The 105,388-nt window shown below is 38.7% G+C and overlaps 4 protein-coding genes across 10 annotated transcripts; 2 read left to right on the plus strand and 2 right to left on the minus strand.

Moving 5' to 3' along the window:
- Nucleotides 1-8,747: 8,747 nt before the first annotated feature.
- On the minus strand, nt 8,748-36,359 carry LOC129519307 (MAPK-interacting and spindle-stabilizing protein-like). Of its 2 annotated transcripts, none has more exons than XM_055339702.1 (2): nt 36,233-36,359; nt 8,748-11,666 (listed from the first exon to the last, which is right to left on the minus strand). In XM_055339702.1, the coding sequence occupies exon 2, from the start codon at nt 9,920-9,922 to the stop codon at nt 9,188-9,190; it is 735 nt and encodes a 244-aa protein (XP_055195677.1). In that variant the 5' UTR covers nt 9,923-11,666; nt 36,233-36,359; the 3' UTR covers nt 8,748-9,187. The 2 variants fall into 2 exon arrangements, with proteins under 2 accessions (XP_055195677.1, XP_055195678.1); XM_055339703.1 differs by having other exon boundaries at nt 8,748-11,669.
- Nucleotides 22,344-48,713, plus strand: ACSM3 (acyl-CoA synthetase medium chain family member 3). The gene is made up of 14 exons (XM_055339701.1): nt 22,344-22,525; nt 28,817-29,086; nt 29,576-29,786; nt 34,246-34,453; nt 36,374-36,517; nt 36,634-36,790; nt 37,063-37,142; nt 38,400-38,523; nt 39,860-39,940; nt 42,464-42,565; nt 43,949-44,076; nt 44,181-44,280; nt 47,165-47,284; nt 47,671-48,713. The coding sequence occupies exons 2-14, from the start codon at nt 28,868-28,870 to the stop codon at nt 47,755-47,757; spliced, it is 1,761 nt and encodes a 586-aa protein (XP_055195676.1). The 5' UTR covers nt 22,344-22,525; nt 28,817-28,867; the 3' UTR covers nt 47,758-48,713.
- Nucleotides 47,823-56,153, minus strand: ERI2 (ERI1 exoribonuclease family member 2). Of its 3 annotated transcripts, XM_055339697.1 has the most exons (9): nt 56,106-56,153; nt 54,765-54,832; nt 54,596-54,679; nt 53,945-54,072; nt 53,282-53,438; nt 51,976-52,076; nt 51,435-51,516; nt 50,745-50,833; nt 47,823-50,546 (listed from the first exon to the last, which is right to left on the minus strand). In XM_055339697.1, exons 1-9 carry the CDS (start codon nt 56,126-56,128, stop codon nt 49,239-49,241), a joined length of 2,040 nt encoding a protein of 679 aa, XP_055195672.1. In that variant the 5' UTR covers nt 56,129-56,153; the 3' UTR covers nt 47,823-49,238. The 3 variants fall into 3 exon arrangements, with proteins under 3 accessions (XP_055195672.1, XP_055195673.1, XP_055195674.1); XM_055339698.1 differs by lacking the exon at nt 54,596-54,679; XM_055339699.1 differs by lacking the exon at nt 56,106-56,153 and adding an exon at nt 55,806-56,086 and having other exon boundaries at nt 53,945-54,679.
- Nucleotides 56,154-56,232: 79 nt separating this feature from the next.
- REXO5 (RNA exonuclease 5) lies at nt 56,233-100,650 on the plus strand. 4 transcript variants are annotated; one of them, XM_055340025.1, is made up of 21 exons: nt 56,233-56,437; nt 56,641-56,782; nt 61,483-61,595; nt 63,267-63,393; nt 63,796-63,852; nt 64,437-64,533; nt 68,038-68,181; nt 71,600-71,688; nt 72,633-72,748; nt 75,195-75,333; nt 75,478-75,572; nt 76,507-76,609; nt 78,134-78,237; nt 78,973-79,093; nt 91,219-91,323; nt 91,818-91,955; nt 94,525-94,617; nt 95,441-95,657; nt 95,820-96,007; nt 96,953-97,071; nt 100,427-100,650. In XM_055340025.1, the coding sequence occupies exons 2-21, from the start codon at nt 56,645-56,647 to the stop codon at nt 100,506-100,508; spliced, it is 2,385 nt and encodes a 794-aa protein (XP_055196000.1). In that variant the 5' UTR covers nt 56,233-56,437; nt 56,641-56,644; the 3' UTR covers nt 100,509-100,650. The 4 variants fall into 4 exon arrangements, with proteins under 4 accessions (XP_055196000.1, XP_055196002.1, XP_055196003.1 ...); XM_055340027.1 differs by lacking the exon at nt 63,796-63,852 and having other exon boundaries at nt 56,233-56,782; XM_055340028.1 differs by lacking the exons at nt 56,233-56,437; nt 56,641-56,782 and having other exon boundaries at nt 61,493-62,255.
- The last annotated feature ends 4,738 nt before the right edge of the window (nt 100,651-105,388 follow it).

The following is a 105,388-nucleotide window of genomic DNA, read 5'->3' on the forward strand; positions in this document are numbered from 1 at the left end:
TTTTTTGCTTCCACCTATATAATTAGCACAGCCTTTACTTTTCAGAATCGAGATTGAATAGCATAGATTTCTGGAGGTCCTCAGTTGGTTATGAAGAACAGTTTTATTATGCTGTCATTGCTGGTTGTATATAGAGACACAGAGCTGAATGAAACTCATTTTTATTTTTCTTTTCATCTTCAGCGCCTAGCATAGCTCCTTAGACCATAGTAGATACTCAAAAAAAATGCTACTGAGTATTTGAACTCAACCCCAAAAAATGTTCAATAAAGGAAAAAGGTTAAGACTTGTGCTATTAAGAAGGAAAGTATACTAAATCCAGATCCCATTAAGCCCCACCAGAGGAGCTAGAAAAGAACCTAGGAATTAAGAGAGATCTCCCTGGCAATGCTGGAAACACATTTGTGTAAAGTTTCTATTCATGTGAACTTTCACCTCTTTAGGTTACCAGTCATGGTCAGTAGTCTGGTGTCTATCATTGGGCGCCAAGGGTTCTATGATGTGGCTTATAAAACTCCCTTCTGGCTCCTATATACCGAATGTTGTTGTTGTTTTAAGAAAAGGAATTTTGGCATTAGAGAAAGATCCCTTGACACCCTGTGCAGTAGATGATGTGGATGTGGAATACTCTGGGGAATTTGCCTTTGATTCTAATTAACCTATCTGCTCCACATTTTCATGTGGTCTTCAGCCCAGCAAGGTAGGAATGGTGTAAGACATTTTTTTAAAAAAGATTTTATTTATTTGACAGAGAGAGAGAGAGAGCACAAGCAGGGGGAGCAGAAGAAGGAGAGGGAGAAGCAGGCTCTCTGCTGAGCAGGGAGCCCAATGCAGGGCTCCATCCCAGGACATTGGGATCTGAAGGCAGATGCTTAATCGACTGAGCCACCCAGGCACCCAAAGACATTCTAAATTCTCTTTCCCTTTCTCTTTCTAAACTTCAAAGTTACTGCCATATAGCTTCTACTTGTTTGTTGAGGACAGAATCCATCCTGGACCCAAACACAGAAAGCACTAATAGATTTTGCTCCTGTTCTGACTACACTATCCATCCAGCATATCCTGCTTTATTCTTTTGATAACCCGCATTTTCAGGAGATAGATGTCTTGACACTGAACCCCGGTCACCTGCTGACATGATTTCTCTACACCTCCCACCTTCAGAGTTGGTACATGTGTATGATCAAGAGCTCAAATTCTGGGATCCCTGGGTGGCGCAGCGGTTTGGCGCCTGCCTTTGGCCCAGGGCGCGATCCTGGAGACCCGGGATCGAATCCCACGTCGGGCTCCCGGTGCATGGAGCCTGCTTCTCCCTCTGCCTGTGTCTCTGCCTCTCTCTCTCTCTGTGACTATCATAACTAAATAAAAAAATTAAAAAAAAAAAAGAGCTCAAATTCTAAAGCCAAACCAGGTTCAAAGCCCAGTTCTGGCTGTGGGACTTCAAGCAAGTTATAAGCCAAATTTCCTCATTAGTTAAAAATTTAAAAACATTTTTAATAAAAAATTGTTAATGTTTAATTATTAAAAATAATTTATTTTTTATGTGTTTATTCCAAAGAGAGGGAGAGAGAGAGAGAGAGGAGGGGTAGAGGGAGAGAATCTCCATCAGACCCACTCCATGCTGACTGTGGAGTCTGACATGGGGCTCCATCTCATGAGCCTGAGATCATGACCTGAGCCAAAACCAAGAATCAGATGCTAAACCAACAGAGCCACCCAGATACCCCACCCCCCAAAAAAAACCTTTTTAAATGGAAGTAAATAATAAAATAGCCATTTTCTGGGTTACTGGGAGAACTCATTAAGATCATGCATGACAGTTTCAGTCAATATGGACTTAAAAACAGCTGGTTTAGGGTTCAGTTGTGACTCATTGAAGTCTAGTATTTTTGGTATTAGTATCCATTCTCCCACTCAATCCCCTGATTTGTCCCCTTACATCAATGTGTCACTTATGGAAAGCTAAATTTAATCATTTTAGGAATGAGGCCAGAAGGGAAATAAATTTTAAAAATAATGTAATTTGAAGTCAAACAGGATAAAATACATAACACCTGCCTGCCCTTACCTCTGCCAACTGGTTCCTCCCTCCCATTTAATGGGATGACATTCCACACCTTTCCCTGGCTCTGTGCCCACAGACCTTGAGTCACACATGTGCTTTCATCACATCCACAAGTTGCACAGGAAATATGCCCAATAGCCTGAGCCCCAGATTGGAGCCTGACTTTGAAGCCACGTGAACTTGGGTCTATCCCTGGGGAAGCCACATTTGATCTGGCTCTTTGTTCTTACCTGCATCTTTGCTTAGCCCTGCTCAGCATCCTAAACTCCTGATCCCAGCCTCCCTCAATGTGCTTCATCCCACCACTGTTGGAGTCTAATTTTCACAGCTTCTCTAAGGACAACTCAGCATTTTATGGACATATGTTCTTGAGGGCAAAAGTGAATAAATATCTTTCCCTCCAATCTGCTTCTCTAAATTTATACTCAACACATACATGAGTCTTCCTCCTTAAAACTTTTCCTGAGGTTTCATGGGAACCTCCTTCCTACTTCTCTGAGATTTGGTTAAATAGTCTATGCTTAAATTTAATTGTTTTACTATTTAGTTCTACTTTGACCACTTCTAGATCCTCCTCCTGCTCCTCTTACTTCTACTTTAGTCAGTGCTCCTAAGGATGAATCTCTAATGGTGGAATCTCAGACTGTTCAGTAAGTTAAAAATACATCCATTTGAAATTGAAATCATCTATGAACTGCATACTCCACCATGACATAACAAATAGCACGGGATAAACTACTAATGAAGAAGTATAAATTTCAGAGTAGGTACAGTACATGTTTAAGAGTCCAGGATGACGGAGGTTTAAGGGATCTTTCAACACAGATGAGGCCTAAATAAGAATCTACATGAGTAGTCAGGTTGAATAATTTATATTTAAATTAAAAATTGGAGAGAAGTCAATGAGAATACAGCATTCAATGTACAGATGAACAGAGAAACAAATTGATTAAGAACATACATTGAGGGACACTGGGTGGCTCAGTGATTGAGCATCTGCCTTCCGCTCAGGAAGGATCCCTGGGATCCTGGGATCGAGTGCCACATCAAGGTCCCTGCAGGGAGTCTACTTCTCCCTCTGCCTGTGTCTCTGCCTCTTTCTGTGTGTCTCTCATGAATAAATGAATAAAATCCTTAAAAGACAAAAAAAGAACATACATCAAGAGTCAGACAATCTTGTTTTTTTTTTTTTTTTTTGAGAGAGAGAGAGAGAGAGAGACTAAGAGAGGATGAGTAGGGGAAGAGGGAGAGGCAGACACCTTAGATCCTAGGATCCTGAGATCATGACTTGAGCTAAAGACAGACATTTAAACCAACTGAGCCACGCAGGTGCCCCAAGAATCAGTCTCATGTTTAAATACTGTGTTTAAATACTACCACTTCCCTAGCTCTATGACCTTGGGCAAATTAACTGCTCTAACCTCATGTTCCTCATCTATAAAATGGGAATAGCTATAATATATGCCTTATAGGTCACTCTGAGTATTGAACAAGATAATTCGTACTAATCACACATAGAAATATTCAATAAATGTTAGCTACTACTGTTTCTGCTGTTTTGTTGTGGCTATTGCTAATTGGAAGGTTTGGTGAGGTTAATTTATAATCAAATAAGAGTTGAGGTGAAGACCCAGGCTTTTAGTGTTGACCAGTTGGCTTTGAAGTGTTTCTAACCACTCCTTACTGATTTCTGCTACCCAAAAGAAGCCTCATTTTATCTAAATGTGTTAATTTGGAAAGATCTACAAGATACACGAGAAAATGAAAAAAAAAGTGAGGTATGTGTACTATAAGCTGATTCATGTTTTAAAAGGGAATATATATGTGCATATATATATACACACACGTGAGTATAAACACATAACATATACACTAACATATATATGTTTTAATCTTACATGTATATAAAAATGATGCTTAGTAAGACTTCAGACATTTCTTCACATTTCTCAACTAAAGCCCAAAGCTAAGGATTAAGAGGTGTTAAGTCACTGCCCTTTCCATTCTAAAGAGAACTGTCAAAGAAGACTAAGGTAACTCTCTGGTTTGTGAAAAAGTGAGTCAGCTGGTCCTGCTACCCTGACACCACTCTGCTTTTGGGGCTACATCAGAAGCCTGGGGACAAGGGAGAAGAGATTACTTTTACACTCTTTGCTGAGAGGGACACTAAGGGAATCCCTCATAAAGATTAGAAGTGCCTAGAAGAAGAGACTTGGCATCACATTCCTGGGATGATGCCCCCTACTGCCTGGCCAAGTGTGGAAATGAGCCAGGGAGAGAAGAAAGAGACATAGAAGAGGGCACAGAAAGTGAGATGGGTAGAGAGACAACAGAGGAGAGGCCTGCAGCCTGAGACGGAGTGTTCTAAAGATATGTATCTTGTGTGTCAAGTAGATTCCCAGAAGGTACCTGGGCTTGAACAGGTAGACCCAACAGACAGAGGATTAAAGTCACAACATGATAAACCCTCTTGCCCCAATTTTTTTTCCTTGCCCCAACAACAGAGTATCTAGAGCTTAGAAATGGGAGAGGGAAAGGTGTCTGGGAGACAGACAAGCCACTTGTCTCTAATCTAGGTGACAGAATGGAAGGAGTGCAAAAAAGTAGCCAGTCCTCTTGTCCACTGCTGGTCTCCAGGAGCACAGAGCAAATCTATGCTGGGGAGAGGGGAACAGGTGCAATGTACATTGAGTTTGTGATTAACAGTTTTAAGTGGACAAACTTTTATAACTTAAAGTAATTGTGAGTTGTGGGATCATCCAAAGAAGTCACTAAGGGATATTGTATATAGCAGGGGGAAAGCAGAAATTGGGAGAAAAAATAAAGTTTTGATTTAAGACTTGTTTGAAAAACTAGTTGTAGTATATTCCACCCACTTCCCTACACACACACCCTTGTTTTGCAATACATTTGGTAACTACTATTATATCATTCTGTATCTTTTATTTTTATCCACATGTGTGTAATTATTTTTATATGAAAATAAACTGTTGCTTTCTTCATGTAGATGCTCCCAAAGTATTTCTCTTCCTGCTAGGTCCAGGGTTAGGCTAATTTCTCAGCTCCCTAGAAGGGAAGGCGGAGCTACTAAAATGTGGGCAGAAGTGATACATACTTCTAAGCCTAAAATCATATGAGATCCTCCACAACTGTCTCTCTCAGCTCTTTGCTCTGGCTCTCGCTCTCCTGTTTGTCGACTGGCTGATTTCAGAGGATCCAGCACAGGGATCTTAGGAGGCCTGAGAGAGTGGAGTCTATGAACATAAGGGTCCTGAGTCACTTTGTGGAGGAGAGCTATCCAGGAAAACCCATCAACACAGAACTTTTGCATTAGGCTTCAGCCTCTGAGCTTTGGGTTAGTTTGTTTCTACAGCATAACCTAGCACCCATTTGTTGTTGTTTTTTTTTTTTTTTTGACAATTTTTTAAAATTTCATTTATTTATTCATGAGAGATACAGAGAGAGAGAGAGAGAGAGGTAGAGACACAGGCAGAGGGAGAAGCGGGCTCCATGCAGGGAGCCCGACGTGGGACTTGATCCTGGGTCTCCAGGACCACGACCTGGGACGAAGCCAGCGCTAAACCACTGAGCCATCCAGGCTGCCCCCAGCACCCATTTGAACAATACATTGGGAATCCAGAGTTTGTTCAGAATGTCTTTATTCTTCTTGTTAAAGTCTTATTGTCCATAGAGATTATGAACACTGTCCTTCAGATAAATTAATAAAACAGCTCACAACAAAGTAAAGAGAATATGGGTTTCGTTGTTGTTGTTGTTTGAGAATATGGGTTTTGAAGTAAGAGCCAATTAGAAAGCCCAGTTCTGTTATTTTCTTCTAGACTCAGAGGGAAATCCTGGACCAATGGCCAGGTTTCTGTCTTCTTGCCAGGACACCATTAAATGCCTTTTATTCCCTCCTTACAAAATATATATGAAACAGAATTAAAATTCTTCTGGGATGCCTGAGTTGCTCACTGGTTGAGTGTCTGCCTTCAGCTCAGGGCGTGGTCCTGGAGACCCAAGATTGAATCCCACATTGGGCTCTCCTTGAGGAGTCTGCGTCTTCCTCTATGTCTCTGCCTCTCTTTCTATGTCTCTCATGAATAAATAAAATCTCTAAAAAGAGAGAGAAAAAGAATTAAAATTCTTCTGTCTGTAAATAGTTGACAAAATAGTTGAAACGGTTCTATAAAACTCTGCCCTTTTTCTGTAGGAGTTTTTGAAAATGTTTTATTTTTGAAGGGGATTACATTTCAGTTGAGTACTAGAAAAGAAAACCTGATTCCTTCCAGAGAAAATAGGAATCTCCATGAAATAATGGATATAGGAAATGATTGTCCAAAGCTGCATCAGGTGAAAAGCTGATGGAACCTTATAATGGATGGATCAGGCTGATACCTAAAAATCACAAAAGATACTCCAATTTGACATTTTTTTCCCCAGATGTCTTACAATAGTAATTACACAATACTATTTATGCAATCATTTTGCTAAATATTGATATGGCCACTAGATATATCAGTTTACAGAAAGTACAGAGACAGAAAAATAGGTTAAATTGAGCTACAGGGTCAAATTAGCTAAATTAATTAAATGATACGATTTTTAGATTTGTTTCCAAGTAATGCAAGGAGGGGGTGGGGGTATAAATGAAACAAAATTGGCCATGTGTTGACAATTGTTGGAGCAGAGTGATGGATTCTTATACTATTCTAGCTTTTAGTATATATGGTTGAAATGTTTCCACAAGGAGGGAGAGAGAGAATAAAGAAGGAAAGACTACAAGTTGGATAACTATTTTGAGAATTTTGCTATAAAAGGAGAAGAGGAATGAAGAATTGGAAGAGGACAAACAGCTCAAGATATTTTAATAAAGGAGATTTTACCATGTGCTTGTGGCTGTCTCTTTACTACAACTCCTAGTCCAAACAAAAGGAAGAAATGGATGGTATGGAAGAGAGGTTACTGAAGGAGTAATGTTCTTGAGTAGAAGAGAGTAGATGATGTCAAGGACGCAGTGGAGAGGGTGGCCCAAGCTAGGAACTTGATGATATTCATTGTCACTGAAAGGAATGAAGAGGGTATGGGCAGAGTTTTAGGAGTATGGGTTGAGTAGGCGCTGGTGGGGGAACACAGGACTAGCTGAGGAAAAGGCACGAGCCCAGGGCAGCACATTGACAAGTCCTCAAAACAGGCAAAGGGATATTCCTCTATGGACTCAACTGCCTCCATGTTCATACTTTGCTAAGGGCAAAAGGCAATCTTAGCCCAACCCCCAGGAGCCTGTAAGTCTACTTTAACATATAAAAACTCCTTCAGAAATTTCCCTTTATCTCTAAACCCCCAGGATACATGTTGGCAATCATCCTCCAAGCACATGGCCCACTGATACACATCTAAAGGGTCTCATCTTTGGTCAAAGGTGGATTTATTAAAGCACGGGGACAGAACAGGTGGGCACAAAGAGCTGCACTGGGGTTGTGAGGAGCAATTGATTATATACTTTGGGGTTAAGGGAAATAAAGATAGGGGAAGTTTGAAAAGGATTTTCTTATGCTAAAGAAGACTCACAAAAAATCCAAAACCTTGCTATTGTCAATGTGAGGTTGTTTTTCCCTCTAGCAAGGCATTAACATTAAGACAGTTGGGACTTTCCTGGAGGAACATTATACTCTACCTGCCTCAAGTATTTTGTCATGGGCTGCAGGTTATAAGGACATATTTATCTATATTTCCTTCTAGAAGTTAGGTTATTGATAAGAGTGCTCTTTTCTTGTAAATTAGTAAGACATTTGTAAACTGAGGGGGACTCAATGTTTTGCAGGGACTATAATCTATAAATAAACCACTTGTTTGTCCTTCCCCTCAGCTTTTAGGGCAGCCAGAAGTGCCTAAGGAATATCACACATATCCCACCTGGGAGTGGGGGAAAGAGGGGTGTGGGGTGTTAGCTTGCCTTCTGCTCCCTCATCATTTAGATGTCACTCCTTTCCCCTCATTAGTTCTTTAAAAACTTTCCCAGTAGGGACGCCTGGGTGGCTCAGTGATTGAGCATCTGCCTTTGGCTCAGGGCTTAATCCCGGGATCAAGTCCTGCATCAAGCTTCTGTTAGGGAGCCTGCTTCTCCCTCTGTGTCTTTGGTGCTCTCTCTCTCTCATGAATAAATAAATAAAATAAAAATCTTTAAAAACAAAAACTAAAAACTTTCTCAGTCTTTGTTCTCAGACCCAGCATGAAAGACCTTCTCTTTTGTAGTGTCTCCCTTGTGCTAGAGCATAAGCCCCAAAAAGAGCCTTTCCTGGAAATTCCAATTTGGCCCCAATTGATTTCTATTGCTTGGAGAGCCCAAGGACCCAACTCAGTAACTTTACCAACAAGAATGATGGAGAAATTATAATAGCATAGCATAACAAAACTAGCATAGCAGAGAAAGAATCTGCAGAATAATAGAACACATTTTGTTCCAGGTAAGACCTGATACAGGACTAAGCCAGAACATCTCTGGCTGAAGTTAATTATTTATGATTAAGGAAAAAAATTACATAAGCACCCAGGCAGAGTAAGTGAGGCTCTACAATACTATTCTTTTTTTTTTTTTCAAGAGGACCAGGTTTATTTATCCTATAGACAGAGCAGTTCAAGATGTTGAGAGGCATCATTTGTTTAAATTATGACAATGTGATTGTTTTCAAAGTGTGTTTATTTAGGGGAAAAAGTGATTATAGAAAAATACTTGAACTAATTTGCCAATGAGGTTGCAGATTCTAACAATAACCCACATTTTAGGTTTTTAAGTGTGTGGTTTCATAATTTAAACAAATCGAAAACTTTTTTAAACAAATTATATCAAAGAGCTATCAATATACTTCATCACGTTAACGTTCAATAAAAACCGAATAAAAATCACATTTGAATGATTTACTTTTACATTTTTATCTGATTGTATCCATCAGATGTACTATACATCCAAGTACAAGAGGCAGATATCTTCTCTGAGAGGTGCAAGAGTTGTTCTTTCATGAATGCCCTCTAAGAATAGTGAAACCAGCAATTTTTATATATGCATTCATGTGCATATATATGTACTTCAAAAAGCAAAGCGTCCTCTCTTCGTCCATTAACTTAATGGTAAGAATGGGGGCCACCAGGCATCGGTGGAGCACCAGAAGGTCCTGAAGGCACTTGAAAAGGATTGTTGGGAGTGGGATAGAGTCCTGGTGTGGGATATGATCCTGCAGGGGCAGGATATGGTGCTGGTGGTCCCCAGGCTCCTGGTGGAACAGTGCCCCATGGAACAGGTGGCGCTGCCCCTGGTGCTTGGGGAGGGGGTGCAGGATATGGCCCTGGAGATGGATATGGCATATTAGGGGTAGGATACTGCCCTCCCATTCCAGGCGCCCAAGGTCCAGAAGACATGGATCCCCATGGACCTAAAGGACCAGCAGCAGCTGGATCTGTGGGTGCACCATATGGTCTTGGAAGCTCTGGAAAGGGCATATTTGGTGTAGGATATGGCCCCGTGGGGCCAGGGCCTGGCACGGTTGGGGCTGGATAAGGACCACCAGGTGGGGGACATGATGGTCCAGAAGGAGGAAAGGGTGCTGGGGGTCCTGGAGGTGGTCCGGTGGGAGGCACAGAGGGATACATTCCTGTTGGTGCTGGTCCAAAAGGCACAGTGGAGGGTGTTGCACTTGGTGGGAGTCCAGATGGCACAGAAGGTGGAGCACTTGGGTTATTCCAAGGGTTGGAACTTGGCCAGCCTTGAGGAGGTTGGCCAGGTTTTGTATTGCTCACAGCAGACGTTTTGGCAGGGGAGTGTTCGGGTAGTGCATCTGCCAACGAAAATTCATCAGACATTTTCCCGGCAAGATCCGAGCCCGCAGCAAAGTCTAGAAGCGGCGATGGGTCCGGGGGAATCGGGTGCTGAAGAACCGAACGCGGACTGACTGGCAGCGGCGGCGGCGGCGGCGGCGGCGGCGGCGGCGGCGGCAGCGGCAGCACTTACAATACTATTCTTGAATTCAGTTCTGACACTAACTGGGATTAGCATCAGACCCCACAGCTTTAAAGGTACAATCCCCTCAAGACTTTCCTCACTTTATATGTTAACTGCAAGTTCTGGGGTCCCCCAGGCCACCCAAACCTCTGACCAATTGGCTATAAAATCAGGGGGTCCCACAACTCCCGTATGTTCCTTAAGCCACTAGAACACAGAACTCAAGTGCTATACTTAGTTTTATTACAAATGACATAGATCAGAACCAGCCACATAAAGAGAAACATAAAGCAAAGTCTGGGAGGGTCTTCCATGCTCCCTCCCTGTGGAATCAGGGAATGTCATCCTCCCAGCACATCCAATGTATTCACTAACCAGGAAGCTTCACCAAGTTTTTATCAGGGAATCATTAGCCAAGTGACTGCAGTCAATCTCCAGCTCTCCTTCTCTTCCAGAGGTTGGGATAGCTTTGAAGTTCCAACCATGTAATCACATAGTTGACCCTTCAGGTGACCAGACCTTTCCTCCTGAGTCACTTTGCTAGCATAAACTCAGGTGTAATTTAAGGGGTTCATGAATAACAAAGATACTCCTACTACTCAGGAATTCTAAGGGTTTAGAGTCTCCAAGGGCTTAGGAACCAAGGACAAAGGCCAGTTAAATTTTTTATTATGCAACAGACACATAGCAAGAGAAAAGAACTTGGTTGACATTGGGTTTCTTCAAAGTAATATTTAATGCCAAATAACAGTGGAACAAAGTCCACAATTTTCTGAGGGAAAGAAAATTTAACACAAGAAACTCATACTCAGCCAAGTTATTCTCCATATAAAGTCAGTAGACAGACATTATCAACTAAGCAAGGGAATATAGTCATTATAAGCCCTTCTGAAGAAAAAAAAATCTACTAGATGTTAAAATCAGCTAACAACAACAACATTAAAGAATACAAGGACTATTGGTGAGTTTTGAATCCCACTTAGACATTAAATCAGGGTTTCTTAGCCATAGCACTTAGGTTTGGGGCTGGATAATTAATTCTTTGTTGTAGAGGCTGTGCATTATGAGATATTTAGCAGCATTCCTGGTCTCCACCCACTAGATGCCAATAGCACTCCCCACAGGTTTGACAACCCAAAATGTTTCCAGACATTGCCCTATATCCCCCTAGGGCACAACCGCCCCCAGTTGGGAATCAGTGACATAAACTAATGCTTCATAATTGAGGAAGTTATGGTTACAGAAGAGAATGTACAGGTCTCAAAACCTGACAATAATATAACAAAAAACAAGTCAAGGCACTAGGTGAAGGGAGATAAAAGAAAGAGAATGTATCAATTGATTAATTTCTTAAAGTAGATACTGATTGATATGCTTAAATAGAAAAAGGTAGTTTAAAAAATTACTCCAATCACTTTAGGGTTTCCTTAACTTTGGTGGGATCTTTTAAGAACTAATGACATGTCTAGTTAAGAAACACCTACCTGGGGGTTGTCTGGGTGGCTCAGTCAGTTCAGCATCTGACTCTTGATCTCAGCAGCTCAGGTCTCAATCTCAAGGTCGTGAGTTCAAGCCCCACATTGGGCTCCACACTGGGCATGTAGCCTACTTAAAAACAAAACAAAACGAAAGAAAGAAATACCTACCTGGTATTTGACTATTCTTCAGTTTCACTTCAATTGTTTTTCTGTGGATTAAAGTTCAGTATCATTTTACTTAAAATATTATGCATACCCCAGATCCATTTTTTATCAGTTCACCTACCTACTTCCATCTGTAAATATGCCTAGAGTAATATGTAAAATGATGTGTGCTCAGAGCTGTTAACAGTTGCTTCTTTGTGGTGAAATTTGAAATGGTCTTTTACTATATTCTTTGTATTTTTCTATGTTGCTAGAATTTTAAAATGAATGTTAATTGCTTATATACGAAAACATTTATTCTCCATTGCTTTCCTGTTTTTTTTTTTTTTTAAGTAAATCATTTTTGGAGATATGGCTTCTTTACTCAAATATTTGCTGAATGCCTGTAGTGTATTGGGCTCTGTTCCACCTTTTTGGAATTCAATGATGAGCAAAATAGTTAAAGTTCCTGCATTCTTGTTGGCCTGGAATGGGCTAACAAGAACCTTTGGTATAATATTAATATTAATCAGGCATGGTAACTACAGCCTTATTCCTGATTGAATGGAATGCCTCTAACATTTCATCATGAAGTGTTTCTAACATTTCAATATAAAATTAAGTTGTTGATGTCCATTATTTATCATATTACAGAAATTCCCTTCTATTTGTATTTACTTTTGGGGACAATGAAGGTTGTCATGAATGAATGCTAAAATTTGTCAATGACCTTTACTGTATACATTGAAATGCTCATATTGTTTTTTTTCTCCTTTTACCTTTTCTTAGGATAAATTAAGTCAGAGTTTGACATACAATCAGTCAAATTGGTCATAATGGATGTTTGATTTTTGTACATTGCTGAGTTTAGTTTGTTAATGATGTATTTTTTACTCTTTATTTGTGTTCGTAGCTTTTCAGTTTGCCTGTGATTTTCTCTTTAGCAGTGTTTTTATCTAAAAATGCTACCAATGCTATTCTAATCTCAAAAAATGAGATGGGGGTGCCTGGGTAGCTCAGTTAGTTAAGTGTCTGCCTTCAGCTCAGGTCATGATCTCAGGGTCCTGGGATTGAGCCCCATATTGGGCTCCCTGTTCAGATTGGAGTCTGCTCAAGTCTCTCTCTCCTTCTTCTTCCTTAAAAGAAGACAGACAAAGACAGATATACACACACAGAAAGGTATGTGATCAGACAGGCAGAGATTATAACAATATATCTAAAAAGCCAACTCCAATGATTACTGAAAACACTAGAAGCTAAGAGAAAGGCATAGAATAGATTCTCCCTTAGAACCTTCAGAGACAGCATGGCCCCTACTGCTACTCACATTTTAATCTCAGATTTCTAGTCAGAACTGTTACAGAAGAAATCTCTGTCACTTGAAACTACCTAGTTTGTGGCACTTAAATGTAAATGATTTAGTTAATTATTGTAGAAAGTAATATGAAACTTGGTGTTTTGATGCCCCAAAAACACCAGCTCAGTATTCCTTTGTGTATTTTGAACCATCTAATTACTTATAATAACATTTTGACTACCTGACTGCTTCACTGTTAGACTAGATTCTTTTCTATCTGATACATGTTTTATTATGTATTGATTTTATACATTCTCTCAATGGCTAGGCATTTTATCTCTATATATTTTTTAAAGATTTTATTTATTCATTCATGAGAGAACAGAGAGAGAGGCAGAGACGCAGGCAGAAGCAGGCTCCCTGCCGGGAGCCCAATACAACACTCGATCCTGGGACCCCAGGATCATGACCTGAGCCAAAGGCAAAAGCTCAACCACTGAGCCACCAGGGCACCCCTCTATACAGTTTTTAGCACAAAAAGACAGATTTTTTTTTAAGTTTGTAGGATCGGGAACAGGAGATGCCTTCTTCCCTTTCTGAATATATTTTAGTAACCTTTTCTCTCTATGATATATATTGTATGTGGAGCTTTGTTTCACTCAGAACATAGCAGTCAAAAATGCATGTATAATTATCTTAAAATTAGAAATCAGTGGATAGAAAGAAATAAAACAGTAGAGAAAACAAAAACCAATGCCTAGAAGGTTAGACATATAACTTAAGAAATATATATATAATAGGATATAATATATATATATAATAGGATAATACTCTTTAGGCATTCCTGCCTCATACCAGAATAAATTCCAAGTGACTAAAGATTTAAATTTAAAAACTGAAACCATCTTAGTATGTGGGACCTGTTATCTTGTAGCATCCTCTCCCCAAAACCAAAAAAATACGCACCCATAAACAAACTCAGAAAAAGCATTCCAAAGCTCAGCAATAACAACTGAGCAAACAGGAAATACTAGGTTCTAGGCTCTGCTGAATGTTAGAGACACAAAGACAAATATGACAAAGCCATTCCTGGACTGCTGTTGCACACTCCATTAGAAGACAACCAAGTGTTATATGAAAACCTCTACACTCTAGTCAACATTAATGAACCAATTCTTCATAATGACCAAGGGTAATGAAAGCAAGTAGAGGAAGGAGGAGAGAGGACCAACAGGACATACACACACTAAAAGAAGGATGAACCTTGAAAACATTTGTATATAAGTGTGTATGTATCTCCTATTGGTTCTGTTTCTCTGAAGAACCCAGACTAATATACCCTGTAAGTACTGACTGAAACCCCTATTTGGTTCAACCATGACTGGGTTCACTGCATACCTCCTCCCCAAACAAAAGTAAGGTCTCTCCCTATTGGCTACAAGGTACCAAGTTTCATGGTATGAAAGGCACTCTGGCTTGTAATGCCTCTTAAAGCGTGTCTCCTTGATAATCTCCTAGGGCTTTTCTCCATCAGTAACACAGTGAATTAAAGAACATTAGACCATAAAGTTTTTGAGGGCAGGCACTCTTTAGTATTTGTGACAGTATCTAGTTTGTGCATAATAGGAACAAGATATATAAAATAAATAGCAGGGGCACCTGGGTGGCTTAGTCAGTTAAGCATCTGCTCAGGTTATGGTCCCAGGGTCCTGGGACCAAGCTTCACATAGCGTTGAGCTCCCTGCTCAGCAGAGTCTGCTTTTCTCTCTGCCTCTGCCCCTCCCCACCACTCATGCACTCTCCTTCTCTTTCAAATAAATAAATAAAACCTTTAAAAGAATCAATCAGTGTAATCTACCTTACTGATAGGCTAACAAAAATCACATGATGATATTAATTGATGCAGGAAAGGTATTTGCCAAAATTCAAGGCTTATTCATGATAAAGATTTTCAGAAAAACAGGAATACAGGAGAACTTCCTCAACTTGATAAACATTATCTACAAAAAAAGGTACAGTTCACATTACTCTCAAGCATGAAAGACTAAATGTTTTCCCCCTAATATCAGGGAAAATGCAAGCATACTTGCTCTTACCATTCTTATTCAACATAATATTGTAATTCTAACTGATGCAATAAGGCAAGAAAAGGAAATAAAATACACATAAATCTGAAAAAAAGAAGTAGGGGGAGGAGTTAAGATGGTGGAGGAATAGGGAACCTTAATTTTGTCTGGTCCCTGAAAATCAGCTAGATAGTTATCAAATCATTCTGAACACCTATGAAATCAACCAGAGATCTAATAAAAGATTGCTACAATTCTACAAATAGAAAAGTGATAACTTTTTGCAAGGTAGGAGGTGTGGAGGCATGAACCAAAGGCGATATATCGGAAGATAACCTACAGGAGGAGGGAGCCTCCATAAGCTAGCAACCGAAAGTGTTATAAACAGCGAAGTGCAAAATCAGAACTTTTAGAAGTCTGTCTAAAAGGTGCTTAGTGGTGAAGCAGGGTAAAATCTCAGGTGGTCTCAGGATGCCCAGGGTCACATAAAGAATTGGGGTGCCCAAGTGTGGCAGAGTTCCTCCGGGGAGGAGTGGTAGGGGTGTGCGCCATGTGAGTCCATAACGTTTGGAGACTCAAAATGGGGTCATGTGCCTGAAATTAAAAAAGCTCCATTACAGGCTGAGTGAATCCAAAGTTGAGACAAAACAGGGAGACAAGAGTGATTGATTTTCTACGAGGGCTCATTGAAAAGTGGAGGGCACAAACTTGTAGCTCTGGGACTAGAGATGAGGGCACTGCCATTTCATCCCCCACATCAGCTCAGGAGCCACTTGCACTGAGCCCAGCCCCCTGGCAAAAGTGGTACAATTCTGCCTGGGCACAGACACCTGAGAATCAGGGTAACAGGCCCCTACACCAGAAGACTACCAGGAACTTCTAGCTAATACCAAGTTTACCAATCAAAGAGAACTGCAAAACTCCAGCTCTTAAGGAAAGCAATATATAGCATTCATGCTTTTTTCTTATTATTCCTTAGTCTCAGTTTTATATGTTTTTCCTTTTCAGCTATATTCTTATTTTATCAATTATTTTTAAAAATATTTTTTAATTTTCATTTTTACATTTATATTTTATGTATATTTTTTATTTTTGGCTTTATTTAATTGTATTCAATTTTATTTTTTGTATAAATGTAAGTTTTTCTTTCTCTCCTATTTTGGTATCTAATTTCTTCTAATAAACAGACCAAAATACACCCAGGATCTAGTTTATTGTTCTGTTCAACGTCTGTTTGATTTTATTCTTTTTGGGGGGAGAGGTGGCTCTGTTTTCTTCTGATTTGCTTATTGTATATTTTTCTGGTGTCGCTGTTTCTGTTTTTGTACTTTCTCTCTCTTTCATTTACTCTTTTCTGGACAGAATGATAAGATGCAAGAACTTGCCCCAAAAGAGAGAACAAGAGGTAGTACTCACTGCCAGGGATTTAATCAATATGGATATAAGTAAGATGTCAGAACTAGAATTCAAACAATGATTATAAAGATACTAGCTGGGCTTCAAAAAAGCACGGAAGACACTAAACAATCCCTTATTGGAGAAATAAAAGAATTAAAATCTAATCAAGTTGAAATAAAAAAGGCTATTACTGAGATGTTATCAAAAACAGGCTCCAACTGGTAGGATAAATGAGGCAGAGGAGAGAATCAGTGATATAGAAGACAAAATGATGGAGAATAAGGAAGCTGAGAAAGAGAGATAAACAACTACTAGATCACAAGGGGATGATTCGAGAGATCAGTGATACTATAAAGTAAAACAATATTATAATAATTGAGGTCCCAGAGGAAGAGGAAAGAGAGAAGGGCAGAAGGTTTATTTGAACCAATGATAGCTGAGAACTTCCCTAATCTGGGGAGGGAAACAGGCATTCAATTCTACGAGGCACAGAGAACTTACCTCAAAATCAGTAAAAATAGGTCAACACTGGGAAACAAGGGTGGCTCAGTCAGTAAATGTCTGACTTTGGCTCAGATCGTGATCTCAGGGTCCTGGGATCAAGCCCTCCATCAGGCTCCCTGCTCAGTGGCGAGTCTGCTTCTTCTTCTTCCTCTGCCCCTCTCTCTATATGTGTTCTCTCTCTCAAATAAATAAATGAAGTCTTTAAGAAAAACAGGTCAATACCTCGACATATAATAGTGGAGCTTGCAAATTTCAGTGATAAAGAAAAATCCTGAAAGCAGCTGGGGACAAGAGGTCCTGAACCCATAAGGGAAGAAACATAAGGCTGGCAACAGATACGTCCACAGGCCAGGAAAGACTGGCATGAAATATTCTCAGTGCTAAATGAGAAAAACATGCAGCAAAGAATACTTTATCCAGCAAGGATGTTATTCAGAATAGAATGAAAAATAAAGAGCTTCTAGGACAAACAGAAACTAAAAGAATTTGTGATCACTAAACCAGCCCTGCAGGAAATACTAAAGGAGATCATTTAAGCAAACAAAGAGCCCAAAAGTAACAAAGACCAGAAAGAAACAGAGATAATATACATAAATAGTGACTTTACAAGTAATACAATGGCACTAAATTCCTATCTTTCAATAATTACTCCAAATGTGAATGGCCTAAACTCCAATCAAAAGACACAGAGTAAGGGATTAGATTTAAAAAAAAAAAGACCCATAGATATGGTACTTCCAAGAGACTCATTTTAGATCCAAAGACACCTCCAGATTGAAAGTGAGGGAGTAGAGAATCATTTATCATGCTAATGGACATCAAAAGAAAGCTGGGGTAGCAATCCTTATATCAGACAAATTAGATTATAAACTAAAGACTGTACTAAGAGATGAAGAAGGAAACTCTATCATAATAAAAGGGTCTATCCAACTAGACAATCTAACAATTTCCCCTAAATTGGTAGCAGCCAAATAAATAAACCAATTAATAACAAAATTAAAGAAACATTAATAATAATACAATAATGGTAGGGGACTTTAACACCCTGTTCACAGCAATAGACAGATCACGTAAGAAGCAGAAGATCGATCAACAAGGAAACAAGGGCTTTCTTTGAATGATACACTGAACCAAATGAACTTCACAGATATATTCAGAGCATTTCACCCTAAAGCAGCAGAATACACATTCTTTTTGAGTGCACATGGGACATTCTCCAGAAGAGATCATATAGTAGTCAGAAATCAGGTCTCATCCAGTACCAAAAGAGTGAGATTATACCATGCATATTTTCAGACCACAATTTTTAAAACCTGAACTCAATCACAAGAGAAATTTGGAAGGAACACAAATACATGGAGGTTAAAGAGTATCCTACTAAAGAATGAATAGAACAATCAGAAAATTAAAGAAGAATTTTAAAAATTAATGGAAACAAATGAAAATGAAAATGAAAACTCAACTTTTCAAAACTTTTGGGATGCACCAAAGACAGTCCTAAGGGGGAAGTAGATAGCAATATAAGCCTTTCTCAAGAAATAAGAAAAGTCTCAACTATACATCCTAATCTTACACCTAAAGGAGCCAGAGAAAGAAGAGCAAATAATAAAGCCTAAATCCAGTAGGAGAAGAGAAATGATAAAGATTAGAGCTGAAATCAACAAAATAGAAACCAAAAGAATAGATCAATGAAACTAGGATCTGTTTCTTTGTTGTTTTTTTTTTTTTAAGATTTTATTTATTTATTCATGAGAGATACATAGAGGGGAGGCAAAGACAGAGGCAGAGGGAGAAGCAGACTCCTTGCAGGGAGCCCGATGTGGGACTCAACCCCAGGACTCCGGGATCACACCCTGAACCAAAGGCAGACGCCCAACTGCTGAGCCACCTAGGTGTCCCAGGATCTGTTTCTTTGAAAGAATTAATGAGATAGATAAATCCCTTGCCAGGCATATCAAAAAGAAAAGAGAAAGGACCCAAATAAATAAAATCATAATGAAAGAAGATCACAACTAACACCAAAGAAATACAAACAATTATGAAACATATTATGAGCAACTATATGCCAACAAAGTAGACGATCTGGAAGAAATGGAAGCCTTCTTAGAAACATATAAACTATCAAAACTGAAACAGGAAGAAATAGAAAACCTGAGAAGACCCATAACCAGCCAAGAAATTGAAGCAGTAATCAAATATCTCCAAAAAAGGATGAGCACTGGGTGTTATACTATATGTTGGCAAATTGAACTTCAATAAAAACAAAACAAAACAAAAAATCTCCAAAAAACAAGAGTCCAGTGCCAGATGGCCTCCCAGGGGAATTCTATCAAACATTTAAAGAAGAATTAATACCTTTTTTTCTTTTCTTTTTTAAATACCTGTTTTTCTGAAGCTGTTTTAAAAAATAGAAATGGGAGAAAAACCTCCAAGTTCATTCTTTGAAGCCAGCATTACCTTGTCCCAAAACCAGACAAAGACTCACCAAAAAAGTATAGACCAATATACCTAATGTACATAGAGGTAAAAATTCTCATGAAGATACTACCCAATAGGATCCAATAATAACTTAAAAGGATTATTCACCATGACCAAGTGGGATTTATTCCTGGGCTGCAAGGGTGGTTCAACATCTGCAAATCAATTAGTGTAATATACCATGTTGATAAAAGAAAGGACAAGAACCATATAATCCTTTCAATCAATGCAGTAAAAGGATTTGACAAAGTATAGCATCCTTTGTTGATTAAGACTCTGCAGTGTAGGGACAGAGGAAACATACTTCAAGATCATAAAAGCCATATACAAAAAGGCCACCACAAATATCATTCTCAATGGGAGAAACTCTCAGGTTTTCCTCTAAGGTCAGGAACATAACAGGGTTGTGCACTCTCACCATGGTTATTCAACATAGTATTAGAAGTCCTAGCCTCAGCAATCAGACAACAAAAAGATATAAAAGGCATCCAAATCTGCAAAGAAGTCAAACTCTCACTCTTCACAGATGATACGATACTCTATGTGGAAAACCCAAAAGAGCCTACCCAACAAATTGCTAGAACTCATACAGGAATTTAGCAAAGTCACAGGATATAAAGTCAATGCACAGAAATCAGTTGTATTTCTATACACTAACAATGAGATAGAAGAAAGAGAAATTAAGGGATAGATTCCATTTAGAGTTGCACCTAGGAAAAAACCGAACCAAAAAGGTAAAGTATCTATACTCTGAAAACAATAGAACACTTATGACAGAAATTGAGGAAGACACAAAGAAATGGAAAGACATTCCATATTATGGATTGGAAGAACAAATATTGTTAAAATGTCCATGCTAGATGCCAGAGCAATCTGCACATTCAGTGCAATTTTTATCAAAATACTATCACCATTTTTCATAGAACTGGAACAAATAATCCTAAGATTTGTATGGAACCAGAAAAGACCCCAAATAGCCAAAGGAATGTTGAAAAAGAAAACCAAAGCTGGTGGCATCACAATTCTGAACTTCAAGCAATATTATAATGTTGTAATCAAGAGAGTATAGTACTGGCACAAAAAGAGACGTACAGATCAATGGAACAGAATAGAGAATCCAGACATGGACCTTCAACTCTATGGTCAACTCATTTTTGACAAAGCAGAAAAGGACATCCAGTGGAAAAAAGACTGTCTCTTCAACAAAAGGTGATAGAAAAATTGGAGAGCCACATGCAGAGAATGAAACTGGACCTTTTTTTTTTTTTTACACCATGCACAAAAGTAAACTCAAAATGGATGAAAAGCCTCAATGTGAGATAGGAATAGATCAAAATCCTAGAGGAGAACACAGGCAGCAACCTCTATGACCTCAGCCACAGCAACTTCTTGCTACATGTCTTCAAAGGGAAACAAAAGCAAAAATGGTAAGATTTCATTATTTTTGATGGCTGAGTAATATTCCATTATATACCATTTGCAACGACATGAATGGAACTAGATGGTATGCTACCTGAAATAAATCAGAGAAAGACATTATATGGTTTCACTCATATGTGGAATTTAAGAAAACAAAACAGGAAAAAAATAAAAAGAAAAAAGAAAACAAAACAGGATCATGGGGGAAGGGAGGGAAAAATAAAATAAGATGAAATCAGAGAAGGAGACAGACCATAAGAGACTTTAACTATAGGAAACAAACAGGGTTGCTGGAAGGGAGGTAGGTGAGGTGGATGAGGTAACTGGATGATAGGCATTACGGGAGGCACTTGATGTAATTATCACTGGGTGTTAATGCAACTAATGAATCACTGTACTCTACCTCTGAAAGTAATAATACAGTATATGTTAATTAACTGAATTTAAATTAAATACCTAAATTTACAGAAGTAAAACTGTCCCTATTTGCAGATTAACTACATAGGGATTAACTATTAACTACATAGAGAATCCCAAGGAATCAACAACCACCAAAAACTCATAGAACCAAAATTGACCAATAATTTTGTTTAATTGAATCTAAATTGGGTTTCTGTCACATGTAACTGGAAGAGTCATTTATTTACTTATCTATCAAATATTTACTGAATGCCTAAAACTTGCCAGTAACTGTTCTAGACAATAGTGATGCATCAGGGAAAAGAACAAAGTTCTTCTCCTAAGGGTGGTGGTAAGAGATGTAAAGAGTTAAAACATGTTAAGGAGAAAAAAATGAGGGGTGCTATTTAGAAAATATAGTAAGGGAAGACCTCTTTGATAGGATACCTCAAAAAAATGGGGATTAAGGCAAAGGGGCATTAAGGAAAGAGTGTTCCAGGCAGTGGAAACTCTAAGTTCAAAAATCCCAAGGCTGGAATATGCTTGGTATGTTCAAGAAAAAGCAAGGTGCTGCTGTGGCTGCAGCAGAGTAAAGGAGGAACAAGTGGTGGGTCAGAGAGGATCCTGTGCCAGATCATGCAGTTTCTTGTAGTCCACGTAAAGACTTCAGATTTTTGAACTAGGAAGCACTGAAGGATTTGAGAAAATGAAGGACCTGAGAGCGTTTAGTTTAGTTTAGTTTAGTCCCAGGTAGTGCAACACATAAAACACAGCAGCTGGTTCATGAGACCTAGAGCAACCCACTCTGCCACTTAACTTCTTTCTTTTCCATTTCAAAACCCTTCTGTGTCCTTTTCCATCCTTTTTTCTTTCTTCCTTCCTAGAGAAAATTTCCTTTATTCCTTCACAGGACCAAACCCTCCAGCAACATCATGGGCACTTTCCTTCCTGTGAGTAAATTACTTTCCCAGCCCCCCAGCAAAAGTCTACAGCGTATTTAAATCATTAACTATGAATAGAAGGGTGGCAGGAGATTGTGTAAACCTTCAGTGTAAATTTAGCCCAGAACTCCTGCTCCTCCCTCTAGAATGTCTCCACCAATCCAGGAAAGGCCTTCTGGCTGTGTCTTGCTTCTTCCAGTTGTCAGACTACTTACTACTTCTCCCTCTTCTTTTGGCTGCTACCAGGACTAAAGCAGAAGTGAGAGTTCAAGTTTCAGGGCTGCTCTTCTAGGAAACAGGTCTGCCATCACTTCCAGCTGTGTCGGAACCTGCCACTTAAGTGAGTACTACCTTATCTGTCTCCTAAGTAAGGTTTGCTGGTCTGGCACACATACTTTTGAGCAAAGATAATAAACAAGCAACCCAAACCAACAAAACAAAAATGCTGTCATGGAAGTCTCAGGCAGCCAAAGTGTTTCTATCAGAATTCCTCACCTGTTGTGTAATTCTAGTTTATAAGTGGCCAGGAATATGTACACACACGAGAAGCTTACACATAGCAGCTATGTTTTTCATTTTAAGTCTTTTGGGACTCTAATTTTTTTTAACTCTGTGTATGTGTTAACTTGATAAAATGTTTTGGGAAAAAAATTTAATTGAGTCCAAGTAACAGCTGAGTTTTACACTATTACTGTCTACTTAGCTCTCCACCCTGCTCAGTGGCAGATTGGAATCCATCTTCTCTATCATCTGGAAAGGATGCATACTTTTTTTTAAAGATTTTATTTATTTATTCATGAGAGATAGCAGAGAGAGAGAGGCAGAGACAGAAGCAGGCTGCATGCAGGGAGCCTGATGTGGGACTCGATCCCGGGACTCCAGGACCACGCCCTGGGCCAAAGGCAGGTGCTCTATCACTAAGCCACCCAGGCGTCCCTGGAAAGTATGCATACTATGTCTAGGGAAATTTTAGGGAATATATACATGAAAATTCAAGGAAATAATCCTGGGGTAGCCCCTCTCTCCATGAAATGGTCAAGAGAAGCTCTAGAAGTCCTATATGGAAGTTTATTTTTTTTTAATTTTTTTTTAATTTATTTACGATAGTCATACAGAGAGAGAGAGAGGCAGAGACACAGGCAGAGGGAGAAGCAGGCTCCATGCACAGGGAGCCTGACGTGGGATTCGATCCCGTGTCTCCAGGATCGCGCCCTGGGCCAAAGGCAGGCGCCAAACCGCTGCGCCACCCAGGGATCCCCTATATGGAAGTTTAAAGCAGGACCTTGTTAGGGCTGGGGAGAATAGTAGAGGCTTCACCTTGTTTTGAGGTGATATATGCTAAGTTAATGTTATTACTTGGATTACTTGGTGGGAGAGATACTTATGGAGATGTAAGGAGGCTAAAACCTCCTCTGCACTGCTGTTTATATGGATGTAGAGCTTACATTTTAGATGAGACCTTAAATACTTCCAAGCCCAACTGGCCAGCCGTGGCACTTTCTTTCCTAGAAGAGTTTTCTGTGGCTTGATACAAACATCTGGACTCATAACTCAGCTCTTTCACCTACAAAGAATATTGTAAACCTGGAAAATAGATGTTGTGAAATGCTAAGATTACCGGAAAACAATTTTGTTGAGAAGTCAATCTTATTATCTTTGATTGGGAGGATGCTGATATTTTCTTTTTGGTAGAACAGAATGGTTAGGCTCATTTTAAGCTCCAACTGACTGGTCAATTTTCTTTTCAATGCATATTTGAAAGATTCTAAATGTAGTGGAGGAAATAGTTTCAAAATTTCATCTTAATTGCACAATAATGGAAACAATTCGAATGACAGCAATTAAGGACTACCTTAATCATGGTGTAGCTTTTCACTGGAACGCCATGCAGCTCTTTAAAAAAAAAACAACAAAAACATTTTTTAAAAAATGAGAAAGATCTCCATGTACTAACATGGAAAGACTAAAAAAAAAAAAAAAAAAAAGGAAAGACTTAAGTGTTTCTTGCAAAAAAAAAAATTAATGGGAAGAATAGTGTTATTCTAGGCTACCTGTTTTGTCAAAGTGATGGGGAAATAAGAACCTATAGTTATTTGCTTAAATACATGGAAAGAAATCCTGAAAAGATACATAGAAGTTATCATAGTTCCTCCAGGAAGTGAGTTGGGATGAAACTGGGCAGCAGTGAGATAAAGGTGGGAGGGAGCAGATTTTTTTGAGAAAAGGTGGGGAGCGGGGAAGGCAGAGGGAGAGAGAGAAAGAAAATTTTAATCAGGCTCCATGCCTGGCACAAAGTCCAACATGGGACTGATGAATCTCACAACCCTGAGATCATGACCTGAGCCAAAATCAAGAGTTGTGTGCTGGGATCCCTGGGTGGCGCAGTGGTTTAGCACCTGCCTTTGGCCCAGGATGCCATCCTGGAGACCTGGGATCAAGTCCCATGTTGGGCTCCCGGTGCATGGAGCCTGCTTCTCCCTCTGCCTGTGTCTCTGCCTCTCTCTCTCTGTGTGTGACTATCATAAAAAAAAAAAAAAAAAAAAAAAAAAGAGAGTTGTGTGCTTAAAAGACTGAGGCAGGGGGTAATTTTTCACTGTAATTTTTATGTTTTTGGAACTATTTGAAGACCTTCTCTAAAAAATTAAAATTAAGATAAAAGTTGCAACACTAAAAATAAGGTGTTTTAAACTACTACTTAACTTCTTCCTTCAGTTTAAGGAAACCTGATGCTAATCTGTAATAAGGGAGATAGCTGCCAAATGTGTGGGCTGTAACTTGCTGGCAAACAGCAGAGAAGGGTGGTTTCCTCCCTACTTAATCCCCAGTGCCAAACAAAACAATAGTGAGGGGCAGTACTTTACTAATCCTGAACCCTTAGTAAAATCTTATCTTAGAAACCCTTCACCTCAATTTTCCTGTATTTTCATGTTTCATATCATCCAGTTCTTAGCTAGTATCAATATAGATCTGCACTGTTCACAAGAATGTTCTGCAATGATAGGACATTTATTGTGTATCTGCAGTTACCTATAGGCATTAGCCACTAGTCACATGTGACTATTAAGCACTTGAAATGCAGCTAGTATTACTAAGAACTTCTTTTTAAATGGTATTTAAATTAATTTGAATTTAATTAGCCACATGTGAACAGTGCAGGCAGTCATTTAAATCTGGTTAAGCAATAAAGGCACTTCTCAGGTCTACTAGAACTTTGATCTTTTGAAATAAACTATATACAAAGTTCTCCGTTCTGAAAACACCATCTGTTTATTCAACAAATAAGCACATACTGTGGGCCAAACACTATGTTATTTCCCAGAGATAGTACCATGGACATAAGAGACAAAACACCCATCCTCATAGGACCTACATTCTAGTTCCAAAGATCAACAAACTATAGCCTGTGAGTTAAATCCAGTCCTCTACCTGTTTTTATACAGACTGCAAAGCAAGAATAGTTTTAATTTTACATTTTAAAATACTTGAAAAAAGTCAAAAGAGGAACACTAATTTATGACACATGAAAATTACATGAGGGATGCCTGGGTGGCACAGTCAGTTGAGTGTCCAACTCTTGGTTTTGGCTCAGGTCATGATCTCAGAGTTGTGAGATCAAGCCCTGCATTGGGTTCCACCCTCAGTGGGGAGTTTGCTTGAGAGTCTCTTTCTCTCTCTCCCTCTGGCCCTCTAGCCTTCCCCTTGTGCTCTTTCTCAAATAAATAAATCTTTAAAAAAAAAAAAAAAGAAAAAAAATTACATGAAATTAGTTTCAATATCCACAAATAGGTTTTGTTTGAAACACAGCCATGCCCATTTAGTCATAAATTGTTTGTCAATGGCTGCTGTCTCAACCAGAGTTGAAGTAAGCAGTTGCCAGAGAGAGACCATATGGCCCACAAAGCCATATTTACTATCTGAACCTTTACAGAAAAAGTTTGTCAACGCCTACTCCAGTGGGTGGGTAGTAATATGCAAGATGCCATGATAAGCACTTTGCATGCATTGTCTCATTTAATCTTTGGGACAACTCTCTGATAGAGGTTCTATTAGTCTCTACATTGGTTAAATGGGAAACTAGGATCTGAGAATGTGCATTTCTAACTAGCTTCCAGGTGATGCTGATCTGCTGGCTCACAGAGCACCACCTCTAGATCAGTAATTCCCAACCTTGATTGCACATTAGCATCCTCTGAGGAAATTTTTAAAAATATGATGCCCTGGTCCCACCCCCAGAGATTCTGATTTAATTGGTCTAAGACCCAAGAATACCCAGGTTTTAAAAAAATATTTTATTTATTTATTCATGAGAGACACAGAGAAAGAGAGACATGGGCAGAGAGAAAAGCAGGCTTCCTGAGGGGAGCCTGAGGTGGGACTTGATCCCAGGACCCCACGATCACGACCTGAGCCAAAAGGCAGACACTTATCGGCTGAGCCACCCAGGCATCCCTATCCAGGTATTTTTTTATATATATATATTTTATTTATTCCTGAGAGAGAGAGAGAGAGAGAGAGGCAGAGACACAGGCATAGGGAGAAGCAGGCTCCACGCAGTGAGCCCAACGTGGGACTCGATCCTGGGTCTCCAGGATCAGGCCCTGGGCTGAAGGCGGCGCTAAACTGCTGAGCCACCAGGGCAGCCCCCTACCCAGGTATTTTTTAAAATGCTTTCCTGGTGATTCAAATACACAGCCTTGGTTGAGACTGATGTTCTACTGAATCTTATTGAGCCATAGTAAAGAAAACATTGAAATGGGAATCCAAAGATGTGAGTTCTAGTTCTAACTCTGACATAACCTATTGAAGCTCCATTTTCTTTGCAGGTGAAAAATGAGGTGCTCAAGCCAGATGATCTCAGAGGGTTCAAGCTCAGTGGTTTGTCAGGTCCTCACATAAACGGGTGGGATGGTCAGAAGTACCCAGATCTCCCAGTGCATTGGGTGCAGCAACATGATGCCAAACACCAGGCCCATTTAGAATAAAACTTATGGCTGAGATCAGTTATTAGTTATTGTTTGGCAACGTATCAATATAGAAACTCTTTCACATAGCCATGCTGCCTTCAGACCACACAGAGTTGCAATTAAAAATTATTTAATGATGGGACACCTGGGTGACTCAGTTGGTTAAGCATCCCACTCTTGATTTCAGTTCAGGTCTTCATCTCAGCCCTGCATTTGGCTCCATGGGTAGAGCCTACTTAAGATTCTCTCTCTCCTTTTCCCTCTGCCCCTCTCCTCCCTCTATAAAAAAAATGATTTAATGATTGTGAGAGTAGTATTTCATTACAGGGATTTTGAAAAATTACAGAAAGTATGAAGAAGAGAACCCTATAATCCCTACAACCATGTTTTTAACAACCTTGTTTATGAGACCTCAGCCAAGTAAATGGCATCATGATCAAATGGTTTCCCACGAAGCAGGGAGGACTAGATGGCCTGGAGGGTCCTCTCACACAAAAGTCCTAAAGGTTAAAGCCCTATTATGACATCTCTGGTAAATGCAGCTTCAAGTCTGGACTCAAAGGTTGTGTAGGCTCCTACTGGGAGCCTGCTAACTACAGCCTATAAATTAAAGTTTGATTTTTGACAGTTCTTTCATGTCTAATTGGTACTAGGTTACTCTCAGTTTCCTCACTTATGGATTATCCACTGTGGAAATTCTCCTTAACATGTCTGTACAACTTTTGAAATGCAGGTGAAAGATATCTTTGCTTTCACTGAGTGTAATTGAATGACCCAGATCTTTACTTCTTTAGAAATGCATATGGAGGGCAGCCCTGGTGGCTCAGTGGTTTAGCGATGGCATCCACCCAGGGCCCGATCCTGGAGACCCGGGATCGAGTCCCACGTTGGGCTTCCTGCATGGAGCCTGTGTCTCTGCGCCTCTCTCTCTCTCTCTCTGCATGTCTCTCCTGAATAAATAAGTTTTTTTTTAATCTTAAAAAAAAAAAGAAATGCATATGGAAGAAAATAAGATGTAGTACATAGTCAGGAGAATGAGTTGGGACCAGATAGTTCTACGTTCAAATCCAAACAATGCCTTTGTCTTGTACTGAATGTTTGTGTCTCCCTACAAATTCATATGGTGAAACCCTAACCCACAAAATGTGATGGTATTTGGAGGCGGGGTCTTTGGAAGGTAATTAGGTTTCGATGAGGTCATAAAAGTGAGGCCCCAATGATGGGATTAGTATCATAATCCCAAGGATGCAAAGAGAAGATGGTCATCCACAAGTCAAGAACAGAGCCCATACTGGAAAACTGAACTGGTTAGCACTTGATCTTGGACTTTCTAGCCTCTGGAACTGTGAGAAATAAATGTCTGTTGTTTAAGCTATCCTGTCTTTGGTATTTTGTTATGGTGGCCAGAGTTCACTAAGACAGCCTCTTATTAGTCATTTTTTTCTGTCTGTAAACAGAGATGATAATATCCATTTCACAGAGTTGCTCTGAAGATTTAGTGATAATTCATATGTAAGTAAAGCACTAAGTACAGTGTTTGAAACATATGGAGTGCTCAGAGAATGGCACTCGTATGATGATAATAAATAATAATAAAACTACGCTACTTTGGGGTATGGCTACCTTTGGGATAGAGACAAATACATGTCCTTTTGCTTATCTTTTAGATGGACTGGATTCTGTGGAAATCCTGAGTGCAAGCTCATCCAGCAATACTTATGTTAGCTCTTGTTACCATGCAGACATTATTTCGTGCCAAGTGTTTTCGGCGCCTGGCAATCCCTGGTTCTGTGAGAGTAATGCATAAAGATTATAGGACAGTGCCCCCTCAGAACTTTACCAACTATGAATCCATGAAACAGGAATTCAAACTGGAGATTCCAGAGTATTTCAACTTTGCTAAAGATGTCCTGGACCAATGGACCAATATGGAAAAGGTATGGAACAAGGGCCAGTCCAACTATAGTTTCTCAGATGGAAGGGACTTTGCCCCCAGGGGATATTTGGCAATGTCTGGAAATAGTTTTGGCTAGGGATGCTGCTATATATCCTTTAATACACAGGACAGTCCCCCATAGCAAAGAATTATCTGGTTCAACATGTTAGCAGTTCTGTAAAGGTTAACTTCTTAAAAAACCAAAAAGTAGTAGTAGTATACAGGTCAGAAATGGTAGGGAATGAGGCATAGATAAAGCATGGAGAGAATATAAAGGGATACAAGAATTCTAACTTTTTGGAAGGAAAAACAAGCTAAATGAGAAATGACATGGCTTCCAACAGCTAGAAATAAAGATGCCAGAGTTATTTCCACATATCCTGTGTGCGTCCTAACTAATAAACTGTGAATTTTCATCTGAAAAAAGATTCCACTGAGTCAGTTAAAATAGAATTTAGCTGCATAAGGACCTTGGTTTGTCTTTCCTCAGGCTGGAAAGAGACCTTCCAATCCAGCCTTCTGGTGGATAAATGGAAATGGGGAAGAAGTGAGATGGAGTTTTGAGGAACTGGGATCTTTGTCTAGGAAATTTGCCAATATACTTACTGAAGCCTGTGCCCTGCAAAGAGGAGATCGAGTAATTGTGATTCTGCCCAAGATCCCAGAATGGTGGCTTGCGAATGTAGCCTGTCTGCGAACAGGTTAGTAGTGTTGCAGTCTGATTACATTTAAACTAGGCCGGATGGGAGATTTTCCAAAACATCTAAGTAATCATGAGACATTTATTTGGGTAGATTATTTGATGTACATAATATAGTATTATTCTCAGGAATATTCTCAGGAACCTTAGAAATGTGTTGGAAACCCATCATATCTTTTGACCTAAACTATGAGTTGAGTTTCTCATAATGAAATTGGTTTATTAACCAAATGCCAATTAACGATTGAGTACCCTCATACCTACCACTCTTCTCCTCCTATAGACCTGTGGTCATCTGGAACTCAGTGAAGCCACAAACTCAAAGAACCCACCCCAGTTCTTGTTTCATGCCTTTATTTCTCTCATGATTAACTGCCATTCATCTGGTGCCCAAAGCAAGCAGCTTACTCCTTCTTCCAAATCAGTTCCTACATCTTGTAAATTTAACTTCCCACATGACTCTCCAGTCCCTCTTCTTCTCCAGTTCCATTGTCATTGCCTTATTTCACATTTACCATATCCTGAATGGATGTGCCCAAAAGTCTCCCTAATTCTGATCTTGTGTGTGCCCACACCTTACTCTAATCCCATCCATCCTCCATAGCTAGTGTTCTTTCTAGAACACATGTTTTATCCTGTCAACATGCTCCTTGACATTATTTAATAACTCTCCATTACCTACTAGGTAAAATGAGAACTTCTTTAGATGTGACATGGAATCTTCCCTTCATTGTTATCTTCCTTTCCCTTCATTGTTTTCATATTCTGCGCTCCAACTACATCAAATGGTTTCCTATAAGGTTCACGATCTTTCTTATTTCCTGGATTTTGTGTACACTGTTTCCTGTGCTTGGAAAGCCTTTCCCTCACACCTAACCACCTGGACAACTTCTATTAGATTTTCAGGTCTCAACTCTAATCTCACTTCTCAGGCAACCCTACCCTGATGTCCCAATTCAGGTGCTTTCTTTATTGACCTCCCCTAGAAAATATGTATACATTTCTATTTTAGCCTATACTATATTGTCTGAGTATACTATTTGTTCATAAATTTGTCTTTCCCCTAGGACTATGTATGTTCCTTAAAGCCAATGACTATGAAAGAGTCATGTCTGTACCTCCAATTATTGGCATATAGTAAGTGCTCGGTAAAATATTTGTTGAGTTAATTAATATCCCTACTCTTATAAAAATCATTATGTTAAGTAAACATTCTTAATTCATCATAATTACTTGTCTTTGAGAGTTACAAGTTCTCATATCACATGTACATGTAAATTGTACACTGGAGTAGCCAGTCCGACTTTTACAGTTTTTTTTTTAAACAAAATGATAGTTTTCATGAACGCTGCTTAAGGCTGCTTAAGCTCAAAAATTTAAAAAAAAAAAAAAAAAAAAAAAGGAGGGATCCCTGGGTGGCGCAGCAGTTTAGCACTTGCCTTTGGCCCAGGGCATGGTCCTGGAGACGCGGGATCGAATCCCACGTCTGGCTCCGGGTGCATGGAGCCTGTTTCTCCCTCTGCCTGTGTCTCTGCCTCTCTCTCTCTCTCTATGTGACTATCATAAATAAATAAAATTAAAAAAAAAAGGCTGCTTAAGCTCATTGTCTTAGTAAAGGACTGTAGGATTGCCAGGACCAGAAATCCATTCATATTAGTTCAGTAAGCAAGGAAAATTATTGAATGTCTACTGAAGAATCTTACAGAAAAAAAAAAAAGTACACCCAGAGCAACTGGTCTTTCTCTTATTCTTTTGCTCTGAAGCCCTATGGCTCTTGTCTGTCTCTCCTTCAAGCATCTGTTCCTTTGACTTCTTTCTGCTAGCACATGATTTCTTTGTTCTTCATTTTGGCTGACAGGTGGTTTGGTTTGCTACACAGGTGCCTTGGCCCTAACTCTGCATGTCCCAATCCACTCAGTCTCTTAAATCAAATACTTGAGGCAGAATCCGACTGGCATGGCTTGGGTTGGGCCAGTCAGATGTAGTCAGAGGGAGGCTCATCTGATACAAACATGGTTACTGGGGCTGCAGAAAGGAAGGCAGAGTCTCTTAAAAGGAAGAATAAAATGGAGACAGTAAATGGTAAATCTAATGTACTAACAATGCTGAAAATAAGCGTTATCTACCACCTAGAGGGATGAGTGGATGGACTAGGCTTTCAAATTCTGTTGCCAAATTGAATTATGAAAATTACTTCTTTTGCCCATCAAACAAACTTCTGGAAAAACTTTGTCTTTTCATGTAGATCTGTTAACAGGGAGAAAAGGGGCTACTCGTGCCAGAGTCTTCTGACCCTTCATGCAAATGTATAAATTGGTAACATCATTTTGTATACCTTATATCATAAACATGGTAATGAGAGTAACATTTTGCTCCCACAACTTAAAGTAACATTTTGCTCCCTGGAAAGAAACTATGTAATGCTCCCCAGAATGATTAATTTGGACAGGAAGTAATTTTAATAGATAAGACTGATCACTATTAATAAATAGGTTCTTTTAAAGATAGGATACGAGGGACGCCTGGGTGGCTTAGGGGTTGAGTGTCTGCCTTTGGCCCAGGGTGTGATCCTGGAGTCCTGGGATCGAGTCCCCATCGGGCTCCCTGCATGGAGCCTGCTTCTCCCACTGCCTATGTCTCTGCCCCTCTCTCTGTGTCTCTCATGAGTAAATAAATAAAATCTTAAAAAAAAATAAAGATAGGATATGAATAATACATTAGCAGAAATTAATTATCTAAGGGTGACATGTTTAAATAAAGTGCTTCTACTAGGCATGAAACGCTATCAGTGGGCTTATTTTTAGAGTGCCTTTAAATTAGAGAAAACTATTAGTTCACGGTCGGCTAATAACTTATCCCAGATGGAACATCTCTAAGGAATAACCTTGGAGTAAAGCCTCATAAATATTGCTGCATTGCCTTATTAGAAAATAATGATATTCTGAAGAACTCTGTGTTTTGGTCTTGGTTGTCTGTCTCCTGAAGACCTACACTGGAGGGGCTTGTCCTTTCCAAAATGGAAAGATGAGCCAATTTCAAGAGTCCAGGAATGAGCAAGTATGTGTTCTTCAATCTTCCTTTCCTGATGTGATGCTAGGAAGAGTAAAAACCATTGGGAAGTGCGTACCTTCCATCCCTTTCTTTAGGGCCTGGACTTTTTTTTTAAATTAAGATTTTATTTATTTATTCATGAGAGACACACAGAGAGAGGCAGAGACATAGGCAGAGAGAAAAGAAGCAGGTTCCCTCTGGGGTGCCTGATGTGGGGCTTGATCCCAGGACCCCAGGATCACGACCTGAACCAAAGGCAGATGCTCAACCACTGAGCCCACCCAGGTGTCCCAGAGTATGGACTTAAGAGTGGTAGAGCCTGAGATATAGATATGGATACATATAAATATAGATACAAATGTAGATATATTCTTGAAAGTTCATTAATCCTTTGAGGAAATAATAGCTAATATTTATTAGCACTCTTTACACATTTTACCTCATTTACTCCTCAATCTTATAGAATTGCCATTTTACAGATGCAGAATCTGAAACTTATGGAGATAAAGTATTTTGTCCAAGGCCAAGCTATAAGACTGTTTGGCTCCAGGACAGACTTTTAATCATTATATACTACACTTAAAGAATAATTTACAGCAAGGAAAAGTAGACGCACAGAAAAGATGAATGCTTCAATCCTTCTCTTTGGAAAGAAATCATAAAACATTCATCTATATTTTAAAAGGTGCTGGACTAAAGTAGTTAAGTGTACAGCTCTAAGGTCAGGCTACAGGGTTCAATCCCTGCACTGCCACTTTCTACTCCAGTGATCTTTAGCAAGTTATTTATAGATTTTGTGTTTGGGTTTTTTTGGTAGAGATTAAATAAGTTAAAACATGCAAAACCCTTAGAATAGCATCTGGCATTTAGCCAATAAATACGGGCAATATCACTCCTCAATCAAAATTCTCTTTAAAACAATGGAAAAAAAAACTTTATTCAAGCTGAATGTTATGAATGGTCTTTAGATAGAAGAAAATTAGCCAGCATTAACACACTTTCAGGGCAGCCCTGGTGGCTGAGTGGTTTAGCGCCGCCTCCAGCCCAGAGTATGATCCTGGAGACCTTGGACTGAGTCCCACGTCGGGCTTCCTGCATGGAGCCTGCTTCTCCCTCTGCCTGAGTCTCTCTTTCTGTGTCTCTAATAAATAAAATCTTTAAAACACACACACACACACACACACACACACACACACACACACACACACTTTCATATTAGGTCAAAAGGGCCACAGGTATTGAGATCCCTTGAAAAGCAAAAGCAGAATAATGAAAGGAAGAGACTAGTAAACTGAATGGTAAACTCATTTTGAGACATAAAGAGTACACATAAGCAATCTATACTACTGTGACTAACATGATAAAGGAAATGCTTCCTTCTGTACATTGTTTCTCTTCTGCTCCCTTAGGAACAGTTTTAATTCCAGGAACTACTCAGCTGACCCAGAAAGACATTCTCTACAGACTACAATCTTCGAAAGCAAAGTGCATCATCACCAATGAAGTTTTAGCCTCAGCAGTAGATGCTGTTGCATCTAAATGTGAGAATCTGCACTCCAAGCTAATTGTATCTCAAAAACCCAAAGACGGGTGGGGGAACCTCAAGGAGATGATAAAGTGAGTGGCCATAACTGCTGTAGAACAGCTTCCCCTCAAAGAAAAGGAAACACTGAAAAGATTCAATCCACAAGTGATCAGAAAAATGAAAACTGAAACAAGGCAAAGGGAACAACTGGTGATTATTGCTGCACTCATAATCTGCAAAGCTCTGAGGCAGCAAGGAATGTGGAGTGGTTTTTGTATGTTAGGATCTTGAAGGAAGCAGAAAAGGTTTATTAAAGATTTGTCTTGGGGTCAGCACCTATGAAGGAAGTGGAAGGATAATGGGATTGAGTAAAAAGAAATTCATCTGCCATGCACTCCCCCAGCAAAACCTTCAGCCAATCCACTGGGACCTCTGGGGCTTGGACAGCCCTTCAGAGCTGTTCCCAAATAAAGCAAAGGTCCTGGCCTTTATATACTCATACTGATCAGTAACTGGGTATGGGCTCCCCCTACAAGGAGGGGTGACCTTGAGCAAGGCAGCTCTCTTCAGACTGAAGGAATCTCTAAATAGGGCTCCCAGCACTGGTGGGGAGTAAGTGCTTCATTCTTGCAGCAGGATCTGGGAGGTGCATTCACGGCACCAACCACAGAGCTGTTATCATCTCCCAGGGAAACTGATCATAATCAATTCTTTTGTGTAAGCTATATCATTTCCTTGCAGTTAGCAACACTTCAGGTTATAAATAAGAAGAACACTTAATGTTAATGGATGCAATAAGAAAACCAAGTTACATTGATGTTCAGTCCCTGCTACGGAATGCTTCCAGGGGTTGCTTAGCACTCTTGCCAGGTATTGATTCTAACTTAGCTTTAGGTTGGCAACCAGTTCCCTCTCTAGAATGAACTTCCCACCTTTACTCAAGGATTTGGGAACATGTTTGCAACTACAGACTTGTTCCTCCCTCCTCTGAAATAGCTAACATTTATTGAGTTCTTACCAAAACCCAAGTACTATTCTAATTAGAAATGTTATAACTGCAACAATGGGTAGCATTTATATGGCATTGGTTAAGTGCCCAAAACTGTTCCAAGCATTTCACATATATTAACTCATTTACATGTCTCAATAACCCAAGGAGCAGGTACTATAGTAATACAGATGAATGAGGTCAAATGCTAGGATCTCGCAGAGCTGGGTTTCAAGCCCAGGGAGTCTGGCATCTGCGCTCACACTCCTAACTGCTATGTTTACTGCCTCTAGTGATGAGAGATTGGTAGGATATTCCTACCTTAGGTTCCAAAAGCAATCATATCTACAATAGAAGTGATAGGTATGCAGCTATAGGTACTATTTTTAAGAAAGAAAATGATAGAATCATAGACTAAATAGTTGAGCTTGGTTAGGCATTGAAAACAGCTTTTCTATAATTCTTGTGGCCTGGATGTTTCTAATTCTAATGTTTCTTTCTCAGCCCAATATTCCCAGAAAAAAATCTCTATGCTTCTTAGACAGTGGGTGTGCAGAATTTACTTTCCTATAGCTGATTCTTGAACAATGTGGGAATTACCAACCAGCTTTATACCATTACCCATGACTTCTATTAACATACTTTCTTAAAAAAAATCACATTTGAAAACATCCACAGTTCTCACAAAGCCATGATTATAATAAGATCACACATCCCTCATTCTGCTGGTGGTATGATAAATTGTCTTAAGATTTTTTAAATGCTTCAGCTTTTCTTTATTATACAATAAAAAGCTATGAAGCCAGCTCTTATAAATGGACTTTGATGACAAATTTAGTTTAATTCCAGAAAGCATGTAAGAAGATAAAGAGATGACTTTTACCTTGGAATTCAACCTAAGTCATGGGGGCCTGATCCATGAGGTGAAGAGATCCGAGTAGATGGTTTCTTGAATTCTTTTCTGTGGTAATAGTTTATGATGCCACGTGCAATGTGCAGAATCATTGTAGTTCTTCCTTTGTAGACACGCCAGTGACAACCACACCTGTGTGAATACAAAACATGATGAGATGATGGCCATTTACTTCACCAGTGGAACAAGCGGATCTCCTAAAATGACGGGTCACAGCCATAGCAGTTTTGGTTTAGGATTATCTGTAAATGGAAGGTACTTTCACACAGCTCCAGCTTCATGTGTCAAAATTACAAAGGTGATGATGCATTTATTGGTCTTTTAAAATTTGTTCTCCTTAGTTAAAACAGGACTATTCTTTCTTTTCCCAGGTTCTGGCTGGATTTGACACCTTCAGATGTGATGTGGAATACCTCAGACACAGGTTGGGCAAAGTCTGCTTGGAGTAGTGTCTTTTCTCCATGGATCCAGGGAGCATGCGTATTTGCACATTACTTACCACGTTTTGAGCCAACTTCCATCTTCCAAGTAAGGAGAGCACAAGAGGTCACCATTTAGGAATGCTTTAGCCACGTCCCTAACAGGACTGATGAATAAAAGTAACTTGCAGAAATCAGAGTAGACCACATGGCTTAAGATATTTCACATCTGGAAAGTCAATTATCCTGAAAGGATATACAGAGGAAAGGTGTGGCATTTACGTTAGAATAAGCAATGCTGAGGTTGTGCTGTGCCTGCCATAAACATGTGGGGACTCATTAAAGTTGTAATAGCACTAAGAGTTTACTTCTACATTGCAGACACTTTCCAAGTTTCCCATCACAGTCTTTTGTTCAGCACCGACTGCATACCGAATGCTCATACAGAGTGATATGACCAGGTAAGAAAGGTTGGTTAACATCACTTAGTGGGAGTAGGGGAGAGGAAGAGGAAGTCATAAGATAAAGCATCTTTCTGCCTAAAAACATCGTTCCACGCTAGTAGGTAGGGAATTTAGCAATCTCTTCTCCCCCTTCTCCTTTGTGCTTTTTGTTGTCACCATTGGTACATCCAGGGCAGGCACTCCCAAGCGAGGAAAGGAAAGGGAGGGCTCAGCCATGGGTATACCCCTGAGCCCAGTAGTTATGGATAAAAAAGTGTTTAATCTTTTGGATGACAAATGTTACCTGAGCTGAGAAAGTAGAGAAATGACCCCTTTTTGGAGCCCTACCCCAGCAAATAGGAAAATGGGTGAATGTCTTTTGCTCTATAACTGATTCTATTTGAAAGGGTGCATTGGTAAATATTTTTAAACTGTTAAAATTGTTAAAACTTTTTGAATAGGAAATATTTCATATGACATAAAATTCAATAGGTACATAAGAATGTAGAGTGAAAGGTCTTTCTCTAAGCCCCGTCCTTGGTCTCCATTATCCTCCCTGAAATCTGTGCAAACAAACCAATATGCCAGTGTTCTCACCCTCTCTTTTATAAACATAAATAGAAACATAATATGTTCACAGTCCTGTACTTTCCTCTTATTTGCCTAACAATACATCCTGGAACTGTGTGCTATCCAGTTCTATCCAATATGGTAACCACTTGCCATATATAGTTATTTAAATTTAATTTTAATTAATTAAAAATTCAGTTCCAAAGTTGCACTAGCCATGTTTCAAGTGCTCAATAGCCACATAGGGCTAGATAATACTGCAGTGGATAGTGCAGATAAAGAACACTTTGATTGTGTCAAAAGTTTCTATTGGAAAGCACTGTCTAGGAGCTTACTTATTTTTTTATTTTTATTTTTTAACAGCTCTACAGTATTCCATTGCATAATATTCTACAGTCAATTTAACCACACAATTGGTAAATTTTTAATCACTGGTTTAAAATGTTATCATGCAAAACCTTCCCTGAGGATGACATGGCTTTTTTTTTTTCAACAGATCACACACTCCCCCCCAAAAAAGTGGGAAAAAAATGGATGTCTTGGGAGTCATTTTATGATGTTAGAATGGTTTATTTTGTATTGGAGAGGGGAGGAAAGGAGGAAGGAACAAAAACGTACCTTATATTGAATTTCATTAGAAATAATTCTAATTTTCATTTCTCTCCATTTTTTCTCCTAAATTCAATTTTTCTATTTTGTGAGAAGCTATGAGTTCAAAAGCTTAAAGCACTGTGTGAGTGCGGGCGAACCAATCAATCCTGAGGTTACTGAACAATGGAGAAAAAGGACAGGTCTGGATATCTACGAAGGATACGGACAGACTGAAACGGTATAGGATCTCATTGAAAAGACAGGGCTGGACTTAGTTGGATAAATAAAACCTGTAAATAAATATAAATAATTGGTAAATAATTTTTAAAATAAGTGTTTATTATATGCTTATGATTGAGGGATAGGAGGTAGATGAGTGGTTAGAATAGTTAAAAAAAAAAAGTTGGGGGGACAGCCTGGGGTGGTTCAGCAGTTTAGTGCTGCCTTCGGCTCCGGGCGTGATCCTGGAGACCCACAGGTGTGGATGACTCCCACATCGGGCTCCCTGTATGAAAGCCCGCTTCTCCCTCTGCCTGTGTCTCTGCCTCTCTCTCTCTCTCTCATGAATAAATAAATAAAATCTTAAAAAAAAGTTGGGGGACTCCTAGGTGGCTCAGTGGTTGAGTGTCCACCTTTGGCTCAGGACGTGATCCCTCAATCTCAGGATCAAGTCCCACGCAGGGAGCCTGCTTCTCCCTCTGCCTCTACCTCTGCCTCTCTCTCTCATGAATAAATAAATTAAATCAGAAAAAAAAAGTTGGGAGGGAAGCTAGTTGCAAAAAAGTTCTGTAACAGACACAGTTGTTCACGCATTCATTGAGAAAAACCACTATAGAGCTGATCAAAGTGAGAGCATTAAAATATATTTTAAGTGAAAGAATGCTAGATCTACAGAAAGATGCCCCTATAACTCTCTTAGGGCTGCCTCAAAAATGGAGAATGCTGAGTTCCTTGTTACTTGAAATATTAAGAGTTCACTAGATGACTCCTTGGCAAATATACTCTTAAAAAGGGTTATTTAAGGAGCTCGTAGAAATAAGGATAAGAAGAAATCCTAGGGGAAATGAATAAACTACTAATAAAAGTGTAAGGAAGAGGAGGCATACAATGGAGCAGATAAAGGAAAAGCTGAAAGAAATTTTTCATAGCGTGTCTTTTTATAATGCTTCTATTTTTAAACCATAAGAATGTAGTACCTGGTCAAAAATTAAAATATCAAAAATAAAATTGACAGATATATTAAATAGAAACAACATAACAAGTATCATGCTAATATAGGTACAAATATTTTCATAAATATGAATATTTTAGTAATTATCAATTTATTAAGTGTTATAACTTTAAGTATTTGATTAGCATCTATCTTTACACTCCACAAGAGCAGAAAATTTGTTTTATTTTGAGCCTTGGTCATCATGAGTTCCCAATAAATATTTGTTGAATGAATGCATGGTGGATGAATAAATGAATTTTAAGTTTCTTATAACGTTACTTGACTCTTTCTCCTTGTTTTTTTTTTTCTTTTCTCTCTCTCTCTCTCTCTTTTTTTTTTCCTCTTTCTCCTTCTGAACTAGGTGCTGATCTGTGGAAATTTTAAGGGAATGAAAATTAAGCCTGGCTCAATGGGAAAGCCGTCTCCTGCTTTTGATGTTAAGGTTTGTACACCCCTTCCAGGAGAATGTTTAAGGATCCAATCGGTTTACCACTTAACAGCACTCTACCCTCCCCAACACTCCTAGTTTTGGTGATGATTTCATGTTACTTATATGATATCTTAATTACCATGTAATGGAAATGGATTAGAGACATTAGTTTAGTGGTCTCCACTTTTTTTCTTGCAAAGCAGTTTCTTGTGCCAAGCAGTTCTAGGCATTTTATAAATATTAATCCATTTGATTCCCTGAAAGAACCTATGAGAGACATACCAACATAAGAACCATTCTAGAATGGCTGAAGGGGAAGTAGGAGGTACAGCCTCCCAGTTATAGAATGAGTAAGTTACAAAGATAAAAGACACAACATAGGGAATTGAGTCAATGGTCAATGATTATATAATAGTATTGTATGGTGACAAAAGGTAGCTATATTTGTGGTGAGTGTAGAAAAATATATAAACTTGTTGAATCACTATGTTGTACACCTGAAACTAATGTAACATTGCATTTCAACTGTACATTAATAAAAAATAAAAAAGAACCATTTTATAGATAGGCACAGAGAGGGAAGGAATTCATCAGAGGTCACATAGCTAGTAGCTACTAGTGCTGGGATTCAATCCCAAGCAATCTGGTTCCAATATCTGTACTCTTAACCACAGCACTATACTGCCTTTCTGATAAGAGAGGTCAAGACCTTCTAAGGGGTTCAAGAAGGCCAAAGGAAGCTACAGTTTATAGTAGCTGAAGTATCTTTCTCCTTTCCCAGGCCTGCCTGGCCATTTCCTGGCTCTTTGTAACCATGGCCATTATTACCACCTGGTCCCAAAGGAGCATCCTATTATCCCATCTGCACACTTTGTACAGGGTTAGAATGGTTCTCAGATCAGCAGACCCAAAGCTAGGTATAGCCAAAGGAACTGACACTACTACATAAGAGAAAACCATAGCATAGTATCAAAAACACAAAATGGATGAATTTTCAGAATGAGGCACTCAGTACCAAACCTAAATGAGGGTAAGTTATAGATTAAATCAATGTTTCCCAAGCTTTTCTGATCATAAGGATTACATGGACACTTGTTAAAAAATACTTATTCTCAGGCCCCTTCTAGGTAGGACCCTGAAATCTGTATTTTAATGTTTTTTTTTTAATTTTTATTTATTTATGATAGTCACACAGAGAGAGAGAGAGGCAGAGACACAGGCAGAGGGAGAAGCAGGCTCCATGCACCGGGAGCCCGACGTGGGATTCGATCCCGGGTCTCCAGGATCGCGCCCCGGGCCAAAGGCAGGCGCCAAACCGCTGCGCCACCCAGGGATCCCTGAAATCTGTATTTTAAACAAGGATCCCACTTCTTATGATCAGAGAGGAAGTTTGAAATGGATTGATGTCAGTTTATATAATAAACCAGATGTGGGTTCTTCCCTTGCTTTATGAGAACCTTGTCTAAAGATAGGCTTGCCTGGTGGTTCAGGTCTGGCTTTGAGCTTCATGAACTGAGTGCCTTTGGCTGAGTGTCTCTAGAGAGGTTATTAAAGTCTCAGTTTCCTGATTTGTAAAATAGGGACAAGGGTGACCAACTTGTCCCAGTTTGCCTGGGACTTAACTTGGTTTTAGCATGAAAAGTCATACATCTCAGGGACACTCTCCTGCCTCAGTCCTGGGCAAACCATGATGGCTGGTTGCCCTAATAATAGAACTGATACCATAGGTTTTTTTGTGAGGATTAAATGAGATAATATCTCTAAAAAGCATACCAAAGTACTTGGCACATAATAAAGGTCTGAAAGAGAGGCCTTTATCATCATTCATCTCTCCCTTGGTACCTAGGGAGAGTGCTGTAATAATGCTAACCAAATAAGACTGTTGTAAGAACTAAGGAAAACAATGCAAGTGAAGTACTTAGAACTGTAGTATTTCTTACTTGGAATGCAGTCAGTGCTTATGAAATGCTAGCTACTATTAGGTACTTCAGGGAACCAGAAGGACTGGGAAAAAGGTAAGAAAGCTAGGCTTCTGGCATACTCATCAGTGTCTCAATCAGAGAACATTCCCTTTCCCCTGCTTACTAATATTGGGCTCTTGAAATAAGGCTTTATTTGTTCCAAAGTTAAACAACATTTGAAAACCAGTAATGAAATATTTACTTGAGAGTAAAAGACAGTCAAGACATATTGCAAATGATAAAAGCAGATTATAAAAGTGTATTATAAAAGTGATCCTATTTTTTTCCTATGTTTATATTGTCTCAAAAGATATGACCAAAAGGGCGGTTAATGTTAGACGGTAGAATTAAAGACGATTTTTATTCTTCACAATTTGCTAACTTGCAGTTTATAATATATTTTGTACTAAGAATTTAAATAAACACATTTCTCTTGGGAATTTAAAGTACACTTAAAGTTTTTTTTGAAGTCTGTAATGTTAAATGGCAAAAATACAAAACAAAACAAAGTAAAAATTTAACATGTACCTTTGCATAAAAATTCCCTGAAATAAATTGTTCTCTTTTATCCTAGATTTTAGATGTAAATGGCAATGTTCTACCTCCGGGACAAGAAGGAGATATTGGCATTCAAGTTCTACCTAACCGACCACTTGGCCTTTTTACTCATTATGTAGTAAGAGACTTTTTAAATAACCTCTTACTTCCTATTTATTTTTCAAAAGTGCTTGGTAACTATCCCTTTCTGTCACAAAACACACCTAGGATAGGTGCTTGGACTTTTTTTTTTTAATTTTTTTAATTTATTTATTTATTTATTTATTTATGATAGTCACACAGAGAGAGAGAGAGAGAGAGAGAGAGAGAGAGAGAGGCACAGACATAGGCAGAGGGAGAAGCAGGCTCCATGTACCGGGAGCCCGATGTGGGATTCGATCCCAGGTCTCCAGGATCGCGCCCTGAGCCAAAGGCAGGCGCTAAACTGCTGCGCCACCCAGGGATCCCGTGCTTGGACTTTTTTGAGAGACGTCCTAAATAGTGACCCCTCAGATAGGAAATTGAGGAAACACCCAAATGTTTGTTCGCCCAAGGCTCATGAAGGTAAGAAAAGGTAGCCCTAGAAAGACAGCCCCTTTTGTATACACTGCTCCTCTACACTATACAGTAGTACCCAATCATTTTCCTGAAATCTGATTAGTGGTCTCCCTTCTTGAGTGAGAGGGACAGAAAATGGGGCCGTGAGATTAAGAAATGTCTTTCACTAGAGGCCTTCCAAGCTCCCCACTGTTTGCAAACCTATTTTCATCTCTAATCAAAGTATACAAATTATAGCAAAGTTTACATTGATATAATCAAAGGTCCAGGTTCTACTTGTCAGTGAATTTTACATAATGTAAAAATACTTCCTTTCTCATCTTGCCAAAGTTATAGAACCAATTCTGTTTCTATGTAAAAACAAAACACAAAAACAAACAGTTTGTTCTTTGAATTATTAGGTGCTGATGCTTTCTTTTAACTGAGTATTCACCTCTCTCTCTTTTCCTGCCAGTGTTAGATATTAGCCACGTTAAAGACTTATTAGCCCACTCCTTGGATCTCTGAACTCCTGCAGTGTTTAGTGATACATCAAAGAAAATTCTCAGGGAGGCACCTGGGTGGCTTGGTTGGATTAGCATCCAACTCTTGGTTTTGGCTGGGGTTGTGATCTCAGGGTCATGGGGTTGAGCCCTACATTGGGCTCTGTGCTCCATGCAGTCTTCTTGAGAGTCTTTCCCTCTCCCTCTGCTCCCCCTCCTTCCCCTACTAATTTTAAAAATCTTTTAAAAAGAAAAGAAAATGCTCAGTATGGCAGCATGACTATCTTTGTAACTGTAGTTTACCTTTCTTAGATTGGGCTAGCTCAATGCTGGAATTTCATCCTTGTTCCACGTGCTGGCTCCTCTTCATTCCAAGGCTTCTTAAAAAAAAACCATTTTGTTTTCCCTTGAACATTTAAAAATCCAACTCAACAGAAGAATCAGATTCAGAGTATACTAACAAAATGCAATTTGTTTCATAGGATAATCCCACAAAAACCACTTCAACCCTACGAGGCAATTTCTACATCACTGGGGATCGGGGCTATATGGATGAAGATGGCTATTTCTGGTTTGTTGCAAGATCAGATGATATCATATTATCCTCTGGGTAATTTTTCATCTGCACATGTCTTATGTTAATTGATCATTGGTGTTCTGGAATGAACCTGCTGCTCACCTTTATAAATTGTTGGCATATGTTTTATTTTCCAGTTACAGAATTGGACCATTTGAGGTAGAAAGTGCCCTCAATGAACATCCTGCAGTTGCAGAGGCAGCTGTTGTCAGCAGCCCAGACCCCATCAGGGGAGAGGTAAGAAAAAAAAAAAGAAAGGATTCATTTCTACTTTATAATTTGTTGGCAGTCTAACACATACTTTTCAACAGTTCATTGAAACAGAATTACCCAAATGTTTCACTAACTATGCAAGTCAGATAGTCATTAGTAAATATGCTAATCATAAAGAACTGCCAGGAATAAGACTGAAAATATAAATATAAGGAATTTGAATCTTTCCCATAGAGGGATGATATGAATGTCAACAACCCCCAGCTTATAGTAGGATACGATGCTAGAGGTCAGCTAAATAGGATGAAGTTATTACCCAGCTCTGGAAAACAACATGATCCCTAGTATAGCTGAGGAGGATAGGCCAGCATCAAATACCGGGGGTGGCAGGAAGGTCAGAGGTAGGAACTGAGGCAACTAGAAGTAGGCTGGGTAGGAAGACAAGTAGAAGATTCAGAAAATAACCTGTGAATAAGGCAGGGGTCCTAAAAGCTCTTTTTTTTTTTTTTTTTTTTAAGCTTTATGCCTTAAACTCATGATCCTGAAATCAAGTCAAGTCACATGTGTTCCTGAAAGCTCAATCGTAGTGGGGGTGATCAGATGGTGGTTTGGGTTTAAAGGTTCCATGCTATTCTGCAGGCCCCCTTTGCCAGGCAGGGCCTCCAAAATTCCATATAAAAGAGAACAGGGAAGTGATTCTGTGATTATTGAAGTTTATCCTTTCACTCCAAATTCCACCCGTAGGATCACAAAGCTCTTTGGAATCTGAAGGTCATAAGGCACTACTGGACTTAGGCAATGATGGAAATGTTCTATATCTGCACCATCTGATACAATATACGTGGCTATAAAGCACGAGATGTGGCTGACGTGACTGAGAAAATTTTTATTTCATTTTAATTAATTTAAATAGTATCGTGTGGTTACTGGCTACCATATTAAATAGCCACCATTGTAGTCTCTTCTCATAAAAATGCAAAATTTTGCACAGAATTTCAGAGAAACTTTGAAGCTGACTTAAGGATTTTGGTTAAGAAAAAATTTTGTGGGCAGCCCCAGTGGCTCAGCGGTTTAGCGCCGCCTTCAGCCTGGGGTGTGATCCTGGAGACCCGGGATCAAGTCCCATGTCAGGACTGCATGGAGCCTGCTTCTCTCTCTGCCTGTGTCTCTGCCTCTCTCTCTCTCTGTGCCTCTCATGAATAAATAAATAAAATCTTGAAAAGAAAAAAAAGAAAAAAATTTTGTACTTCTAACAGTACTACAACTAATACCTAGTAATTCTGATGACTTAGTATATTCCAGGTATTGTAAGCCCTACACAGGACCTGTATATGTTAACCTATTTAGTTCTTACCACTTTTTTTGGAGAAGAACAGAAACAGAGGTATCCTAACTTCCCCAAGATTACACAACAAAGTGTGATTTGAACCCAGGCCATCTGATATTAGAGTTCATGCTCTTAATCATGTTAGGGTGCTCCTTATTAATTTATTATCTTTTGTAATGGTTTACAAAGATTTTTATAGGGGCACTTGGGTGGCTCAGTCAATTGAGCATCTGATTCTTGATTTTGGCATAGATCATGATCTCAGGGTCATGAGATTGAGCTGTGTACAGCTCCGCACTCAGGGTTAAGTATGAGATTCTTTCCCTCCCTCTCTCTTTGCCCTTCTCCCTACTGCTGTGTGGGTTCTCTTTAAAATAAAAAAATCTTGGAAAAAAGAAAAAAACTTTTGTAAAGATATAATAGACCCTACCCAAGGTGTAGAAGTCATCAATATGCAAAACAGTAATTATAAACATTAGTTCTTAAAATAATCTGGCTCTGAATGATTCACTTGTATCAAGGTTAAATTTTTTTAATTCATAAAAATGTTAATAAAGCAAAAGAGCCAGTATAAATACAAAAACATTTTCTTAAGTATCAAAAAATGAATAGGATAAAATTATATATAGGTAGCCCAAAGACTCTGGGCAGGGCAGGATTTTCCAAAACTTTTTTAAGATTTTACTTATTTATTCATGAGAGACACAGAAAGAGGCAGAGACATAGGCAGAGGGAGAAGCAGGCTCCCTGCAGGGTGCCGGATGTGGGACTCGATTCCGGAACCTGGGATCATGCCCTGAGCCGAAGACAGACATTCAACCTCTGAGCCACCCAGGCGTCCCTTTCCAAAACATTTCAAGGAAGAATGAATTTTGGAAACGGGCTTTGTGAGTATAAACTGATGAAGTCTTCCCTGTTTTCTGCCAATTAGAGAGCAAGGGTTATCACCACTTTCTATTCTTTTTCCTCAGGGTTAGGTAAATTTGTCAGAGTAATAGCAAAGTGGCTGTTGGAATCTTCACAGCCTTTTACCAACACAAGTATCTCTGAAATGAAGAGTGGACAGTCTCAATGAACTGTCCATTCAACAAGGATATAGCAAACGCGGTATGAATACTCTTTATAAGGGCCACACTGAGCCTAGAAACTAGGCTAGATCAGGCTTAGATGTTACCCAAGAGGCTATGCTTAGTGCACTGTTGAGTTTCTGAAAGGATTTTTTTTTTTCTAAAAGGAAATTTTCTTGAGGGAGATAAAAGATGAGGCAAGAAGTCAAAGCAAAGACAGCTCAGAAACAGAAAAAGGTCAGAAAGCAGAGTTCAAGATGTAGTTAGATGAGCAAATTCCAGTTCATTAAGATCATTAACAAAGCAGGGGTCCCAGAAACTGTCTTGTACTACAGAATACGAAGTATGGAACTCAACTGCCTGGCTTAAGAGCACAGAGCTAGAATCAAACCCTATGAAAACTTCTGGCCCATCCTATCAAGCACTTAAGATTCCTGGTTAGAGAAAGTAATCAAGACACACTAAAACATAAAAATACACAACTCATCCTCCTGGTGTTTCAAATATTTTTTAGGTAGTAAAAGCTTTTATTGTTTTGACCCCTGATTATAAGTCATGTGATCAAGAACAACTGAAAAAGGAGATTCAGGAGCATGTAAAAAAAACTACAGCACCTTACAAATACCCCAGAAAGGTAGGTATTCTAATTATGATGACAATATGCTTACTGTTCTGAAAAATTTCAGCTGTTTATTATTTTTATTTTAATGAACATTCGCCTCAAACACGCTACACCAAATATGCTAAATGAACTAATGACGTGGATAACAATCAGAATCTTTGAGATTAAAATGAAACTCTTGACATAATTTGCTGGGTCATTTGGCTTACTGGATTTCTAATAAATACTAAATATCAAGCAAAATCTCAACAATACCCCTGTCCCTGCGAGGTTGTTACCAAAACCCACCCAGATTGGTGTCCTAATTCTTTCATTTAGAGATAATAAAACTGCTATATTACTGACTTGGTCTAAAGATGAAAACTTCTGGGCTAATTTTTTCCCCTTGATACCAACAGGTAGAATTTATTCAAGAGCTGCCAAAGACTATCAGTGCGAAGATAAAGAGAAATGAACTGAGGAAGAAAGAATGGGAAACAATTTAAATCCATTCTATTATTTATCACAGTATCTATAAAACAAAGACAAACCACAGTGTTATGGAGAGGTGATTAAAATGTGATAATATACTTATAAATTGTTGATTTAAAATATCTCATAAAAAAATAAAATATCTTATGATTGGGGCACCTGACTGGCTCAGTCAGTAGAGCATGTGAATCGATCTCAGGGTTGTAAGCTTAAGCCCCACATTCAGTGTAGAGATTAGTTAAAAAGTTAAATCTTTAAAAAAAATAAAATATCTTATGGTTATAACATCAGAGGGTAAATTTTGAAATAAAATATTCAGTAAATTCCTCTGTATTAGTGTCAATGTTCTCATGATTTTGATATGAAAAGAATACCATCAATTGCTGAGAAATTTTTAGACATATAGTATCTGAACCAAACTGCCGACCTGTTGGTTTTCAAATTCTAGTTAAATAATATTTCTGATGTTAATATACAAATCAGAACAAATCTTCAAGTTTTGAAATATAACTAAACAACTTATTATTAGGAAAACAAAAATATTGGTTAGAAGATTATCATAATTCTTAAAGTATAAGTATCTACCTGAAAATAGGCTAGCGATTTTTATTAGTCATATTTTTATTGAAATATCTTAAAATATTTCAAATTTATTCCAAGGTCTAAGTATAAAAGAAGGACATCATATACTACCATTGCTTATATCCAATCTAATAAGTGCAGTGTACAAGATATTTAATTTGTGGTTCTTTGGGGCGGCTGGGTGGCTCAGTTGGTTAAGTGTCTACCTTCAGCTGGAGTCATGGTCTCAGGGTCCTGGGATCAAGTTCTCAAGTCAGACTCCCTGCTCAGTGGGGAGTCTGCTTCTCCTTCTCCCTCTGTCTCCTCCCCCCTGTTCATGCTCTCTCTCTCTCAAATAAATAAAATCTTTAAAAAAATAAATTGTGGTTCTTCAAAACAGTATGATAAATTTGGCAAGTGTTAATATATGACATAATAATAAAACAGCGGAGGATCCCTGGGTGGCTCAATGGTTTAGCGCCTGCCTTTGGCCCAGGGCACAATCCTGGAGCCCGGGATCGAGTCCCGTGTTGGGCTCCTGGCATGGAGCCTGCTTCTCCCTCCTCCTGTGTCTCTGCCTCTCTCTCTCTTTCTATGTCTATCATAAATAAATAAATAAATCTTAAAAAAAAAATAAAAAAAATAAAACAGTGTACAGCTATTATCAGATACTCACAATATTTGGAAACTCAAGAACAATCAGGATCCATACATAAACAGAAAACAAATGTTAGATAACTGACAAATGAAATTAGAAGCCTGTGAAATTTTTTTCTCAATTTACAGTTTGTGTGTGTTTAATAGCCCCAGTACAATCTACAGACCTCAGATATGCTAAGTTTCCATAACTTGTAGCACTACACACTTGTTTTCTTTTTATTACACAAAAGGTCACATCAAAGTAAAAGAATAGTTTGGATGTAGAGAAAGTTTATCAACTCCTCATTGAAGGTCTGAGTCTCAATGAATTTTTAGTACAAAAATTTACATTTCTGTCACAACTACGGCTTATTTCTGGAGAACTAAGAGTGAGTCCCCCTGGGGAATGAGACAGAACTCTGCTGTTGGCTCTCTCCTTTTGAAGTGCTTGTTCCCATTTGAAATAACCACAACATTTTCTGTTTTCTTGGTATTTCCCAACTGGGCAACAATAGAAGACTTTTCCATGGTTTGGTCCATTATTAGTAACAACAAGTCTCTTAGATCTTCGGCCACACTTGCATAAAGGAGGTGTCATTTTCCCACTCTTCCAAGGCTCTTGTAGATTAACTGTAGAAGCTAAGATAGAAGGGAGGACCTTCCAGGAACAACTTCTCACTGGGGAGCCATCAGATGATGTAGGTTTTTCTTCATGAACAGTGAGGGTCTGTTTTTTTGCTGGTGGGAAAGCCAGGGGACTGGATACATTCCTCTTAGTACCACGTAAAAGAAGGGGGTATTTCTCCAAAACTAAAGGATGAGACACACTGGCATTAACACTGTAGAAGCTACTTGATTTGTGTTCAGGTAATTTAAAGTCAGAAACATCTGAACCTGGATCTTTAGCTTCTTTCACATGATAAATAGTAGTATGTGGACTCTTATATACAACAGACTTAGAGGTCCCAGATTTTTGAGGACCTTCTTCTGTGCCTTCTTTTAAAACCATTAATCTTTCTATAGAATTAAATGAAGTGTCTAAGTTTGAGTCACCAATGGGAGGTATACAATCCATATTTTGCTCAGGCTGAGATGCTGGCAGTAAAGCTATATCCTCCCAATCGGCCAACATAGGTAAACAATCAAGAGCAGAACTCATTTCCGTATCAGAAACATGATTAACAGATGAAATGGTAGTTGAAACAAGTACCAATTCTGAACCAATCGCTGAAGTCTTAGATTTGGTATTAAATGCAAGGTGTTTGTTTCTTATGTGCTTCTGCATAGGTATATTCAAGCTGGAAGATGGCAACTGCTTTAGAGAATTAGAGGACTTTGTATTAAAAAGAGATAAGTTGCTCTTGCCATTGTGAAGACCTGTGTTTACGTTGTTCTTTAGTTGGAACTGATCTTGCTGTACCTTTACAGGAGAATTCATACCAACTGGCCTCATTTGAACTTTTCCATGAGAACTTACTGCATTTTTAGGCTCCCTATCATATATGCTCAGACCCTGAATGTTACTGTTGCAGGCTGATGTTTCTTCAACTTGATTCGTATTCAAATTTCTGGCCAAAATTCTGGAATTCTTCTTAGTGGGAACCTAGGATTCCACAGACAAATCCAATAGCTTTAGAGACTATGCATTCATAATCTCTTTGATACACATCATATGATTTGACAAAAAAGAAAAATATCTTCATTCATCGATTTATTGCACATATGATATCTGTATTTCAATGAACCTATAATTACTTTTGGAGTTTGAGATGACAGAATAAAGAGGCAAGACACCACTAACCTTGTTTAAGGACCTTGTAATTTTCATTAAGCAACCATCCCTGATCATTTTCCAAGCAAGCATGGCAGTGTTCCGAGAATCATCCAATCCTGAGGAAATAGATTTCAAACACTGAATTTAGTAGTATGACTGTAAGGAAATACAGCAAAAATAAGAAATCACAATTTATATTGGAACATATTATTAGTTTTATGATCTACTAATTTTAATCATGATAAATTGGACTAGTAAAAAGCTGTGGCAACCTTACCAACAAAAGACAAGATCTTCCACATTTATAGAGGAGATAAAAATGTATTACAGTTCACAAAAATGTAAACATTCTTAGGGACCATGCTTGATGAGTAATCTAATGGTCTTGTTCAGTTTTTTCGCTAATTTGCTGTGTTATTTGGGCACCTGTTTAATCTCCATTTGATTTAGTTCATTTTCATTCTTTTTAACAACCAGAAAGCCACTAGATGGCAATCTTTATCTTATACTACTTTATGGTAATAATTTAAAAATCAGAAATCTTTGAATTTTATAGGTTAGGAACTTTAGACTGAAGGATATTCCTTATTAATGATATCACCAAAAACATGAGATTCATATGAAAGACTTTGTAAAAATAAGATAATTTTTATTTATATAATAAAACTATGTAAAATTGTTATTTACATAATAAAATTATTTTCAATTTATACTAACCAGAATGTTCTCGTCCTAAGAATTCTATTCCTACTTCCTGCAGGGCACCACTTAGTCCTTTTGGTTTTCTTCTATAGAAAATCTAACCAAATAAAAGAAGACATATCCAAAACCAGGTTACTATTAGAAAGGCTATGTATTAACCACTTATTTTTCATAATTTTTAGTTTTATTAGATTTGGAATATGCTGGGACCCCTGGGTGGCTCAGCGGTTGAGCATCTGCCTTCAGCTCAGGGAGTGATCCTGGAGTACCAGGATCGAGTCCCACATCGGGCTCCCTGCATGGAGCCTGCTTCTCCCTCTACCTGTATCTCTGCCTCTCTCTCTCCATGTCTCTCATGAATAAATAATTGAAAAAAAAAAAGATTTAGATTTGGAATATGCTTATTTTGTCATTCTTACATACCTAAGAAATGTATTTATGTGAAAGTTTTAAAATATAGTATTTTACTTACAGTAACCTATACCCATGTATGAGATGAAGTTTAATCATTTTTCAATAGAAGGAAAGTGACTATACCCCCATCTTTGATCCTTACCTTGTAAGTTACTCTGAGATCAATCCAAGAATTCAAGAACACAGGTTTTAACAGCTGTTTTCTTTTACACTCATACTCCAGGCAAACCCCCAAGTCCCAGTCTGCAATAAGTATGTTAAAATAGAACAAATTCAATGATGCCAGCAGTTTTTACTCATCCTATCATTTATAAACAAAATTTTACATATTGAAATATATAAAATAAAACAAGATTTAGAAAAACCTAATACATATAATAGTATATAGAACACTATCATTACATACTACAGATCCAAGTGTAAAATGTACTATATATATAAGCTATACTACATATAACAACATACTACATAAAACAAAATAAGATTTAATTGCTGTTAATGTCTAACAATTGTTCACTTCACATAATTTACTGTTAAGAAATTAGGTTGGTGGGACGCCTGGGTGGTTCAGTCGCTGAGCATCTGCCTTCCGCTCAGGGCATGATCCATGGTCCAGGTTCGAATTCCACATTGGGCTCCTTGTAGGGGGCCTGCTTCTCCCTCTGCCTGTATCTCTGCCTCTCTCTCTGTCTCTCATGAATGAATAAATTTTAAAAATCTTTTTAAAAAATTCCTAAATGACCAATAAAAAGAATAAATTGTTAAAAAAAATAAATTAGGTTGGTAACTAAGTTTCAAAATAATTTCTTAAAAACTCAAACACACTATTTCCGAAATAAGAGTAATGAAAAAAAAAAAGAGTAATGTGTCAAAAAAAAAAAAAAAAAAAGAGTAACATGTCAAGTTACAAGGCCTGCAAGGAGGTTATCTGCTTTCAACATTCTAGAAAATACTAACATAATTGAGAAACCAGACATCTTATAGAAACCTAAAACCAAAATATGATTATCGATGGCACAGCATAGCTATCAATGACTAATAATGGTAGTGCTAAATCATAGGCATACAAAGGATCTACTTTAATGGCCCATTTTTTCCTAGTATAAAAGTATAAAGCAAAGGATTGGAGTTGAATGGAGACTCTTTTTATTCAAGGTTGTAGAAAGTAGCCTTAAGAGTTTTCACTAAATCATCCTGCCTGGAGCCAGAAGAACAGGAAGGAAGAATCTAGAAAGATTCTTAAAGTCTTAAAATTTGAAAGTATCCCAGAATGATAATTCGTAAAATATGAGTAAATATACTTCCCTTAGTTAACATCTGTTAGGCACTGAGATTTCTTTTCGAGACCTAAGAAGTTAACAAGTACAATTCTTACTACAGATAATTACGTAGTGATAATAGTAATAATCCTACTCATTTATGATTGATAGGTAGAACTTATTTTTTACCTGACCAAGTAACAAATGCACATAATTTTACTTCAGAATTAGACAGATCTGAAATCCCAGTAGCAAAAATAATTTTCTTCTGTTGCTGAATCTTCTGAATCCATTTACGGAACTGAGATAAGCAAATTCTCAGAGGGACTCCTTCATCAACTTGAGCCTGAGTAAAGTCACAAAATCTGAATTCAACAATCGAATCCCATAATCATTGAACACATCATTAGCACATAATTAGGCACTATAGAGGGATGTAAAAAAAGAAGAGTTCTGACTACTAGAGTTTATTTTGTAAAAAAGATGCTAAAACATGTGGAAGAGAGATGATTAGAACACTGTGAGATAAGAAAAATTAGGTTGTTCCACCTAAAATAACACAGAAATATAGTAATTAAATCCTGACTGACAGAAATTTGGTGTCACTTAATTTCCATGAAATAAGTCTGATATTTATTCTTACAATACTATTCTTTTTAATTTTTAAATATTCCAACAGAGATCTGGAGGGAGCATTATTTTTAACAGTACATAAATCTAATTCCAAATGGGTATATGCTTTTTATTTTCTCTTAAAAACTGATTTCAGAATTTTAATATTTGGCATCTGACCTTCTTGGTTCTGGGAGAGGGGCAGGGTGAGAAGAAACATAGAGAAAAGAAAGAGCATACCTGTTTTATGCCTGTCAGTTCCATGCAAAATTCAGAAAGAACTGGATGTTCTTGAGGCTGAACATAAGCATGGAACTCAGATTCAATCTCTCCAGTTGATGTGTTCAGCAATATTGCTGGAAATTCAACTATATGAAAGAATCAGCAATTGACATTTATGTACTTAATCAATTGACATTTAAATATATAATTATTAAATTAATGCTGTAATCACTCTAAATTAAACATATTTTACCATTATTTCAGCATGTTAAAAAGACCAAAGCCGTGTGATTTGTTATAAAATTGTGCCAAAGAATAAGTCAGAATATTAAAGTTATGAATATATCTATTTAAAACTCTTGAATATATTCCCACAATTAAATATGAAGACCATATAGAAGTTAAAATGTACTGCTTTTTGCAAAGGTATTTTTTCAGTTCCTATGCAATTGAGATTTTGTATGGAATTCTAAAGTAATTATTTTATATGATGATACTTCCAGATGTTAGGTTTTTGGTTTGTTTTTTGTTTTTTTTTTTTGGTTTAGTCAGGTTTTATAGTAAACTACCAATTCATGGACTATCTTATTTTCTTTAACTGTTAACTATTGTATCTATTAAAGTGACTCCTCTAGGGCTAGCTTTGGCCCCTGGCAGTCCAGACTTAACTTATTTCTTGGCTCTGGTGGTGTTTCCCATCATTCCAACACGTTGACTCAAAATCAATGACAATTAAGTAATCAAACAACTGCTCTGCAAAACAAAAGGTGTATTTATGCTTTACCAGAGTTAAAAGTGCAACGATACAAAATGTAAAGAAACGAAGAGTACTACTTACTGGATTTACTTCGTCCTAGATTTCCATTTGCTGGTGCCACGAACTTTCTTCTAATTAATCCAAGTTGCCTAAGAATGTGAAACAACTCAATTATGTTCAACAAACTCATTTACATTCCTGTTTGAATATGCCAACAAACTAATGGCATAACCCCATTCTTAATGTATTAATGTGAGTTGACAGGAAATTGAACTAGACTTTAAGAGCAAAAGACCTTGGTTCTTAGATGGACTGCCACCCTCTCTTTTTAGTAGTCATTTCACCTGCATGAGCCTCAAGAGTTCAAATTTGCAAACTCAGACTAATTCTTTCTGCTCCTCTTGTTTTACAGTAAATATTGAGGAACTTGAGTGATTGCAGGGGTAAAGCACTGAAAAGCTTACTTTTGGTTTTGCATTTTTCAAGCCCTTGCTATGTGCACAGCACAGGTCTGAGGAGATAGGGCAGATGCAGTCTTCTAAGAGCCCCAAACACACCTCTGGGTGAAGAAACTAGGCATCTATGGTAAACTACTGTATGGTAATGTATGACAAAGGACCCATAAAGGCAATACTTGAATCCAACAAAAGGGGTGAGCATACTGAGGTGTTAAGACAACTACTTTGAGGAACAGGTCGAGTTTAACTAAGTAGACACTTCCGGTTGTTTTTTTTTTGTTTTGTTTTGTTTTCGTTTTTTTTAAGACCTATGATGGGAAGTGCAAAGAGTTGAAAATAACCGGTAATATTTAATTGATTGCTTACTACGGAGCAGGCACGAACTCTGGTGATCTCACTTAATCCTCAACCACTGTGTGAGGTAGTCACTTTTGCTACCTCTTATTTTATGGATGAGAGAACTGACTCCGTAATTTGCGGAAGGACACAGATTTGGTATGCGAACCCCCGGATCGTTCAACTCTGAAGCCCGTGCTATTTACTAATACGACAGAATTCTAGAATTCAGAAATGTGCACAGCGTGACCAGGAATCAGGGAGAAAGCCACAATAAATCCACATTATGAATTAAACGGGGAGCTCCTGAGAACTCGGAACGGCCTACCAGGCGCCGGGTCACGTCCATTCCGTTTCCTGAGGCCTAGAACCCGCACACAGTGGCTCAAGGCCACACAGTCGCGAACCCGGGTTTTTCCACCCGCGCGCAGAGGGCGGCCTGAGCGAGGCTGGGGGCCGCGATCCAGGCGGAAACCTTGCAGTCCGAGCCAGACACAGGGCAAATCAGAGACGCCGAGGCTGCAGAGAATGAGGGCTGACACCGCAAATGCCCACTGCCCAGCCCTGCCTCGGGCGCCAGCGCCCGACTAGAAGCCACCCCCAGACCAGAACACCCCCCACAGCGTACCGCGCCAACTTCTTGGTCGCCATTCCAAGAACTCCTCCCTCCCCCAGCCCAACTGCCGGAAGTCGTTAGACCCCCCCACTTCCGGTCCATTCAAACGCCTGGCGCGTCTGAGGAGGCGGTTGCGGCGGAGGCTTTGGCTGCGGCTGAGCCGGTGGCTGCTGCGTCGGTGCCGTTTGCTCGTCTTCTCGTTGGTGTTTTCGGCGCTCGGGGGCACGGGGAGTGTTTTTTGACAGGGAAGTCGCTTGGCAGCAACCTTTTCCCTCTTTTTCAACGGGCGGAGGCGTGTTCGCGCCGTTGGGGAACCGTTTCGAATCCGGCCTCCGGCGCGGACGGTAAAACCGTTGATCTCCGTGCGGTTTTCTCCGCAGCGGGACAGGGAGGATCGTTGGCGCCCTCGCTTTTCGGGGAGGGGTGGGAGGGCTTCGTACACTGAATTGAAGCGAGGATCTGAGGGAGGTTGTAGGCTCTCGAAGCCCTAGCTGCTTCCCCGTCTGGAGACGGCGTTTTCTCAGCTCTCGCGGGTCTTTCTCCACAGCCTCATGGAGCCCGAAAGGGAAAGGACCGGGAAGCACTTCAAGAAGGGCAGGAAGAGGAGGCGGGCCCCGAACACGCTGGTCGGGGCGGCTGAGGCGATGAGAGCCCGTTGGGAGCTGGGGGAAAGGCAGCCCGAGGCCAAGGTGAGCAATGGGGAGCCCGAGTGGGAGGCTCGGGAGACCCCGTCTGCCCTGGACGCCGCGGGGTCAGCCTCACCCACCCACTGGCCTTTCGGAATCCTGCTTGCCAGTCTGTAAAATGGGAACGATAATGTTAGTACCACTTATCCCAGTGCTGTTTAAAACTGATGTGATGCCCGAGACCCAAAAAGAATGTTCACTCAACACATACTTCATGGAGTCTCCCGTGTGCCAGGAATTGTTCTGGTTTCCGGGGATATCGCGGTGCGCAAACCCCAAAATTCCCTGCCCTCGTGCAGTTTACATGCCACGCCAGTAAGTCAATAATAAGGCTGTTGAGCATCCCAGCCATGTACTGAGAACTAAATATGCATGGTCCGTCCCTTAAGTCATCCGATTTCTGTTGTCTGTCGTATGCTGGCCACTGGCCTAGGCACTTGGGGCACATCAGTGAATTAACAGGGGTTACTACTTAGTTTTAGTGGAAAGAGAGGGAAGACGAACAGTAGATAGAAGTTTTATTCAGGTTCCCCCCACTATCCGAAAGTACAACAATTCTGTAAAATCTAATAAGCTGAAATGGTGTAAAGCAAAGCAGCATGTATTCATTTATGTGGGGGGACAAATTGGAGCGTTTCCATCCCCTTCTCCCCCCAAATAATCTGTTAGGTTTTCTGGTATTTCAAGACAGATCTTGCTAACTGACGTACAAGATCAAGATAAAGTGCAGATGGTCACAGACAGTTCAAAGCTATGAGGGCTTCATGTTAAGGGCACCTCTTGGGGAAAGAGCTTCACTGTGCCTGCTTTGCTTGGGGTGCACCACCCTTATAACTGGCTTGTGAAAAATACTGAAGGTAAAAGCGAAAACAGGTACAGTGCTAATAGGTCTGTCATTAAAGGGAAATGACAGGCCACAACCTTTCAGAAAGAAGATACCTGTAGGATGTAAAAAGGGAATTAGTGCTATGAAAACATTTTACTTGAAAGGGATTCTTTTTTGCTGTCAAATTGGCAAACAACGTTTTATTTTTTTTAAAGATTTTATTTATTTATTCATGATAGAGAGAGGGACAGAGACACAGGCAGAGGGAGAAGCAGGCTCCATGCAGGGAGCCCGACACGGGACTCTATTCCAGGACTCCAGGATCACGCCCTGGACCAAAGGCAGGGGCTAAACCGCTGAGCCACCCAAGGATCCCCCAGGCAAACAACTTTTTAAAGATGATGAGAAGTATAATAGTCTCATCATTCTTTAATTTTGAAACAATCGCAAACTTGAAAAGTTGTAAGAACAGTACCAAGAACCACCTCAGGCAGCATTTGAAAGTGATTGCTAACAATCCTCCATGACTGCCCCCCCCATATTTTAATATATGTTTCTCATAAGCGGCCCCACAGAATCACAATGCAACCATCAAAATAAAAAAATAACATGGATATATTGCTACCATCTTATCCTCATCCCATTCAAGTTCCAATAATATCCTTTTTAGCAAGAAGATCCAGTCTAGAACCATGTGTAATATTTAGTTGTCCTGTCTCTTTCAGTCCAAACAATTCTTCAGTGTTTTCCTTGACATCTATGGCCTTACTACTCTTAAAGAATCCTGAACCAGTTATTTTGTAGAATGTCCCTCAAGTTGGTTTGTCTGTTTCCTCATTGATTAGTTTCAGGTTATATATGTTTGACAGGACTACCAAAGTGACACTCTTTTCTCTTAAGTTTTATTAGGTTGTACATGGTTTTGATCTGTTGCATTCTTGTTCTCTTTTTCTCTAAATTTGATAGAGATGCTTCCTTGTTAAACTTGTAATTCATTTTTTTCATTAGTATGAACTCATTGCCTATTTCAATGGGTTATTATCCATTACTATATTTATTTTGATGCTCAAAATATCCCATATTTGAGCATTAAGCTAGCTTCTGTGTTCTTTGGACATGACCTCATCATTCTTTGAGCATTTCCTTTCTATTTTGGCACAAAAAAGGTATTCTAGGCTCATCTGTGCTTTTCCTGCCCAGCCCTGAAATTGTAATTTTTTTTCTGTAATGGTAGGTTCTCTTTAGGAGAGAATGACATTTAAAATCTGGGTACTAGATGTGCTCAGTGCTATTGGGATGTCAGTACTTCCAAAAGAGAGCTAGGAAATACGTGTTTATATATCTGTATACCCATATATACATACATGTTTACATTTATATATTTTTCTATCCATACTTGTTAAAATCTCTACTTCTCTATTTCCACAAGGTTCATTCTTGTTTTCTCTTCATGTTTATAATTTCCTTCTCTTTGACACCCCACAATGGGCTCTCCTTCTGCATGTATGCCTTGGGTTCCTTCCCTTAGTCCTAGCTCTTTCCCTCACTTTCCCCTAGCTCTTTGCCACATAGACCCTACATACCTCATTCAGTCTCACTTACCAGTCTTATATTTTTTATTGTAAATATAAATTTGTATTTTCTTTCAGGAATTAATAGTATTTGTCAGAATTAGATAGTTGATCCTTGAATAACATGGGGGATTGGGGCACTGAACCACCATCTACTGTCTCTGCTCTGTGCGGTCCAAAATCCATGTATAACATTTGATTCCCCCAAAACTTAACTACTTATAGCCAGAAACCTTAGCAATAACATAAACAGTTGGTTAATACATATTTTGTAAATTACATGTGTTCTATACTATATTCTTTAGAAAAAGTAAGCTACAGAAAATGTTACTAAGAAAAGCATAAAGAAGAGAATACATTTACAGTACCATACTGTATTTACCAAAAACGATCCACATATAAATGAATCTGCACAGTTTAAATCTGTGTTGTTCAAGAGTCAACTGTAGGAGCTTATTTTGACCAGGGACTTTATCCAGAGTATTTATCCAGGTACATAGGGATGTTTGAAAGGATGTTCATGATATTTATAATTAAAAAAAAAAACAAACATTTATCATCAATAGGGGATTTTTTTCATAGAAGTTGTGAATGTTGAGATAAATTCAGAGAATGAACTATTAAAATTGGTGTTTGTTACATTTAACTGATTTTTGCAGGGAGGGAGGGGTGCAGAGTTGGTTATCAAACCGAAACAGAATACTGTAATCCTTTAGGGGCAGTATAGTACAGAGATGAAGAGTTAGGGCTTTGGAGCCTGTATTCCAGTCTTTGTTCTACCACTTCCATTCTTCTATTTCTTTATGTAAAATAGGGATAATGGTACTATCCACTTAAGAAGACTTGTAAGGGGACACCTGGGTGGCTCAGTGGTTGAGCATCTGCCTTCAGCTCAGGGCATGTTTCCGGGGTCTTGGGATCAAGTCCCTCATTGGGCTCCCTGCGGAGAGCCTGCTTCTCCCTCTGCCTATATCCCTGCCTCTTTCTCTCATGAATAAATAAATAAAACCTTTTAAAATAAAAAGAATACTTGTAGGACTTAAATGACTTACTAAATTAAAGTGCTAAGAACTGTTAAATGACTAATTAATAGGTGCTCAACATTAGCTTTAAAAACTCATGGGAAAAATAGGAATAATATCTAATGTCTATTAAGTACTTATGTCAGTTTCACTATATTGTACTTGTATTACCTCGTTGGTCTTCCCAATACTTTCATGAGGTGGAATTATAATTACTCTGTAGATGAGGAAATTGAGTCTTAGGTTAAGACACTTAGCCCAGATGGTAGAGCTTGGTTTTGAACTCAGGTAGTATGACTTCAGGGCTTTAAGCTCTTAACCAGTCTACTCTGCTGCCTCTCAGATCAAAATGAAAGTTGTCTAAGTACAGGTGACTTATTTTCTTTTATCTATTGTTTTTATCTTACCTTTCTCTGTTACCTGACTCTTTTCACAAACATGAACTTGCTTTACTTTAATAACCAAATATAAGTGCAAAACTCCTATATTTAGGAGGGAGAAACTTTAGTGAACTCCATGTTTCCCCCAGAATAATGTCAGACTCCTTAGCTTAGACCCCAGCGATCTATGATGTGACTCCCTTCATCTTCTCTGAAATCTCCACTGCTCTGCAACATGCCTTCTTGGCTCCAGCCAAACAAAACTGCATGTTCAGACACAATGTTCCCCCCTCAGCTGACTGACAGATTATTTTCAAGACTTTGCCAGTATTTTCAATCAGTGAAGCTATCCCCCAAACTCTAACCCTCAAGGCAGTTAGCCTCCTTTCTGCTACAGCTTTATAATAGCATTGTATTGGAATTAACCTATTTCTGCATTTTTCTTCCCTTAGTAGAATGAACTTGAGAGCGTGAATCATGTTTTATTCATTCTACTATCCCTAGCACATAATCAAGTATCTATAATAAGATTCTGTATCAATATTTATAAACATTGTGTTAATAATAATGTCATATCACAGGTTGTTTTAGACCTTCATTTACAGTTAATAGATCCTTCTTTATGTTTGCATATAATTTGCTTTGCCTTGTTCCTGTTCTCAGTAGTCCTAATTTTTAAAAAATATTTATTTATTTATTTTAGAGAGAGTGTGTGTCTGTGAGCAAGGGAGGGACAGAGGGAGAGAAGCCGACTTCCTCCTGAGTGGGGATCCTCATGTGGGGCTCAGTCCTAAGACCCTGAGATCGTGACCTGAGCTGAAATCAAGAGTCGGATGCTTAATTGACTGAACCACTTATCTGCCCCAGTAGTCCTAATTTTTAATGCCCTGATTTACCTTTGCAGAAAGCCCGCTTATCTGCCATTTTATTTGCTGAAAACTGTGAAGTAACCCATGACCAGTTATGTGAATTGCTGAAGTATGCAGTTCTGGGCAAATCCAGTGTTCCTAAACCCAGGTATGAGATGAACTTAAATGGTTGGTGAGGATAGACCCGAGGTTTCGAACTAGTGTCTAGAGGGTCCTATATTTCCTTAATTGACATTACTTGTTTGCCATACAGAATGTCCGAATTTTTTTTTTTAATGAAGGGGAGGGGCAGAGAGAGAGGGAGAGAGAGTCCCAAGTAGGCTCCATACCCAGTACAGAGCTGGATATGGGGCTCAATCTCACAACCCCAAGATGATGACCTGAGCCAAAATCAGGACTTGGATGCCTAACCGCCTGAGCCACCCAGGCACCCCTACATTTTTTTCTTTACAGGAATTGCCAGCATTTAATTTGAGAATTCCTTTATTAAAATCCAGATACTTGGGGATCCCTGGGTGGCTCAGCAGTTTAGCGCCTGCCTTCGGCCCACAGCGTAATCCTGAAGTCCTCTCTGTCTCTGTATCTCTCATGAATAAATAAATAAAATCTTAAAAAAAAAGAAACACCCTTTTTAAAAAAAATCCAGATACTTTATCTCTTCTGGTTCACTTCCCTTATTTACATTATCTGTCTGACTGCTTTTTGGATTGCAACCCTCTTGGGAGCTTCCTGGGTGTAAAGTGAAACCCGCCCCACTTACTTGGAGGGCAGGGAGAGACTGAAGAAAGAGGCAGGCCACTCCAGGTTGGTAAGTAGCAGTTTTAATAATAAGTGAAGGGAACTTACATACAAGGCTTGTCTTGGACAGGAGGAAGACAACTGGATACCTATACCTGTTTGCCAAATCTTTAAAAAGTTTATCTAGAAACTTTAACTGGGTTCAGTCATGAACCATGCAGGTATTTTCACCACCACATAACTATCTCAAGGCTGTGTCCTTGGAGCAGTCTCTGGGATCAGGAAAAACAAGCAGACTCCACATTCCAAGGACAGAGGAGGAGGGAGTAAGGAGCTTTCAGGTGCCAGGGTCCAGCTGACAGGTCAGCTGGCATTCAGGTCTTTTCAGTGACCTTTCCCAACACCACTTAAAGGTATTTTGATTTGTAACCCTTAGTGGAGACCCAATTTAAATTACATGATCATATGTTAAGAGTTCCAGTTTATCTTTTTCGTTCCTTTTACATTAAGAGGCAAAGAGAATTTTACTATTCTGATATCAATGCCATTGTTAAATGTCTAATGAAAATTGCTTTTGTATATGTACCAATAAAAAAGTTTTCAAAACTTTTCAGTTTTTCAGACATATCTATCAGAGGGAGATTGCCTGGATAACTGAAGAGCAATCTTCCTCATTAGCAAGTATAGCTAGTAGTCTGTCAATTTATCTGAAACTGGCTTTCTTGAAACCAGTCATATGATTACTAGCTTAGAAAGGACTCAGCCACTTGGGATTTTGAGGATATGCCTTTGTAAAATGAGTTTATTTCCAATTTAAAACAAATAATAATAGGACTTTGAATTTGAATGCATTGTGTTTCCTTTGGTATCCTACTGGATTTGAATGCAATAAATAATTACCTCAAGAGATCTTTATTTGAATTCTGTGCAGTAATAGCTGTTCTTTGCCACGCAGTCATTGAGTGATGATAAACGCCATTAACTGTTGCTCACTGTTTTTTTTCCCCACACTTCCCTTTTGTATGTCTACAACTGACTTGATGGTATCACTTTTAGCTGTATCGGTTTGATTTTTCAACAGCTGGTGCCAGCTTTTTCACCAAAACCACCTGAACAACGTAGTGGTTTTTGTACTGCAGGGAATGAGCCAGCTACACTTTTACAGGTTCTATTTGGAGTTTGGATTTCTCCGAAAGGCATTCAGACACGTAAGTATTAGGGCGTGAGTTGAGTCCTCTCATCCAGAGACTAATGCACGTCTCAAACTATGCTCCTTAGCAATCTGATTGAACAAGCAGTAGAGGTTATAGAAAGCAAGGATTAAGATTCAGAGATCTCTTGTTGAGATTAAGATTTGCCTTTGATTTTCTTTGATAATTTAGGCGAAACATTTATTACCAGATTACAATCTATATGTAGTATCCAAGGTGATGATATCCTACTTTATTTGGGTTCTGATGTTTTCAGAAATTATATACTTTACGTAAATTCTGTGTTTTTTGGTCTCTTGATTACATCATAAGATTGGACATCCTTAGAACAGCATCTGGAGCTGAATAGCAGCTGTTATCTTTGGAAGAGGCAGCTGCTCTCCATTTTCCTTCCCATAGCCATCTCCATTCTTTATTGGACATTTTCATCCATTTACCCTTGAGGGATTCAAGTTGGTGAGTCCAAATCTTGGGTCTCCATTTTCTTTTTTGCTTTCATTTATTAAAGGCTACATATGTGCTAGGACCTACATCAGTCATTCTGTCTGCATCATCTTTAATTCTCACAGTAGTTCTGTGAGAGTTAAAAATATCTTCTATATGTAAGAAAACTGAATAACTTGTCCAAGTTATAGCCAGTAAGTTGGTAGAGCTAGAATTTCAGTGCAAGTGAGCCTAAGGCTGGAGTTCTGAACCTTTCAGCTTTGTTGTGTCCTAACTACCTGGCAAGCTGTCTACTAACATAATAGATACAGAAAAATATAAGGGACATCTCTGTAATATTTGTCTTTGTTTCCAATGTGTAATCAGAGAACAAAAGAAAATTTCTAGGGTAGGATAAAGGTAGCTTCATTTACTTAGTTACTTTTATTTTTTAGATTACCTAATCACTTTTACACATTAAGGAAAAAGTCCTCGTTTTGCAATACAAAAAAGTCCAGACCTTTCATAGCACTGAGCTGACAATAAAAGTGCAAGTCTTTGACAATATTTTAACTACTTGTAAGAATTTTTATAAAAACTTGGTTATGTATTTTCAGAAATTCCGCTTGCCACCTCCATCATCTAATTTTCTAGCTGATATCATTGGACTGAAAAAGAAACAAGCAACACGGGATCAATCCAAAATGGGGGAAGGTATGGCTATGATTCTGGTTTGATGATTTGCTCATTCTGAAAGATACTATAGTATGCTTATTAAGTGGATCTATCAGTTACATTTATTCTTGCAAGCAACTAAGCTCAATTTTAACTACCTTAAACAGAAAAGCAATTTTTTTGAAAGAAAAAATGGGTAAGTACCTAGGAGAATAGGAGAGCAGAAACCATAGCCAGTATTCATACCCTAGAAACCATCTGGTTAGGTGAGATAGCAAAGGCTATCCCTGCATATCACTAACATTGAAGTCTTACAAATTACTGTGAATAATTTTTAAACTGGGTCTTTGTACTCCTGAGTGTACAGAAGGGAAGGAAGAGCTTGCCTTTGACTAATGTCAGGAACACCCTTAATGCTACTCACAGTGGGGAATAGGCAGAATGTTTAAATGCTGGCAATCTAAAAGAGAAATATCCATGACAGCAAATGATGCATTATGTCCATGAGTAAGTTGTAGTTAATCTTCTGTTTTTGTAGGGGAGCAAGGAGGTAAGTGATGGAATAGAAAAGAACTTAGCTAGAGTTCATTAGACATAGTAAGTATTGTCCACTGATGTTTTTTTATGGGTGTTCAGAAATAATTGAATAAACTGAGGGGACCTGAAAAAGTGGTGAGGAGTAGCCAGTGATTTCTTCCTGTCTCCTAGGGCTGTGCTTTCTATTATCCTGTCTCAAAGACCTTGAACTCCTTTTATTTGCGTTGTTACCCTCTTCTTCCACTAGATAGCTGTATCTGACCTGCCTCTGTGTTTGATTTTACTTCTGTGTTTTAAACATCTTTGAGTAAATAACAGAGTGGTCATTTCTAGATTCAAAGCTCATGTAAAGACATAGCATTGCAGAAGAAATCATCAGGAAAAAAAGAACTTTGATATGGCTGAAGAATATAGATTGTTGGGGATAATTAGAGGAGGATGGGTTGGAATAAGAGCAGTGGTAAGAGATGAGGCTGAGAGAGGTAGGTTAGAGCTATGTCCTGCGGGCTGTAAATGTCATGCTAAGGTTTAGATTTTAATCTGTAGACTTTGAGGAATCAGAGGATTATGGCTACTTCTCTGTCCTCTTAGGGATTTCACTTTGTTTCCCATCCTAAGCATCAGAGTCCCAAAGTGTAGTCTGTAACACTGATCTTCCTTCATTTGAGTCTTTTCTTTCAAAATATTATGTCTCCCCAAGTTGATCTATCACTCTTCTTTGGATAACTCCTGTATCTTTATCTCTAGAATTGATGTTCCAAAGTTCAGACTTGCATTTTCACTGGCCTGCTGGATGTTGCTCTTTGGTTATTCCCATCTTCCCAATCATAGCATAGCTAAAAGCATTTTTCTCATCTTTAAATAATGTAACACTGTCCTGTCTTCAAATCACTTTTTCAGTTGGTATTATTTTTCTCTAAGACAATAGTCTTGAATTTTAGGATTACTTTTCTTTTGGCTCCTCATACCAATCTGTATAGCTCATTCATTTTGCTTCTATGAATATCTATCTATTCGTATGTCACTTTATCAGAGAGACCTTCCCTAATTATAAAATATATGACAACCGCTTTCCTGCCCCAGTATTCTCTCTCCTCTTTACCCTCCTTTATTTTTTTCCGTAGTCCTTATGCTTACCTGACATATATTTGTTTATTGTCCATCTTCCCAACTAGAATTTTAGTTCCGTGGAGAATTTTGTTGACTTTGTTCATTGAGAAATCTCTAGTGGCTAGAACATTGCCAGACATAGAAGTACTTAGTAAATATTTTGTTGACTGAATTGAATTATTTTATCACTGTGTTCTGTTTTTCTTGGGTACTGTTTCTTTCCTATATCCCTTTTCCTTCATCCTTTCCACCATCTTGATTCAGACTCTAATCTCTTTTTTCTTTTTTTCTTTCTTTCTTTCTTTCTTTCTTTCTTTCTTTCTTTCTTTCTTTTTTTTTTTTTTTTTGTCCAGAATTTCTGCAGAACCTTCTCATTTCTTTCTCTACTCCATTTTCCACATTACCTTTGAGGTAATTTAAGATCTTTCTTAAATACTTTTTTGTTATGCCATTTCCCATCTTAGGAACTTTCTGTTGTTCTCCATTATGTATTGAATGATGGACTGGAATCTAAACTCTTGATCTTGGCATTTGCAGTGGTCTACAATTCATTTTTATACACCTCAACCTTGTTTCCTACACTGTTCTCCTACACAAACCTTTTTTTTCCCCTCAGTTGGTCTAGGCACTGCCATCCATACCAAGTTTGCTTTGTGCATTTCTGTTTTACCTGCAATCACCTCTGTTTAGTATTTTGACTTTTTTAGTTACAAGGACCAGATAGATACTCCAGTCATCTTAAATGAGAGGGATATTAAAGGATGCATGTAGACTAGAAAGCCCTCTCATGACATCTCTGCTTTCTGTTCGCTTTTAACTTGTCAGTTCTCTGTATTCCTTAGTTTGATTCTGGAAGCAAGTAATCTGATCAGTTTAGCTAATTACCATTGTTCTTTTTGAGCATCTCTTAACCAGGAATATCAGCTTATTGGTCTGCTTATAGATGGGTCTTTCTCTCTCTTATTTTCTCAAAGATTTATTTATTTTAGAGAGAGAGCATGAGCAGGGGGAGGAGCAGAGGGAGAGGGACAAGCAGACTCCATGCTGAGCACTGAGCCAGATGCAGGGCTCAGTCCTAGGACCATGAGATCATGACATAAGCCAAAATAAGAGTCGGACACTCAACCAACAGCCACCCAGGCACCCCTAGATGGGTCTCTTTTAAGTTGGGTTCCCACTCTTCAGTTGGTAACCACTCCTGCTTAAAGAGTAGGCTGATGCTTAAGTGGCTAGGGTTGGAATAGATTTAGCTGGAATGGGCTGTTAGGAGTGGCAGGCACTGTATGGACAGGTCTAATATACCAACCTTCTAAATTCTGCTTTTTCTTTAAGACTCAGCAGCTAACCTTTTCCTCTGTTGAACCATCTTTCACCACCCCAGTGTATTATTCTTCCTTTCCATTCTATAGCTTTTATTATTATAACCCATTTGACTGACACTTATATTCTCTTTGTGTCCCTATAACTAATTACATACCACCTCCTTAGTTGAGGCTGGGTTTTGCACATCTTTTGATTTTCACTGTGCTTACCTGACACAAGGTTTAGAAATACGTCCTCTGGGCAGCCCAGGTGGCTCAGCGGCTTAGCGCTGTTTTCAAGCCTAGGATGTGATCCTAGAGACCCGGGATCAAGTCCCATGTTAGGCTCTCTGCATGGAGCCTGTTTCTTCTTGTGTCTGTGCCTCTCTCTCTCTCTGTGGAGGAGCAGAGGAAGAGGGACAAGCAGGCTCTGTGCTGAGCATAGAGCCTGATGCTGGGCTTGATCTTGATTCTGAGGTAACAACCTGAGTCAGAATCAAGAGTCGGGATGGTTAACTGACTGAGCCCCCCCCCCCCCCCCAGGTGCCACTTCTTAAACACACATCCTGACTATTAATGGTCCTTTTTGTTTCAGGGTCTTTACCTTCTACCAGTTCAAAAGTCAGAGTCAACCTGCAGAATGACCCTATTATTCAAAAGTATGGCTCTAAGAAAGTGTGCTTAACCAGATGCCTTCTCACAAAGGAGGAAATGAAAACATTTCACTTTCCATTACAAGGTTGGTTTAGATTTAATCTGATATTGGTAACAATATCAGAATATGTAAGTTTATTTGTAAGTATTACTATTGGAAGTTTTTTTCTTTTTGACTGCTTTCCAAATGACTTAATCCATATTTTACTTAATAAGGAAACACTGAATAAGGAAACACTAAGTGCAGTGTTTCCTAAGTGTAGATGTGTACCTTGATTGGTAAAGTGATGATTTCAGTTAATACATAAATATGACCTTAAATATCATTGAAATCTTCTGTGAGAAAGCTATTCCTTTTTCAGTTTTCTTGGTGTTTCTTCTTAGTATATTTGTATATTTCTTCTTAGTATATTAAAGTCAGTATGTTTTTAACACTTCTCTAATACTTCCAGTCTTCCTCTTACCCCACCATACCCCGTCTTCATTTACCTCAGTGAATAGAACAGGTCTGCGCTCAGAGCCTTGATCAGTTATGTAGCAAGAATTTAACGAAAATGCTTTAATTTCATTTTATTTTCTTTATACCTTTTAATCACAGTAACGTTAAATTTCTTTAAAAAAAAAAAACACTCTTATTGAGATACATAATTAACCATATAATTCACCCTTTTAATATAACACGATTCAGTAGTTCTTAGTGTATTTACATAGGTTTACAACCATCACCATAGTCAATTTTAGGATACTTTCATCACTTCAGAAGAAACCGTATACTATTATTTTTCACACGACAGCCTTACCACCCCCAGGCAATCTCTAGTTTCTGTCTGTGGATTTACCTATTGTAGATATTTCATGTTAATAGAATCAAACAATATATGGTCTTTTGTAACTGACTTTTTTCGCTTAACATAAAGTTTTCAAGGTTCATCCATGTTGTAGCATGTGTCAGTACTTCATTTTTTTTTAAATTTCTTTTCCTTTTATTTTTTAAAGATTTTATTTATTTATTCATGAGAGACACCAAGAGAGTGGCAGAGACATAGGCAGAGGGAGAAGCAGGCTCCCTGCAGGGACCCCAAGTGTGGGACTCAATTCTGGGATCATGCCCTGAGCCAAAGGCAGATGCTCAACTGCTGAGACACCCCGGTGTCCCTTTTCCTTTTATTTTAAGTTTAATTTTAGTAAGATTAAATATAATTTAGTTTTAGGGGGTGTCTGGGTGGGCTCAGTCAGAAAAGCATGAGACTTGGATCTCAGGATTGTGAGTTCAAGCCCCATATTGAGTGTAGAGATTAAATGATGATTATTAAAATACATATATATGTAAAAGAAAAGAATTTTATACATATATAAAACTTAGTTTGAAAATACTGTGTGGCACCATCCATATATGAGAACTTATATCTTTCAGCTTATTCTACTTATAGCCTTATATTTTAATTTTTTAATGATTTAACAAGCAATTATTTTTTTATTGAAGTATAGTCATCGACATACAATGTTACATTAGTTTTAGGTATACAGTATTGTGATTTGACAGCTCTGCAGTTGATGCTGTGCTCATTAAGTGTAGCTGCCCTCTATCACCTTCATTTTCATTCAAATGATATTCTCTATATGGACATACAATATTTTATGTATTCATTAGTTGATGGACATTTAGGTTGTTTCCACATTTTGTCTATTATGAATAAATGATACTGCTATGAACATTGAGGTACAAGTTTTTGTCTGGATATATGCTTCCATTTTGGGGAGGTATGTACCTAGGAGTAGAATTGCTGGGTCATATGGTACCTGTTTAACCTTTTGAAGAACTATCAGACAGTTTTTTCAAAGCAGCTGCACCATTTTATATTCCTTCCAGCAAAGTATAAGGGTTTTAGTTTCTGTACATTTTTACCAACAATTGTTATTCTTTTTGATTAAATCCCTTATAGTTGTATGAAGCAGTATCTTATGATTTTGATTTGCATTTCTCTGATGGCTGATGATATTGAACATCTTTTTATGTGCTATCTATAAAATGGGGTTAATAGTTAATATATCCTGGATTGCCATGGGGATTAAGAGTTAATGGATACAAAAGTGCTTAGCATGGTGCCTGACTCATAGTGCTTTTGAAAAAGTTTTCTTTCTTTGTAAAAGAAAGAGAGAGAGAGAGAAAGAAAGAGAAAGAAAAGGAAGGAAGGAAGGAAGGAAGAAAAGAAAGAAAGAGTCTCCCAGATTTAGGGATGTCTTCTTTTCTGGTCTAGACCATATTTTGATTCTTGTAATTAGTGGCAGTATCAAGGTACCATGACAAAGAAACTGGTCAAAGTTTCTCAAACTCCACTTTGTTTCTTGTCATACAAGATGTAGGTATTTTTACTGTTTGAGCCTTTGTGTGAAGGTAGGAATCTTTTCAGTGGTTCAGACACTTTGGGGGCCCTGAGCTGAATGTGCCTAGTTATTGACTAAAGGGACACAATGGAGGGGGTACCTAGCTTCTAGATGGACTCCTGTAGGGAATTTTCAGGCCGTGAAGTCCAGAAAATTACAGGCATGTTTCTGAACAGAGATCTCAGAGAAGTCTGAAGGGTAGAATTAGGTGCAGGGATACATGTGATGAATGTTACTTAACTTTCTGCCTACACTGAAGTCCTTTTAGATCTCTACTATGGTGGAATCTCATTCCTCCTTTTTCTTTATTTAGGAAAGAAAGATGCTATATGCAGTTTTTGCATTATTGTATTCATCCTCCTTTAGTGCCTACAATGAAAAGGTCCAGTGATGAAGGATCTAACCAGATTTTTTTTTTTTTTGAGTGAGTGTGTGCATGCACACAAGGGGAGGGGGGGGATGGGGGGGAAAGTGAATCTTAAGCAGGCTCCACATCCAGCGTGGAGCCCAGTGCAGGGCTTGATCTCACAATCCTGAGATCATGACCTGAACCAGAATCAAGTTGGATGCTTAACTGACTGAGCCACCCAGGTGCCCCAGCTACAACTCAATTATAATTTTTTCTACTAAGGAGGAAATACTGTTATTTGGGAACTGCCAAGAAGTCCAGGCCCTAGTATCTCTTTTAACAGCAGCCTGTAGTATTATCCCAGAATATAAAAATGAGCAGATGGAACAAAACTTGAGGACAGACATTGTTTCTTTTTTAGTTTTTATATTTCAAGCATCTAATAGAGAAGGTGTCCAGCAAATGCGGTATTTCAGTTTTCTCTTGGTGAATAAATCTAAGAGTGATATTTATCATCTCTAGTTTTAAAGGCAAATATATTTTTAAAGGTTTTATGTATTTATTCATGAGAAACAGAGAGAGGCAGAGACATAGGCAGAGGAAGAAGCAGGTTCTCTGTGGGGAGCCTGATGCGGGACTCAGTTCCAGGACCCAGGGATCATGCCCTGAGCCGAAGGCAGATGCTCAACCACTGAGCCACCCAGGCATCCCTAAAGGAAAATATTTTATTTATATTTATATTTTATTTATTTATTGATTTTCCTCCTAGGGTGTCCTGACTGTGCAAACTTTGTACCTACCAAATGTAATGGTTCTATAACAGACAACAGTCCTCTCTTTGGACTTGACTGTGAAATGGTAAGTACTACTTTTGATGTTTCAGCTGGAGGGTTAATAGTAGATGATTTCTTGAGTCTAATGCATCAGTGAACCAGTGCATTTAGTTCCAATATTTTGGTTTAAAGAACTGAAAGTATACCCTTTTACTCACATTTTAGAAAACTTAGATATATACTCCAGGATGAAGAGTAAATATCACAACTTTTTTAACTAGTTGTTATATTTAACCAAATCTCTGTCAATTAGTATAAGTTTACCCCTTCTGTCTTTTGAACAGGTGTTTTGTTATTGTACCCCTAAAGACTCTAACTCAATGACCATTGGTTTGGCTTAGTTTTACACATTTAAGATCAGAAGAATTTCCCTCAAGCTCCCTGTGGGTTTTACTTTGTCTAATCCTTTCAAAGACAGGGCATCCCCTATCAGTACTCAGGTACCAGTCCCTCATTTCTTAATAGAGTGGCTAAGAGCTAAAGTTTTAGAGTCACATATCAGGATATGTATCCTGGCCTTGCCTGTTAATGGCTTTGTCACCTTGGACAAATTCCCTAACCTTACTCTTTGAAGTGGGGATAATAACAGAGGTACCTCATCACATTACTGAATTAGTATATGTAGAATGCTTAGTATTGCATTAGATAATAGAGTGAGTGCACTAATAACAAAATTAGTTTCTAGTAGTACTTAGCTAATAGTGCGATGTCGTATACACACTAATAAGTGGTAAAATAATGGTTGATATCATTTCCATCTATCTTCTTGTGCACATCCTTTTCAGAGCAATTAGATGAAATGTTCAGCAGTCTTCCAGCTTTAATTTCATTCATACTGGACTCTAGTTAGCAAAGGCCATTGTGTTACTGGGCCCCCAGTAGGTTACAGTCAATGGCAGTTGAGGTGTGAATAATGGGAGGAAGCAGTCTTCCTCAGTTTAGCAGTCTGACGATGGCCTGGTCTTTCAGTGTGTCACATCCAAGGGGAGAGAGCTAACGCGCATCTCACTGGTTGCTGAAGGAGGCAGCTGTGTTATGGATGAACTCGTTAAACCTGACAACAAGATTCTGGATTACCTTACCAGGTATTTTGCAACTTGCCTTCTGCCCTCCCTAGCACTAGTAGACTAGAATGGGATGTGTCAACAGGAATAGTTCGTAGTTTCTGTGTAGTTAAGTATTATCTCTTTCTATATTATCAAAGACAAGGCTGGGGAGCACAACTAAATTCTAAAACTGAAATTGCACAATGTCAGTATATAAAGCTCTTTAACCCTTCTTTTTCTCTAGTCTTCCTATGACCTTAAGTAAGCAGAATATTATCTTCCTTGTTTATTTATTTTTTTAAGATTTTATTTATTCATGAGAGACACAGAAAAAGGCAGAGATATAGGTAGAGGCAGGGTCCCTGCAAGGAACCCAATGCAGGACTCGATCCTGGGATCCCAGGATCCCAGGATCACGCACTGAGCCAAAGGCAGATGCTCAACCACTGAGCTACCCAGGCATCCCTATCTTCCTTGATTAGAGTCTGCCAGTTGTAATTATTATGTAGCAACTGCCAGAGACCTGGAGCTTTGCTCTCTGAGAAGACCACATTTGAAAAATCTGCAAATCATCATTTGGCAGTCAAATAATTTAGAGGTTAAGCTGCCTTGACTTCAAAAACCAAACAAAACAAAGTTTTTCCATAATAGAAATTTGAAGCTCAAAAATTTTAGTCTGTCTTTTTAAAGATTATCATGTAATTTCAGAATGTACATATTATAGTGATTAGGCAAAGAAAACCTGGTATAACACTACTCTTGAAGTTGTATCTATAGATTCAAGCTTACTTATGCACAGAGAGGCCATGATAGTGATAAACATTGTCCTATTAGCAGGCATAATTAGTATTCTTAGGGAACAGTCATTTGTGGGAAAGATGTATGTATAAACATGTTTATCACAATATTTCAAAAAACATGGGATTACAAAGATACAGATGCAGTGAAACGCCGGGACACCTACACCCCGATGTTTATAGCAGCAATGTCCACAATAGCCAAACTGTGGAAGGAGCCTCGGTGTCCATCGAAAGACGAATGGATAAAGAAGATGTGGTATAAAAAAAAAAAGAAGATGTGGTATATGTATACAGTGGAATATTACTCAGCCATTAGAAATGACAAATACCCACCATTTGCTTCGATGTGGATGGAACTGGAGGGTATTATGCTGAATGAAATAAGTCAATCAGAGAAGGACAAACATTATATGGTCTCATTCATTTGGGGAATACAAAAAATAGTGAAAGGGAATAAAGGGGAAAGGAGAGAAAATGAGTGGGAAATATCAGAGAGGGAGACAGAACATGAGAGACTCCTAACTCTGGGGAACGAACAAGGGGTGGTAGAAAGGGAGGTGGGCGGGGGGTGGGGGTGACTGGGTGACAGGCACTGGGTGGGGGGCACTTGATGGGATGAGCACTGGGTGTTACGCTATATGTTGGCAAATTGAACTCCAATAAATAATAGAAAAAAAAACATAGGAGTATAAACAGCTGAAAGTAGAGGATTGGTTAAAATATATGAAATCCATATAACAAAATACTCTAGCCATTTAAATGGATGTGTTGAAGTAGAGTTACGATGTGAAAGCTTGTTAATGATGTATGGCAAATGATAAAATCATATTATAAAGTAACATGCATTATGACTATTTTTATAAAAATAAAATATGTATTTGGGAGCACCTGGGTGGCTCATTCGGGTAAGTGTCCGACTCGATTTCGGCTCAGGTTCTGATCTCAGGTTCCTGGGATTGATTGAGCCTTGAATCAGGTGCCATGCTCAGCCGGGAGTCTGTTTGAGGATTTTTTCTCTCTCTTTCTCTCTTGCTCTCTCTTTCTAAAATAAATCTTTAAATATATATACATACATATACATGATATATGTATCAAAAAAATATGAGAGGCTATTTACTAAAATGTAAAAAGTAATCTCTGGGTTGTGGGATTTGGGGTTATTTTAAATTTCCTCTTTGCAGGGCAGCCCAAGTGGCTCAGGACCTGATCTTGGAGACCCAGGATCCAGTCCCACATCTGGCTCCCTGCATGGAGCCTGCTTCTCGCTCTGCCTGTATCTCTGCCCCTCTCTCTCTCCCTGTGTGTCTCTCATGAATAAATAAAACCTTAAAAAAAATTTTCCTATTTGCTGATCTGTATTTTCAACCTTTTTATAATGAGCATATATTAATTTTTAAAAATATTCTTTGTGGGGATCCCTGGGTGGCTCAGCAGTTTAGTGCCTGCCTTTGGCCCGGGGCGCGATCCTAGAGTCCTGGGATCAAGTTCCACTTCGGGCTTCCTGCATGGAGCCTGCTTCTCCCTCCTCCTGTGTCTCTGCCTCTCTCTCTCTCTCTCTCTCTCATAAATAAACAAATAAATCTTTAAAAAAAATAAAATAAAAATATTCTTTGTGAAATGACTTTTCAGGGAGGTAAACCTATTAATAACATCCTTGCCTGTCCATTTCTCTTTTTTTATGAAAGCTTTTCAGGAATCACAAAGAAGATTCTTAACCCAGTGACAACCAGACTCAAAGATGTACAGAGACAGTTAAAATCACTGCTTCCTCCTGACGCTGTGTTAGTGGGCCATTCCTTAGACTTGGATCTCAGAGCACTGAAAGTGAGTATCTGACTTAGTGTTTTCAGAATATATGCCTTTTCCATTTATTTCAAATCTAAAGTCTTGGGTTCTTCTGTTCCCCCAACCCACTTGTTTTTTCCTTTAGCATAGAATGCTACTTATTCTATTCTCTTTCCTCCTCAGATGATACATCCGTATGTTATTGATACATCATTGCTTTATGTCAGAGAGCAGGGCAGAAGATTTAAGCTAAAGTTCTTAGCCAAAGCTATTTTGGGGTAGGTTGTTTGCATATTACAATACTGTCCTGACAAGTTGCATATAAGTTAGCATATATTATTTAATGCATTTTGCAAAATTCATTGTCTCTGCTCTCCTTAGTCTGTAAATATTATTCCTTTCATTTCTTACAAATCCTGGGATCCTAATTCCAGAGAAGTATGACTCAGAAATGAAATTATGGAAATACAAAGAGGGGTTTACATTCACAACTGAGAGTTGATGGATAGAACTAGACAGGGAGGGACAGAAGAGTTAACCAGAATTTGAAAACAATAATCCTGTAGAATGTATCCTATTATGTACAAACACATGCACAAAAATGTTCATTATAATATGGTTTTAAAACAGCCCCAAACTGCAAATATTTTACATAATACTTTTTTATTAAAAGAATGTGATGGATCTGTATGTGCTAATATGGAAACTCTTAAGGTACTACTGAGAATAAAATGGAGATGCAGAACAAGATCTGTATATACCTAGATATCCATATGACATAGATTACATTTAGATAAATTTATAGACACAAACATATGTACTTTTTTAAGGTTTTTGAAAATGGCCAAGAAAAGAGTTAAGTACCTATAGATACTTGCATGCAAATATAAAATTTCTGTAACTTTAAATAGTAGCTACATGTAAAAGAATGAGGCAAGGGTTTGGCTGGGGAGTGACCAGAGACTTTATTGGGTAGCTTTTTGTCCAGATGATATGCTTGCTGTAGACAAAACCATTTCTAATCATTGTATATTGTCAGTGCCTCTCACTCCAGGTACTCTCATGGCTTTTAGGAGTAAGGAATCTTGATTGTTGTGATAAAATCTGATCAGATTGCTGAAATTTTACATGTGACCAGAATATTTGAAGTGGTTGAAAGAACCTATCATTGAAAATACTGTTGAGTGTGTCAGTTTTATCTTGACCTTCCAGGAAGGATATACAGTGTCCAAATAGACTTGGTCATGATGCCACAGAAGATGCTAGAACAACCCTTGAATTGGCTCGGTATTTCCTTAAGTATGGCCCAAGGAAGGTTAGTATCTTGACCTGTATGTTTGCATTTCTTAAAATTATGGAACTAGAACGGATAGTCACAGACCACCATTTCCTATTCTTACCTTTCCTTATAAAATAGGAAGTGTAATTCAAGCTGAGCATTCGGAATTAAGACCTGTATGAGTAGCATAATGTAGCAAAGTATGTAGTCTCTGAAATTGGACTTCCTGTTTTTAAATAAAGATGGTACAGGTGCACCTGGCTTATTCAATCAGTGGAGCATGTGACTTGATCTCGGGGTTATAAGTTTGAACCCCACGTTGGGTGTAGAGGTTACTTTAAAATCTTAAAGTAAGAAGAAAGATAGTACTATGTTTAACTATATGATCTGGGTCAATTTCTCTGAAGAATTTCAGTTTCTACATCTGTAAAATGGAAACATATTTCTCTGGGATATTGGTGAGGGTAAATGAGATATCTTATATAAAGCTGTTAGTACAGTGCCTTGAATGTATTAAGCACTATAATATATGGCTAATTGTGTGCTGATAATTGTAATAATTTTTAATAATCCACATAAATTTTTGCTCTTTTAGGATGGGAGGCGCATACCATTGTTTCAACAGCAGTTCAATGGGTGTAGATTAGAACAGCACATAAGGGAGACCTTCTTGAAGGAAACAGTTTCTTACAGACCTTATTACAATGCATTCCGATTAGATTGTCCCATTGCATGATATGTTCTATCATTACTCCACTATGAAATAAATTTTATATGCAGAATCATAAATATCCAAAATAGAATTTTGTGTCACAATAGTAGAAAGACATTCTAAAATGTCTTACTGTACATATAAATAGTAGTTTGTGGCTCACTCTACACTGCAACTCCCAAGTGGTCTCCCACTTTATGGAAGAAGAATAAATTAGTTTTTTATAAGTCAATGAACAGGTTTTTTGTTTTTTTTGTTTTTTGATGTTGCTATAAAAGCCATTACTTTATAATTTCCAAAAGTTGATGTTCACAGAGAAGTAAATTTTAAGTGATTAAGTGGGAGATCAGTGATGAGCCAAAATTGCCATCCCCTTATACTTAGCCCTACTTTGCCCTTTCCCATATTCATGTAACAAGGTCAACAGTTGGTAACATATGCCATTCTTAGCTAAATGGCCAGAAACCATCTGGTAGCTGTTGAAGCCTGCCTGGGACTGTGGCACTGGCAGAGCCACTATCTGTGGAAGTAGAGAACACCACTCAAGTGGGTTTTTCTTGGATTTTTTTGCTGTTTGTTTTATTATTTTTTTTAAATTTTATTTTAAAAGATTTTATTTATTTTTTCATGAGAGACACAGAGAGAGAGGCAGAGACATAGGCAGAGGGAGATGCAGGCTCCTCATAGGAAGCCTGATAAGGGACTTGATCCTGGGACTCCAGGATTATGCCTTGAGCTGAAGGCAGACGCTCAACCGCTGAGCCACCCAGGCATCCCTGTTTTGTTTGTTTTAAACCTCAGATGCTTTGCAGGAAATGAGATGATTTTTACCACTTGATTTTCTTAAGATTGCAGAACTAAATCTGGAGGCACTAGCTAGTCACCAAGTATTGCTAGCAACAGGCCAAGAGCTAAGAAATACAGCAGAAGTAGTTCAGCAGCCAAACACAAGGTAATATTTTTATTTCTAAATAAGAACAAAAACAAATAAGAGTATTTAGTTTCTTATTTACAAAACCTGGGAATTCTTTTTTTCCTTTTTTGAGTCTATTGAGAAATGTTTACCAATAGTATGAGTAACATTCTATCACAAAAACCATGGAGAGAAAAATAGCACCTTCCACTCTAAATCGTATGTATTTATTTTTCTTATTTTCTAAATCTAGTAACTGGTCTAAACTCTTTTACCAAAAAGGAGGACATTGAAATACAGTGAACCTAAGTAGCATTAGGGGAGATGATAAACTAGTAGATGTTTTGATTAGACAAGTCACCTTTGATGCATTGCCCAGATTAGGGAAAAACAAAAAACAGTCTTGGAAGGAATTCATCTACACACCATAATAAATGTGTCAGATCCTTAGAATATAAATTTGTTAGAGAGCTTTGAGTATTTTTCATGTTTATCCTTACTTCCCCTAAATATAAAACAGTACTATCCAATATGACTTCTCCAGTGATGGAATTGTTTTAGATCTGTGTTTTCCAGTAAGGTCCACACAGCACAGGAGGATGTGTGACTAATGTGTATTGAGAAACTGAACCATAATTTAATATTAATTTTAATTTAAATGGACACATGTTGTTAGTGGCTACCTTATTTAGACAGTGCAAGTATAGAGAAGTAACTCTTAGGTTAGGAAAAACTATTGTTCTTACCTTGATCTCTTCTACTTTTTTTTTGCAGTGTTTTAGAATGCTTGGACTTAATGGGTCAGAAGCTCCTTTTCTTGACCCGGGAACCAGAAACTAGTGAACTTTCTTCTGCTAGAAACTGTGAAACTGTTAAGTGCCTTTCAAATAAAGAGGTGAGTAACTTGTCTGTTTGAACGTTGTGCTCAAAACGGGAATGTATCCCTTGCAATTCACACTAAGTGTCAAGCTTTTTTTACATCAATAATCCTGGCTACCATTATCAATTCTGGTTTTTGTCTCTCATCTTATATGGAGCACTTTTAGTCCCAGTTATTTCACAGGAGCAGAACTGTCAGCTGCCAGTGTCTGCTTGCAGAGCCTACCTTTGGCATTGCACACCACTTTGGATTTCTGTTCATTATCTGGCATAGTGAGATATTTATCTTGGTTTATAATATGATTGTATTTTTTTAGTTTTCTTAAATTTTACATATTATTCCTGTATGCATAAAGTTGAAGGGATGTATTGCAGCATGCATTTATTAGGTCATCTTGTTCAGAAGATCTCTCTATATATTTTTTTTTATCTGGAAAGGATTTCAGACTTATAGAAGACTTGCATGAATGGTGACATAAACCTTCTATCCAGATTGTTCATCTGTTAATGCTCTGCCACATTTGTTTGTGTATATTCTGGCATGTTTATGCTCTCTTGCTATTTCTTTCTATATTCCTGTTTCTATATGACCTTTTATTTTCAAAACCATTTGATGATCAGCTTCTTATATCATGGCTCTTTTCCCCTGATACCTCAATATATATCTCCTGAGAATAGAAATATTCTCTTACATAACCATAATAAACTTCAGTAAAGTTAATATTGATACAGTATCTTTTTCAAATTTCATCTGTATTCCAGTTTTCTTAGTTGATCCAATAATGTCCTATAGCATTTCTTTTTCCTTCAGAACAGTATCTAAACTAGGATCAAATACTGCATTTGGTTGTCCTATCTTTTTAGTTTCCTTTAATCTGGATACATCCCTCGACCTTTCTTTGTGTTTCATGACAATGGTAGTTCTTAAGTAATACATGTTACATGTTACCCTGAACAGAATGTTCCTCATGGATTCATTTCCCCATGATTAGACACAGGTTATGCATTGTTTACCAAACTAGTTATAAGTCATGTTTCCTTTTCAGGGTATCACACTCAGAGGCACATGTCCATGTGTCCTTTATTTTGTGCTGTTTATTTTGATAACCTTCATAAGATGTTGTCTGCCTTCTCCACTGTAGCTTTACTACTTTTGTCCCTTCTAATAAGTAATATGAAGAGATAATTTAAGAAAAGCAGATATCCAGCTTTTTATCAGAACTTCCCCTCATATTTAGCAAAAACTGTTGATTCCTACCTGACGGTTGCACAATGATGATTTCTAGCTCTAGCACTTCCTTCATATTTATTAGTTGTTAGTCAGCAATCTGTAAGCAAAAGTCCTTCCTTTAGCTTTGTATTCATTCATTCATTCATTCATTCAGTGTGGACTCATAGATTTCTGTTTATTTCAGTGGTTTATAATTTATGACTGTACTAAATTGTTTTAGTTTTCAAACTTCCCAAATTTGGCTAGTGGTAGCCCCTTCAGGTTGTCACCTTTGTCCTTGTGACATGCACCCATAATTTTTTGGAATATTTTTTTTCTTTTCGGCACAAGATAATTCAGTTACATCTTGATATTGGAAACCAAGATCTGGGCACTGGGTATGCATATTGCTACTAGGGTGTCTTTGCTTCTAGACCAGTAAAGCAGACAGAGGAAATATATGCATGTTGATATATACATACATGCACACGCAGTACAGAGATATACATATTTTAGAAATCATGTGTTTATATGAATACCTTTGATTTCAGCCTTTTCATACAAGATTCTTCCTTGCTTTTCTTCATTCTTTATTTGTAACGCTCTATATCTAGTGTGGGAACGAACATTGGCTCCCAACAACATCAACAATTAACTCATTCGCTCAAACCTGAACTATATCCAAAATCGTTTTAGATTTGATGCACCCAAATCACTATAGAATGAGTTAAGTATTGGTTTGCAGTTCACTCTCCTCCCTATCCCCACCCTGTCTATAACTGAGTATTGGGTATGTGAATGTTTCATTTATAATTTGTATTGGTTTTTTTCTCCCCTTCAGATTAGCCATGTTTTGTATTGAATATATAGTTGGGTTCATTTGTTTCATTGTGCTTTCGGTTTTAGGGTTTTCTTCCCCCCTGGAATCTTTGTTGATTTATTTTTGGGACCTGTAGAACCTTAATGTGTTTCTGAATTACCAAAACCCTGTAAACTCTGTACTCAGATAAATGCGGTTCTCTCGCCTATTATCCCTTTTACTCAATCCTTTTCACTACCTGATTTATTCTTTGTTCTTCTTGGTTAAAAAAAAAAAAAAAAAAGGCAGATATAGGGCACCTGGGAGGCTCACTGGTTGAGCATCTGCCTGTGGTTTGAGTCCTGATTGGTCCTGGGATTGACTCCCACATCAGGCTTCTCCTGGAGAGCCTGCTTCTTCCTCTATGTCTCTGCCTCTCTCTGTGTGTTTCTCATGAATAAATAAATAAAATCTTAAAAAAAAAAAAAAGCAGATGCATATATGCTTTCTTATTTCTTTCTTTATTACACAGAAATTAACATATTAGATAAGCTCTTTTGCAGTGGCTTTTTTCCCATAATAATGTATCTGGGAAATAATATCAGTTTACTAAGGATTGTCTTAATTTTTTTATTATTAGCTGCATAGTACTCCAGTGTGCTTATATAGTATAGTTGTATTCCTTCTTTTCCTTTTTTTTTTAAATTTTTTTTATTGGAGTTCAATTTGCCAACATACAGCATAACACCCAGTGCTCATCCTGCCAAGTGTCCCCCCTCATTGCCCATCACCAAGTCACTCCAACCCCCTGCCCACTTCCCCTTATACTACCCCTTGTTCATTTCCCAGAGTTAGGTGTCTCTCATGTTTTATCACCCTCACTGATACTTTAACTCATTTTCTCTCCTTTCCCTTTATTCCCTTTCACTAATTTTTATATTCCCCAAATGAATGAGATCATATAATGTTTGTCCTTTTCTAATTGACTTATTTCACTCAGTATAATACCCTCCAGTTCCATCCACGTCGAAGGAAATAGTGGGTATTTGTCGTTTCTAATGGCTGAGTAATATTCCATTGTATACATAGACCACATCTTCTTTATCCATTCATCTTTCGATGGACACCGAGGCTCCTTCCACAGTTTGACTATTGTGGACATTGTTGCTGTAAACATTGGGGTGCAGGTGTCCCGGCGTTTCACTGCATCTGTATCTTTGGGATGAATCCCCAGCAGTGCAATTGCTGGGTCGTAGGGCAGATCTATTTTTAACTCTTTAAGGAACCTCCACACAGTTTTCTAGAGTGGCTGTACCAGTTCACATTCCCACCAACAGTGCAACAGGGTTCCCCCTTCTCCACATCCTCTGCAACATTTGTGGTTTCCTGCCTTGTTAATTTTCCCCATACTCACTGGTGTGAGGTGGTATCTGATTGTGGTTTTGATTTGTATTTCCCTGATGGCAAGTGATGCGGAGCATTTTCTCATGTGCTTGTTGGCCATGTCTGTGTCTTCCTCTGTGAAATTTCTGTTCAAGTCTTTTGTCCATTTCATGATTGGATTGTTTGTTCCTTTGCTGTTGAGTTTAATAAGTTCTTTATAGATCTTGCATACTAGCCCTTTATCTGATAGGTCATTTGAAAATATCTTCTCCCATTCTGTAGGTTGTCTCTTAGTTTTGTTGACTGTTTCTTTTGCTGTGCAGAAGCCTTTTATCTTGATGAAGTCCCAGTAATTCATTTTTGCTTTTGTTTCTCTTGCCTTCATGGATGTATCTTGCAAGAAGTTGCTGTGGCCGAGTTCAAAAAGGGTGTTGCCTGTGTTCTCCAGGATTTTGATGGAATCTTGTCTCATATTTAGATCTTTCATCCATTTTGAGTTTATCTTTGTGTATGGTGAAAGAGAGTGGTCTAGTTTCATTCTTCTGCATGTGGATGTCCAAGTTTCCCAGCACCATTTATTGAAGAGACTGTCTTTTTTCCAGTGGATGCTTTGGCTAATGCATCCAGAACACTGTTAGCTGAGGTCATTCTTTTTTACTACAGGTTTAGAGCTATAAATTACTCTCTAAATACTACTTTAGCTGCATCTTAGAAATATTGATGTTTCAATAAATACTGAAAAGTGTTTTCATTCAGTTCAGGATTCTTTTTAATTTTCCTTTTGATTTCTTTTTTGGCTCCTAGTTTTTAAGAAGTATGCTATTTGTTTTCCAAAAAGTTAGGGATTTTCCTGAAATCTATTCCTATTTCTTAAGTTCTCTATCATCCAAAGAATGTACTTTGAATTACCTGAATCCTTTTAAATTTATTGAGAGGTGGAATTTCCCATTATAATTGTAGATTTGTCTATTTCTTTGTGGAGTTTCATTAATTTTTGCTTTTTCTTTTTTAAAAGATTTTATTTATTTATTCATGAGAGACATACAGAGAGAGGCAGAGACACAGGCAGAGGGAGAAGCAGGCTCCATGCAGGGAGCCCGACGTGAGACTCGATCCCGGGACTCCAGGATCAGGCCCTGGGCTGAAGGTGGCGCTAAACTGCTGAGCCACCTGGGCCGCATGATTTTTGCTTTATGTTTAATGCAGCTTTCCTATTAGATACATAAACATTATGCATTATGTCTTCCCAATGAATTGGCCCCTTTGTCATTAAAAATAGGGCCTTCTTTATCCCTGGAAGCTTTCTTTTTTTTAAAAAGATTTTATTTATTCATGAGAGACAGACATAAACAGAGGGAGAAGCAGGCTTCCTGCAAGGAGCCCGATGCATAACTCGATCCCTAGACCCAGGGGTACCCCCTGAGCCAAAGGCAGATACTGAACTGCTAAACCACCCAGGTATCCCCACCTGAAACATTTTCTGTTCTTTTACTTTGTCTGATACTGATATAGCCCCTCCTGCTTCCTTTTGTTTATTGTTGACAATGGTATATATTTTTAATTTACATTTAGTCTATTTATATCTTTATATTTAAAGTGGGTTTCTTGTGACCAGTTAGGCTTTGCTTTTTTATTCATTCCAACAATCATTGCCTTTTAAGAATAGTATTTAGGCTATTTACATTTAATGATTTTTGACACTATTAGGTTTAAGTCTCTTATCTTGCTATTATTTCTATTTGTACCATCTTTTTTTATTTTTTTCCTATCTTTTTTTTTTCTTTTGAGTTACTGGGGTATTTTTTATGATCTTATTTTATCTCTTTTGGCAGTGCCTTAACTGTGATTCTTTGTTGTGCTATTTTAGTAGTCGCTTTAGGATTTATAGCGTATCTAATTTAACATAGTTTACCTTAGGTGATACTATACCATTTCACATATAAGAACCTTTAACTATATGTTTGCATTTTTCCCCTCCCATCCTTGGTGGTTGTGCTGTCATCATTCATTTTACTTCTGCATATTATTATTTTGCTCTAGTTTTTTTTTTTTTTTAAGATTTATCTATTTTAGTGAGGGAGAGGGCACAGGGAGAGTCTTAAGTTCCACACTAACTTCAGAGTTCGATGCAGGGCTTGATTTCACAACCCTGAGATCATGATTTGAGCTGAAAGCAACAGTCAGATGCTCAGCTGACAGTGCCATCTAAGCACTCCTAAACAGTTATTTTCAATTTTTATTTTTTATATATTTTTTAAGATTTTATTTATTCAGGAGAAACACAGAGAGGCAAAGACACAGGCAGAGGGAGAAGCAGGCTCCCCACGGGGAGCCCAATGTAGGACTCCATCTCAGGACCCCGGGATCACGCCCTAAGCCGAAGGCAGGCGCTCAACCACTGAGCCACCCAGGTGTCCCTAAATTGTTATTTTTAAAAGAGATTTTAATTTTTTTGAGAAACTACTGTGGTGTTCACCATAGTGGTTGCAGCATTTTACACTGCTACCAATAATGCATAGCTTATGAATTCCAACTTTTCCCCATCTCTGCCGACACTTAATTTTCTCTCTCTCTTTTGATAGTAGCCATCCTAATGTGTATGAGGGGATATCTCATTGTCATCTGGTAATTAGCAATGTTGAACCTCTTTTTTTTTTTTTTCCCCTCCTTGTGTTTGTTAGCCGTTGTATATAATCTTTTAAGAAGTGTCTTTTCAAGTCCCCTTTTTGAATTGGGTTTTTTGTTAAAGTTTTAGGAGTTCTTTATATAACTACAAATAAGTGCGCGCACACACACACATATTCTTTATATATCCTGGATTTTAATTCCCTATCAAATATATGATATGTAAACATTTTCTCATTCCACAGGTTGCCTTTTCACCATATTGATTGTGTGTTTTGATGAACTGATATACTCCCCCTTGTCTGTTTTGCTTTTGTTGCCTCTGTTTTTAATGTCATACCCAAGAAATCATAGCCAAATCCATTATGAAGCTTTTCCTCTATGTTTTCTTCTAGGAGTTTTCTAGTTCTAGATCTTACTTTCAGGTGTTTAATCCATTTTAAGCTAATTTATATATATATGTAAGAAAAGGTTCCAACTTTCCCTCTTTTCCAGTACCTCTTTGTTGAAGAGACTATCCTTTTTCATTGAATGGTCTTGATACTTTTGTCAAAGATCATTTGACTATATACACAAAGTTTTATGTTTGAAATGTGTTCTGTTCCGTGGTCTGTATGTCTGTCTTTATGCCAGTGCCATACTGTTTTGATTAGTGTAACTTTGTAATACATTTTGAAATCAGGAAACTTGTGTCCTGCAACTTTGTTCTTTTAAAATTGAGATTCCGTAAGAATTTTAGGGTGATTTTTTCTATTTCTACAAAAAAAAAAATGATACTAGAAAAAAATGACATTAGAATTTTAATAGGGATTGCATAGATCTGGAGGTTGCTTTCAGTACTGTTGACATCTTAATGGTATTGTGTTCTTATCTGTAAACATGGGAATATTTCTATTTACTTATTCTCTAGTTTCTTTCAGCAATGTTTTGTAGTTTTTTAGCATACAAGTGTTTCATTTCCTTGGTTAAGTTAATTCCTAAGAATTTTATTCTTTTGTGATGCTTTTGTAAATGAGATTTTCCCCCACTTACTTTACTTTTCTGATCATTGTTAGTATATAGAAACACAGCTGATTTTGTATCCTTCAGCTTTGATGAATTCATTTATTAGTTCTAACAATGTTTCTGCGGATTCTTTTGAGTCTTCTACGTGTCATATGTGAACAGAGATAATTTTACCTTTTTCTTTCCAATTTGGATGCTTTTATTTCTTTTTATTGTCTAATTGCTCTGGCTAGGAATCCCAGTACTATGTTGAATAGAGGTGGCAAGAGCAGGCATCGTTGTTTCTTGTCTTAGAGAAAGAAAAGGCTTTCAACCCTTCACCTTTGAAAAATTAGCTGTGGGCTTTTCATATATGGCCTTTATTCTGTTAGGTGGTTCCTTCTGTTCCTGGTTTGTTGAGTGTTTTTATCATGAAAGAGTGTTGAATCATGTCAGATGCTTTTTCTGCATCAATTCAGATGATTCTGTGTTTTGTTTAAAGATTTTATTTATTCATGACAGACAAACAGAGACAGAGGAAGAGCCACAACAGAGGGAGAAGCAGGCTCCATGCAGGGAGCCTGACGTGGGATTCGATCCTGGGTTTCCAGGATCATGCCCTGGGCTGAAGGCTGAACCGCTGAGCCACCCGGGCTTCCCTGTGTTTTTGTTTTTAAGATTTGTTAGAGCAAGCACAAGTTGGGGGAAGGGCAGAGAAGCAGGCTCCTTACTGAGCAGGGAGCCCATGTGGGGCTTGATCCCAGGACCCCGGGATGATGACTCGAGCTGAAGACAGATGCTTAAACTGACCAAGCCACCCAGGTGCCCTGATTTTGTGGGTTTTGTCCTTTCCATTAAGGTGGTATATTACATGGGATGATTTTCTTTTTTCTTTTTCTCTTTTTTTCTTTTTTAAAAGAATTTATTTATTTGAGAGAGCACAAGCAAGGAGGTGGCAGAGGCAGAGGGAGAGGGAGAGGGAGAAGCAGGTAACCCGCTGAGCTGGGAGCCTGATGTGGGGCTCAACTCCAGGACCCTGGGATCTCAACCTGAGCCAAAGGCAGATGTTTAAACCAACTGAACCACCCAGGTGCCCCATGGGATGATGTTTCATATGTTGAACCGTTCTTGCATTCCAGGAATAAATCCCATTAGGTCCTGATGTATAATCCTTTTAAAATGCTGTTGAATTCAGTTTGTTGGTATTTTTTAAAAGTGATTACTAAATTAGAAGGGCTTACTATTTATCTTTTGTTTTCTGTATATCATGTAGCTTTTGTCCCTCTTTTTTCTCTACTATCCTTTGTGTTTCATTGATTTTTTTTTGTAATGACATAATTTTATACTTCTCATTTCTTTTTGTGTATTCTTTTTTTTTTTTTTTTTAAGATTTTATTTATTTATTCATGACAGACAAACAGAGAGAGAGGCAGAGACACAGGCAGAAGGAGAAGCAGGCTCCATGCAGGGAGCCCGACGTGGGACTCGATCCTGGGTCTCCAGGATCACAGCCTGGGCTGCAGGCGGCACTAAACCTCTGGGCCATCGGGGCTGTCCTGTGTATTACATTCTATAAATAATTTCTTTATAGTTATCATTGCAATTACATAAAGTTATAACATTCTGTTTTAAGCTGATAACAACTTAATTTCAATTGCATACAGAAACTACTTTTATAAGCTCCAACACACACACTTTGTTACTGATGTCATAAATTGCACCTTTATATAAAAGGTACAGCAGAGATGCCTGGGTGGCTCAGCGGCTGAGCATCTCCCTTTGGCTCAGGGCATGATCCTGGAGTCCTGGGATCGAGTCCCACATTGGGCTCCTGTGTGGAGCCTACTTCTCCCTCTGCCTATGTCTCTGCCTCTCTCTGTGTGTGTGTCTCTAATGAATAAATAAAATCTTTAAAAAAAAAAAAAGAGGTGTACAGCACAGGAAATAGAGCCAGTGATACTGTAATAGCATTGTATGGTGACAGATGGGTAGCTATGCTTGTAGTGGTGAGCATGGTGTAATGTATAGAGATGTTGAATCATTGTGTTGTATATCTGAAATTAACATTGTGTGTGACAGCTATACTCAAAATGTTAAAAAAATTTAAGTTACTAGTAAATTAGATTTTGATAGTGAATAAATATTTAATACTCAATCACATCTATATAGATGTATATTCATTAACATGGGAAATATTTGGTTTTGTCATTTAAATTTTGAAGAATTAAAAGTGAATTTACACACCAAAATTTCCTTAATAGAGGTTACAACATTGGTTCATGTGTTTGCCTTGACTGAAAACTTTGTTTTCATGTGGCTTCATGTTGCTATCTACTGTTCTTTCCTCTTGAAGAACTCCTGTTAGCATTTCCTGCAGATAAGGTCTAATTGTAATGAATTTTGTCAGCTTTTTTTTTTTTTTAATCTGGGAAAATCTTAATTTCTCCTTCATTTTTGAAGCAGAGTTCTGCAAGTTACAGTATTCTTGATGTTATTTTGTTCTGTTTTGTTTTTCTCTTTAACACTTTGAATATATCACACCACTCTTCTGGCCTGCAAAGATTTCTGCTGAGAAGTCCGCTGATAATTTTAAGGAAATTCCCTTGTATGTAATGAGTTGCTTTTCTCTTGATGCTCTCAAGATTCTATTCTTGATTTTGACTTTTGACAGTTTGGTTGTAATGTGTCTTCTTTATGTGAGCTTCTTTAGATTTACTGTATTTATCCTGGTTCAAGTTCTTTGAGCTTCTTGAATTTCCATGTTCATTTCTTTCCTCAGATTTGAGAAGTTTTTAGTCATTGTTACTTCAAATAAGCTCTCTTCCTCTTTCTCTCTTCTTCTAGGATCCCATTATATGTATATTGGTCTTGACATTGTCCCATCTTAGGATCTATTTACGTTTCCTCATTCTTTTTTCATTCTACTCTGATTGATGATTTTAAATGATCTGTCTTCATGTTTGCTCTTTCTTCTTCCAGATCAGATATGATGTTGAACCCCATTTTGTTCATGTGTCATTTTCCTGATTCCATTAATTGTCTTTGTTCTCTTTTAGTTCATTCTGTGTTACTTTAGTTTTGGTTTCTGGAATTTTATTTTATTACTTTGGGCCATTTTTCCCTATTTCTTTGTATGCCTTGTGATCTTTTTTATTAAGACCTAGTCATTTGGGGGAAAAAAACCAACTACCTGTCCCACTGTTAAGGCCTGGCATCATGGTACAGAAGACTTTTACTGATTAGCTAGAGAGGTTCCAGGACCTCTCTCACCAATTTGAGGATGTTTCTTCTCTGAGCCTGTGTGTTTAGATTCCTTAAGGAGCTTGTCTGTTTCTTCTCAGTGCTCATAATCTCTTGCTTCCTTTGGCATTTGGCTGTGGAACTGCAGCTCTAATGTGCTATGATAATCGCATTTGTTTTCAGTGGCTTCCAAACAAGGCTGCCAGTTCCATTAGTGCTCTAGTCAGGTGAGATAGAAACTAGTCTCTCAGGCAGCCTCAGACTAGCCATAATATTGGATGCAGAGTCCACTTTTTTGTTTCCATCCAGAGGGAGGACCTCTAGTTATAGGAAGGATAGAGGAGGAACATAGGTGGGCACACAAAATTCTGCATATTTTCCTTTCCCTTTTGCTGAAATCCCTTGGGTTTTTTGTTGGTCTTGGTGCTATTGCTTCTCAATTGGTCCTTAGAGTTCTTGCAAAGGTATTCTGGTCTCTTTGTTGTTGTTAACTTGGTGTTTGTGGAAGAATGAGGGCCTGAACCTTCCTAGTCCATGACCTTGCTGACCTCACTCCTTCTAAGTTGTTCCCAAATAATGCTGCCAGTACCATCAGTGCTTTGAGTCAAGTGAGACAAAACTAGTCCCGGAGGCAGCCTCAAGACGAGTCAAAATGTTGAGTGCAAGGTCTATTCATGTTTCTGTCCAAGGGATAATCCTCGATTTGGAAAGTTTCTTTTGGGTTGCACTGTATGAGGTTGAATGCGGGGGAGGTATGAATTGGCATGGAAAACACTACACACACAAAAAAAGAAAGGAAAACACTACAGATTTTCTTTCTCCTTTTTTTTTTAAAAGATTTTATTTATTTATTCATGAGAGACAGAGAGAGAGAGAAAGAGAGAGAGGCAAAGGGAGAAGCGGGCTCCATGCAGGAAGCCTGATGCGGGACTCAATCCTGGGACTCCAGGATCACGCCCTGAGGCAGACACTCAACTACTGAGCCACCCAGGCATCCCCTTTCTTTCCTCCTTTTGATGGAATCTCTTCTTGGTTTTTATGTTGGTCTAAATGCTATAGCTTCTCAGCTGGCCTCTAGAGTTCTCACAGAACACACAAAGGCATTCTGGTCTGTATTTTGTTAACTTGGGATCTATAGGAGAGTGAGAACCTGAAGCTCTTTCTGTTCCTTATTGCTGATGTTACACTCTCTTTTTTTAACAGTGCTTATTTTGAAGATGATACTGTGCTGGAAAGAATAAGGAGTTTATAATGCTTTTGGGAGAGTTGACATTTTCTTATTATCTTTCTGCAGGATATCCTTCATTTCCCCCCCTTAATTCCTTCTTTTCTTTCCCGACAGTGTCTCTAAGGGGGTATTAGCTCTTCTCTGTATACCTAATTCTTCCTCAGAAGCATTTTTTCTGAGGCTTCCAACCTCTTACCTAGTCAAGTGTTGTGAAATATTACAGTTGTGACCTATGCTTATTATTTTGGCATTTAGTTGTACTTTTTCTTTCTGGGGGTGATTTTGTTTGTACTTCATCTAAGTCTTCTATGCCTTTTGATTTCTTTCCAGAGTCTTTTAAGCCTCCTCTCCTTTCTGTCTTTACTCACAGGCATTAACAGTATGAGATGGTGGGAGTTGTGCTGGAATTTAACTTCTTTCTTAGAGGTAATTTAAAGGTTCTAGTAGTCTCTTTTTCTTAATGATGCTAAAGGCCTGGGTCCTACATGATTTTACCTACTCTCCTTACTGTTTTCTAGGAGACTGTATTGTGTCACCATTTTCTTCAGACCTTAAAGTCGGCCCCATTTTGCTTTTTAATATGGATAAAAAGGCAACCTTGTTTATATTATTGTAGCTCACCTCCAAGAGCCATTAGGTTCCTGTCTCATACAGGTTTGCTATTCTCTGCAGGTTCTTGAGCAGGCCAGAGTGGAAATTCCCCTGTTTCCCTTCAGCATCGTCCAGTTCTCTTTTGAACCCTTTTCACCCAGCCTCACTGAAGAGATGAACAAGAGGGTAAGTAGATGAGTTCTACTAGATGATTTATTTATAAGTTATAATCTCCCTGAGTTAAAGAATGTATTGCATACTTTAATAAGTTTGCTCTGCATTTCTCCACATTTTTTCTATGTATGTATTAATATTTTAGAAAATACATTTTTATAAAAGAGAATCAAACTATAATATTTGGCAGCTTTTTCATTTAGTAGTGTGTCTTATACATTTTTTCAGGTCAGCACATGATCTTATTTCTCTTCTTTTTTAATGGTTGTATAGTACTCCATTGTACTATATATCTATTATCTTCATCATATGTGTTTTATAAGTTTTTGCTATTCCAAATAAAGTGGTTGTGAAATATCTATATACTAATCTTTGTACATTCGGCTTTGTGTTGAGAAATTACTTGAAGCAGAATTATCCCATGTTTTAACTCATGTTTTCTTTAGATTAGACTTAATTCTCTTACCACATTCACCTCCTCACTGCATTCTGTTTTTTTCTTACAGATGAGGATGAAGTGGACAGAGATGTCAACTGTTTATGCTGGGCCATTTAGCAAAAATTGCAACCTCAGGGCTCTGAAGAGGCTTTTTAAGAGCTTTGGTCCAATCCGGTCAATGACTCTTGTTCTTGAAACCCATCAGGTAATGAGATAAGATTTTCACCTCTAGGTTAGTGTTGGGAATTCAGGTGCCTCCTGGGGCCATTCACATAACAGATATTGGTGACATGAGCTTGTCACCAACTGGAGTATGAGTCATGCTTTTTGATGGAGCAGCTTTTGATTCAGAAGGATATGTACCCAGCATTGCCAGACTCTCTGATTCTTTTGAGAATCAAGAAATCTGCCATTTTTCAAAGTGATCTAAGTACAGAATCCTGGATGTTTAAAATGTGCTTTCTCCAAATCTTTTATTAATGTCTTTAGTGTACCTAAAAATAGAAATACAAAGATTCGGGATCCCTGGGTGGCGCAGCGGTTTGGCGCCTGCCTTTGGCCCGGCGCGATCCTGGAGACCCGGGATCGAATCCCACATCGGGCTCCCAGTGCATGGAGCCTGCTTCTCCCTCTGCCTGTGTCTCTGCCTCTCTCTCTCTCTGACTATCATAAATAAATAAAAAATTAAAAAAAAAATAAAACATCCTTAATAAAAAAAAAAAGAAATACAAAGATTCCCTGGGAAGACAGACCTAAGGGATGGAAAGGATATGTCAGGGGACTAAAATCTCTTGCTGTAATTCTTGGATTTTCTTTCTCTCTCTCTCTCTTTTTTTTTTTTTTGGTAAAATATACATAAAATTTGCCTTTGTAACTTTTTAAAAAATATACAGTTCTGTTACTAATTAACAGTAGTACCCCCTTATCCATGGGTTCAGTTACCCACAGTCTAGAAGTAGTTGATCTTGTTTCTGACATATCATCAGAAGGTCAGCATAGCCTAACACTACCTCACAATGCCTTTATATGTCACTCACCTTACTTGATCTTATCAAATAGGCATTTTATTGTCTCACATCATCAAAGGAAGGGTAAGGGGAATATTTTGAGATAGAGACCACATTCACTAACTTTATTACAGTATATTGTTAAAATTACCTTATTATTAGTTATTGTTGTTTTAATCCCTTACTGTGCCTAATTTATAAATTAAACTTTATCATAGATATATATGTATACGAAGAGACATAGTATTTAGAGGGTTCAGTACTATCCGTGGTTTCAGGCATCTGCTGGGGGTCTTGAAATGTATCCAGAACTTTAGAACTTTTTTATCCCCTGAAACCCATTGAACAACTCTCTAGTCCTCCTCCCCCACGCATGGTAAGCACTATTGTGCTGTCTGTTTTTATGAATTTGACTACTCTGTTATACATCCTGTAAGTAGAATCATACAGTACTTAATCTTTTGTGTCTTTATTTCACTTAGTGAAATGTCTTCAGGTTTCTTCCATGCTGTAGCATGTCAGAATTTCGTGCTATTCCAAGGATGGATAATATTCCATTGTGTGGATGTGTACTGTATTTTGTTTATCCATTCATCTGTTGATGAACATTTGGATTGTTTCTACTTTTTGGCTATTCTGAAAAATGCTGCTGTGAATACAAATGTACATTGGAGTCTCTTTTTTTAATTCTTGTGGGTATATACCTAAAAGTACCATTGCTGGGTTAAATGGTAATTTGATGTATAATTTCAGGAACTGCCATGCTGTTTTCTGCAGTGGCTACAGCATTTTACACTCCCACCTGCAATGCCAAGGGTTCCAATTTCTGTATTCTGACATTTTTTTCTCCCATTTTTCTTCTTCCTTTCTCCTTTTCTTTTCCTTATCCATCTCCATTCCTGCCATCCTAATGGATGTGAAGTGGTAGCTCATGGTTTTGATTTGTATCTCCCTAACAATTAGTGATACTGAGCATCTTACTGTATGCTTATTGGCCACTGTATGTCTTCTTTGGAGAAATATCTATTCAGGTCCTTTGCCTGTTTTTAATTGGGCTATTTGATTTTTTTGTTGTTGTTTTAGGAGTTTTAGATATGAAATCTTCATTAGATATGTGATTTGCAAGTATTTTCTTCTATTCATAGGATTGCTTTTTGACACTGTTGAAAGTGTCCTTTGATAATACTTTTTAATTCTGATAAAGTCCATTTTGTCTTATGTTACCCCTGCTTTTGGTATTCAGGAAATCCTTGCCAAATCCAGTATCATGAAGCTTTTCTCTGGGAGCACTTTTATCTCAGTGATGATGCAGCACCTCTCATCATCAAGCAGAAAAGCAGTCAGTTTAAAGATGCAGCCTATCCAATGGAAGCATTTAACCTCCCAAACTTACAGGAAAGTTGCCTGTGTGAAATTAAGCTAACAACAAATGAGAATCTGAATGACTTGCACTGATGAATTCAGTGGTTCATAATAAATATGAAAAGCAAGTTGATTAGTAAAGATTTATTAGTGCTTTGCCCATACCACCCATGGAGAGAAGACTTAAACTTTAATTGACAAAGGTTATTTACTGCCTGAGAAATCAGTTCTTGAACTTTGGTGATTACTTAAAAGTTGATCTGCAGTTGCTGTCTGGCTTAGCACAGCAAAGAGAACATTTCATTCTGGTGGCTTTAGCCACTAGTTTAGGGCCCTTTCCCAGTCTCTTCTCTAGCAGTTTGAGCCTGGAAAGCAGGAATAAGAAAATCTTGTTTTTTTCTGCAGCCACATCTCTGTATACAATATGAAGTCCTGGAAGCTGCTCAGCTGGCCATAGAATCCTTGGATGGCGTTCTGGTAGAAGGTGCCTGCATCAAGGTAGAGTGGCCAGAGAAAGCAAAAAGCAACACCCTTCAGCCCTTACCCTGCACAGCCTGTATTTATAGTGCTCTAGTATATAATAAAGAGCCTTCAAGACTCTTGAGCACAAGACTTTGTATCATGGGAAGTCTTCAAGTCAAGCCCAGCATTCTTCTAGCAGTGACCTAAAACACAACAGCTTTAATTTTGTCAGAATCAGCCTGGGCTGCATTGGGGTCTTCCTTGTATTCTTTATCACTACTTAGACCCCAGATGGTTTATTTGGGGTGTTTTTCTGTAGCAGCCCTTTCCTTTAGCTTTCAAGGGGATCAAATGGTGTTTTGAAGTTTCTTATTGCAAATAATCAGTCTCATTGCGGTAAAAATCAGGGAATTCATTTCCATTGCAGGGTGTTTTGGTGGGGAGGAAAGGGAGGAGATAGTATGCTTACATAAAAAGGTTTATATTTAAGTATTTATTAAGTGTTTACCATAGTTCTCTGAGGCATCTGTCATTAACCCCCTTATACAGAAACTGCAGAATTACTTGCTAGTATATAATAGGCCTAAAGGTTGAAGTGGTGACCTTCTTTTCTTTTGTAAGATTTTATTTATTATTTTGAGAGAGAAGAGGAGACCAAGGAGGAGGGGAGGGGCAGAGGGGGAGAGGGAGAGAGTCCTAAGCAGACTCTGTGCTGAGCGTGGAGCCCAATGCAGGGCTTGATCTCATGACCCTGAGATCATGACCAAGGTGAAACCAAGAATTGAAGGCTTCACTAACTGCACCACTGAGGTGCCCCTAAGTGTGACTTTCTACCACTAATGCCATCTTCCTTGGTTAGGTGCAGAGACCTGTGACAGAGCTCACCCTTGACTGTAACACTCTTGTGAACGAGCTAGAACAAGATTCTGAAAACCGAGGTACTATATACCTGTCTGGAGTGAGTGAAACCTTCAAAGAACATCTCTTGCAGCAGTCCAACCTCTTCCTTGGCCTGGAAGCTGTGATCTTGCCTAAAGATCTTAAAAGCGGAAAGCAAAAAAGATACTGTTTCCTGAGTAAGTCTACATGTTCACCACATAAGCCCACCTGGGGTGATTGACTGGGTTAACAGCTGATTCTGTCCTCCTTTGGCCTTGGCTGACCTCCAGCCTCAATGGTGACCGCGGTGACCAGGCTTTGTGGCCCTTAATAACAGAAGGGGCTATTCTTGCTTTCAGAATTCAAAAATTTTGGCACTGCCAAGAGGGCCCTCAACATTCTTAAAGGCAAGGACTGGAAGCTGAAAGGCCGGCACGCCCTAACCCCCAGGCATCTCCATGCTTGGCTCAGGGGCTTACCTCCTGAATCAAGAAGGCCCCCGGGGATTCGTGTCATACCTCCCCCCTCTGAGCAGCAGGCCTTACAGGTGAGTGAGTGAGTGTATCCTGGCATTAGAGGTAGCTACCTTGGTTGGCTGGCTCTAACTATTGATTTTCCTTCTGATGTTTATAGAAGTTAGGAGAGTCCAGCTCAAGTGACACTCAAGCCTTTGATCTTTTTTCTGCCGTGGCACTAGTTTTATTTCACACTCCAGCTTCTTCTAGCCCTAGACACCTTTTTCTTTCTCCAAGATCTTATGCTTTTATCCATTCCATACCTGCTACCATCAGGCTTTTAATCCTTCAGGTGGCTCTCCAAGGGAAGTTGAGGGACTAACATAGGAGGTTAAAGGGCTGGGCAAGCCTTCAGTAATCTAGTGTTTCCCAAAGTTTAGTACATACACAAGATGATTTTTAGTGGTCCTGGATGGACTTTTCCCCCCTACTTTTAGGTTAAGATCTTGTTGTTCTAATACTTACACAACAATCACATTGAACCTGTGACTTCATAGATATTTCAGTGAGGTGAAGGAAGAAACTTGACTCACTTTAAAGAAAAATATTAGAGGGATACACAAAAAGAAGGGTGAAGGTAGAAGGTGAATGGCTGAAGTTTGGGAAACTGTCCTAGTCTAATCTCCCACTTAACAGATGAGAAATACAGGCCAGAACTGGTTGAGTGACTTGCCCAGGTCACAAAGATACTTAAGTGACAGGGGCCATTAGTAATGTGGTTCCTCTGCCAAGGGGCCCTGGAAGACCCAATCCATATGAAAGAAAGAACAACTTACTCCTAAAACTTACCTGTGGCCTGGAGATGCTGGGATGGACAGGGAACCTTGAAGGTAGGGGCTTTAGCTTCAGATGGAGGATTTTTACAGAACTTTTCCTGGGATCCCATGGTCCTACAGTCTGAGGAAGAAAGTTGCAGCCCCTCCAAAGGTGAGCAGATGATACTCTGGCTGAGTGTCAATATATGGCTTTGATCCTAGGCTCTGAAGGTGGACCACCCAAAGATAGCAGCCTGGCGCTGGGGCCGGAAGATAGGAAAGCTCTACCACAGCCTGGGCCCAGGCACCCTCTGCCTCATCCTGCTGCCAGGCACCAAGAGGTAAGAACTGAAAGGTTGTCCCTTCATGATTCTGGCCTCTGGACTTCAGCTGTTCTTAAAGAAAGGCCTTTTATTCACATTCATGCACATAAATGAGGACTTACAGGAATCTTTTTTTTTTTTTTTAAGATTTTATTTATTCACTCATGAGAGACAGAGACACAGGCAGAGGGAGGAGCAGGCTCCAGGGAGCCCGATGTGGGACTCAATCCCGGGTCTCCAGGATCACACCCTGGACTGAAGGCGGCGCTAAACCGCTGAGCCACTGGGGCTGCCCAGGAATCCTCTCTTTTTAGTTTTAAGAGATGGGTATTATATCTTCATTTTACATGTATATGTTCTTCTATAATTACTCTTAACTAGCTTACTATCAGGCAGGTAGCTCATCCCAGTTTAAAGCCAGAGATCTTAGGTCCTGCAGCTTCTGTGGGACAAGAGGCAGCTGCCTAACCCCACTTGAGTAAAAACAAAGAAGGTCTAGGGCAAGGCCCAGAGCATATAGGATCTTTCCTACATTTCAGGAGCATATTCCTGCCTTCGTCCATCTCCCTCTTTGCAAAGAGGACCTGCTTTGCTGGTTCAAAGCCTGAAGAATAATGGAACAGAACTCCGTCCAGTTCCAGCTCTATTACATACCTACTCTGACAAGTAGCCAAGCCACTTTCCCACTGTGGGTTTCAATTTCCCTTTGGAAAAATGAGAGATTTGGAGTAAATCAGTTATTTTCAAACCCTTTCAACTATAAAATGTTTTCTTTAGAAGAAAAATTGCTGTTAGATCCTAGAGCATAAAGATAGGCAGTTCTGGAATGAGTGCGTAGGTGGATGAGTGAGTATATATATTGGGGGGAGAGAAGCAAGAGGGCAGTAGCTCTTTTGAGCATGGTTTGAAAATCACTAGATTATATTTACTTCTAAAAAGTCCCTTAAAATTTTGGCATTCTAGGATTCTTTTCCAGGCCTAAGATCCTAGATTGCAGAACATGAATGCCTCAGGCCTTGAAACCCGGATCAGAAATTAATTTCCTGTCATAAAATCCTTTTAACATGCATCTCAGGGCCACTGGGGAGATAGGCTGCCTGCTGGGCAGTCTGAGAGAATTGCGTCTGTGAGGAACAGAAACTACCATTAAGTGTTTACATTTGAAACAAAAACCCATCTTAGACTGATACTTCAGACAGCCTTTTGTGGGTAGGTTAACAGCACGAGGTGACCATAAATTGACAAAAAATATTTTGGTTAAGAGCAAGTGGACTTGCCCTGACATAACTCCTCAGAGCCAGTATGTGGAAGTGGTGGTAAAATAAGTGGCAGGGTCTGTGTGTTGCAGGTAGAATATTTAGATTGCAGTTCTCCATTGTGTAGGCAAACTAAGCTAGAGTAGGCCAAAGCTTTCTCCTTCCAGATGTGGCCAGGTCATTCTACAGTGAATGAGGGCTTGAGGAAAGGAGCATTGGGGTCAGGGAGCAAAAAGGCTTAGGACGACCTCCACCTTAGTATGAACCTAAAACAACATGACAAGCCATGAAAACACCTTGGCAATAGCAAATCCTGCAGTAAGAAAATCTCATTTTTTTTTTATTTAAAGATTGATTGATTTGGCTGGGGGGCAGAGGGAGAAGGAGAGGATCTCAAGTGGACTCCCTGCTGAGGACGGGGTGGGGGCGAGAGGGGGGCAAATGGGGCTGGATCTCAAAACCCTGACAGATGAGCCACCCAGGGACCCCCCCTTCTTTCTTCTAAAAGTTACATTTTGATAGCTGTAGCATTGTTGGGCAAACCCAGCAGGAGGAGCTTGCCTTTACCCAAGCTGTAAGGTTCCTGTGTGACTAACTTCTCTGGGCCTGTCTTTGCAGCTTTCTCCATGATCCCATGGTCTTGGGAAGGGGTAGAAGTAGCTCAGGAAGGAGTAGCAAAGAGAATTGGTTTCCTCATGCTTGGAGCCTGACTCAGCTCTTAATCCTTTTATTTTTAAAAGTTAAAATTAATATTGAAAATATGACTCTAGGGGATCCCTGGGTGGCTCAGTGCTATAGCGCCTGCCTTTGGCCCAGGGTGCGATCCTGGAATCCCCGGATCGAGTCCCGCGTCGGGCTTCCGGTATAGAGCCTGCTTCTCCCTCCTCCTGTGTCTGTGTCTATCATAAATAATTAAATCTTTAAAAAATATATGACTATATTTGTACTAATTCATCAAACCCTTAATAAGTGTCAGGCATGTTTACATGGCATGTTTTCAGTTGAGGTGCTGAATCCTCATTTAACAAGTGGAGAAACAGGCTCAGATTAAGAAGTTTGTCTAAGGTCACACAGCCTAGTAAATGTAGTTAGGATTTGAACCCTGATAGTCTGACTCCAGAGCCACTTTCCACACAGAGTTCCAGTCCTTCACGTCCAAAAGACTGCTTGTTGGTGTAAGTTAAGGTATCAGGTGGTGATAGATTCTGGGTTTGTCTTTGCTCATTTCTACCTGCTTTGCCATGGAGAGCTCCTTAGCCCTTGAACCCAAACCTTTGAATATTCACTACAAGGAGGCAGGGAACTAACATGTACTGAATGACTCCCAAGTTCCAGCCATTGTACCAAGTGTTTTACAATATAACATTATTTAAAAGGACTCTTGATGGCAGATTGCCATTACCTGGTTCTGTCATTCAACTTACTGAGCAACCTATTTAAGTCTAGATTATTTTTGAAAAATGGACATAATAATTAATACTTGCATTAGTACCTACATTAGGTACATAAGCTGTTTTGAAGGATTAAATGAGGATGTATATTTTAAAAGCACATAAAAGAATGCTTGGTACATGGTGAATGATCTGTATGGTTTTTGAGGAATGCAAAAGGAAATGATCTGTATATTTTAGCTATTTTCTATAGTCTTCACAAAAGCCCTGTAAGATAGTAATTTAAGTATTTAATTGTTTTATAGTTGTAGAAACTGAGGCTCAGTTTGGGGTCATTCACCCTTGGTTGAGATATGTTTCAATCTGTAAAATGGTAGAGCGGTCTCAATTCTAGGCCTCTAAGACTGGTCAATCTTCTTTCCATTGAACCATTTTCAGTAGGCAGCTTTCCATAAACTGTCTTAACCTGCCTGTGCCCTGCTGCATACATATACTCAAAAAACTTGGGCAGCCTGGGTGGCTCAGTGGTTTAGCGCTGCCTTCAGCCCAGGGCGTGATCCTGGAGACCTTGAGGATTGAGTCCCACGTCGGGTTCCCTGTATGGAGCCTGCTCTCCCTCTGCCTGTGTCTCTCATGAATAAAAAACTTACCACCTCTTATGTAGGAGTTTGTAACCATTCTTTCAGCCCTGTGGATTAAAAACCTATCTTCATTCATTTGTTGCAGCACTCACGGATCATTCTCTGGCCTAGGATTGATGGGAATAAAAGATGAAGAGGAAAGCACCACCCCAAACGTGTGTTTGTGAGTCTGCCCATCATTTTCCATGTGCCATTTCTTATCCCTTGTGGGCAATGGCAGAGAATGTGGTCAGGCTAAAGTTCAGTCCATTTATATGGCATGTACAAATTTTCAATAAATGCCTAAAATTCAAGCATTCTTCATCTTAAGACGGGGTGAGAAGGAAACCAGTTTGTACTTTCTTTGGGTCAGTGGACTTATACACAGGAAAGTTGTAGTAGGTGCTCATTCCGTGTAACACTCCTATTGAATGGTCTATGTAGGAAAGGAAACCAGGAGGAAGGGACTGCTGTGGCATTATGTAGATTTTTGATGTTGTATCTATGAAGCAAAATTGTTAGGCAGACTTCTCTCATAAAATTGAAGGGAAAAGAGGCTGAACTGAAAATCTGGCAGGTCCACAGACACAGGAGAGTGGAAGACTGTGTTTTTCACCTACACTGGAAGCACCCTTCCAACTCCAATTTTAGGAATGCTTCCTTCCCTTCGGGGAGACCGCAGTGTCACCCTTCACCACTAGGTGCCTCCATCACACCAGATCTCCCCCTTAGAACTGAAAGCTTCAATTTCACTGAAAGCTGCTATTTTTTTAATCACCTCTCAAAATATTAACATTCTGTGTTGGAAAGGACATGGGTACAGGCACACACAACTCTGAAAGAGATATTTATCTGCCTTTTGAAAGAGATGAGCTAATCTGGCATATATTATGTGTCCTACCAAAACCCTTGAAAACCCTTGTAAAGTGCTCCATACATTGGGATCCAGCAATTCCACTTCTGTATCAGTATGCTGTAATGGGATAGTTTCACACATGTATAGAGGAGATATCGCAGGGTGAGCACAATGGAGTTCTTGATAGCCACTTTTAAAAATTGTAAGTAAAATTTCTAGAAAAGAGATTGGCAAGAAGTAGCAGTTGGACCTCTGGATACAGAAGGACTCTGAATCCTAACTTTTCTACATATTATGTGAACTTGAGTAACGTTTCTGTGCTTGGGACAGTAATGGTACACACCTCATGGGATTATTGTAAAGACATGATTATGCATTCCCAGTCTCTGCTGTAGGAAATATGGAGAGTTACGGAATAGCGAAAGATACACAGAGACATGCATAGGCCTGGAAAAAAACCTGTAAGACTCTATGTCAAATGTGGTGGGATTGGAAGATTGGAAGATTAGGTTTTACCAAATTGCTTTTCTGTGTATAGGCTGTTTTTATTTTAAATCACCATATTTTGCTTTTATAACTAGAATACTTAAAATTAACTCTGAAGGTTGGGCATTTGAGGCAGTGTTTAATCATTTGAACTTCGACAACAACTGGCCCGATGAGTTGGGGAACCAGGAGCCACAACTGAAGAGTGTGATTTAGGAGCAAGATACTGCAACTTGCTTATGAAGCTCCCTTATAAAGAGAAAAGCTTCCCAGGTATACAGTGAATGCCCTGAGAACATCTTAACACTGCCAATGTTGCTGGATTCTTTCCCCACCCCCACCTTGAGCTCCAAAGCTGTTAAGAGCTTTGCTGCCGTTTGTCTTGAGACTCCAGTCTGGATACAAAGTAAGTGTCTGCTTTTGAATATGGACAGACCTGGGCTGGTACTTAAGCTCTGCTTCCGGGCAAACCACTTGAATCTCATCTGAGTATATTTTCACAGCTTATAAAATGAGAAAGTATCTTTTTAAGGATTATTGTGAACATTCAAAGATCCAGCTTATGAAAAATGACAGAGTAGTGGCTACATATGACTTTCTGTCTCTGAACCTGTTACCTCACCTTTAAAATGGGGACATTAGTACCTACTTCATGAGGTTGTTGTGAGGATTAAGTTAGGGAAAACCCACATTAAGTGTTCAATGAATGACAATTTACTGAGGAGCATCTTCCAAGTACAGAATCACAGAACAGATTAGGCTCCATGTGCCAAGAGTGCTGCCTTTGCTCCTAGGAATAGCCAAGACCATTTCCTTCCTGAAGGGAGGTTTCCCAGTGGGCCCCCAACTCTAGAACTCTGAAGAGATGGGCCCAACCATAAGGTCTCTGAAGCCTCAGTCTGCACACTCTGTTCTTTTCAGCTGATGCTCCCACCTTTTGGAAGCCAAAGCTGCCAACTTGGCCTCTTGCAAAACACACATTCCATTCATAAGTGCGTTTGTGCATTTTTCCTCCCACACCCTTCTAGGCAGCCAAGGCAGCTGCTGGAGAAGCAGCTTCTCATTTGAGGGGGAAAAGCAACTCCCAAGGATTTTTACACAACTCTTGATTTAGGCTTTGAACATATTGCTCCCAATTTTGATCTCCTCACCCATAATGGAATTGTTTAGGACACTCAGCCATGTTTGTTTTCATTTCCTTTTTTTGCCCCTTTTGTAAATAATTTCTTCCCTATTATAAAGAAAACCAATTAATGGAAACTTGAAAAATTCAAAAAAGGTAAAATCACTTCTAATGCCACCACTCAGTTAACAATGTCATTATTTCAGTCTTATGTCATACTTTTTCCATCATTCAAGAGTTTTTTAATAGCTGCATAATATTCCAGTGTGTTGATATGTGCCATAATTTCCAAAACAGTCCCCTTGACACTGAAGTTGTCCCTAACCAATTAAATCCTTGCACATACATCTTTGACAAATATTTCTTAAGAAAAAATTCTTAGAAGTGAAATTGGGTATGAACACTTACAGCATCTGTAAGTATGAACACTTACAGTTTTAATTTCTCAGAAGTTTTTTACTCTGTTGGCCTGGACTTGTTCCAAATCTTTGCCAATTTGATAGGTTAAAAAAAAAAAAACTATCCATTAAATAAATAGATTTGATTTCTGTTTATTTGAATATCCTATAGATTGGTATCTTTCTTTTTTTTCCCCAGAAGCTTTTTTGGCCAATTGTTTTTCTTTAAGTTCTCCTTATGGATTAAGTATAATATCTATTGATTATTGCAAAAATGTTTCTAGCTTTTTCTTTTAAGGTAGTTTTAGAAGTCTTATGCTTTCTTTTATTTGTTCTTATAAAGTCTTGATTGATCCCAAGATCAGTTTAATAGACGCTGACAAGTATGTATGGTTTTGGGCAGGTGGGGATGTTTGTTTTTTAAGTAGGCTCCATGCCCGACCTATGGCTTTAACTCACAACCATGCGATTAAGACCTGAGCTGAGGGGATCCCTGGGTGGCTCAGTGGTTTCGCGCCTGCCTTTGGCCCAGGGCGCAATCCTGGAGTCCCGGGATTGAGTCCCACGTCAGGCTTCCAGCATGGATTCTGCTTCTCCCTCTGCCTCTGTCTCTGCCTCTCTCTCTCTCTGGGTCTATCATAAATAAATAAAAATAAAATTAAAAAAAAAAAAAAAGGACCTGAGCTGAGATTAAGTCACATGCTTAACCAACTGAGCCACCCAGGCACCCTTGTATCGCTTTTTAATAATTTAATTTTCACACTTATACCTTTTATTCTTCCAAGAAGTTGTTTTGGCATATGGCAACTTCCCCCAAAATATTTAGATTTTACCCATTTACCTATCTTTACTTACCCAATCAAGAAGAATACGTCCTTTACTATGTAAGTCCATATATTTAAGAGCATATGTGTTTTCTTTTGTCTTGTCTTACACTAAGGTGCCATACCATTTTGTAGCTCTTTATTTTAATATACTAGCAATTTCAGCAGCACCACCCCAGATAAACACAGGGCCAATCTGCATGGATTATAAAGCACTATAGTCAGAGGCTTTGCTGTTGACTGCATTGCTGCCATAATCCACTAGGACTTTTTCAGCACCCCTAAGGCAAGAGAATCAAGGTTGGAACATTACATGGGAAGAACATTAAGCCCCAAGAAGAGCCTTTTCTGGTTTTCATAAGATAGGGCCTCTTGAGACGTCACAACAAAGGAAAGGAAATGAAAAGGTTAGGCTGGTTTCCGTACCTTTCCTTCCCCAAGACTGACCCTTTGGACCTAGGTCACAACTCCGACCTAAAATAGGACTTCCAGAGCCAACCCAGCCATGTGCTTTTGGCAACTGGACTTGAAGAAAGAGAAGATGCCACTGTTGAAATGACTTTTTGGTACTTCTCTGGATCCTTGGCACTACCTTCTGGATACCTTTTTTTGCTAGAAAACATCCATTTTACATGCAGTTAAGCTCATCTCTGGTGTGAAGAAGTTGCTTGCCCCTCATCTAATCAGAATTTGTATTTTAGCCATATATAATCTGTACAACACCATATCAACACTTTGAATAGCTCCAGGCTCTAACTAGGCACCTAAATCTTTCACTTCGGAATTCCCCAAACTTCTATTTGTTAAGGCCGTGGCTGGGCTGAAGTCTGAAAGGTCTAAGCACAGAAGAGACAAGCCCAAGAGCCAACTGGGGAATAAGAATCTGTTTTGGAGATACACTTTTTAAGTAAGAAAAAAATTAACCCCCACCCCCACCCCATTTCCTTCCATCCTCCATTTGATGCTAACCTTGATAATAAGGAAAGAAAATAAAAGAAAAAAATTCCGGTTCACTGAGGAAACCTTATAACCTCCCTAGCTAAAGGATGTAGCCATGACTCCCAAGTCCTTTCCAACTGCAAGGAAAAAATAAAAGCACATCTAGTCCCACCACTGTACTTACTTATTTTTAGGAGATACCAACATGAGGCTGGAAATCTTTGGGAAGGTCATTAGGGCCTCCATCAAAGAAGTGAGTAAGATGGCTGGCCAATAGCTTTCCTGAATATAAACAATAACAAGACAGAAAATACAATGAAAGGAAGCTAAGGGTCATAACTGGTCTACCATAATCAGACTTCTAGGATGTAAGAGCCAAATAGAGCCATCAGGAATCATGTTAGTCAAAGCCCCCACCCCACCCCCAGTTTGGCACAGAGAG

The sequence above is a fragment of the Nyctereutes procyonoides genome, unplaced genomic scaffold (genome assembly GCF_905146905.1).
Source record: "Nyctereutes procyonoides isolate TBG_1078 unplaced genomic scaffold, NYPRO_anot_genome, whole genome shotgun sequence".
Classification (NCBI taxonomy): Eukaryota; Metazoa; Chordata; class Mammalia; order Carnivora; family Canidae; genus Nyctereutes; species Nyctereutes procyonoides.

Bases quoted from the DNA above. Each gene is read 5' to 3' on its own strand.
- LOC129519307 (XM_055339702.1), bottom strand. From the start codon at position 9,922: ATGTCTGATGAATTTTCGTTGGCAGATGCACTACCCGAACACTCCCCT.
- ACSM3 (XM_055339701.1), top strand. From the start codon at position 28,868: ATGTTAGCTCTTGTTACCATGCAGACATTATTTCGTGCCAAGTGTTTT. The intron at 36,518-36,633 runs GTACTTTCACAC...TTCTTTTCCCAG, and splicing joins GGATTATCTGTAAATGGAAG to GTTCTGGCTGGATTTGACAC. The intron at 36,791-37,062 runs GTAAGGAGAGCA...TCTACATTGCAG, and splicing joins AGCCAACTTCCATCTTCCAA to ACACTTTCCAAGTTTCCCAT.
- ERI2 (XM_055339697.1), bottom strand. From the start codon at position 56,128: ATGGCGACCAAGAAGTTGGCGCG. The intron at 54,833-56,105 runs GTACGCTGTGGG...TCACATTCTTAG, and splicing joins GCGACCAAGAAGTTGGCGCG to GCAACTTGGATTAATTAGAA. The intron at 51,517-51,975 runs GTAAGGATCAAA...TTATTTGGTTAG, and splicing joins ATCTCAGAGTAACTTACAAG to ATTTTCTATAGAAGAAAACC.
- REXO5 (XM_055340025.1), top strand. From the start codon at position 56,645: ATGGAGCCCGAAAGGGAAAGGACCGGGAAGCACTTCAAGAAGGGCAGG. The intron at 75,573-76,506 runs GTAGGTTGTTTG...TTGACCTTCCAG, and splicing joins TTAGCCAAAGCTATTTTGGG to GAAGGATATACAGTGTCCAA. The intron at 76,610-78,133 runs GTTAGTATCTTG...GATTTTCTTAAG, and splicing joins TTAAGTATGGCCCAAGGAAG to ATTGCAGAACTAAATCTGGA.